Source organism: Thunnus thynnus, chromosome 5 (assembly GCF_963924715.1).
Source record: "Thunnus thynnus chromosome 5, fThuThy2.1, whole genome shotgun sequence".
Classification (NCBI taxonomy): domain Eukaryota; kingdom Metazoa; phylum Chordata; class Actinopteri; order Scombriformes; family Scombridae; genus Thunnus; species Thunnus thynnus.
The window spans coordinates 2,828,450-2,933,079 of NC_089521.1; the positions used below are offsets into that span (position 1 = coordinate 2,828,450).

The following is a 104,630-nucleotide window of genomic DNA, read 5'->3' on the forward strand; positions in this document are numbered from 1 at the left end:
TACATTAGTCCCATGTTGAATTACAGGAACTGATTATTATACAGCAAATCTTGCCCTTCTGTTATTAAATGTGAATATGAAAAGAATTGTTTTCATGTGTGAGTGTCACATTCCTTAAGGTAAGAACATAGAGCCTCTGTGGCATGATAGTATTGTGTTTGTTCAGTGCGGTATAATCAAATCAGACAAAAAGATTCAATTAATGTCCATCTTAGTTTTCATGTGATTCTGTCTGAGATCTAACTGTGTCACGGTTTATAGAAATGCCATCACATCAATGATTTGAATCAGTAGATAAACAGCCATACGCATGAGTGTACTGCAACAGAATCTCTCTGTCTGCTGATCCGTGTGAGAACGCTTGTCCCTCAGCATATGCATATATAAGCCTACTATACACTTTCAATTACAACACTGTTCCTGTTCTCTCTCACACACACGCACACACACATGGGGACACTGAAAAGGCAGAGTCCCTTTTTCCCTGTTATGCAAATAACATCAGCCCTTAAAATGGTTTGAGTGAGAATTAAATGTGAATTAAATGAGGCTTGGCTCTTTTCTCTCCATTCTATCTGAATAAGGCAAAGCCCCGTCACCATGGGAGATCCCCACGCCGTTGCCATGCCTGTTATGGGATTGACAAGACGAGAAGTGACATAAATACCGTGGCCGGCGCTCAATCCAATTATGTGGCGTGGCCCGCCTCAATATCTGCTAGCCATGCAGCGCTGCGCTGGCGTCCTTGTATTCAGCCCGCCTCAGAAATAAGACTGGCTGTATTCAGCTCCAAGCCTAGCGCTAACCTCAGTCTCTTCACCTCAGCTAGCTCTGAGTCTCTGCCCTCAACCCTACGCTCAACCCATCAGCTCAGCTTAATACAGGCCTTTGGACAAGGTGCTTCCCCAGGCTCTCTGAAACCCCCAGGCTAAAACAAAGTCCCCTCTGAAGTAACCAAAGGGCCCAAGCCAGTTGAAATGAATAGCTTTTGATATAATAATATACACACAGCACTGAGAAAGGAAGTCTCTGTTTAGAGAAATCCAGGGTTTTGTTTCTGTGACTGAAGTCTCTGCTCAGTCTGTACACTCATGCACACTGATTTCTGACACATTGAGGGTTCTCCATTGTTTTTACATGTCACCTCATTAAAGGAGGTTTTAGTTGTGGATGATTTAGTATTGAATTGTGTAACTTTCTATGCTGAATGTAGGAATAGTGAAATGGGACCCTAAGATCATTCTGGTTTTTGAAAATGGGATGATTTCTAATAAATTCATGGATAAAGTGCAACAGAAATCTGAATTCTCTACACTTTTGTGAAAGGAAATAATGATACTATACTGAGCACTGTGCATTTTTTCCATTTTTCAATTGAATATAAAATTGTTTTTGGACATATTTGTGGAAACTGCATCTCAGCCTCAAGTCTTTTGATGGGTGTCCCCCATGGTATCATTTGAGTGACAACCCACAGTGGTCATTGCTCAGAGATGTGCCATCAACTTCCATGGCACACTGCTAAATGGACATCATACTGTAAAGCCTATAAGCACCACTGAAACAATTTCCCCCTCAGTGCTGTGTTCATCCTGCATATTGAGAGGAGGAGCTCTAGCTAGTATTATCTGCCTTTTTTCATGGGTACAGTTGTGGTGATGACAACAGACCAGACTGTAAAAACTCTGCACTCTTTAGTATGTTGCCATGTGATTCAAATCACAGTGTAATGTACAGAATGCTCACAAATGGGCCCTGTTGCTTGTTCAGATAGGCTTCAGCCTATTAGGCTGATGGAATTGACGTCACATAACAAAGTATTTTGAGTGCCTGCCCACACAGAAATTGCACCAATCAAATTATAGTAGCGACATCGTCATTCGGTATTCCCAAAAAATGTATGCCCATTGGACAACATGAATAAGGCTTTCATTAACAACGATAAAAATAAAACTTAAATTTCTTCTCTTTGCTAATTCTTACTAATTGACCAAATAAGTACACAAGTCAAAACAAGATCCAAGGATGTATATACTGATTTTTTAGCAAAAGTTAATTTTTGTTTCAGTTTGACTTCAAGAACAACTGGAACTCTAAGGATATATGTTGCCATAATCGAGGATGTTACTTTGGACTCATCTTGGTCTTTAAGTGGGTCAGAGGGAATGATAAGATGGTACACCATGCTCAGCGGTACCTTGTCTGCATGTAGTGTACAGAGGTTGGGGGAATATACATTACTATACATTACTTCTTTCATTTTGGACTCCACAATATGACCACCCTTCAGAGGAAACACAGCTCAAGCAACTTGGCTATGGTGGTGGTGGATGGCGCAAATTTACATGTCAAAGTGGGCTGAACTCAAATTTAACTTTAAAAATGAATTTAATTATTTGTGAAACATCAATGTCATAATTGCCACTGTAAATAGACCATGAAAATGTGAATACACTAATGGTGTGGGTGTCTCTTTATTGCCCAGTTAAGATGTTCAAAACATATGATGTTTAAATATATGTCAATAAAAGTGGTCTTTTTCAAACCATACATAAATTGTTCTATGTCTTGTTGTATGTCTCGTGTTGTCAAATATTACTATGATGGTAGCAGTGTTGGGCAGTGATGTACTACTTTGTAATGTGTTATAACGCTCCGTTATTTGCATTAAGTGGACAGACAGGTCCGATACCTGCTAGCTTGGTGCAGTTAGCTGCAACTAAAAGAGGAGAAATGTGACTCCAGGTAACTAGAGTTACCTGGAGTCACATTCTTATGTTCTTATGCATGTTTTGCTTTCTTAGCTGGCTTGCGAATGTTAGCCACTGGTAAGTCTTGGTCAGCAAAAATACATTTTGACCCACAACATCTCATTTTCTTTTTCTATATTTGTTAAACACAGATGATGTAATATGAGTGTGGAGGCATAAAGTTGTTTAATGGCACCTTTAGTGGAGATGGGCTGAATTACTAAAGTGAAGTTATGCTCAAGGAATCAGTGCTATATGTAGATTTAGAAACAAGCTGTGTTTGACAACCTGAGAAATGTACAGCACAGTACGTGTGCTGGTGAAACATATTGGTGACAACATTTAAATATGCTTATGCAGTGATTGCCAGTGTTCCATAGTGGTTTCCTGTTGCTCTGAGACGACGCTCGGTCCGAAGCACCTTCTGAATAGCACAAGAAAAAAACATGAGCGAGTGAACTGAAGCAACAGGTTGGTGTGAGCACTGGGTCACTTTCTCTTTCCCCGCTCCACTGACAAACCAAAATGTAAACCAGACTTGACAACCAAATCGGTCCCCCTCCCCTCTTCCCCGGCAGTGCTTGGCTTGTGTTTGGGCCCCGGAGCCCATTTTAACCACAGGCATTTACAAGCTCCCCTCTAAACAACCTGCCAGGTGCTTTAAGCCTCCCGCTGAAGGGCCGCAGAACGTTATGAGACTCCAATAAGATTAGAGCAGAATGGCCTGTGAATGGAAGAATGGAAGCTCTTATAATGGGAAAGATTGTTAGCACAGTGATGTGTTGCTCTGAGCTCCCATGACCAATCTACAACTAATGAGCATTCAATGAGCGTGCTCTATGTCACAAGTGTCCCAAGGCTATGATGGGGACACTGAGGCGAGCCATTTCTCATATTTGTCAGCAACACGGGCTAATCGCTTCGGTCAAGTTTTACTTTTATTGTATGAATTCAATATGTGGTGGACGTTCTCACACTCTCACACTGCTTGATGAAAATTCATGGGGTTGGTCCCTGGCAAGTGAGTATTTCATAGTGAGATGTTTATTTAAGCATTCAGAGATTGAGTTTCTAGAGTACTAGATTCAATTCTAGTACTCTTCTTACATCCTTGAAATGAAATTTTAAAAATTCATTTATTTTGTAACCTAATCTTTAACTATTTTTTTTTACAAGTTTGTACAGCTGCATGCAATGCAGGCCTTTTTGGCAAAAATTCCTGAGCATATAAGAAATTATGCAGACAACTTGTATGTAGACAAAAGCAAAGTGAAAACAAGGTCACAATACCAGATATTGTTGTGCAGTGTGGGAACATCAGTACCAAAGATATATAAGTACCAAAGATATATTATATTTAAAGTCTTCCACTTCTCTTCACTGTGCAGTTTGTTTTCACATTCATCTGCTGAAGGAGGAAAGTTTCTCTGTGCTCACCTTAAATCTGAATTTAACACGTACACCTACAAGGATGATTGTTTGGAGCCAATCATGATCCAGTATGCAATTTACGCAAGTATGATGTGGAAACTTGAAGCCTCCAGTGCACAAACACTGAGAACGGACTTTACAGTGGAGAAGGAGACATCTTGTGTCCAGCAGTTCAGCTTTTGAAAAAATATTTACATATTGATAGATTCTGGATTTTTCAATGAGAGAGTCAGTTTACATTTGAGTAAATGTCTTGAAGGCAATTATGTAACAAGTGATTGGTATTGAGTATTCCATTGCAGTGAAATAATTCAAATTAATCTTAATCTCACAGGGTATCAAATCTGCATATTAATCATGATGAGTCTGAATATTATAACAATTGGTTTTGGGGAATCTAAACAGTTTTTTTGATTCACTGAAGTGTTGTTAAATCAGTTTAACAGCCATCATTTTCTGAGAAAACTACAATGAGTCTAACTGTAAAATTACATTACATAAACTTCATTCACACACTTTAAAATGTCTGACAAATGCATTGTCCTAAATTTTATTTTACAATGCAAAAAAGTACATTGAGGGAACAGGTGCATAAAGGGAGACACATACACACACACACTCTCTCTCTCTCTTTCTCTCCCTCTCGCTCTCTCTGTGTCTCTCTCTCTCTCTGTTTCTCTCTAAGGAGCTTTATCCCAGGGCTTGTGTCTCTCTCTCCCTCGACAGAGTGAGATGATGTTTAATGGAAAGTTAATATGGTTTTAATGCTTGTCGCCGCACTTCGACACCCAGGGCCCCACTAATCCACTCTGTTCCACACTGCCTGGAAACAGATGCTCTGGCCCAGAGACACTGAGAGAGTGGGAGAGACAATGGGTGAAAAGAAGAGTGAGAGAGAGAGGAGAGAGAAGATACTATTGACTATTGATTTACTGAGTATAGAGTCAGAATACAGTATCTTCACAGTGTCATCCTACCTTTTTACTATAAGCTTGGATCACTCCAATAAGCTGGCTCCCTCCTCTACATTGAGAACATGGGACTGTTGTATTTATGTGAATGGCTGGTCACTGTATACTGTTGCAAAAGCCTGTCAGTGTTGCTCCCACTCAAACACTGATCAAATCGATAGATTTCTGCAGAGCTGTGGCAAAAGTAACATGATGTCCGGAGTGTGATGAAACCTATAGAATATACAAGTCGATCTCTTTCTGCTAAACATCTTTGATTCAATTTATTCTTTTTTTAACTACCCAGCAGGTGTCATGGAGGAAAAAATATGCAAAAAAGAATAAATAACCATGGCAGCCATAACTTAAGTTAAAGGTTGTTGCTGCTGGAGAGTGTTAGCAGGAGGCTAGCAGCTTTGTTGCTGTACTAGATAGATAGATAACATGAGATCATAATATAGTGTGATTGCGAATACATTTTTTCTATAAACGAATAGTGTCAGACCTAAAGAAAATACTCTCTCTGCTCTCTAAAACATCAATGAAGGATCAATCACCCATTTATTAATGACTGATAAGATATCTATGGATGCAAAATACATTTGTGGTACAAAATTTGGTATATGGACTATGCAGGAATATTTAAGCCAGGTCAAAAATGGCCCGCTCCATACTATGAAGGGTCAGAATATGAACAGTATGTAAGGGTTAAATGTATAAATTTAGTATAAAGTTTATAGAATACAAGTAATTACCCAACACAGCTTAAACAAATGTAGCATTGTGCTGGAACTAGTTTTTCTTTCTTTTCCTTTACCTTATTTCTTAAATAGTATAATCACAGAATATGTGAATTTCAACTTTGTCATTTAAAATTACAATGGAACATTTCCACTGTAATTACTAATATCACAATAATAAATCAGGCTTGTGTTTAGTGTGTTTATTTATCATAATGGGAGATGTTAGAAATGTTCCTGTTGCCTATATGAAAGACAGATTCAACATAAATACAGCACACAGCTTCTTGTTGAACATTTATCTCCGTCATTTTAAAAAGATTTTATTGGGCTCTAGTTATATTTAGCTTTCACATGCCTTCATTTGCAACACTTTTCATATGTATCGTCATTTCATCAGTTTGTGTGTTTGGTCCATGTTCGTTAAGACTTACCAAGGCTTAGAGCTGTGACATGAGTCTTAACTAGTTATTACTTCACCGTAGACACAGCCGTAGTTGTTTCCCCCTCTTTGCATGTGTTATCAATTCAGGGAGTTAGGTGGGGAGGGTTCATGTTGTAAGACTTCTAGAGGCTAATAGCTTTAAAATGAGTCTTAACTGGTGTTTAATTCACTAACAGCTGTTGTGTTGGTTAAGAATCAAGCAGCAGGCTGGTCTGTCTGTCGGACCAGGAGGAGAAATTAGTTCTGCTGATGCCCATATTCCCTCCCAGAGAACCATCTGCTCCACTTCAATACAATAGAGGGATTTTCTGAAGGAATAAAATGCTTTGAACGTAACAATTTCTCTCTCTCTCTCTTTGAGAGGGGTTTTGGTTAAGGTGTCGTATTTCCCGGCAGGGCTGCCACTCAGCAAATCTGCTGCACATTTAATGATTGGTTCCTTTTGTTGAAGAGCGGATCATTCCATCATAATGCCTTCATAATGAGTAGTTTACAAGATTATACCGAAACGAGATGCATTTAAATGTATATAGATTCAGGCCAGTGTACAATAAAAGCACTTGCTCAGTTCAGTTAACTGAAAATTCTTGAAAATGGATATGATAGTGTTCATTATGACTTTAGGCCTTATGGTTTATCATCACAAGGCCTGCTGAGTAAATTAAAGTTATTATTTGTTGATGTTTCATTTTCTTTCCTCCTTTTTTTTCTTGCTTATATTTTTATTTCTTTTAATTGCATAGCAATCCACAATCATTTCAGGAACAAGAACATGTAAATATGTTTAAATATTTGTTCCCCTTTTATTCATTTCCCCCACTTTTTCAATAAAAGAGGACACTGTACTTAACAGATATATTTTCTTTCTTTAGTGATTGTTGTTTAGCACATTTGCACAATGCCAATTTTGTTTTAAAAGGCTTAGCTTAGTTTAAAAGTGTATTGGACAATTAAAATGTTTTTTTCTAAAACTAATTTATTGTATTAGCATTGAGAAAGTACATGTAAAAAAATACAGCAATGATGAAACAGTATCTCTGAAACTCTGGATGATCTACAGAAATCACTGTCAACAGATTTTTTAGGGACTATTTCTTCAATAGAAAGTAGTTCCAATGAAAATTGTTCACTGATAAGTTGCTCTTGATTTTTTGAAAATGCAAGTTTATTCAGTGTAGTGAGTTCCATCCATCTCTGTTGTATTGGGTTGGAGGCAGAAATCTCGAAGACAGATATCTTCAAACCTTGACAAATATAACCAAAAGTATCAATAGATACTCCTGGGGGTAAGTGACAAAATGTTTTGGTTTTTTGTAATTTGGGTGAAATAGCCCTTTGAAGAAGATACAGTTCTGTTTCATGTAAATCTTCTGAGATGGACAATGGGAATATGGAAGCAAATCAAATCATTAATTGAATTCAAAATGTCTTGGGCTGGGCTCACTGTATACTGTGGTCTAAAGTAATTAACACCCTATACATTCATGGTTTATTGTACTGTAGTTCATGGCAGATTTTTTATATGATTAATGAGGCTACAATGTAAACCCATTTGCCATGTATCGGAAAGTTTGCAGGTGCTGCCCAATAAGAAAAAAAGGCATAATCACAAATATGAAAGCAACCTTTATTCAATGAGTTGTCATAAAATAGTGAAAAATGTGTTATAATGTCCCACAGCTCAAGGAGATGTATTAAAATGTCTTGTTTGGTCCAAAACCATTCAAATCGCTAAGATATTGGATTTACTGTCATCATAGCAGCAAATTTGAGAAGCTGAAACCAGAGAATTTGGGGCATTTTTATTTTAAAAATTACAAAAACTATCATTGATTATTAAAATAGTTTAGTTGGATTGATCGACTAATCGATTAATCAACTAATCGTTGCAGCTCTACTTACATGGGCTAGTAAATAGGCCTAAGCACTTATTAAATGTCACTATGTCACATATAGACATCACACTTTAGACTTCATACAAGGAAAAACACTCACACCCCTCCTAAAACAGTGACAGTGTGTGATGTGTATAACTTTGATGTTTTAACAGTGAAGCTTGTACTACTATCTGTTGTTGTTTTAGTATCATTACAATGTTTAGTCTACTGCAGGCTATAAGTCCAGATGTTTCAGGTCCAACAATGCATAAATGTCTCAGACTACAGGCTGTCTGTCATCACTGCTGAACCCAACAGTGAAAGTTAAGATGTCTATTTGTCATTAAGAGTAATTCTCCTCAGACATTTAAAGGTGCAGTGTGTAGAATTTAGTGGCATCTAGTGGAGTGGATTTGGCAGACATGGAATATAATATTCATAAGTATGTTTTAATTAGTGTAAAATCACCCCAAAATAAGAATTGTTGTGTTGTTGTTTTGTTACCTTAGAATGAGCTTTTATATCTACAGGGAGCCGGTCCTCCTCCTCAGAGTCTGCCATGTTGCACCGCCATGTTTGTACAGTAGCCCAGAATGGACAAACCAAACACTGGCTCTAGAGAGGGCATTTCACATTTTTTGCGAGTTCACGGCCACCGTGTGTTGTCCTACACGCTTGAAAGGGGAGGGTGAGGGGAGGGGTATTCAGTTGGTTGCAATCCACAACCTCACCACTAGATGCCACTAAATCCTACACACTGGTACTTTTAAATTATAATCCTTAAGATTTCCTGGACGATTTGGCGACACCTGTGGTCACTAATGGTAACTGAAAGTGGGGTTTATTACTACAGAGTAGCTACTTTGTCAGAAATATATAAATGAATATACACACACACACATATATATATATATATATAACAGAATACATATGTTAAATAAATAACAAAAGAGCAACTGGTTCATCTGTTAATAGTGCAGCTAAACACACTCACATTGTAAGTAGGCCTAAGTAGACAAGTTCAGTGCAGGACAGGAATGGCAGATTCTGCCATTAACAATGAAAACTACTTTATCAAGCAGTAATCAAAAACTGCAAACAGAAGAATGGTCAATGCTGAAAACTGTCAACCAAATTGTATTAAAATGAGGTTTAATTTATAGAAAACATTAAGGTTTATAACTTTAAATTATAAACTTTTTTGCCCATGGGTGCCTGCAGCTGACATCGCTTCCTGCACGGTTAAGACAAAAATCCATTTAACAGAAATAAGATTTATGTTTTGGTTCTTTTGATGATTTAATTCTTTTCTAAGCATGCAATTAACAATTACTTAAATTATCGATTAATCTGTTGATTATATCAATTAGTTGTTTCAGTTGTGTCAATAAAATGTCAGAAAATGGCGATAGATGTGGATCGCTGTTTCCAAAGCCCAAGATCATGTGCCTCAAATGTCTTGTTTTATCCATAACCCAAAGATATCCAGTTTACTTCAGAACACTAAAGAACCCAGAAAATATTCAAATTTGAAAAGCTGGAATCAGAGAATTAGGTTTTTTTTCTTAAAATGACTCCAAACGATGAATAGATTATCAAGAATAGTTGGCGATTAATTTAATAGTGGACAGTTAAAGCGATCGATTGACTAATCGTTGCAGCTCTATTTTTTTCTTTTTTTAATACCTACAAAAAGAAAAACGCACACAATTCTGATTCTGTTTCTTGTTTGTTTTCCAGATTGAATGAAATAACTGGATGAAGGGACGATACACGGACTGAGCACGTGCTCAAATACCATTAGTCACAGGTTTTATCACGCGCCCTCAGGGACTCACCTCTCGCGCCCCTCAAGTCCCTTTAAAAGCTCCTTTGTTCCTCTTTGACCTCTGTCTGTCTGTCTGAAGTGCATCCACTGCAGGTGTGTAATACTTGTATAATTGTGACGACCTGTCTGCGGCTAGGCCATATACCAAACTTCATTCATAAAAAAGCATCACTGTTTATGCGGAGTAGTGATATCTTTCAAAAACGGCATTACTGTGTATAAGCTAATATTTTCAGCATTCTTATTCATGACATAAGTTGTCAAGTTGTAGGCTAATACAGTCTGTCTGTGCTGTCAGTAGCTGTAGAATTTGCCATGATGTTCGTTTTTCAAAGTGAAGTTAGCATCGGCCTTTTGTGTTTAGGTTAAGGTAAGAATTTGGTCATTTTGGTTTAGTGCCAAATATTTAAAGACAGAAAAAGGCATTCTTCAGTTAGCATAAATGATGCAACATTATGCCTACACAGCATTCATTTTCATTTGTCCAGTTTTAGAGATACGTGACTGTTTGCTGCCACTAAGCTACAATTTGGAGACAACACATAGGCTAAATAAGAGTAAAAATCTGACATTTTTATCGTTAATTCAAGAGTTAACTGAAGCAAAAAGCGCAAAGGCCAAATAAATATGCCTGTATGAGTTACACTGCTGTCACTGTCAATGTGTTCCCTCCTGAACTTCAAATCACTCTACACTCATTCAAGTCACCAGGAGACATTCAGAGCGTCAGCATGATCAAAGGCGACCAGAACAAAGCTGACTTTAAGTCTCTCTCTCTTTAAATCGTTTTAAGCGGAAAGGCCACCTTATGTCTCCCCGACGTGTGGAATGAATGACAGATAATCTGTGACGTCGCAAGATGATGATGCAATGCGAAGACAACAAGACTGTAGAGTCTCACATCATCATGAGGAGGAGGAGGAAGAGGAGGAGGAGGTAACTCTGCTTATAGTTACCTCTTATTTTATTCACTTAACATTTTCTGTCTGCTCAAGTCAGGTGCCTAAAAAATATTATTCTCATATTCTGACAGTATGTGAACTGTGATATAATCACAATGCGCCACGGCCAGTCCTGAGATACTGCTTAACTATAGTGCACCTATAGTGAGGGGCGGTGTTATAATAGGCTAAAAATAATAATTATAAAAAATACAGCACTTTTCATTCATAGTGAAACTCAAAGTGAGCAGTATTAATAACCTAGTAATAAAAAATGTAGCCTAATAATATAATCTGTATGTTGACATTATTAATAATAACAATAACGTTATTATTATAATCATTTATCTATTTGATTTATTATAATTTTACTGTTGTTGATTTTATTTGAACGCTCTCACACAAGGTGAAAAGTCAACAAACTGAGTCTGAATATGTGTCAGAAATACTGTGCTGGGCTGAAATAATTTATTCCTCAGTCTTGACTGTTATTTCGTTTTTGTGGGCGGCTAAATGCTGCATTCAAATGCTGTTGTTTTTTTGTTTGTTTGTTTGTTTTTTGTTTTTTACTTCTCTCAGACAGTAAGAACATATTAATCTAAATAATGCACCATGGCAACGCTGTTTCTCAACATGCACTTGTTGGTTGGTGAAGCCTTCATGCATCTAATTTTTAATTAGTGAAAATCAATTTCTGTATCAGCTGCATCTTAAAAGCAAACAATCAGATCACTGACAGAGATGAAACCAGGAGGGCTTTTTAACTGTTTTTGACTAAAGTCCAATCAGAAATGCATCAGAGAGCCGTTGACCAATCCTCTGGCCCTGAACTTTGTGTTCAAGAGCCTCACGCAGAGAGATGGGCTGGGGGTTGAACTTGTGCGTGTGCACGCGAATGTGCTTGAGTGTGTGTGTGTGTGTGTGTGTGTGTGTGTGTGTGTGTGTGTGTGTGTGTGTGTGTAAAGAAGTGAGTCCCTTGTATAAAACCTTTTCGAAGAGGGCACAGAGACACAGAACACAGTCAGTGTGTGAGAGTGTGTGTTGTTCATTTTATCCTTCACTTTTCCTGAACACATTTCTGCCAGAAAAGTAAGAAAAAGTGAAGAGAGAGAAACTTTTTTTTTTTTGGAACAGCCATGATGTTTCCCTGCAGCGCCCTGCCGCCTCCTCTCTACCCGGGTTTACTGCGTCCCCCGGCTGCTCTCTCCTCGCCTCTGACCCGGTCACTCCCCTCCGGCTTCCTGGTGGAAGATCTTCTCCGAATAAGCCAACCTACATACAGCTACATACATCGGACTTTCTCCTCCAGAAGCCCCGGGGACATCCTCTCGCTCAGCCCGGGGCCGGGCGCCTCTCCCCGGGCGTCAGGACTCAGCACAGAGCGGTCTGTGCTGCAGAGCTCCGGCCAGCAGAGCCGCAGCAGCTCCGGCTCCCCGCAGACTGCCTGCCCGGACTCCAGCTACCTGAAGTTCGGCGTCAGTGCCATTCTGGCACCGTCCACACGGAACGGTGAGATACCTCAAAATATACTGGATGACGATGGTCTGATGATTATATCTTAGATGTAGATATAATATATTATAATATTATAAATAATTATTTTAACAAAAGAAAATAATGACAAATAATATAACAAAATATTAAGACCGAATTATTATTATTATTATTATTATTATTATTATTATTATTATTATTATTATTATTATTATTATCATCAATAATAATAATAAGAATAATAATAATTGCTTTTATTAATGTTCACAAATTGGCATATACAGATTTTGGGATGCTGAATATGCCAAATATAGTAAACATGCATTGACTCTGTTGAAAATGTACCTGGTGAGGTAGTGAATGCTCTGTAGAATTACTTGCATTCAGCTTAAATTTATCATCATGTAGAGGTGCATATATTTGGCTATATTTTCTTATTAAAACAAGGTTATAAGGAGCTATAATAACTTACTGATATTTATCCATTTTGATACATATCTGATGTATTTTTTTCCATGTGTGAAACAAGGATGTGAAGTCGGTTTGTGTTCATTTTTCAGCTTGCTCCTCTACTCCAGTCCAGAGTTTGCAGACTAAATCCTTCCCTCTACCTTTCTTTGATGGAAGTCTCCATCCTTTCATCAGAGCTTCTTGTTTCACAGGTAGGTGGACCCACCACTTCTATAAATGAGCATTTTATAGAGCAGTTTCTGAACCTCATTAACACTCCATTCTCAGTAACAGATTTATTTAGAGTGAATTTATGAGTGATTTGGATTTACTCCATCCCTTGTTCACAACCTTCCAGCAGTTACTCAAGTACATTCACTGTATTTACATTCAAGTTTATCCACACCTGTTATAATGCACAACCAATATAATGCACAAATGCACAAACAGTAGAAATTAGCATCTGTCTGCTATTAAGTGTGGTTGCAGGTCAGCTGTGTCTCAGCTGTAGGCCTGAATATATTCCATCATCATTTATATTTAATTGAATACTCCAAATCAGGAGCCTGTAGTAATAAAAATAAGAAATTCATTAAGATATTATCCTTAATGAGATGATGACAAGATAAATAAGATGATATGCACAAAAATAGTTTTCTCTGGTTTGTCTGTTTTTAAAAGGTGTAATAAAAATGTTTCAGTTTATTTCATAACATTATACTAATGTATCTACAGGGATTATTTTTTTAAATCTCAACAATTAATAATGTTAATATATTAAAGCTCACTCTCTGGTCTGCACTTTGATCCTAAACAAAACTCACATTGGGAGTCTCAGCCACTTACTGCTGACTGTGATGAATGAGCAACAAGCATTGCAACACTTTTTGGCCATGCAGCCTAAAAAAAAAAATTTTTTTCATAAAAGTTTTATGAATTGTATTTTCAGTACACTGTCTGTTTCTGTTGGACTCTGATCTTAGTTAGCTAAACTTAATTCTCACTACTAACAAACACTAAATGTTTCCTCGGTGTTATTTACAGGTTATTGAAATCAGAAGGCTGGCTTCATGTAGAGGAGTAAATATAAAGAAGAAATCACACATAAAGAGCTCATGCCACCATATTGTTTCTATCTGCCTTTAGAATTTCATCCAACAGTAGATACTATAGATGATTCAAGCACCAATTCAAAAAGACTTATTTAATGGACATATTGATCAATACTGGTATAAACTGACAATACTACTTTTATTAAAAATGATTTAGGTGTCACAGCCCTTTATTAAACTAGTCAAGATGTTTTGTTTGTTTCATACCAGTAATAGTGCACTTCTGTGGGAGGAAACCAGAACATTTTCAAGATACTGAACAGGACTCTGCAATTTAAAACATCAGATCTGAACCATCTGAAATCCTCAGTGAAAACATTTTACCAGCCGATGTGGACGGTGAGGTCCCAGCCGGCTGTTTAGATGTTGTCAGCCTTTTAGCATGGGAATACCCCGGACAGCTCGGAATCAGCTCCGCCAATTTGAAGGCCTATTTAGGTGACGCGCTGACTGCTGACATTAGCACCAGTTGTCCTAATCTACAAATTAGTCCGGTTTGTCACGCTCTAAATATATTAGTGCCGTTTGTCATGGTCTAAATGTGAGGCGGGTATCTTCCCAGCTCAGGAACTCAGCGCCTCTTCACGCGCCGTCGTTTTCCCACCAAGCCCCTCTGCCTGCCCACAAAGCTCCCAGCACCGTGACCAATAGGAGCCAAAACCACACACACACACAAACACACACACACACACACACACACACACACACACACACACACACACACACACACATTTAGAATCTTTGACATAGCAATGTTGCTCACAAATTCTGTTCAATTCGCTGATTTTCACCCAGATTACATTTCATTTAGTTTTGCGTACTTGAATCTCTTTGCACAACAGGTTCCAACATCCACCAGCATAATGATCAATTCTACAAAAAGTCAATATACTTAAAAAGGCCTGAATCATATTCATCCATCAGCAGGAAGCAGATAAGATGTAATGCAGGTATATAAGACTGAGATCATCTGTAAGCTCTCAGTATCTAAAGTGTCTCTACATTATGCTGACCTGTCTTTAATGGGCCTGTAATATACTGGCCTGTCGACGGCCTTTTCCACTCAATTCATTACAACACAATCAGCTTTCTCTATGCATTTGCAGCCTATACAACCCCCCCTTCATGCTTCATTAGAGGCAGTGTGAGCTCAGCTTTGGAGAGCCTGTCTCATTAGCATAGGCTCTGTTTCCACTGCCGGACAAATTGGGCTTTTTAACATGAGATTTCAAGCAGGACATTCCGGGAGACACTGACGAAGTGAGAGCACTGATAAATTTGATATTTAAAGCGGGAGGATGTGTAGAATCTACAGTGAGGGAGACATCATTGAAGATCATCTTCACAAGCAGGATTCAAACTCCTATCACTTCACAAACCAGAAAGCGGTGCATACAGTAAGATCTTCAACTAGTGCACATTAAAATCTGATTTCTGACAGTTTAGACACACTGTAGGTAGAAATAAAAGTGAAGGCAGAACTAGCTAAAGAGCTCAGTTCATTCATCACAGGCTGGATGACATTAAAACTGAAATACAACACAATCAACTGTGTGTCACAGTTTTTATCAGTGCTGCAGGCAGTCTCCTCCACCGGCAGAGCAGCTATCAAATAATGTCACTTGTGTCATCGCCGGAGCCAATTATTGATGAAATATAAACAATATTTGTAACAGAGGAACTTCAACCAACTTGTGTGTTATACCCACACAGTCTAAGTCCAATTTAAAAAAAAAAACTTTACATCCGCAGGTTGTTGTGTGGGCAGTATTTTACTGATAGTTGACCACAGTACAGCTGCACATATTTATTATAATTAAAGCTGAAACTATTATTAGATTAAATGATTAGTGGGTTAAAAGAAAATTAATTAATTGGCAACCATTCAAAAAAAATCTTTTTAAAGTGAAAAGCCAAAAAAAGAGACTGATTTCAGCTTCTCACACTTGTTTTGTGACTCCTCTGTGATGAGCTCTGGGATATTGTGATGGGTTTTGTTTTGTTTTTTACATAGAAAAATGTCTTATAGAATAATGGATTTAATCGTGAAAATAATCACAGACCTAATTGTAATGAATTGTTTATTCATTTCTGTAGCAATAGTAAAACCTCCTGAGACGTAGTTCAATGACCCTGTAAATTAGAATAAAATGATTTCATCACTGGAGGATTTAAGTTATTCGTCAAAATCCTTTTTTAGATTTTTTTTTTGCATGTTTGCCTTAATTTGACAGTTTGACAGTGCAGAGAGACAGTAAACAGAGCAGAGAGAGCAGCATGACATGCAACAGAGCTCTGAGGTTTTGTAGTAAGTGTCTCAACCAGCAGGCTCGTCAGGAATTCATATATTAGCAGGTGATTTAATAGTCAGATGAAATGAGGACGTTTATATGATGCAATTGTATTTTTCTGACACAAGAACAGTTCCTTTCAATATATTGTCAATATTATATTTTCCTTCCGTTTTTTTTTTTTTTTTTTGAATATATGATTTTTTTGGTCCTTTGCCTTTTAAGTTGTTCTTTGTCCTTTTTGGAAATGCTTGACTGTTTGCTTTTTGTGATGGTTTTCCTGTATTTGTGTATTATTTGTGTGTGAGAAAATGAGGACATGAACATGTGACATGGAAACTGTGTGATACCTGCAGGAGATTCCACTTTTTCAGTGAACACATGTTGTTGTGTTCTGTCCCTCCAGCCTCTTCTTCTGTGGTTCCGGTCCCAGGGACGTTTTCGTGGCCCCTGGCCCCCAGAGGGAAGCCCAGGAGGGGCATGCTGCGGCGGGCGGTGTTCTCGGACCTCCAGAGGAAGGCTCTGGAGAGAACTTTCCAGAAGCAGAAGTACATCAGCAAGCCAGACAGGAAGAAACTGGCCAGTAAGCTGGGACTCAAAGACTCACAGGTGCATAGCAAGGACTATTTTACTTTATTATTTATTTTAGGAATCCGCTTTAAATAAGAACAACAATATTTCTTTCTCCATTGCTGTTATTTTGTGCATTTAAACCTCATTTTGTTCCATGTGTAAGCGTGAAGTGATGAGGAGGTCCATGATTGTGACTTCTTCTTTTCTTCTCGTGTGTTGTGAAGGTGAAGATCTGGTTTCAGAACCGGAGGATGAAATGGAGGAACTCCAAGGAGAGAGAGCTGCTGTCTACCGGCGGCTGCCGCCAGCAGACCCTCCCCACCAAAACCAACCCCCACCCAGACCTCACCGATGTGGGCAGCACCTACTGCCACAGGCTGGACAGGACTGCACCCACCAGCCGAGAACAGCTGGACAGCCCCGAGTCACATATTCATCACCACCACCACCACCATCATCATCACAATCCTTCCTCTCCATCAGAGTCCAGCAAACAGTCAGAGCTGTCCGAGTCAGACGGCGAAGAAATCACAGTTTCATAAGAGCTTCATTAAACTCAGCAGTGTGTCAATCTGCTCTGTACATGGCTGTGTTTTATCAGCGTTTTCCCCTCAGTGCCATAAATCTGTACAGTTTGTGTATATTACTTTTATATGTAGTTCAGTATATTGTGTACACAGTATAAAACATGTACTGAGCTGTTTTAGATTTAATATTTGTAGATTGAAATGTTTAAAACTCTTAAATATATAATTACTCTTTCCATACATATTTGTATTCTTTATTTTCTCAAATAAAGCTTGAAAAAGTCTCATGACGTGTCGATGTCTGACGTCCCACTGATGTAAAACTACTGGAATGTTAAGCTTAGATTGCTGTGGTCTGATGTGGTGTCAGCATCAGGTAATGAAGGGTGTGAGCAGGAAGGCACTGGACTCATTTTACCCCCCAAAACGAAAGTGATTCATAAGTAAATGTGGCCCTAAAAGAGGTCAAAAGAAAACAGAAGTGAACTCAAAATACAGCAACTGATCAGCAGCAAAGTTCCACAAAGACAAAATGGACCTACAGTAACAGATAACACATGAGGGGAACATGCCAAAGCATTTAACAGACACTAGGAGATTTATACAATATATTAATACTAAATAAAAGATTTCTAAATGGAACTTACACTGCTCAAACCCTCCTGTGCAGTGTGAGCAGCATCTTTCACATGATGGAGGCCATTTCTCAAACTCATAAAAGTAACATTTTGGACTGATAAAGATTAAAAAAAACCCTGCACTTTTACTCTTAATCACAAACTAAAAAATAAAAACTATTAATCAGAGAAACCAAGCTGTTTTCTGTCTGATTGTATTAGATATCATTGTTCATGATGAATAATACATTATTTGAAGCAGTATCATTATTTCTATTTAAAGATCCCCACCACGTGTTTTAAGACTAATAAAAAATACTGTTCTTTGATTAAAATTGATGAATGACATGCTTTTACTGCTACTAATACTTCTTCTACCTCACTAAAAACTGAGATTTAAGGTGAGAAACTTTCCTCCTTCAGCAGATGAATATAAAAACAAACTGCACATCCATCATTCTGCACAGAGAACAACATCCAACTGAAGGAAGGAAAAGTAAAACACGTTTTTGAGTGGAGGAACTTTAAACTTTTATGTATATGTTCATCAGGGTTGCACACAAGCAACAATTCTGTTTCCTATTATTTCATCCCTGTTAACACATTAAGATTGTTGTTAAGTTCACATTAATTCTTCCTGAACATTTTAAGATTTCACACAAATAAAACAACCTTGTAGATATGATCCTGCAGAATAACAAACTACTGAATAACCTGTCACTTGAGGGTTGCTCTTAAAACTTACTTTGACACGTCTCTGTAGTCAAGTGTGATTCACTTGATAAATGTGTTTTATTAGCGATGAACTTTTACTCTTTAAGTTTGTATTTTAGAGCTTTCGGAAGTGTAATTCTTAGAAGTTTGATAAATGTGGGCTGGATGTCTCCCTGACCAGCAGCACAGTGAGTCAGAGGAAAGAAGATGATGTTAGTACGACTGAAAGATAACAGAAGTTGAGTGTTGATGATGCAAAATTAACTAAATGTTTGCTTCATCTAGAAATTGTCAGAAAGTGTTTTTATTTCACTCTATTGTATTATTATTTTTAAATTAATTTGATTACATTTTCAAGTTTATCTCAGTCTCAAATTGTTTTACTGTTTACATTTGTTGTCTTATCATTTGCTTGTCAGTCATCTATGAAGCACTAACCTGTAAGAAAGGTGATATACAAATAGATAATTTATTAATTATATTAAATTTATCTGAAAAGCTAATTTTAATTTCAAATATGAAAATAGCATGTGTGTAAACTAAATGAAAGGTATCATTAAATGTGAATGTGAGGGTGTGTGGACATGGTTTTATCCAAAAAACTTCTCAAAGTTATACTTTCTTGGTGCGTTCATATAGGAGTTAAGCTTATAAGTGGAAATATCTTGTAATGATCCTGTTAGGCTCTATGATGTAAATGGATTACACTGCTCCTTTAAGATGTGTTCATCAGCACTCTGTAAAACCTCACACGCAAAAGGTTTGAACCAACTGTCACAACTCTTTCAAACTGATACACCCTTTCTCATTTCAGTAATCTGGTGTTGTGAAAACACGTGAATCTTTATATTTAGTAACATGTTTCATCCTCAAATTTTAGCAGTTTATCACAAGTGATCAGTATAAAGCGACACGGTGCTTAAAGGACGACTTCACAATTTTTCAAGTGTGTCTTAAAACAACAGTCAGGTGTCCATATAATCAGTGAAAGAGGTTTTCCTCGCTGTAATCATTCCTCCTGTTCATACTGAATATTAAAAGATCCCCTTCATATGTGATTTCAATCTGAGTGATGGAGGCCAAAATCCTTTAAAGTCATTTAAAATTTGATGTGAAGCTTATATGAGGCTTCAGCAGTCTGTTAGTCATATCAAGTGTGTATCTGCCATATTTACAGTCTTTTTAGCATCAAATTCCCTCTTTGCGTTTCCCTGTTGAGCTGTGGTGGAAGTATAAATGGTAAATGGACTGTACTTGTATAGCGCCTTTCTAGTCTTCCAACCACTCAAAAGCACTTTTACACTACGAATCACATTCACACACACATTCTCACACTGATGACACAGCCATCAGGAGCAATCAGGGGTTAAGTATCTTGCCCAAGGACACATCAACATGCGGACTGGAGGAGCTGGGAATCAAACAACCAATCTGCCGATTAGTGGACAACCCGCTCTACGTCCTGAGCCACAGCCGCCCGTCTTTAGTAACAAAAAGAGGGATTCTGACACTAAAAAGACTGTAACGTAGAAAGATATCTACTTGATTTGACTCATTTTGAGGTCTGAAGCTTCATATTAGCTTCAGATAAACTTTTAAATTCATGTTTGAACAGAGGGAGGATTGTGGATTTTTGGATGTTTCAACATTCATTCGGGCTCCTGACTGTTTTAACACAGACCCTAAAAATTGCGAACCTGTCCTTTAATGTTTTGGAGTTGTGTTTCAGACATTGCAGGGTTTCTCCAATGTTCACCCAGTTGAATTTGACTTTTAAAGACCTTTTTAATGCAGTTTAGTGCCTGTTTCACCATCATATCGATCAAAGAATGAAAATATGATGGAAAACCAGTAGGAACAATATGACCCTTTACAGAAAAATTAAATAAAAATCACCAAACTCAAAGATGGATTGTTAAAAAAAAAAACAAGACTTTATTGCCATCTTCCACTATGGATTATACAAGGAAACTGGAGAGCAACAATGTAAGACTACTAACGTTTGAATTAAATACAAAAACAATGTTATTTGTTTTTCTTTACTCAACATTCGGCTACAGAACAGATGACTGACATCATCATCATCACCATCATCATCATCATCATCATCGTCTTCATCAGAAAAACAATGACTTCTTTAAGCAGCAGTTTTAGTAATGCAAACTTTATTTACATGAGAAAATAAAAACAATCACTGACTTCATGCCATGCTCTGTAACCGTACACACAGAACAGAGTGAACCTCCTTCAGCTGGATAAAGAGCCGCACATAAATAACAAGAGTTTGGTCGAAGTGCTATACAGTGACAGCCATGTTGGCTCTGCGGTCTGTTAAATAACAGATGGGGCTGTTAATGGAGGGCATTAGTACATACAGTATTTACAGCCAAGTGTCACCCCACAGCACAGTCCAACACACTACTTAAACACACCTGGATATGACTCTGCTTGGTCTGGACTTCCTGAACGAAGCAGTTCAGCTCGCCACTGACAGCAGAGACAGATTCTCTGTTCTGATTGGTTGAAAAGAGACGGTGGTATAATTGCTCCTCCAGAATGAAAGTAGTGGTTTTTAAGCCCTGTAGCACCAAGAGTCTGCAGGTTTTCATCACAACCAAACAATTGATCATCTCCAGTTTGGCCGGGATATAAAAATCTGAGAACTTTTGGATGTCTAAAAATCAAAAGGAGGATTGAAAACCACTGACTTTACACAAAAGCTTACTAGAAGGCCACATGACGGCCGCTTTCAGAATAAAACTGGACATATTCCCCCAAGTAACCCTGACCAAACGCCCTGATGAAAACACATATCAGCACACAGCTGCAGCTTTGAGCCTTGTCAGTTTTGAACTCCATAAGGGGAAAAATAAAAACACACACACAGACACGCTGATGTTGCTGTGGAAATGCAGTTTCACTTATTCCTGGCCCCACAGAGAGACACAGTATATATTTCTAACATGGATATAAATCAGACACTTGATTAAATTAAGTGCTGGAGCTTAAAGCCATATTTGTACTGTGCTATTTTGAAAGACTTCTCCTCTAAAGCCCTGTCAGCAGATGTTTGTCTTCAGCAAACTACAGTCAAGGAATTTGGAGTTTTTACGTCACAGATGTAGAAATTGTAGATTTGCACTTTGTGTAGTTACTCCAAAGGTAATATTTATATTATATTTATATTATATACTTTAGGTTGATCATTGAGAAGAAGGAGCTGACACCAGTAGGGTCTATGACAGTGTTCAGCCACAAGGGGGCAGTCAAACACTGCATTTACACAGCTACAACAGTTGTAGCTTCAGCTCTTTACAGCAGTGTTTCTCCATCAAGACACTGCAGCAGGATTATGAGGCCAGCAGGAAGAAACATTGTTTTCTGCTGCATCTGTTTGAGAAGCGCTTCAAAAAACAGTTTTAAGTGGTTAACAACCTTTAAATATGTACAAACATATTGTGCCATGATGCTTAAAAACAGAGAGAAAAGGGAAGGGGAGTCCACTATTTCATTATTATAATACAGTGAGACGAGGTTTAAGAAACAGGAGAGTGGGGGGGGTGCACCCTGAAAGAGGACAGGACAGGACAGGACAGCAGAGAGGATGGGTGGGATTCGGTTGTTAAGATGAAACTGTACAGACTGAGAACTACAGGTGACTATGTGATCCTGCACACGAAACATCAAAACTCACTCCTACACTCTGGATTCAGCTTTTTTTTTTTTTGCACTGATGATCGAAACTTCAAACAAAAAAAGACTTGATGTCTAAATAGAGCCTCTTTATTGAGATTTTTTTAAGGTTGAATAAGAGCTAAAAACACCTGGATGAAGAGTGTGTGTCACAGCCTTAGTTCAATGTAACTGTACTGAACTACAATCAGGCTAAGGTGTGTTTGATTTCTAACAACATACAGGCACAGTGGGTGGAGTCAGGTTCAAATCTGAGTTGCTACCTGATTTGTTGATACAGAGGGCGGGTGTGAGGGTGTTGGGGTGTTGGGGTGTTGGGGAGGGGTGAGGGGGGTTTAGGGTCCATCTACCAAAGCATGAATAGAAACACAGAGTGAGTTAAAAAGGGAGGATGGTGATTCGGAACTACCAGCTGAACTCCACAGGCTTAGTGGATGAGATGAGGTGGCGCTCCTACTGCCTGTTGCTCTTTATCCTTTCCAGACGTTTCTTCAGGTCGTCCAGGTTGGCGGCGGGCGAGGCAGAGCGGGTGTGCGTGTGCGTCGGGGAGTGGGAGTGTGCGTTGTGTTCCTGCTGGTACAGCTCTCTGGACTCTTTGAGCTGCGACAGCTTGCTGTGGAGCATGTCGGTGGAGGAGGCAACAGACGGCTTGGATGACAGCAGGGAGGAGATGGGGGGTCGCTGCTGGGGCTCGTCCTCGCCTCCCCCGGTGCCCTGCTGAAGGAGGAGAGAAGACAGTGGGGATGTATTATGAATACAAGAAATATTCACCAGGAGGGTCACTGCTCAAACTGGGCACCGAACATCAAAGCTCGGATAAAAGTTGAATCGCACTGCTCTTGTGATATCTGGCACCTGGTGTGTGAGAGATCCACTTCCTAGTCTGCAAAATATCCAACGCTAACAAATAGCTTATGAAACCAGCATATAATTGACTATTATATGTTTCCCTCACGACAAATTTTAAAAAGGTGCTTTCTCAAAAACAAATCTGGTAAACACATGTGAAAGCTTTTGTCTGGACCAAACAACTAGTGCCAGACCATTTGAAAAGGAGGATCTCTATCGGGTTGTTTGGTTTTGGTTTGTTCAGACTGGTGTGTAATCAATCAGGCAAAATGCACCAGAGTTCATTTGAACCACAACAAAAGGTTAGGGTGTGAGAGCACTCTAAAAGGAATAGCTGTACATGCAGGGTGTGTTCATGTGAGTCAACTCACCCTGGAGGTGTTTTCCAGGCCTTGTCTCTGTCGGAGGATCTTGAGTCTCTCGTAGTAAACGGCTGGTTTCAGCTCTTCGTTGTTACTGCTCAGATTGGAGTCCGCGCCATGCTGAGGGATCACTGCACACACACACACATACACACACACATACACACATACACACACACACACACACAGACAGACAAGAGTGTTACTCTACATTCCCATACAACATTTTCACCTAAGCTCAGAGTGACGGCGGTTACCTGCTGAGGTCTGGATGCGAGCCTTGCCCTCTCTCTCTGACTCGATCATACGAAGTCCTCGCTCCACGTAGCTCTGGAAGAACTGGGAGGTGTTCTTGAGGAAGGGCTCCAGGTCTACATCTGAGTACTTCTGCTTGTACTCATACAACTCTGTCAAACCCTGGAGGGAGATTAGATACATTAATCAAACATGACTAGGTTTTCACAGTTCTTTGTTAAAGTAAACAGTTTCCCTTCTGTCTGTAAAGTTTAAAAAGTCAGTGATACTTTGAAATGCAACAACTACTGAACTAAAAAGTGTTGTAAGAATGGAGCTGCGCTGACCTCTTTCGTGTTCTCTTTGGAGCCAATCTTCTTGAAGATTTCAGTCAGAATGTCACTGACCTTTGTCTTTGACATCCGATCCTCCTGGGATCAAAAACATAAGACACATTCTTGTTATATCTATCATCACAATAACAGATTTATTTTGATACACAATCATCCTGAAGACAAAAGCTACTGCTACTAGTAATACATTTTAATCCTTGACAATAAAATGTGACTGTTGCTCACCGTGTGCAGACCAGTCTTCTCGTTGCCTCGGTCACTCTTGAGTCCTGACAGGTTTCCAGAGTGTTTGACCACCCGCCTCAGATGGGCCTCCAACTCTGACTCATTACGATTCTCTATCATTGACAGGTGGTCCAGGATCTAGCCATCAATACAGTAAAAAGATGAATAACTTACACAAATACTCTTATCAAAGCAGAATAATACCTCTGGTCAAAAGAACAAACCAGAGTGTGTGTGTGTGTGTGTGTGTGTGTGTGTGTGTGTGTTACCTTGGCCCCAGTCAGCTTGCAGAGTGTGTGTAACAGAGTCTTGAGGGTTCTGTGTGGGACGTCACTCTTGAGCTGCTTGAGTTTCTCTTTGGGGAAAACCTTCATGAAGTTGTGGACGTCCAGTAAGATCCGATCCAGGTTGATGTTGTTGATGGTCTCTGGGAGGAAGCGGATCATCCTCCACAGACACTGAACACACACACACTATTAGTACTGTTCCTGTCATCCATTCAAACTGGCTCATCATACACTTCAAATTAAGTTCCCTGTGTGAAATAGGGATGCAACAATTACAGTATAGATTATATATAGATTACAGTCTGAGGAAAAAAAATCAGTTTCACGATTATTATGCATAAATTTATTTCACAATACTACGGATGGATAAAATCACATGAGCATTTATAATTAGAGGTTTTATTGTATCTGTTCCCCACATTTCTTTGTTGCCTTTTGTTTTTAACAATTTCTTATGATTGATATGAGATTAAGATGAACTTTAGGGGAACTATTATTAATGTAGGTAATAAACTGAAGTGTTATCAACTATGATCCATGCCTAATTTCTAATTCATTTTTAATAATCTATTTTAATAATTACTCTAATTTTACATGTGACCTGAGAAAATCCTGTCCATTATAGTAAGAAAGAAATTGAAAACATCTCTTACACAGGTTTTATTAATCACTAAAATGCAATTAATAGATCCCATTGTCTAATGCTGGAAGTCTACAGGACCTGGTATATTTACCTACAGTAGCATACCAGCATTTACTCAACACAGATGAAGCAACAGGATGTAAATGGTTGCACTGAAGCCTTTGAGGGGATTACAAGCTGTTTTGGTCAGTGTTCATTTATAAATGGTGCTGCTTTGTTGCTGTAGGTTTATGTTGCACTGAAAGCTCAACTCTTAACTCACTGCTACTCTGTTGACTGTAATTGACACTTTTTATATCTAATTCCCTACCAACTCAATGTTCATTAAGTTACTTGCCACTAAACTAATGATTTTTTTAATTTAGTTATTACTTAGTGTATTACTGTCACTGTAACGTGTACAGCTGGATGGTGATTTTGAAGATGTTGCATTAAGTTTGGGATGTTGGATCCCTCAGTCATTGTCAGAACATGTCTCCTTTAGCTAATGTAGCCCCCCTTAGACACAAATTAGGGGAGTGACTTTTGTGACAGCATGTGGAACTTTGCGTACCTGAGCATGGCATTTTAAACTGGTACATCAGGTTTGTTTTGTTTCTACAGGCCGACCTTCGGTTGCACTTATGGAAATTTTGTTTAACACAACTGTCCAGTTTTGTTTAATTTTCCTCACAGTACAACCGTTGTTCATAGAAAAACAACGTACCATAATGTTCCTTTTTTGAGAGTGAGAACAGAAACACTCGGTGTAGCTGATCCTTTACAGTAACAAAACCATCATATTTTAAAGCAGCGTTAACAGTAATATCGCTGCATCCCGAGTGTGAACTTTAGTGTATGTCCTCCGCTGTGACAGGACTTACCTTCATGACCAGTTCAGGTAACATGGGAGACCCAGCTGTTGAGACTAAACTGTCCTGAAGCAAAACCAGCAGAGCACTGCAGAGAGGCGGGAAGAGAAGGAGTCAGATAAACAGGCTAAAACACAAACCACGTTTATTCAGTCTTTCTTCTAGGTTTTGTTTTTGTGATGGTGGAAAATCATTATGGGATGCTAAAACTCTCATGATACACAGAGCTGGGGCTCAATGATCTCAGCTGCTCCTAAACAGATAATGGAGAAACGTCGACTGCTGAATGCTCTCCCAAGTTCTGCTCAGCAGTTTTCGTTCAGCACTCAGGCTGCCCGGTTAAAAACGAGTCATTGATGATGAGGTTGTTGTTGGCGATCCAAAATGTTGAAACTGCCTTGCACTCTACTGCCTTGTACTGTGCTTGGTGATTTGGTATTTGCAAATGGAAATGATCTATGTGTTTATTTGCATATAGAGTGGGAAGTGAGATCCAATCACAAAGTGGTCATTGGAGACGCATTCTAATGCCAGGCGTGAACTAACGTACTCAGAGCTGTCCACTTGTGATCGGATCACCATTATGTTAATGCCAAGTAAGAACAGGGCCTATGAGTGCATGAAACAGCATTTCTGTTCAAATAGAAACTCTTCTTTGTGGCTTGATACAGCAGTTTAAAGCTGCAGTAATGTAGCAACAACACTTTCTATGCAGGTGATTGTCTTCTTAACAGAAATCATTATACCCTCTTTACTGTGAGGCTTTTATTGTCAAACAAGTATGACACACCTGCTGCTGTGCAGATGCTGTGGAAATACTGTATACAGTCTGTTGAATTCATTGATATAATGAGTAAACAAGGAGAATTTTGGAGTTTTTAGTAACAGCAAACAGCAAAACTGGAGCAGATTAGAAAACAGGGAGTCTTATTAAAATATAGGTTAAATGGTATTATATATTAATACAGATCTGGTTCCATCTGCAGTTGAGGTAAACAACTATTTGAAAAATGAATGTACATATTTGTGTAGAATCTGATCATAAATGTCAGGGTTGGTTAAAAATGTCTTACAGACAAGCAGCAGCATTATATAAATAAATAAATGAAATGCAGTCACTGAGCTTTTGGAATATGCTGCATGACTGATGCAATGTGAAAGTGAAATTTTATTTTGATAGGATCCATTTGTTAAAATCTGGACACACTCACCTAAGTATGTTGGTCTGATCAGATTTCTCCATGACTCTGATCACTAGCAGGTTGACAGATCTGATGAGCTGCTGTCCCTCCTCTATGTCCTCCACTCTTGCGTCCAGCATCAGTGTTATCAGACCGTGCATCAGATCCTTCAACACACCCATAGACGCCTCTCTGGCCAAGGACTCCATAGAGAACAACTGGTGACAGAAAGGACAGAGGAGTTCATCAAGACATTAATGTCTCCTCGTCCTCAATGTCTACCTCACAAAGTCAATGAGCTACAGACATATCGGATGAGTGTATGTATCAGAGTAGCAGCAGGAAGTGATTACTCACAGATAGCATATTTCCTATGATGCAGCTGTACAGTTTAAAAATGTCCTTCTTGTCCAGCCGGTCGTCAGCCATGTGTGTGCTGTAGATAAGCCTCAGCTGCATGAAGGTAGCGATGAGGAACTGGTCGATGTGACCTGACATGACTTCTGCTTTGTCTTCCTGCCGCAGCACCTCGTCAATCTGTGGGGACAAACCACAAGCTCTGCAATCAATCATCTGTAAGGTGATCATAAAACTCAGTCCAAGCTGTCTTAAGTCAGTCTTTTTCTCGTCTTGACGTTCCAATAAAATCAAGATGTTTGTTATTGGAAGTTTCTGGTGCTCACCAGTACCAAATATGAGCAGCAAACCAGGTAGTTACTATGGTGACTTTGTTGACTTGTTCAGATTTTGTTGATTTGGATATTTTTACTTGGTTTATGTGCTTCTACAATGGGTGAGTAGGTTACGTAGTTAAATGGTTTCCTTTTTTGTCTGTTTTAATTGTGTTTATTGTTGATATACGATCGGGAGTCTGCACGGGTCGTTTTATTTTGAAAACTGACCAGATGCTCTATGCTCTTTCTGTGTCTGACTTCCTGCTCAGCTCATTCTGTTCTGTGCAACTTGATGTCGCTTCAGGCACATATTCTTAGCTGAGCTGAGCAGAGAGCAGCTTCTGGGATGCACTTTGTTAACATTATCCAGGAGAGTCCTGAGTTTTTTTGTTGAGAGGAGATTGCTTAAAGAAATATCTGAAATGGGAATACAGGATGAGGAAATACACATCCGCAACCAGTGGCCTCTCCCACTTCCCCAACTCTAATTTCCCTTTGGGATTAATAAGGTACTCCATCTCTCTCTATCTGTCTATAAAAAATGACAAGTGTTTCAGCCAATCACAGTACGATGTAGAGGTTTAGGTTTGACTTTGTCAGTTCCTGGAGGCAGGAAAGAACAAATGGTCAAAGATGGTAGTGAGCAGTAATCCCAAATCCAAGTTTAAAGATATCCCTTCATCTGTGATGTCAGACACAATCTTCATGTTTTTGTGAAGACATGACTGATGAAAACATGTCTGAGCAAATTTGTGATAATTTTATAAAAACAGCAGTAATAAGAGGTTGTGTTGAAATTCACTGCAACAGTATGTAGATGTGTATGTACAGTATACAGTAGGATATAGTGTTTGTCTAGATGTGTGTACAGTGTGTATGCAACTATGCAGGTTTACATGAGTGACTAAGTATATACGTATGTTCACATGTATGGATTTCATTTTTTAACACTTGATTTCAACATTTGAAGGCTGAAGATCATAAATTATGTGTATTTGACCAAAGCAGTGAGTGAGTGAGTGTGTGTGTTTGAATGAGAGAGAGATTGTATGCGTTATACCTGTGCCAGTGCCTGTATGCTGGTGTTGATATCACCACTCGCCACCTGAGAGATGACAAAGTTGATGGTGGAGGCTGTGCTGTTGTGGAGGTCATCAAAGTGAGGAGAGACTGCACGCATCCTTGGAGGATAAACCACAGCAGCATTAATCATAACAACATATTCAAATAGCTCTAATCCTTCCTCTCCTATGTTTCATACTGAACTGTGTATCTGCTTCAGTCTGTCTGACTTACTTGGGTTCGGGGATCATGATGGGCTCCAGCAGCTCATCCAGCTTGTGTTGGACGAGGTCTGGCAGCTCACACACTCTGCTCTGGTCCATCTCGATCATGTCCAGGTCTAACTGGAATTCTTTGGGGATGGATGGGTGGGAGGACTCGCTGTGCTGAGCGTTCTGACGGGCTTGGCTGGATGAGCAATTGAAGGATAGATGGTTGAAGATGGGAGAAGAGTGGAGAGGACAGTATGTTTAGTCTATGTATGATCAATCAGTGCCTTTTAGCTCCAGTTCTGACTGGCACAAGCTTTTACTTATTAGTTTGAGAATCTAGGACAGTATGTGGATTTATCTGATGGTTCTCAGTCCAAAGTCAATGTATTCAGAGCAACGAGGTCAATAACAAAGGAGGGAAAAGGTTCAAAGCATAATTGATGTTTTTCACCTTTAACAAATATTATCTAGTTTATCTTTGAGTCTAATGTAGGTCTGATTTGGAGAACCTCAAATCATAGTATTGAAGTGTGTGAAGAGTTTGTTCCTGTTGGACTGTCAGGACTGGAGCTGAGCAGCACTGATCTAAAACCAACATGAAGTGTCTTCTTTGGAAAGGAAGAAAACACACTGAAAAGAGACCTTGACAACTGGAATAAAGAACAAAAATTCTCCTTAAATGATTGTTGGCCAAATTAATGATAAATCATCAATTCACCATTAATGCCTCTAAAAAAAATAAATAATAATAAAAAAACAAACAAACAAGCAAACAAAAAAAACAAAACAATGCACACTTAAACTTAAAGATATATAAAACCAACTGACATGAACCATTTCCACAACACCTGAGTAAATGACATATTTGAATCTTAACTGTTTCCTGTACAGTTTGTCTGCTTTAACTATAACCTACTGCTTCCATTTAAATGTGACATGCTTTTAATCTCAATGTGACAAGTCTTGTGATGGGAAAACAAAACTTCAAGTCTCCTAATGTAACACATAACCAATGCAGAGCCTAAATAATGCCTTTACACAGTCCACAGTACAGTCTAACCACATAGATAATGTGTATATATACTACCACAGCATGCCGACACTCCTTATATTCAGACACTGAAGTACCAGTGAAATGTCTTCACAACTGCTCAAAATCAAAAACACTGATTTCTTCTCTTTGCTGTCACCTCTGATCCTCCACCCTCTTAACACACAGTTTCTCTTTCGCTCATTTTCCACCAAAAACTAGGACCTAACAGTCCCTTCTGAGCATTCCTGTTTGCATTCTCCAGAAGCATGTAGATTATGTTAATTAGACCCATGGCAGATTTAAAAAAAAACAACGGCGACATTTGAAAAGCAGTTTTCACACTTGAGGAAACAACAATGTTCTTTGTATTTACTGTTGCGTGACTGATGTTTGAGTTGGATGTGATGAAGGAATGAAAATAAGAAAGGAGGCAGAGCAGACTGAAACTCCAGAGCGCCTGTCGCCACAGTAGACAAATCTATTCAGTAGCTATTTATTTCTGCTTTAGAACATACCCACCATGAAACAAATCAGAAAATAAAGTTTTATCTCTCTCGTTTTGCTTTCTCTACCACCGCTCCCTCTCCCTCATTCACTCTCTAGCTCGCTTGTGCTCTCGGCTCATTCGTCTTTTGAAAATGAGTCAGGAAGCAACAGCAAAGTCTGACTTTATTTTAAACAACAACAAATGTCTACCCCTCATCCTAACATCGATACTATAATGCTTCCTCGTTTCATGAATGAAGCTGTACACAAGTTGAAGCAACCACAGTGTCAGCTGTTTGACCAATCAGCTCATTACCAGTGTTCTAAAATGCCTTGTATTCATCTATTTTCCTAAAAAGGACAAATTCTACAACATCATGACCAACCAAAACTAATGAGAAATGTAAAATGTAAAGATCAATAGCCAAAAATACTGACCCATTTTCTATTTGAAACTGACTTTTTGAGGATATTGAGACCCTATATTTGTTGTAACTGGCAGGACTGTATAAGTCAAAGTAAAGGACAGTTCATTTTATGTCCATGCTCATTATATACAACATATACAGACATAGATAAGAGAGATGAAGAGGGTGATGAAGGCAGTAAGAATGATGTATATTTAAAAGTGACAGCAGGACATTTGGAACATTAGTCTGGTGCTTTACATACCGGCTGATAGTGGGGAATAAGAATAAAGTCTTAAGGATGATAAGTATTAGAATGCATTCAGAGTTTTTCCAATGGAAACAGAAAAGAGGGGAGGAGGAGGAGGAAGAGGTACTCACATTCTATACGTGCGATACATTATTCTGCTCCAGAAAGGAAGGCAGCAGAGCAGAGACAGGAGGAAAGAATCACACAGGAAGAAAGATGAAGGGGTTAAGAGACGGGCAGGCAGCCCATCAGCCAGCCAAAGACAAACACAGGTTGGTTTCACAGACACAGTTGATAGAATTTAAATGTGCCGATTTTCTTTTCAAATAAAATCTGTATCTGTGAGAGCAACCTAACATGCAATGACTCAGTAAAAACATGACGAGAAGAGAAGGACAGATTAGTTGCGAGCAGAACACAAACAGAAGATCAGATCAGAACATCTATGTGAAATTTCACTACAGTCAAATGACAGCAGTTAATCCACAGTATGTAGGCTATGATGAATCTGACAGTCTGATTAAAGAGATGGCTGGCTGATAGAATGAAAAACATGCTTATGAATGACAGTTGGAAATGTTGGGGTTTATACACTTGACTGAAAACATGAATTCACCTACTCAGGACTTTGGGACATCCAACACACTGTGCTTCAAATGCTAATTTGAGTCGTTTTCATTATCGTTTCCTACTTTTTGTTTTTGCATAACACCTGTTATCTTCACCTCTTTTCTTCTGCAACAGTCAAATATGCTCTTACCCTTTATATGTTTGTAACTATTGTTTATAGCATCTGAACATGGACCACTAACTGAGCCAGCTAGGGGTATAACTCCATTATTTGGATAGGGACAGATAATGAACTATAGCCAGTGGTACATCGCTTGCAGTTATACTTCATTCAGAGGCTTGGTGATTGAATGCCCACTGTAGTTTTATTTTTATTTCAGAACTAAAACAAATTAGAATCACTGAGTGTGATACTTAAGGGCACAAGTGGTGTAGTTAACCATTTAAGACAGGAAACCCAGCAGTGCTATTTTACAACCTTCCAATTAATGCTCCATCCACTGGTTTGCATCTAAAAATAGACACAGAAAGCATCACTTTACACCCCCTCTACTTGGTTTGTAATATTTGAGATTTACATTGTTTGTAATATAAGCTACTTGGTCTATTATAAGACTATTATGAAAGTCAATACTTTAATCAATAATTGAAATACTGGTAGCAGTTCTATTTTTATATTGGCAAGGAAGTAAATATTTAACATTAACACATTAACATACACCGTATAAGAAGATTTATTTGTGCAATAATGTCATTCTTCCACTTCAGAGAGCAGCTAACTAGACGGTTAAAGCTAACAAACTACCTTCATTTGTTACTGACAACATCTGATTAAGGTCAAAGTGAAAATAAATCTCTCCATGACTATAGTATTTTTCAATTGATCAGTTTAAAAACCTAATTACATCCACTGTGATTCAACATTGTACAATGATAAAACTTTAAAAAGAGGAACTTTTAAAGAAACTGTGAGGTAACAGATGTTAGAAAGTTTTCTATACTATTGTGTAGATAATGCTTTAAAACACTTTATATGTGCCTGAATATGTTAATGGAATATCCATGTGATTTTACAACTTATCATGTTGTTCATGTACTACATTTTTGTTCCTCCTTTGTTCCTTTAAAGTCATGTTTGACATTTACTAACTCATTGTTTGTCCTTCACATTCTTCTATTTCAGTTGTTCAATATGTCATCTTATTTTCATGGTGGACACATAAAAAGACAAAAACACAGACTTGAGTATAATTTCATACAAGTGCAGTAGAGCTACATTTCTTTCTGTATCCTCACTGTTTCTTATTCAGCTGAGGTTAACTTTTCCCTGCAGACCAATGTTAGAGGCGACCTACTTGAGTTTGTTGGGGTCTTCCTGTGCAGGCTTGCGGAGGAAGGTGGCGTTGGGGTTAGTTGGGTGCTCTCTCTGAGACCTCTCTGTGGCAGTCTGCTTGGCTGGAGCTGCAGGGGTCTTCTTTGCTGAACGCTTGATCCTCTCTTCCAGCATGCTCATGTCTTTCTCTGACAACTGGGAAGGACGGGGGAAAGAGTTATGTAAAATTGTACAAAGTGAGTCTTATGACATCCTGCAGTATTATAATTCTCTAGCTTACATTTCCTATTAGTTTGTAGACTTGTTCCCCGCAGACGTTGTAGACAGCCACCACAGTATTCAGGGCAGCATTGCGGACAGACGTGTCTCTGTCACCAATGTGAACAGCGATCTCCTTCAGAGACTTAGCCGGAGTTGGTTGACATACATTCATCCCATAGCTTTCTATCAAACAACCCAACTCCTCCAGACATTCTGAGAAGAAGAAAGCCACAGAAACAATGTTGTTAGTAGGGGTGCACGATATTATCAGCACGTCATCGGTATCGGCCGATAAAAGCTCTAAAATGAAATATCGGCATCGGCCATTTCTGCCGATTATGAGAGGCCGATTTGTTGCCTTCTCCTCCGACTTCACTTCTAATCGTTTGGACAGAGTTTGCTGTAACTCCAGCTCTATGTCTGTAGAGACCTACCAGCTCTCTGTTTGGAGTTCTTGGACTTGGTTCCATCCATGAGGAAAGGGAAGACCTTGGATGCTGGGTAAACCTTACACAGCATGGTCAGAATGGCTCGAACATCTTTGCGAACCACATCCTTCGACTCCCCAACCTAAAGACGAGAGGAAAGAAGACTGAGCATGAAAAACTGAAAAACAGAGGTGTGTTTGTCATCCTGAATGTGAGTGTGACGTGTGCTGACCTTGAGTATGAGGTAGGGGACGAAGGAGTTGGCCTCATACTCTGTGAGGTGGTAGTTCTCTCTGTTGAGCATGGCGAACATGAGCTTCAGATACTCCAGCACCTTCATCAGGACTGTGGTGTTGGTGTCGAAGAACCGCAGGGTGAACCACTTCAGAATCAGATCCAGACAGCTAATGGTGGCTTCACTCTCACTCTCTAACCTCTGTCAAGTACAAACACACACCAACCATTTTTTAACTACCCTTGCAGAAAATGAGAACCAGACAAAGTACGACATCTTTCCAAGAGCAGGACACATGAACACACACACACACAGTAGTTCCTACCTCAATCATGACTCCGATAGCTTTGACGTGTCTCTGGAAGTCGAAGTGGAAGAGCTCATCCTGGAGCCACTTAGCAAAGCAGGTGGACATCTGAGTTTTAAGCTGCTCTACATATTCGTCTCTAGGAGTGTTGAAGTTCCACTTCAAGATCTACAGAAAGACATTTCCAAGGAGAGAGAACAATCAAATTCAAGCCAATTTCAACAGCATTTCTGCTCAGTTTTGTGTCAGACATCTTCAGTAAGGAAGTCAACAGCTGAAAATACAATTGCAGCAACTTTGGTTAAAGAAAACAGTTGGTTTAAATGGAACAGTTGCATGTTTTCATCTAAAGGCTGCCAGAAATGACCACCAGTACTCACTTGAAGATTTACGTGATACAAGGGGCAAAAACACCACATTCATTGCAGGTGTATTTCACAACACTATGTATTCCTGTGTTGTAGATTTATTAAAAGGGGCAGTGCTTAGATTTAGTGCAAGTTTGGTTGCTAAAGCTAGCATTCAGTAGGCTATATTGTAGGGCTGGGCAACAAATTAAATTAATTTAATTAACTAACTTGTTGTTGCACTATGTCTAAATAGTGTAAACTGGTGTGAATACTTCCACTACATGCTCACCTGCTGCAATTTAAAGGATTGTGGTGACTGCAGGTGGCTATCTGTCTCTGGCTATCTAGTAGTGAATTTAAGGGTCGCATCTACAGGAGGGACAGACTGAAAATGACTCTGAACACTGTTCAGTCGACTCCTACTGCTTCAACTCATAACCAGAGATGATACCTCATCAACAAAGGCAAACTGAGATCACAGAACAGTGTGCGGATTCTTTGTTCAGTCTTTTCAGTGTCCCTGCCTGCCAGGTAGCTAAAGCTAGCAGCAGTCCGCAGATATCAGACTAATTTAATACTTTGTCAAGAAACACAAACAGCAGGAGCAGGTGAATTAGTGTGCAGAGTTTTCTGCTCCATCTGTGTTGAAAATGATTATTCAGCTGCTCTACTTAGTTGAAGCATCTGGTCGATAGCTGTGTGTGATAACATGTACTCTATGTCTAATAATGACAGCCTTGCAGGTGGTGCAGGTCTTATTATTTTTGCTCAACTGTCCTGGAAATCAAGTCCAAAAATGTATTAAAATACGAGATTCAATGTTTTGCCTTATCTCTAGCCCTACTATATTGTATTTATAATGTAGGCCAAATGAAATTCAGAAGTCAGTAACTTCTCCTGCACTGGAACCATGATATGTTGTTCAGCCCTGCAGGTACCTTCAGTTGTTTCTCTTCTTTGATCCTCTGCTCCTTAGCATTGGGGACAAGGATGAAGATTGGCCCAGACCTATCTTCATCATCCTTCATGCCTTTGGCTGCAGGCTTCTTAGCAGCTGCACCCTGAGAGGGGAACCAAAATCACAGTGTGAGGCTGAGGAAGCAAACCGATGTTTTCTGTCTGTGTACTTAATTGTGTGACATCATGTTTCCTCATTGGCTGTGTGTGTAGTAATCACATGGAATAAGCAGCTGTTAGTGTAGGTTATCTTTGTGTGTGTGTGTGTGTTTTGAATGGTGACAGACAGTAGAAACAAGAGATACGGCGCCGTTATGCTGAAAAGATCTCAGTGCAGGTTAACACATATAAAACAGAGTGCAGAAACACTCGTGTGATATTATTCAAAAACATGCAACACACATCCAGAAACACACTCATGCAGTGGAGTGACCTGAAACCTTTAAGTGGCATGTGACCCCTCTCAGTCTCTGCTTCATTTCTGTAAGCATGCATAAACTGCACTTTGATTCATCTTTATGTCAGCATGTTGTTACTTGTTAAAAAGGCTTAAAAACAGATGTCTAGGTGTGCTGATCTAATTTCACCTAACAAATGTGAGTCCATGTGAATTTGATGATACAGTTGTAGATTCACAGTGCCAGTATTAGTAATTAGAGAGACACAGGATTAGGCCGAGCCAAGACCAGGCTGGGCCAAGGAGGAGAGAAGCTGTACGGAGGTTAAGATCTGTCAGGCTAACAAGTGTCCAGTGAGAAACTCTGTCCACATCTGCTGCTCGTGACTCCAGAGTTTCATCAGGAGGACACCTGTGCCACATCTACCTGTTGACTGCCAGCAGCAGCCTTCCCTTTGCTGGGGGGCTTTTTACTAGCATTACTGTCCTTGTCCTTGGAGGGAGGGGGAGGGGCAGGTTCTTCGGGAGGAGAGGGGAGCTGGGCGAATAGAAAAACCACATCATGTTCACACTTCACAGTCAAGAAATGACCGATGAAAACCAATTGACGTACACAGTCAAAAAATATGAATTGTACTTAATCTGACAGTTTATTCAGCTGCACAAAGAGTTAGAAAACAATGGTGGCTATAGCCTTTCTTTACCTGATCTGCAGAGAGAACCAACAGTTATTTGAAGCAAGTTTTCTTAAAAAGGAATCTTTATTCCTGCTTGTCCTGTTTAACAGTTGGCTTGATAAATTTAATATAATGTATATTTATACAGCACCAAGTAAACAGAGTCATGTAAATTACTGGTTTTACTTTTTTTTTTTGTAAGTGGTTACTGTCAATGAAACTCAACACCTCCTGCATTTGTTTGACAGTAATAGCCTCCCAGCCGCTCGCATATTCCATCAATTTCCAGGTAGACTGCTTCATGTTAAAAGCCTACCAGGAGGCATCAAGTTTCACTGAGTTTTTCTGAGAGTAGCGAGTATATCAGGACTCTCTTGTTGTGCTGATGGAATTGATGCTGTGAAAATGGACACAGGTACATCTGTACCCATTTGAGCCAATATAGTAAAGCAATTCTACCCCTACAATATTTTTAGCAGGCTTTTATTAACAGGCTGCCTTTGTTCATCCCAGCCGCAGCTACTATATTTAAGACCAAGCAATTATTTGACTCCCAGCTTTTATTTGAGAATTTAAAGTATGATACCTCCACCATTACTGTGCACAACACACACACATACCTTCTTAGCAGCTCCTCCTCTGACCTTCTTAGTTTCAGGTTTACTGTCAGGAAAGTCTTCGTTGGCTGGCTGAGACCTGGAGGCTGCAGAGAACAGGCATTGATCAAGTATGTGAATATATTTGTTACTTAATCACTGTGCCGACTGTCAAGGAATTTGCCAACCTTGCTGTAATTGTTTTGTGGAAAACTCTGCACTATGGAAGAGCACATGCTCTCTTGGATAACACTTAAAGTACTGAATATAAAAAAATAAAATATAAATAAAATTGTTTTTTTTCCACATTTCCAGTATTTCTTAATATAATAGACTAGACTGCCATCAACTCGCCAGTTTGTTGTTGCAGATTTTTTTTAATTTCTAAAATAATACTGATGACTTTGTCTGGATTTGATGACAGTCCTAACCCCACACATAATACAACATTATTTGTCAAACCACCACAAAGATGGTTTGACACTGAGAATCAGCCATGTGAGACTGTGGTTGTAATCTATCTAAAAGTCATTCACTGCGATGTCACACAAACCTGATGCAGCTCTGCTTGGTTCTGCAGAGCCTTTTCCTCCTCCAGCTTTAGCAGGAGCAGCAGGTTTAGCTGGCATCACTGCTCTGGCTTTTTCCAACATGCCTACCACCTGGTCCTTAGAGGCAGGCTGGAGGGAGACGAGGACAGAGAGAGGTTCATTATTGCAGACAGGACAGCTATGAATCAGTGTTCACTGTATGATCAGGCACAGTTTAACACCTCTGCTAACTAGTTTGCTGAAAGAAACAGTATACTGAGAGTGTCATTCATAACACACGTTGTACCTTGAGTTTCCCTGTAGCCTTATTCATCTTGTCATAGCCCAGGTGCATCATGAAGGTGGGTAGGGCGTCCTGAGCTTTCTTCCTCACGTCTCCATTCCTGTCCTCCAGGCAGGCGTAGAGCTGGGGGATGCACAGCATCAGATCCCCAGGTACTGTCCTCAGAGTGGGCAGCTTCTCTGCTAACCAGCCTAACACCTGGGTAATGGAGAGAGTTGCATTTTACACACATTTTTTATTTGCATCCTGTATATTATGATATAGCATAGGAATATGTTCACCTGAAAATCTCATTTGTACCCAGAAGGTGCAAGAAAACAATTCCTCTTTCCTGAAACAGCTGAATATTGGATTCTCCATGTTAAGAGAGTGGAGTATGTGTGTGTATATACCTCCTGTCTTAGGAAGGGATTCTCTCTCTTTAGCTCCTCTGACAGGTCCTCTCCCTCCAGCCACTCCTTCATCCCAGTCTGCTCCACCCAGGCCTGCAGAGTAGCCAGAGCAGCTGCTCTGACGTTCGGCTGCAGAGGAACAGGAGACATGCTCATTATCAGCACACAAAGACGTGACACTGTCTTCACCGAGACCACATTTGTATATTCAACACTTTGCTTTAGATAAGCATGTTTTCTTTATTTGTGATTCCTCATACTCCATTATAATTTGTGTATATTTTCAGACTGCATGTTACAACATTTGCATGTTCTGCACATGTGCTGAACAACAATTCGTTTTTAAAGAGTTCAAAAGTTTGTGGTGGTGCAGTAACTCAAATGAAACTTATGTGGTTTATGTAATGTGATTGCAGCTTTTATAAATATAAGGAGGAAGTATTAAAAAGTGTCATTAAATTGAAAATAAAAATCTGTTGACATGTACAGACATGAGCCTTTAACACAGAAGGTCTTACACAGAACACTACTTGTGCTCCACATCCCTCTGAAAGCTGGGATGTGTTTGAGATGAGAGTGTCAGTGTACCTTGCTATCTCCCATTACAGTGATAACAGGGATTCCCAGTGCTTTAACATGCTGCTTGAGTCCAGGTCCCATGGCTGTAGCCAGCTGCTGCAGGATAGTCAGGCTCTGCTGGACCTGGAGAACAGACACAATGCTCAAATTTTAAATCATGTTGTTCTTCTTACATCCAAACCTTCTATAGACTAACATTATTTAACAATTTCACTTTGGTTTAGTTCTGTTTCTGACTGGCCAATAACTGTATTCAAAGCCGGTACTTTTTTTCCATAGATGTTATGTGTATGTTGACAAATACTGTACATCCTTGTCCTTATATATTAATCTGGGTTGTAGGCAGAAGTTGACAAGCCTTCATTGCTGTGTTGGTGCCTCAATTGCAAACCCATGTAGCATAATGCAACACTGTGAAGAATTTCACATTTTAAGCACTTTCTCCCAGAACTATGACATCAAATTTCATTAAAACTGAGGTTTTAATTACTTCATTTAAGATTTCAGCAAAATTTTGTCCAGTTTTAAACAGCAGTGCTGTTATCAGCCGCTCCAGCAAGACAGAAAAATTTGTGGGAAAAACAGAAAGTATAGGGCTCAGAAAGCTTTTCCTCCATGAAATCTTTTACTTTTCATAAATCTCCATTAAATCTACAGCAGCGACCACTAAAGACAGAGTGATCTGCGTGTACTGGCCAGATGGTGCCTACGTACCTCTTGTTGGCTTGATAGTACGTTTCAGTACCATGTTTTGTTTTGTTTTGTTTAATGGTGAATTTCTCTTTCTATGTATTGTATGTTTGATTTCAATGGTGAATTTCTTCAGATTACAAAGCAAGAAATCATGAAGTTTCATGACTAAAATCATAAGTATGGCTGGGCGATACAGACAAAATCAAATATCACAATATTTTAGACCAAATACCTCGATATCAATATTGTGACAATATTGTAGGGATGACTATTGGTGCTTTCACAAAATATTTACTCAATGAGATTTTTGATAGATAATCATCAGTAATGTGGATATAATGACTAAGTGGGTAAAGGCAAATAATAGAACAGCTAGAACAGTCTGGTAAGTTCAGAAAAGCAGTAGTACAGGCCTGCTCTCTAACTAACCAGGATCTTGTTGGAATCGCCGAGTCGTCCTTTCAAGGCCAGAGGCAGCTCTCCTATGTTGGCTGTGATGAACTTGGCCTCTGAGATGATAGCTGCAACCTCGTCAAGACCCTCCTTCCTGATCTTCCAGTTCTTATCCCCGATTTTAGACACCAGATCGGATGTTATCTTGTCGCTGACAGACGAGACAAAAGGAGAGAGATAAGTTTCATCATTTGAAGTACAAACAGAACAGAAATGTGAGACAGTACATTTACTCAATAGTATATTTCAATGGCCTATGGTGGGGATGCAGCATAGTGCCTCAACACTTATTTTGCTGGCTTTGATTCCATGCTGAAACTAAATAGTTGACTAAGCAATCAACAAAAAAAAAAATTAATTGGACCAATTAATGACTGAAATGGATTTCAAAGTCAGTCAATGAAGTTAAAACCGTTTGTGATCAAAAATATCACACTCATACTAGTTTCAGCTTCTCAAATATGTAAAGATTTGCTTTATATGAAATGACCAAGTCTGACAGACAGAATCATTTCCTTGTGGAAAATAAGGAAATGATTCTGTCAGCTTGGAAAACTGAGTTAAACCACAATAAGAGATTACTATGAATGTGAATGACATATGATATTGAGGACAATGTTTGCTTACCCGATATCTGTTCTGGGCAATAGGTCCATGATGTCCTGTCCTCCTCCTCCTCCTCCTCCTTCTTCTTCCTGCTCCTCTCCATCATCACCCTCCTCCTCCGTTGCTGCCTTCTTGGTGAATCTGATTGGAGCTGGTGGAGACTGGCCCTGCATCTGTGATGGAGAAACACATAAAAGATAAACATTTTATTTTCCTTTTCCCTGTACATAACTTTTTGTCATGATAACAAGTGGTGAAAAGAGCTGAAGTTTATTTTCTTGACCAGTGCAACAGTGAAAAATAATCACCATTTGACAGAAAGATATCAGTGTATTCTGATCCCAACAGAAAGTCTCTACCTTCTCAAACTCAGCATCTATCTGTGCAAGGAGAGCCGGCTTCTCATCCTCAAAGAACATCCGAAGAGGAGCTCCCATGTAGAGATACATGACTCCCAGCAGGGTGATGGCTGCCGTCCGAACAGCAGGGTTAGTCGCTCCCAGAGCTGTCTTTACATTGTTGATGAAAGCCTTCACATTGATACTGCAGAGGAGAGGTCGAAGGTCAACAGATACCTTTAAAATTGTTGTAACACATTTGTCTGTCAACGCTTACAATTAAAAAAAAAAACAACAGTCCTGCATTCTTTAAAATGCAATTGTTAGCAAAATGACACTGACTTGACTTTTTAATGCGTTGATATAATGATGAGAGTTTAAATGAGGGCTGTAAGTTACCCAGTAAAGCCAAACTCCTTAATGGCATTAGCTAGCCAGTTGAGTGTCTCTGCCTGGTTCTTGGGGTTCTTCTGTGCAAACACCATAGACACGGCCTAACAAATGAGAAACAAACAGTGTAAATACAGGTCATTCATCATAGTCAATGTCTACAGGCTTGTTGACCACTCTTTGGGGTTTGATATTTTGTTTTAGGGAAAAGAAAGAGGAATAAGCTAAAAAACCTGTTCTGCAGTCCATGGCAGTGAGCAGGCTTGTCCAATAGCAGTCAGACCTTCTTTGGCATTTCCACCACATTTGACATCTCCAACCTTATCCACCAAGCCATCCAAAGCCACAGAGGCGGACGTCTTTGAAAACTGTCCCCTCTGGGCTATAAGAGCCACGATGTGGAGCTTCATCTGCATCACCTACACAAGGGAAGGAAGAATACAGCATTAGTATGAATTCTGATTCTATAAAGTATGATATGGGACAAATGAAGCCACTATACTTTCAAATTTTGGCTGGGTTTGACTTCAAAACCTACATTTGAAAGTATTTTCCTGGAGGCAATGTTCATTCAAACAGTAGCTGCCAGGTTACTTCAGATAACCAATTGCTCAATATGCTCCAACATCAGCTGCTAACAGAGACAGTTACCTGGAAGTTGGTCTCCTTCCAGCCCGGTTTCTTGGCCAACATCCTGACTAAGGCCTGGCAGGGCATCTGCGCCTTATCCATAGTCTCAACAGCCTACAAGCAAATATGAATTCATAGATTAACATTCCTGCATGTTATTATTCAGCAGGTAGTGACACATCAGGCTCTAACAGCCTTCAACATGCAATGTAGTTTGAAGTATTCCACACTCAATATTTAATGGTAGTAAGAGTTCAAATAATATGGGTTTCTTCAACATTGATACTTCTGTGACAAAAACCTTTAATATTAACTATAATATTAAGTATATCAATTTGTGTTTTAGTGAGATTGTCAGATTTTTGTGAGATGCCACCTTGTTATTAATGAAATAAAAACATGTTACCCTTTGGAACTCCTCCATACTGGCCAGTCTCTCCTTCCAGTTGGCTGAGTCCAGCTGTTGTAGACAGGAGGCAGGAAGGACACCTGCTGCCAGATCCTCACACACCTCAACCTGATATGACAAAACACACAGGCAACATTTAAATGATCTGAAAAACCAACAGCAAAATACTGATGATGCAGAATAAGAGTCAGAGTCATAGTGCCGTGGGACTCAAATGACACTGAAATGATTATTTATTGCTATTAAGAATAATCACAGTATTGATAGCAGGATCATGCCATCATGCAGTATGTTCCCACAGAATGCATGCTGACTAAGGACACGTTTTCTGTCCAACGTCTTGTCTCAAGAAGACTTGATTCACTTCAACCTTTTAAGATTTAAAAAATGTAACAGGTGTAAGGAGGGAAAGAACAGACCTACTTTTCTATCATGGCACTACACGAATAGTGTGCAGTGACAATAAAATAAATAAATAAATAAAATAAAACACCACTCACAAAACAAACCACAAAGAAAGTAATTTAATACCTGTTTCATAATCACACCAGCCAAAGTATGAAAGTAGGATGGAAAACCAGTAGAAACAATATGAGGGGTATTTATAAAAAGTGTTTTTTTTTTATTTTTTAACTACTTCCCAGCAGTATTGAACAATAGAAATACAATTTAATTAATGTGGCCGGACCCTGATAAGTAACATACAACGGAGAGATAGATTAATAAAACAAAAAAAAAAAGTTTTTTATAAAATCAATACTTGCCCATTGTTAGTGTTTCCTAGCGTATGAAATACTAATAAAATTATAAATATAAAATTATAATTATAGTTTTTCTTTTTTCAAGTTATTTCAAGACCTACAGATACCCTGATAAAAACACGTTATTTAACACTGAAAGGGTTACCCAGACCCAGAGGGTTCACTATTAACACTGCATCCTCCCATGGTACTGTGACACACCTTTCTACAAAAGCTTCATCTGAGAGGTGAATGTTAAAAGGTACCCTGTGGAGTTTTGACCACCAGCAGCACTATGAAGCAGTGTCTTTAAATGAGTGGGTCCCTGTTGTGTTTGTTGACAAACACACACTTGATGCGATACACATTTCTGCCAGTGGTTTCACATCATCCCGCTGATCTACAGGTGGCTGTAATGCAACAACACACCAGCAAAAGAAGGGGAAGAAGAAGCCTGCTGGCAAGTAAACACGGATGTAAACAATGTGGATTTCAAAATGTTAAAACCAAACAAATTGGCTTTATAAATGTTTTATGAGGAAGGAAACGCATCAAACAAGTTTGTTAGACCTCAGGAATACATACAATGAGTTTTGTTGAGTAGCAATGCAAAAATTAACTTTTGTTTACAAGAAAACTCCACAGGGCCCCTTTAAGTGTCTGTGCATGGACTTACCGACAATTCAGTTTCTGTTATCTCTTTACTGTCAGAGCTCTTTTTGGTTTTTCCACCAGCTGCAGAGGATGGTTTGCCTTTTTTAGGTGGACCTGCTGACGACTACGAGAGACAAGAAAGAGAGTCAAGTACAACTGTAGACATTAAGCTCCTTTAGGTCATTGGTTATTACATTCCATGAACCAACAAAATTGGGCTACAGCTAAGATTTACCTTGCTGGCAGCAGTTTGGGTCTTCTTGGGTGGGGCAGAAGATTTAGATGGAGCTTCAGCAGGGGGAGGAGCTCTAGCTGCTGGCTTCTTGTCTCCCCCTCCACTTGCTCCTCCTCCCCCTCCAGCACCCTTCTTCCCTCCTGCAAGCTCCACTTTATCAGCACACTCCTTTATCTGTTAACACATTCAATACAGGACAGAGGTTAGCAGAGAATGACAGTTAATCAGACAAAAATAAAACTGGGAGCTTTCTTCTGTTATAACCAATCATCCTACTGTTCATCCCCATCAGTCCACTGAGCCTCACCTTGTCCAGTTTGAGTTTATCCAAATCAGTGAGGAAGGGGTTCACAGCTTTCTCTCCAACCACTTTCATGGCCGTCCCCAAAGCTTCAAAAGCAGCATCACGCACCTCTGGAGCCGAGTCATTCACTTGCTGATGGAGTTACAGAGAGAAATGGACAGACAGCACAACAGATGAGAAGAGAGAAAAACATTTGATGCTTATTTTCACCATTCTGCTTTATTTCAACATCATAGCAGCAACAACTTTGTTAATTACCACATTATTAACAAACAAGAACACTAATATCACTCTAAGACATTTCCACCCAGCATGTGTGTACCTTTATGAGCGCAGCGCATAAGGGTTTGAGGACGCTCTTGGGCAGTGTGGCCTGGGTGCAGTGTCTGAAGGAGCGGGCCAGAAAAAGAGAGGCTTGCTGCTTAATGGACGGGTTCTTATTGTCCATCACACCCAGGATGTCCTCTGAAAGGTTCTGTAGGGTGGTCTGGGGAAAAAGGAAAAAAAGATTATCAAATGTAACATTATATAACCTAAAAAAAAAAAAAAAACAATCCATCAATCTAATTTAAATGAGGGTATCTTCTGTAATGCATTAGAAGGAAGTCTGGGGAGTCAGTAGAGTGCTCTATAAATATCAGTCATTAAGTTAGCAATCGGTGCACGAGGGTTTGCAGCAGCAGTGCCGAGTGAAGAGAAGCCAACTGAAAAAGGCTTTTTGAAAAAAAAAAAATGGCTCCACTCAGTCAACATCATTAGGTTAGTCATGACTTCAAACAAAGTCTACTGGTGAAAATAGAATTACAACGTTGACAGCTTTGGCACAGCTTATTGTGACCAAGAGATTATATGAAGTCACACTGTCATAACAAAAGGGGAGTGACCCTACTAACAAGTATTATGTGTGTATCAAAGCCTGATGTATCTTATTCCTCTGTGTCATAGCTCTCCCATGTCGTTCAGAAACTATTAAAAACACATAAATAAGCCAAACTGTTGCAGTGAATGATCATTAGACATTAGACCAGATTGACTGTAACTAAAATGACAAATACAAAAAACAGGATATGGCTAAAACTAAAAAGCTACAGCATGTACCCATGTACAAATACAACAAGTAAGAGGAACATCCCAACATACTGAAAATAAAAGAGCAAAGAACAAGCATATCTTTGAAGTTAATGTACTAGGATTGCAGATTTTCAGCCATATGAACATGGCTTGACATAAGGTACACACCCCACAGAAGCCACACTCCAGGCAAAATAAAAGCCACTCTAATGGTGAGAATGAAAAGTATTCTCAGACTTCGTGTCTTTGCCTTTCCTTTGCGTGTGTGTGCCAAATAATTCTTTCATTACCCTGCTGCTGTTTCATTTTTCATTGGATGATTGAAGAAGACCTGCTCAGTGCAAGGATTTTGACTCTACACTTACAGTATGGAAGATGGCGTCAATAGCCTCCTGCAGGGCCTGGACAACCTGAGGCTTCTTCTCTTTGAACTTCTCCAGAATGGTTGGAGCCACCTGGGGATACACACAAAGCTCTCATTTAGTGACGATCAATGATCTTGAATCAATGGTGCATTATATTCTTCCAGTTCTTGTTCCATGAGTGAGGGGTTGTTTAACTCCTTGTGGTTCTAATGTTGCATAATGGCACCTGCAACCTGCTCTTTCCACATCATCTTAGGCTGTCATATTAAACTGTCAAGGGCAGAGTACGAAGCAAAGGCTGTTGTGCCTGAGAACTGTTTTTTTTATATGCTGACTTATATAACAAACTGTTAAATAAATAATTTATAAAATGCGTGAACATGGGTATTTCTTTGTTAGTAACTGATTGACTAAAGGAAAATGGTAAAAAGATTCTTTAAAAAAAAAAAAAAAAAAAAAATATATATATATATATATATATATATATATATATATATATATATATATGATTGAAGAAGACCTGCTCAGTGCAAGTAGATAGATAGATAGATAATTCATATAATTCTTCACCAAATAATAATTTCCTAAACTCAAAAGCTCATACCTAGCTCCTTTATTCTCACATACATGAATGCAGCAGCACATTTTGCATGAGGACGGTTTGACTGTGACAGAAACTACTTTGTCTTTGATTTTACTGCCCACTACATCAAAAGAAAGAAAATTATTTTGCTAATGATATCCAGCAGCTCCTCTGAAATTTAAAAACAAACTCACACATTTAACACAGAAATCTTCCCCACATGTTGAGACTGGTAATTAAACATAACATTGCTATTAAATATTAAGAGATTCTTTTAACTTACTTGTCCTGCATATGTTCCAAACTTCTTCCTGAGACCAGAGGCCAGTCCAGCTAGACATTTAGCTGCCATTGTAACCAGCATCACATTGGCGTCTTTCCCCACAACCTATAACATAACAGTCAGTGAACAATGTGGTGTTACCAGATTGGCCTTCATCCTAATTCTGGGTAAGACATTTGATTTAGGACAACAAATTTTGAAAATTTGTTTGTACATGTCTACAGTAACTTCCAGATAGAATAGCCCAACAGAAAACATGCAAATGACAGCACTCAGTACCTTCTTCAGTGCTCTGACTAGGTCTCCATAGTCTCCGTTCTCTAGTTTGGGGTTCTTGGTCAGAGCCTCTACAGCTTCCAGAGCTTCTTTCCTCTCCTGCCACTTTTTAGCTTCCTGGAAAGACACACAGAGCCAGGTCACATACACACCAACATTCATGGTTCCATCACATAGAAACTTACAAATTCACACACACTTCAGTTTTTCTTTCCATGACAATGATTTGGTCTGAATTAACAAAATTACTTTTTGAAGCCTTTGAGCAGTGCACATACTGTAGTTCGATTAACTTACTATTTTCTCGTAGAAGTCTTTGGGCATCTTAGAGAGAATCTCCACAGCTTCCAGCAGTTCATAAGGATCCACTGCTGCCACTGGTTCCTCCTCATCCTCTCCTGAAAATAGCAAAAGAAGAAGAGAGGACATCAGACTGTGACTCCACAACCACTTGCTGTAGTGTACAAATCCCAATGATATCATGGAATCATCATATGTAACCCTGTGTAGTTTGCGACCTAGTTAAACATACCATCAGACTGTTCTCCTTGGGCTTGTTGCTGTTCAAACTTTGCCTTCAGGTCCTGCTGGGAGCGCAGGAACCTGATCTGCTTGGGAGGAGAGGAAGGTAGCTTCACCCATTCCTCCTCCAGTTCCTTCAGCTACAGGGACAGAGGACAGAAAGACCTTGTTAAGTTTGATGTGAATCTTAAAGCTGAGCTTTAAAGTTCATGTTTTGTGTGTGTGTGTGTGTGTGTGTGTGTGTGTGTGTGTGTCTCCCACCTGTACAGAGTTGATGTTCTGTAGTGGAGGTCTCAGAGCATCTCGGATCCATTTGTAGATTTCTATAGCAAGCTGCTTGGCTTCGTCTCTCACTGCCTTCTCTCTGGACTCAAACTGTTTGGGTAAAATCTTCACTACTGGCTTCAAAGTCACTATCTTTGATCCAAACTCACTGAGGGAAGATATAACAGACAGAGTCAACAGATGATTAGTGGATGATTATCTGGATCTGGAGACAAAAGACACTGCCAGACTGAAGAACCAGTGTGATTGTTCAGATCTAAATGACACTGATCTGCTCAATGTGGGATTGTTTTATCAGTATTTTACTTTATTATTTTACTTTGAAGTAAAGTAATTTACTTTGTTTAATTTTTTCTGTCATGATTCATGTTTTGTAACAATGAGGTAAAAAAATGAGCAAGTTTTGTGTTGTTAAGATTTGTTATAAACTCCTAGATATGACCCAGTATCCCAAATGGGGTTGGTTTAAGGCAGTATCTTGGACTTTGACCAGTTCATAGAGTAGACAAATAACTTAAACATGATTGAACTGATAGAAGAGTTGTTGACGTTAGTTAAGTATCAAAGAATGTCATCTGCATATTGAATTGTTTTTTTTGATGGTATGACTGTTTCAATGCCTTAAATGCTATTGCTTTGTCTTTTGCACGCTACAGATGGTTCTATAAGAAGAGCAAATAATGCCAAAGATAATGGACATCCTTTGGATGATCTTATGGGGGATAATTTGTTGCAGGGAGCTTGCGTTTATGGGAAATTTTGTGGTTTAACTGGATTGCCGTCTACCATTTTTACTCATGTGACTCAGGGTTGTGACTTGTATTTTGTGCATGTAGTACCCTTGTTAACAAGCTATTGATGTAACATTTAGCAGTTAGTTTAGTTTGTTCTAGCTTCGTTATTATCTAGCTAATTGGTTATTATTAGCTGGGTAAAGAGCAAAGCAAAGCCAACATCAGTCTAGTTATACTGGGGAAGGTTTAATTTATGGATTAAACTCAGAATATTAGACATTTCTGATCAAAATAAAATATTGTATGTTCAAAAACAATGGCTCATTCATAAATAATATGGTTAGAAAGTAAGGAAAGATATGTGCACAAACGTGTACCTTATTTTCATCTAGACACTTGTGTGCTTATATCTGTGTGGTCACTCTAACCTGGGAAAGTAGCACTGACCTGAGAGCCTTCCTGAGCGCCTCAATGCAGGCCACCACTATCTTGGGGTTCTTGTTGTCCAGTCCTTTGAGCAGCTCGTCCTGCACCACCTCAGCCTTCTCTATCTCGATGTACATCAGACAGATGTCTGTGCCCAGTTCCTTGGCCCGGGCCTTCGGCTGGTTAAACACTTTGGTCACCACACCTGACACCACCTCACCTGTCGTCCTGTAGCAAAGGGCACAGATACAACCAGTCTGTCAGAACACATTGGATATACTGATGTACAGAAGTGTTTGACTTGCATGGGTTTATGCACATAGATAAGTCTAAATTTAGCCAGGCAATGGCTATTTTCATACAAATATTTAAACCATTGAACCCAGCTACAGTGCAGGAAAACATTTATGTATGCGTCCTCAGTTTTGACAAAAAAACATGGTACTTGAAGAGTAGAAAAAGTTGTGCAGTCTGCTGTGTGGAACTGGATTCTTCACCACTTCTACTTTTGTAGCAAATGAAACACTGCTAATTTGTAGAGCTACTTGAAAAGTCACAAAAAGGTCCCTTTTCTGACCACTCAAACACACACAGCAGTAAAAAAAAAAAAAAAAACACTACGAAGGTGATTGTTTTATAACCTCAGCAAGTCAAAGATACGGCTCTGATCACCTCTACAAAGCAAGGGATGATTGATTGATTAATGCTTCTCAATGTCTTCTCATAACCACAATCATTTGTTGTGCTACCGGCTCTAACTTCAGCAGCAGTTGTGCCAGGAATGTGAAAAATACATAATTTAGAGGCCACAGCAGATTTATCATCAAGCTGAACTATGGAATCATACAATGACGACAGCTGGTTTTTATCAATAATGACTTCATCATGTTTTTTTCCTTCTTTTTGTTAAAAACGGTGTCCGTGAATCCTGGGAGAAAATGGTCTCAATTCTGAAAGTTGAAAAACTTTTTTTGACAGAAGAATTTTCTATATTTGTTTATTTTGCCACAGTGGATTGTTTACTCTATTTTGATACGGCTTTTACTACACTGGAATTTAAACACATTCAATATATCTATTATTTTGATGATCGCCTGTGGTTGTTAACAAGGACTTCTCTGGGATGATTACAGAATTTTCAATTAAATCCTTTTGTTTTAAGTTTAAGTTGTAACTGGCAGATAGTTTCGTTTTGATCTTATATTCAGATCCTCTTTTCCCAGTTGATTGTGGCTATTATACAGTATATTCATTATTCACAATTTAATTGTTTAAGTAATTCTGTGTATCTTTCTAGTTCTTTAATTTTATTTTTGATTCACTCATTCTCGATTTCAAAGTTACTACAAGGTAGGTCTACAAGGTACTTCATATTTTATTGTGTCTGGCTTGCAGATGTGCACTAAATCTGTGGTTGTAGCCATATCCACACAAGGGACTGAGAACATTTATTCTGTGATGAACACCTGAGCCAGTTTGATGTCCCTGTAACTGATGAACAGCCAGTTTGGGATCGAAACATAGTTTTCTTTATTACATTTAGAAAGAGTACTATGTTTTTATAGGAACATTTTACAGTGTTGTGAGTCCTTGGGAAGCCGAAAGTACCAACAAAGTCTGCTCGCCATTTTATCCAAGTGTTCAATGTTAGAGTGAATTGTATGTACTATTTAGTGCCTTCAAACATTCATACAATAGAACGCTACTAGAAATGCCAACTCGCAGTTGTATGCCTCCACCAGCCAATCAAGTTGCAGTTTACATCCATGTCTGTCCAGACTCATAATATTAGTAGTGAAGACCAGGGGTGTACAAAAAAAAAACAAAAAAAAACAAAAACGGTTCACATAAGAATCGCGATTCTATCTCTGCCAATTCAGAATCAATTCAGTTTCAGTAAATGTTTACATTTGATTCAGTGTGATTTTTTCTTCTTTGAGACCTATAAAAGTGCCTACTACAGTCAAATGGAAAGAGTAACTCAAAACATCAATCTAGAATCAAATCTATGAATGTATTGAATTGAGAATTGGTTTTGAATCACGAATCGATTGTGAATCGAATCGTGACCCCTAGAATCGGAATTGAACGCATTGAATCGTGAGATTTCCTGAATCGTGCACCCCTAGTGAAGACTAAGTGTCTTCTTTGGCAAAATTGAAGTTATCACTATATCGACCTGACCTATCCTGACCACCATATTCTAAATCAGTTCATCCTTGAGTCCAAGTGGACATTTGTGACAGATCTGAAGAAATTCCCCTCAAGGCATTCCTGAGATGTCACCTTCATGAAAATGGGACGGACAGATGAACAGAAGTATGGGCAGACAACCCGAAAACATAATGCATGACATAGCTATCACTGGTGCGGAAGCATAAAAGCAGTGTCCAAGGCGTGTACACTATTTGTTGCAAACAATTTCACAATGCACTTTTCGGTGTGACCAGGCACTGTATCTGGCACCAAACTGAACTCCCAAAGCGCTGGTGGCTCAGCTGGATTATAACAACTACAATATTACTACTATGGATTTGTCTTTGAGACATTGTGGGTTCAAACATCACAACTGATGGCCATCAGTTGACTGGCCTAGTTGACATCCTGACAGACCTTTCTAAAGACAAACATTTTGACTTGTCAAACAAAGGGTTAACTGTACAGCTCCAGGGCCTGTGTACTGTGTACACTGGCATGACTTACTGATACAATTAAAAAGAAAACAGTCATCATTGATACTAATGGTTACCTGTGTTTTTCCTGCTATGAGAAGTTAAAATGAATGCAGTGAAAAGGGTTTATTGTTTTGCAGGTAAATGTTGGGTGGGGCTGTGGCATCAGTGCAGCTGGGAAGACCTCAGCCCAATCGCCTCTCTTCTCTCACAGAGATCATGCGCTGTGTTCTTGTTTCTTTGTCCTGCTGCTGTGCAGCATAGTCACACCACATTCCTCTCTCTTTGCTGATCAGTAATCTCCACATCCCATTTCTTCTAGGCAGTTATGTGTTTGGTAATACATTTAAACATATCCTCTGAGCCTCTTATTATTCACTGTGGTCTATGAGACAGTCACAGTGGCCATTCTTTTGCGCTGTGGCGAAAAATTGGAATTTTCTGTTCTTTGATCCTTTATACAATGAACAGAATGTCTCAGAGCTTCGTCAGCTGACATCCAAAAACAAATCCATGTGGTGTCTTGAAAGCCTGCCTTGCTGGCAGAAACGACTCCAACTGGAGCTGCTGCATACAGTATTAAAAAGATCCACTGACAGACCTCTGACCGTAAGTAACAATCAGCCATGAATCAAGTTACTCACTTACAGAAGAGTGCTCTATAATGAGTTACACAAAGCCTTATAACAAAATTCACCCCTTTAAACTGAGTTTAACATCTTTTGAGGCTCATTCCACACATGCCAACACTCATTCCAGACTTTTTAAAAAGTGAAAATTCTTGTTGCAACCATGACTTACTTCCCAGCAACATGAGCATTTTCAATGAAGGCCAGGGCAGCCTCCAGGCCTTTAAGCTGAGCCACGGCATTTGAGTCAGTGACAAACTTCTTTATGAGTCCCAGGTACTTCCCCCACTCTGGACTCTTCTCATCTTCTATCCTCTGGAACAACTTCAGAGCTTCTTCATAACCATTCAGACGTGCTTTCCACACCTAGACATTAGCAAGTACAGAGAGAGAGAGGGAGTATACACAGTTAAATACACATCATCTGGGATTTGTCAAACTCATTCAGTCAGGCTTCTCTTTCTCCTTTGAGAAAAAGAGAGCAAAACTAGACAAATACACACAAATGTAAAGAGTCTTTCCAGTTCATAGTGGGAAAATGGAGGTCTTAATAACAGTCAGAGGATGTGACCTACATTCATAATGGATGAACCTCTCTGTTACATGTCATCTTCCTCTCCATTTGCCCTCTTATTATACTGTAGGACAAACATGTTTGTTGACTGGCTTTTCTTCCAGGCTCATTTGTGAGCTTAGAGTGGACTAATGATGAGTGGACTCATCACTAGAAAACAGGACTGCTCAGATCCAATGTTATCAGTCAGCAGCAAAATAAAGGAGAGAACATCTTACATCTCCAGTAGGACATTCCCACCCATGTTAAACAAATTAACACGGGAGTTTCATTTGTGGCTTGATAATATACAGACCATGTTAAATAGAAGTGCAGCAGGAAACTGAGATAAGCCTACAATCTGTCAGCTTGTTATTCTTTCTCTGGTTCCACCTCAACAATGATTTGTATTTTGATATAGAGTCTAAAATTAGCTCTCTGGCTCACACACTCAGGAAGGTAAAAACAATACCTGCTGAGACCACAACATTGTTTTAATCATCATTTCTATACACTTGTCTTAGAAAAAAAACTATTGATGTGCCACCCTGCCTAATAAAACTTTTATTTCATGCACAAAATTCTGATGTTGATTTAAAAAGTAATCAAATATACTTCATATATTTTTGTTATATAAATACATGCATTTGTAGCTTAAATATAAAAAGGATAAGGCTGGCGTTATTCCATGTTGTAATAATGTTCAACAAATCCTGTGAAAAAACCATCTCCCAATACTTTTTGACTTCCCTATAGGAAGTTTCACAGCAGGCATGTTGACTTGTCATAATAAGAAAAGCACAGGTGTTACTAATAACATTAACAATGGCTCTTTTCTATTCAAGTGTCTCAGTTAGCCATGACATTGTGACAGTGAGCCAGCATCAACAATAGCAGGACCCTGAAACTGAAGTAGCTAAATGGAATTTAGCCATCCTTAATTCTATGATTTATACCTGTGCTTTTCCTGCTGCGACATGTCAAAGTGTCTTTTGCAAATCTGCAAAAATTTATATTGCCCCTCAGCCCTAAGCCTATTGGTTCCACTGAAGACAAATCTGTAAAAAAAAAAAGCTCACAAACGTATTGTTTCATTTTTAAAAGACTCAGTATTTTCACAAACAGCTGGTCACTGTAGTTTTTAACAAACATTACTAAATGAGGAGGAAAAATTGCATTTGTTGGGGACTATTTTCAGTGGCAGATGAATTCATATTTGGTGTTCTACTAAGTATTTCTGGGAGCAGGACGGGGTGTGTGGAATTCAGTCGAAATAAACTACAGTGTATGTGTTCATGGTAATGAAGGAACATGTCACCCAGTGAAACAGTGTGACTCATTAATGTGTCAGATGCCAATGGACTGAATGAAGCAGTCTGACAGGCAATTGGGAGTCTATTTGATGCAAAGCAAGTGTGTTTTGAGAAAAAAAAAGAGACTTGGTAAGACTTGGATTAAATTTGTGTATTAGTTTAATCCTAAACTTTAAGCCTTTTGGAGGGATCCAAATATAGATAAATATGAAGTAAGCAAGTTTGTAAGAAAGATGAACAGGCAGAAACGGTGGATATTACAGTGAACCTGTAAAATGAGTATGATTTTGTTATACTGTACAATAAGGGGGCATTTCCAGTAAAGATGAGCTGCAGCAAATACCAGATAATGAGTAGAATCCATTAGCTAGTCTGAAAATCTATATGGCTCTACACTGACTCTATGAGACCACAAAAGGAAACACTTTGTACAATCACTCTCTGATCACAAGGCACTCAAGCTTCTCTTTGGAGGAGACAGTCCATTGGATGGGTTGGATGTGACAAACATCTGACTTAAAAGGAAATATTTTTAAACTGAGTGAGTTGAAGTAAACTGCAGAGAATGTCATGGAGTGAGTTGGTCACCTTGTGTTCACATTTCTGGTCGATGGGAAGCTTCATCCACTCGCTATCGTCCCCCATGATGGCCACTCGGGGGGTGGGCTTCCCCAAAGGTATTCAACTAGAAAACAACAACAGCATTATCAACACAAAACAACATTCAGTGCAATGCATCTGTAGTTTACTGCTGGAGGAACAAGTGAAAGCTAAAAATCATCAGACATTCTGGTGTCAGCCGAGCAGTGCTTGTGCTTTAAAACAAAAATGCTAATTTCATCAGAAAAAATGGCTTTTAAACATTCAGCAACACTAAGACTGCAGAGTAGCCAGTTACACTCTAATAATCATGACAAATACACACAACTGGTTCTGTATCTACTGAAATTGCCAGGGGGGGTGCAACTTGATCCACATAGTCCACACAATATTTTCTGCTTTAGTAAACAAAAACAGAAAATCTATTCACCCATCTACAGTATGTAATCCACATTAGTGCTTTTAGTTAGCTAGTTTTTCAAACTTTTTCCAGGTGACCCAAAGAAAAAGTGGAACATGCGTAGCACATTCAGTCAGTATCTAAAACAGCCCAAAAGCTGGTGCTAAATGTCTGGTCAGAGTCATAGTTCTGTTTACTTATTCACTGATCAGATAGATACTGCTTCTAATCACAGTTTGGACAGTTTTAGACTGTACTTTATTCAGGCAAGCTTCTTGTACAGCTGCTTGTGATTAGTCAACATTTAACATTTGAGATGTTTGACTTCATTTGTTAAATGAAAAAAGGTTTGTAAGAAATCATTTATATATAAAAAAAAGTAATATTCAGCCAGTCAAATAAAAATGCCACCAATAAAAAATAAATAGCTAAATATTGCTGCAATATTTGCCCTGCATTTTCTTCTTCTTCTTTGCATATCTGCTAACATACACGCCATATAATAAAAGGTCAAAACCTAACATCGGCCAATAATATCAGCCTGGCCATGTATCACTCTGTTCTACTTTACACACTCCATTTAAAATCCCATTTCAGAGCACATGCATTACTTTACAATGTTTTTAACTGTAGAGCAGATGCATTGAAATTAAAAAAATATTTCACCAGAAAGCTTGACTAACATTTAAAGATTCCTTCCAAACATGTTTTAAGACATAAAAATACTGTTAATAAAATAATAACAATAACAACAACAACAACAACAACAACAATAAGAATAAGAATAATCTGATATGGTTTTCCATTTAAAAAAAAAAGTTTGCCTAAATTACCTAGTATGAAATTCTTACAATTACATCTCCTCCTTCTCCCTCATTTAAAAATATGGAATTTATGAAAATACACATATTGTTCATTTCAAATTTTTAACTGCTGGGCACAAGATGGTGGGATTGGCATTTAAACTAGTTGTGATGTCACAAATCATGCTCATCGGTACATGCCTTAAACTCAGATTTAAGGTGGGCACAGAAAAACTTCCCCCCTTCAGCAGATGAATGTGGAAACAGTGTAACTCTGCACATACATCATTCTGCACAGTGAAGCTCAGACATACAGCTGAAGTAACAATAAGCAAAACACATTTTTGAGTGGAGGGGGACCTAAAATATACGGGCAAAAGTGGGGATTGCAGGAAAGCTATCTTAGCGAGACAAGCAAACTCTTAGTATCAACATGTCATTTTACATTTACTTGATGAAATGAAAGAGAAACAGTGTAATGCAACATATGGGTGGCAGAGTGACCTCATGTCTACACAGACTGCCCCCTAATTTAAAGGTCTATGGTTCAGAGGCTGCAACAGTCTGTTCAATGTCAAGTCGAGTAAAAGTGCTTCACCAAAGATACTACTTTGTCAGTTTTTGTCAATAAAAGAGACTCCAACTCCTGGAAAGTTATTTCTACAGTTAAAATCTTCCTCCACTTGACAGCATAAGCATGTGACTGTCTAATGCACTTTCAGGGAGGAGCTATGCTAGTAAAATATGAAAGCGGCTGTTAGATTTCAGGCACAAAGTAATGATTTACTATTGAGTGGCTGGTGAATTTGAACATTTATCTGTCAGTGGCTGGTAGATGTTCACATTTTACAACGTTAACTTCCCACCCTGGTTCATTTTTCATATTGATCCAGCCCAGTCTGGAAAATAGGCTAAAGACATTTAAGGGTTCTTTGTTGTTGTTTTACACATACACAAGCAAACTTAGCAACTGTAGCCTTTAAAATAGTTTATAGGTATATTTATTTTAAAACTTCAGACTCTTGACACAAAAACTAAACCAGACCTCTGGATGGAAGGAACATCAAACTCCATTAAAAATTGCTAATTTAATGTGACCTTGATTATTCATAAAAGCTAGGTGCGCATACACATAGGACATGACTTGATACCCTTCCAAGAGTTGTCTCATCACAATGACAGATTCTGCATGCACCTGATCCAACAAGCAGCATTTCATTTGAAAACATTTCAATTGAAGAAATGCTTCTTATCATCAGCCACAATGGCTAACTTACTAACTAACACCCACCTGAGTGTTTCTGGTGAAAAGAGACTGTGGGAGTACCAAGCCAAGCAATTTCAAGGTTGATAATCTTTTAAACAAAGTGATGTGGTATTTTGAATGTGTGTAGGAACGAAATCCTGAAACTGTAAATCTAAACAATGCTGACCAAAATCAAATATTTCAGTATTACATGTGGATAACATAGGCAAGCAGACAGATGCATTCAATATTCACTCCACTCTGACACATCAGTCTAGCTCAGAGATGTTTACCACTTAAGTGTAATAAAGCATTTAAGGCCAATCTAAAATTGATAATATTTATTATCAGATACCACGGGACTAATAATATCAACATATCGCCCAGCTTTAGTCCCAATCATATGTTGTTTCACAGATATGAACGTGTGCATGAGAAATGCAGCAGTAGCGAGAATTCATGTGCATACAAGAATGAACACATGAAGGCTTAAAGTAACACAGACTTTACATTGCATACTTAAATCTTCAGACAGCTGAGCATAGCTTTTACACAGCTCCCTACATGCACTCTGAAACTGGACAGCACCCTCACATCTCGTCATAATCAGGTTAACGGTAACAGCCGTCTGAATGCTATGCTATCATCTAACCATTTCCCTGGTTGTAACCCATGGCATTGCCTGTTTGCTCAAACTGGGAGTGGTAAAGCATCTTAAGTTAGTTACTTGTCAGATGAACGCCATTAACTAACGTTAACGTTAGCTAATTTAGCAACAACAGTGACAGTTGCTACGTTAGCCCGTTAACCCGCTCATTCTCATTTAAGCAGCTTCAGCAGAAACATGCCAGCATTTTCAGCACACATTAACGGACAATATATAGCCTGCTACAATATGTGTGAACTATGCTAGACAGCAAATACCAGAGAGCTTATTGTTTGGTAGCGGACAGTAGCCGCCGCTAGCTGCTTAGAAACAGCTATGAGCTAAGCTTCCATCCGCGCCAACACAACCAGGCCTAACAACGCACTTCACAACGGCAGCTAAAGAAACACAACGGCCTAACAAGCAAGCTCAGAGTAGCATACGAGTACTAATTAAAATAAGGAAATAAATTTATACCGCTGAGATACCTGTTTGCGTCTCTAAGAGACAATACGATGCTGGCCGTCCAGTGAGATGGAGGTGATAATGGGATCACTACGGAGAAGCCCGGCCGAGCTTTATACAAGCGTTGCCAGTAACACCCAGAACACAAAACGCAGCTTCCGGTTCAAAATAAAATCAACAGCTACAACGTCCCTCCCGGTTAACACAAAGTTTCGAATTAATCAACAAATGTTGTGTATTAATGAACATCTTAAGTGATACAACATTAAATACACATTTTAATTTGCCTATGCTCCTTTGTGTACAATTTAGACATTTCGTGCTTTTATTCTAAATAAAATGAACACCCTTTCCGGTCCTGTCACGTCTGCTGATGTGTAACTTGTCGCAACTTTTTGAAATTCCTCCAAGGGCGGAGAGACAGCGGGAGGGGCGGAGACAGGGGCGCCACCCTAACTACATCACTGTTGTGTTGAATCATAGACCTTATATACAGTCTTACTGCACGATTAATTAAATCTAGGCTAAAAAACGCCAGCACACACACCCAATTGTTGGACTTCACCCCTCAGACATTTATATTTTGCCCATTAGCGATAGTCTAATGGGCGTCCTTATTTGTGACTAGATTTCAATTTTGATTGGTTTAATTTAAACTAAGGCCCTCCCCCAAGGTGTGATCACCCGTTAGCGATTGGGCCATTTTCTCCTTAGAAGAGATTTGATTGGCTGAATTGAAACTTTGCCCTTCCTCATCTATGATAACCGTTTTCTTATTGGTCCATTTTGTGTATTGCCTTTACAGATTTACTATTTGATTGGTTATTTATATGATTATACATTAATATTATTAATTTATTATCATTTTTATCATTGTTATTCATACATAATGTATTTGTACACCTTTACAAAAAAAAACCTTGGATCATCATGTGCCAAAATTAAAGGTCCAGGGTATTCTCACAGTTTTTTTTAACAATGGGGTTTAAAAAAGAGAAACACTTGTACCCATTCACAAAATACCTTCCCTCCCTTTCTAAGACTCAGAAATACAACATTCTCATTTAGTAGTCATTCATCATTAATACATGTTAGTTTCTTCATTCTTCAAGGTATGTAATGAGCACAATTTTTGCCTCTACAGAAACAACACATTCTGTTAATTTAGAAATGTAGTTCATGAACTAAGAGAAGAGTCTCCTGAGCTCCCACTTTTCTACAGAGATGGTATTCTAAGTTCTAAGTGACAGGCAGAAAACCATGAAATCATGTCAGAAAAATACAACAACTATAACACTTCACACAAAATAGAACAATCCACGCCAGCCTCTCACTGCAACTTCCATTACCAAATGTGAGACTGTAGCTTACATCTCCAACAACGCAAAATATAAAACACCAACAGCCACTCAACTACTGAAAACAAAAAAGACAATAATAATCTGTAACATCTGACTGACAGTTCTGCACAGGATATACACATTTTAGCCTAACTTCAAAGATAAACATTCAACAGACACTGTAGAATTACATTCAACATTCTCTATCAATACACCCAAAAAAATCACTTCTGGAGAGTAGCACAGATTTAGAAAGTTGGACAGTACATATAGGGGCAGGCAGGTGGAGTAAATAAACAATACTATAATTCAGTCAGTGGATCTTATTTATGGGATTGTTCTCTGTGTTGAGCAAGGGTCTAGTGCAAAACAGAAAATATGAGGGTTAACATCAATTTGAGGTACTGTAGTTTTCCCAACACAAGAAAAACACAAGCAAACCGACTTGCAAGCTGATAGAGAGGGAGAACAGACAGTATTTTAATTGTCCAGGAACAACATCACTAGCCTAACAATTGAGTCTTGATTATAACAATGGCTGCACTACAGACATGATGCTGAAATAGTAAGCATAAAAAACAATAGATATTAAACAAATATCATAACCTAATGTACTTTTTAATCCTTTAATTTATCTATTGATGCTACACTTTACTCTACAATTTAAGGTTATTGCTTCTTCTTAAAGCATGTTACTGTTGTAGCTGCTCTAGGTGGAGCTAGTTTTAACTACTTTATATACAATTAGCTTGTTTAGTGCAGTGGTTCACAACCTAGGGGTCAGGCCCCTCCAAAGGGTCACCAGATAAATCTGAGGGGTCGTGAGATGATTAATGGGAGAGGAAAGAAATTCTGATACACAAATCTGTTTTCAGTTTTTGGACTTTTTCTCTAATATTTGATTTTTGGTAAAATATTGGATCATTTGAACATTTATTGAAATGAAAGCATGTGAGAAGTTTAGAGGGAAAAATCACTATTTGGTGGAGCTGTTAACAACTCATAGACATGTGAAATGTGACCCCGACTACAAACTGCTTTTTGTAAGACGTCAAAAGCCAAAAAGGTTGGAAACCACTGGTTTCATCTTGTATTTTAAAAGCTTGTTAAATTATCCATTGTGTCAAATCTTCATCTAAAAAGTAACTAAAGCTGTCAAATATATGTAGTGGAGTAGAAAATACAACACTTCCCTCTGAAATGTGGTGGAGTGGAAGTATAAAGTAGCATCAAATGGAAATACTCAAACAAAGTACAAATACCTCAAAATTGTAGTTAAGTACAGTATTTCAGAAAATGTACTTACTTTCCACCACTGATAATAGCATGTTATTTGTCGACCACACAGAAATCTCTGCCAAAAACCAATTGTTAATATGATTATTATTATTATTGTTATTATTATTATTATTATGTGGAAAACCGCAGAGGAACCTTTGTGCCCTCTGTTGTTCGGGGGCATTTAATTAATGTAACTCACAACATCCCCGCTGTTTCCATGGAAGCCCACCATGTCAGGACCCGGACAGTCACCGCTGTGAAAGCTAGCAGAATCCCAGGACTAGAGAAATGCAATGATTTAATGTGAACTTAGCTAGCAAGACAGTTCACTGTTTACAGTTACGTACGTCTCAAGCTTATAAATGTTCATGTCGACGTTATCTCCTGAAATGACGACTAGAATGAACCGTTTTAATACCACCGTTCCCGTTGACGAATACCTCGGTAGGTTCTATGCTAACTGTGCATTTTTAACAGCAAACTGTGTTTTTGTTCTTGCAACCCACGTTAGCCAATCTTTTAACTGAGGCACTTTTTGAGTCAGCTGCGAGTAAGTCAACGTTAAGGTGTCGGTCACCAGCTCAATGAGTCCCCGTTTGAATAACTCAAAGAAGTGAATATAATTAGGATTTCATAATGCTATTAGCTTATTTTAAGAGTTTCCACAACGTGTGGTACCGCAGCTAGCAACATAAATTGAGAAAAAAGGCACGATTTTTTTTCCTAGCTTAGGGTTTAGTGAGTTATGAGTTAATTTCTAGCTTATTCAAAATCATTTTTGTACTGAACATGAATTGAGACTATCAACCAGTCAAATGTTATATTTCTCATGTCTGTGTCTCTTTCCATCCGTCCCTGTGTGTGTATATATCTATATTTCCTCACAGCGGACAGTAACGTGTTGTTCTACCTGAGTGATGCTGTGACGCAGTTGCTGGAACATAAAGAAGAATACACCCAGTTTGGGGTGACCCGCTACTTTGCTGAATAGTATGTCACACTGGATACACAGTCAGTCACAGCTGTAAAGACAAAGTTCAGACAGGAGGCCTGGAGAAAAGGTTTTAACGGATGTAGGCTTTTTAAATGAAAAGAACACACAACGAAATGGCATGCATTAACAGATTATTGTAAACCACTCCAAGCCCCTTGTTTAATACCAAGAACAAAGTCGTGACAATGTTCCTATGTAGGCAGAATATGCTCAACCATAGCTAATATGCAATAATGTATGTACCTAGCAGTACATATTTGTACATCTGAACACATTTCTGTATATGAAGTAGGGCTGCAACAACTAGTCGTTTAATCAACTAGTCGGTCAACAGAAAATTAATCTGTAACTACTTTGATAATCAATTGTATTAGTCATTCTTAAAGCAAAAATGCCGACATTTTTCAGTTTTCAGTTCTCAAATGTGAAGATTTCATGCTTGTATTTGTCATACACTATAGTAAATTGAATATATTGTTTTGGACTGTTGGTTGGGAAAAACATGACATTTGAAGACGTCACTTGACGACTCTAGAAAATCGTACTGGTCATTTTTTTTACTATTTTCTACGATTTTACAGACCAAACGATCAATCGATTGATCAGCAAAATAATTGTCAGATTAATCATTTGTGAGAATAATAAATAGCTGCAGTTTTAATATAAAGTTCCTCTGTTTTTTTCAAACTGTGAAAAACATTTACACACATTTTTGTTTCACATGTACAGTAATACTGTGATGCTGCCTGTCTAAATGCATTGGTTATTGTAAATGCAGCTCAGTGTATCTTCTGTATGAATTTAGCTAACTGATTCTATTCATTTTTAAATTTGTGTTTGTAGTTTCAGCAGTGTGAAGAACAGTAACCACGTCCTCTTCAGAGAGTATAACTACATCAAGGCCACTCCTTATAACAGAGCCTCCTTCATCAGAGTCTTCTGGAGATGCTACAGACAGATCGGCAAGAGTGGAGGTGAGTGAGAGTAGTTAAATGACAGCTTATTACGACTTGGATCAATGACAAGGTTAAATACAAAATAAGGTACAAAGCAGCGATGTGGACAACTTCATGAAGTCAGCCATGAAAATGTAGAGAGAAGCAGTTCAGTCAATTAGCTTGCCAATTAGCAATACCTCTGTCTCCAATTGTATCATTTTCAGCTGCTTCATGGCTTGTGTAGCTTATAGGTTGTTACTATGGGTGACTTTGAAACAAATCTATGTGGTGAAGGTGCAGGAAACTCAAAATTGTACATTTTGTAGCTAAAAAGTGTTAATTATGTATATCGACCAGCCCTCAGCTTTTGTGTTGCTGGGTTTTTAAAACATGCAGCAGTGTTTTGGTCCAAACATGAAACACTGCTCTTCCCTGATTTGTGATTGACAGTCATTAAGCTATTTAGTATTTAGTGTTGTACATTATGATAATTGTTCACCATAAAGTTCCACTGAGTTTATTCCAAGTGACCAAGAAAAAGGATATTTGTGTGCAGCGTTAATTTCAGCAAATCCAGATTCAAAACTTTCCATTTTTGTTGGGTTGGAAGTGGTGAGCTGCTCTATTTTCAGTTGTAGGGAACTCATCTGAGTCAAACATATAGTTTATGGCTGTTCGATTCCTTTGTGCTGCCATAGTAACCTACACCATGTGGGTTTGTTGCTCTTGATTTTATTTGCATCTACTTGAAACACCTTTATCATCCTAGAGTCTAGACTTCTGTAATAAGATTTGCTATAAACTCTTCTAAATCAAGTTTCCTGTTCCTAACAATGTGTAAATGAGAAGTAAGCAGCCTTCTATATGTGCTGTTGTATTCCAGACTTACTGTCAATGTTGGAGTACAGGTCTCTGCTGCAGTTACTGTGTCCAGACTTTCCAGTGGAGATGGTGCAGAGTGCAGCCAGGTCAGTACACTGAACCACCACACACAAGAGACATCACCCTTTCCACTCAGCACACTTTACTACCTCCAATAAACCTTTAGACCAGGATCACAACTCCAAATAGGTCACACCTTTGTGTGTTTGTTCACTACAATTGTAAAACTACACCAGAGCGACAGTGCTACACTAACAAAAGGAGTTTCAAGCATCTTACCTGACAAACACATGGTTTCTAGCACACTTGAGTTTAAAGTGGTGTTTTTGGTTTTATCACTTTCCTGCACTCAACAGCTCCCCTCTTGTTCCTCCTTTGTGTTACACTGACCTGATTGTCAGTCATGATAAACAAGGTCAAAGTTGAAACTGATTGAACTTTGATTGCAGCACAGTAGCTCCTCTGCAAGGTTTCTTCTTCTCTTTACAGAAAAACAACGGCTCCATGCTGTTTTATCACTGTATTATCACTGATCATGTGTAGATGTCCTGAAGGGGAAAACAACTCCTTAAATGACCAGTTACCCACTGACACAACAGGTTGACATCATAGTGTTTTAAACTGGTTTTCTTCTTTTCCTGTAGAATTGTCCTGATGGACGACGCTATAGACTGTCTGATGTCTTTCTCTGATTTCCTTTACGCCTTCCAGCTGCAGTTCTATTACCAAGGTACTTCTGTTTAATAATGTCTGTCCATATCAGGATTTAACTCATATCAGTTCGGCTATATTCCTCAAGTGTTGATAGAATCCAGATATAGACAGTAACAATTCTTACTAATACTTGAAAAGAGTCAGCTAAAAACAGATGCCTTATACTAATGTTCACCCATCTGCCACATCCTGTTTCTAGAGTTCCTGGACAGTGTGCTGGTGATCTACCAGGATCTGTTAGCAGGGAAGAGTCCAAACACAGTCATCGTCCCCACATCCACCTCCATCGAGCAGCTCCCCTCTGTGGCTGCAGAGGAGAATGACAAAGAGGAGCATCAGCAGGACGGGGTGGAGCCGTCCACTCTGGCTCAGTGTATAGATGCCCTCTGTGACAGGTTAAAACACAGGTACAACAACTTTAGTCCTGGCACCAGACCCCTCTAGAATCTTGCTCTTTAATATTATGGTATATGTAGTGTTTACAATAAAAGACTTGACTGTCAGATAGTGGAAGCTGTGTCAGAGTATGTGTTTTAATGTGGCCTCTGATGTTAATTTGCTTCCCTGCCTCTGTCCTGTTTCTGTGCAGTGCCTCATCTATGTGCAGTGTCGTTGAGCACTTAACTGTAACAGTTTGTTGTTATGTGTGTGTTATAGCTGACGTTTCTGCGTGTGTGTGTGTGTGTGTGTGTGTGTGTGTGTGTGTGTGTGTGTGTGTGTGTGTGTGTGTGTGTGTGTGTGTGTGTGTGTGTGTGTGTGTGTGTGTGTGTGTGTGTGTGTGTGTGTGTGTGTGTACAGTCATCCTCCCAGGTCCTGTATGAGAGAAGTATTGGAACAGACTGACAAAGTCTCTTACTACAGTTTACTAATGAGCCTGGCTAAACATGAGACGATTAACCAAACCATTGGTAAGTTAAACATTACACATTACCTAAATACTACTACTACTGCTGCTGCTACTACTACTACTTTAATGCTAATGCTCCTGCAACTACTGCTACTACTAGTGCAACTACTACTACTGCTATTACTACTAGTCAATTCAGTTTTATTTATATAGCTCCAGATCACAACAGAAGTAGTAGTAATCACTCTCCATATAGTTCTGGTTTCCTGAGAAAAATATCTGGCTCTTTAGCTGCTAAATGCTCTGTTGTCTGCTGTTTGGGGCTGGACAGGTAGTGTACAGTGGGTTCATGTAGGGGTTGATGAGAGCTCTGAGATTGAACCACACAGTAAATGTGGTGTAAAAGCATAGACTGTAAGTGTAAAACCAAAACAATAATCTAAAAAAGAACAAAAAAATATGTAGAGCTGCAGAATTTTAGGCTCTAGGTTCATCACTACCAGTAACCCTTTCACATTACACAGAATAATTAGATTGAAATGTAAATGTAGGGAATATGGATTAATACAGCTTTGAAATCTTACATCCTCCCTTTGTTCCCTTGTTCTCTGCAGGAGCGTTACCCAGCAAGGCAGAGCTGCTTATTGACCCAGAGATGGACCAAGAACTGGACAAACTGTAAGAGCACACACACACACACACACACACACACACACACACACACACACCTAAATCGACAGGCATATAACTGTATACTGTGTACTGCACAGGGTGACTGCATCATAATAAGCCAACATATTTTTTTTGAATGCTTTTCCTTTTCTTTTCATTGCTCTTTACTTACTGTCTTCTTTGCTTTCTTTTTTCTTCTCCTTTTCTCTGTTCCTCTCTTTATTTCTCTTATGCTGTCCCGTTCTCTCCAGTATTGCTCAGATCTCAGTCAGTCCCAGCAGCAACAGCAGCGGCAGTGCAGTGGGGGGGCTGAAGGAGGTGCAAAGGAAGGCCTCCCCCAGGAGGAACATCCACCACAGGAGGAAGATGGAGGTGGAGAGCGACGGCTCCACTGAGGAGACAGATTCCTCTGAAAACTGACCTTTCAACCACTGACCTCTGGCCTTTCACCACTCTGTGACACATCACCTTCCATCTTAAGTCCAAAACTCACAATGATCATTATGATTCGCATGAAAACTGTTTGCTATGTAATCCAGAAAGGCAGTGAGGGATCAAGTGAAATGACTACCCTTGGATATTTATTGTAATCTTTTTAAACAAAACGTTTTTATTGCTCTCACTGTTGGTTGGTAGTAATATGGTTGGTAGTAATAAAAAGTAATATTTCTTTAGCTAGTCATAAATAGTATGATCAACAAGTTGGATATCAGTGATAACACTACATTTAACACTCAGTGACATGTATTCACACTTTCCAATTCTCCTTAGTTGTCATGTTGGAGATGCCTCTTGAAACAGCATTTATACTATACAGTCATGAAACACCAAAACTTAAATGGTTTAACAAAAAGTTAAACCAGTAAAGTTGTTTTAGCTACTTTAAGTTAGCAGCTCCTTACTAAGCAAAATAAGGTTTCATTGCTGTTTACAGAATGACACCTGAAGCTGGTGTAATAACAGATAGGAACCTCTTTCATATTTGAGGTGCAAGTTTTGACTGCAAATACTTGATTTATTCTTAAAAGTAACACTTCATGTTAGCAAACCAACCTTGCTTATCAACTTATCACACGGTGTGAGTAGATGTATTCCCACTGCCTTAAATCTCTCTGTTAAAGATGACAACAACACTGGACATTAAGTTCCCTAAAGTAAAATGTATTATAATAATAATAATCTGCTGTGTTGAGCATGTTAAAGAACACAGTGACAGGACATTTTCCTCTTCCTGCCTGTTCATTACCTGCAGCTCAATCATAAACTGTATAGCACTAATTTATTTATTACTTTTTTAAATTGGTGAATAGAATGATAAGACACTTAAAATGTGAATGTGATATGACATGTATGAGGATCATCGTTAACACTGTGAATAATAAAGATGTAACTGTGATGCCTGTTTCTGATAATTGCTAATCTGACTCTTGACGCTCCTGCCCAGATTACCCTGATGACATCATCAAAGTATCATGATGACATCATATGGGTAATCTAAGTGTTGCCACAGGTTGAGTAGTACTAATTAATAAAGCCAACCTTGAGCTAATATGAGTCAAGACTGGCTTTTTTTCTTCTATCTATACTTTGAAAGACCTGTGAGTGATGTGAAATTTCTTTGGATAGTAAGTGCTGAAAATCAAGTAAAGTATGGATGTAAGAAAATAAGATAATTAGTGTTTGGATTGTGCTACTTGGGTGACATAACAGCCACCATATGGTGGTAATACTGTTTAAATAACTCAAGATTGGCCATCTGCCCAGCTTGTATTTTTAATCAATTTCTTGGTATGGGGGTGTTTCTTTAATGGTATTTAGCTACGAGGCTACAGCCATGGTTAAGTCTTATATAACCTTTAATTTCAGTGTATTTAAAATAACATTTGAACACCAAAATACTGTGCAGATACATAAGACTGAAAAATATATGACCCCAGATTTTAATTACACAGTAAGTCAATCGTGTCAAAATGTGATAAATTTGACACAAACCTCAAACTGACTTGTGTCCATGGTAACTTGAGTCAGACTTATTTAAACCTTCTTTATGAAATGGAATTTCCTGAAAATAATCCTGACTGACTGAAATATGATTGTTTTAACAGGTAATCTTGCTTAATGAAACACCCTTCTGATGTAAATAACCTGAAAATTACAGCAGTATTTTAGATTTAATATATCATTTTGTTTCAATATACTTCCTTGTACCTTCTGTTTTCATTAATACAGACGGGTGACAAATTAAAGGAAAAACTGGTCCAGGTCTGAATGCTTGACCCCTACAGTGAGGGGATCTGGTGGCTCTGTTACGTTGTGGGGGGCATTTTGCTGCATGGTTTGGGTCCACTTGTCCCCTTAGAGGGAAGGATCACTGCAAATCAATACTAAGTTGTTCTGAGTCATTACCTTTATCCTATGATGAAACATTTCTATCCTGATTGGAGTGGTCTCTTCCAGGATGACAATGCCCCAATTCACAGGGCACGAGGGGTCACTGAATGGTTTGATGAGTATGAAAATGATCTGAATCATATGCTATGACTTTCACAGTCACCAGATCTCAACCCCGTTGTACAGCTATGGGAGATTTTGGACTGATGTGTTAGACAGCGCTCTCCACCACCATCACCACCATCATCCCTCCAGAAGAGTCCAAGAGACTTGTAGAATCAACGCCAAGGCTGAGGAACACCATTCATCAAAAAGATATTCCCTCATTGATATTTTGATGATGGTGGTGGAGAGCAGTAGGTCTAGCAAAAGTAGCCAAATGTAAATCATGCCTTTCATTTAAGAATCATCAATGGAAATGTGGTAAACCTCAATCTTAAAGGGGCTTTGGTTCATATCAAAGTACTTATTCCATCTGCAGTTGTAAACGTGATTTATTGACAAGAATAACCATCATCATCATCATCTTCATCAGTCTGTGCGTCTTGTCTTCATTTTACAACATTGATGTCATGCGGTGTTACACCCAGGTTTTGGTCAAACTGACAGCATACAATAACTCCTATACAAACATACATACATACAGTATCTATACAGGATATATCTATATTGATGAGTTATGTACAGTAGATCCCCATGGTGTTAGAATCACAGAAGTGGAATAGATAGAAAGGACACTTTCTGGTGGATCAGAACAACCTTCCGTGGCACATCTGGGATGGCTGGCATGGAAATGAACGTGGTGCAGTACACTACATGAGGTCTCAGAAAGCTCAGATTTGCTTGCTAGTGAAATTATTATTTAAAAAACTGTTCCAGTAGTGTGCATGTTTAGTTCCTTCACTACTTTCCAAAGCATTCAATAGTTTTTTTTTACCTTTAAATATGTTTTTCTTTCCTTCCAGATTACCATTGATTTTCATTCACTTGTGTGCTCCTGTATAAAGATCCGACTTGAAACTAAATGTGTAGTCCATCATAGTAGACTTCGTCTCTGCTTATATTTTTGACAAAATAGAATTTCATTTTCATACCGTTCTGCAATGAATGGAAGACAATGGCTGTCTGAAAGGCAGGGAATGGGGTTTTTAGTGAAAAAAAACTGGTTTAACCTCTGTAAAGGCTTCAGCTGATACAGCTTTCAGAGACCAATACCACTATTTTCAGGCAGAGGCTGCATGCTTTGCATAGATATTCATTACCTTTAACCATCATTCCAAAAGCGTACCAGTATTTAGCATTTTACCCTGCATTTTTATCCTCCCTAGGCTACAAAAGCAGCGAGATCATGGGACAAAAAAATCTCCACAAAAATCTCAGCTAACACTATTAATACTTCTATTACTTCTAATGCTAATTATAATCCCAATAATGAATTACATATTTCCACACAATTCTCATTAAAATCAAATTCATCAATTCAAATCAGTTCAGGCTAAGGTTTTCCCATACAACAGGTGTAATATTGATCAGTTGTACAGTAAATATGTCATTAATCAAACAGCATTAGACTACAATAACTGACTGACTTTTCTCCTTTAAATAAAAGGACAATATTCCTGTACAAAATAACCCCAGCTTTCTGAGTCTCAGTGACATCTTCAAAGTTCCATGGCAGCCATCTTAGGTGTACCAAGCCATATCCAGCTACAAGAACACTCATCTGAATGAGACTGGCTGTTGTAGATTCTGTGAATGGAGACATCTGAACTCAACAGTTAATACCGAGGACAGTCATCATCACTACACCAGAAAAAAATAGGCACTGTTTTTAGAACACAAAACATTTCAAGCTTCATTTCCATTGACTTTACCTGCTCAAATCTGATTATATCATATAATCCAACTGCTTATGCAGATGTAGTAAGTCCAAAATTTTAAATCCTGGACCTTAAAGCTGCATTAATATTTTTTGGCCACTTGGGGAAAGCAGAACAAACTGAAAAGACAACATTGCCATATATCAAATTGTAAAAGTTGTGAATGTGTGGGGCAAACATTTGCCTGATTACACATCCAGCAGACATGCTAACATTGATGCTCTGATGTATGAAAGTCCAATATTCACTCTATTTTTTTTTATCTCTATTTCACCAACTCCACCAAAGAAAAATATCTGGCTCTTTAGTTGTTAAATGCTCCACTGTGTTCACCGGCTAGTCTCCAACTTGTTTGGTGCTGTGCTGGTAGTGGTCAGTGGGGTTTATCAGAGTTTATAGATGCCTGCTGCTGTTAGAAACAAGGTTGACTAGAGCAGAGTTTGTGGGCTGATATACCCAAACAATGGGCTAAAAGAGGCTAAAAAGTTTGGTGGAGCTAAGGGCAACTGCAGAGCTGGATGACTCTGTGCCTGGATCTCACCTTCTAACACATCTTGACCACAAAAACAAGGAGGAACTGCATGGAAAATTAATCCTTCATGTCTAGACAACTGAGTCAGCATTAAAAAAACAAACAAAAACGAATTAAAATTAAAAAATTGGAAACATACTTTATGTTATGTGAGAAGTGAATACTTCCATGTTAAATTGTGAGAGTGCTCCATGACTTGACCCCAAATTTGGTCCCAGATTTGAGCAGGCAATGCAAACGAAGTCTGAGCTGAGAGTGACATGGACAGACTTGGACTGCACAGTGATCCACCATCCCACCAGACTGCTCTGTTGCACACATACTATTGCACAGCGTCATTTGGGCCTTCTTATCACACCGAGTGAAAAGAAAAATGTGTCACTGCTCAACCAGAGAAACCCTGGACAGCAGGTTTGTAGTTGGAACCACATTTGGAAGAAAAGGTACATCAAGCAGCAGAAAGAGAAATTAGGCACCTTAACAGCAACTCCAAAGGTCTTCAACAGTAGATTGTCAAGTCTTGGGGTTATAAGATACAGAATTACATTTTTATATATATATATTTTTTGAAAAATCAATATGTCCTCATCTGTGCAAAGAAACAAGCAGGTCCATTTGTTTATTGTATATCCCATCCAAGCTCTAGCTTTTAAACTGTAGGGGTAAATTGCTGATAATAAGAAGCCATTTTGCACTGCATGGAGTCAAGGATGAAGTTAATTTAACGACAGAAGATTCACTTATTTAATGAACTTGCAGCTTAGCTTTGTGCTCTGATTTTAAACTCTTGTGGTTTGTGGTAAGCATAGCTGGCTATTGAGCAGTTGACCTGCATTTGATTCCAGGCCAATGCTTTTCATCTGTAAAAATAAAATGCTGGAATTACAGATTTTTACATTTTTAGGTGCTTTACAGACCAGTCGCTAAAAATCTACAAAATTGATGTATGCTTGCTGCAACTTAAGGTACAAATCCTTCTCATCCAAGTATATGAAGCTTGTTTCCAGTCATGTAACATAAAATATGAATGCAAAAGCTTCATCAACTTTTTTGATCATCAATTTGGAGATTTTCTCTCTAATGTACTGAATGTGTTAGCTTTTAAAATCTCAAAAATAATGACAAAGGCTCAGAGCCCAAGGTGATGTCTTCAAATTGCTTATCTTCTCTGACCAAAACCCCAAGCATATTCTATTTACAATGATGTGAAAGAAAAAAAAGCAAATCCTCTAATTTTAAAGCTGGAACTAATGTTTTGCAGTTTTAGTAGCCACACTAGTCATGTGGCTCCATGGATGGTGTCCATCCATCACTTTGGTTAAGACTGAAATATCTCGAAAAATATTGGAACAATTGCCATAAATGTTGAACAGACATTCATGCTCCCCAAAAGTAATAACTTTGGTGACTCCCTGATTTTTAATTTAGCACTATCATCAGCTCAGATTTTCAATTTGTCCAATACTTTGGTTTATGCCCAAATATTAATAATTAATAACATTCCCAGCAGCCTCAGTTGTGTTTTGTGTTTACTGATAATTAGAAAATGTTATCTGCTGACATGCTAAACCAAGATGGTGAACATGGTAAAAATTACCTGGTAAACATTGTCAATCTGCACTTGTTAGCCTACTGACGTTAGCATTAGTTCAAAGCACTGCTGAGCCTGTTACAGCCTCACAGAGCCACTAGCGTGGCTGAAGACTCTAGTATTGTTTTTTGATGGTGGTTAATCATTTATTAAATTCATTTCAGCACTAGTTCCAGGTTCACAAACTGATGATATACCTTCTGTCACTAAATTGACTCCATAGTCCTGAAGGCTTCAACATACCAGATGTATATGAGGTTTTACGTCCCATATCTACATGTTGTTACATATAGGTGGAAGTAATTTTAGACCATAGAATACATCAATATAAGATATTTGTGTTTGAGTTTGGGCAGGTTTATGTTACAACTGTTACTACTGCATGGAGATCTCATGTGATCCCATCCATCCATAGAGGTATTTATATTTGACATGGCCAAAGGAAGGAAAAGCTTGCTGTATCATTGGATGCAGCTAAGAAAAGAAATCCACCATGCAAGTAGTCTGACGAAGATAATAGCAGTGGTCCAGTTTGTGGTGTAAGACCAGGCTTACATGCACATAGTGAGTATTTAGTACATAGTGTGGATGGGAGAGAGGTGTTATTCAATGAAGATGTCTTCAGTGGGACAGGAGTAGCCAATATGTTCTTTGTAATACTGCTGAAAGGCCCTCCTGTGGGACATGAGAGAAGAGAATGCAAAGGATAATAATTTAGAAAAGCATGTGACAAAACAGATGATAAAAAACCAAATTTTGTTCTATCATCTACAACTCTCTGGTTTGTAACTGATCTTATAAAAAGACAACACTTGGGCCAAGAGGAGGATTTCTTGACAATTACTGCTCAGGCTGACATGAAATTAGTAGTTAATTTTCATGGTCTTCAGAGGATGAATCCTAATATTTTTGGTAACTCCCCCTGACCTTCCCTCAAACACCACCTCCAAGTCAAATTTCCTATTATGACATCAAATCTAATGGACAAATTACTATGACATTTACAAAGACATTCATGATTTCCAGAAAATGAACCCCTTTCCAGTTTGGATGCTCCATGAACTATCCTCTAGTGCCACTCTCGGGACAAAATGTAAACTTTGTTCACACTATCAAAAACTAATGGCCAGGTTTTTATATGTTGTAGAAATCTATTCAGGGTCTCCAGAGAAAGTATGCTGATGTTTTTGAGACCATCTGGTCTTTCCTTTACACAACATCTGGCCAAACCTTCAACACTGGTACTGTAATACTTTTACTGTTAGAGTGTTAGCACTTTGCTCTGACCATCTTTTGTGGTGTAATGAACTTTACAGCCAGTAGGGGCTGCTAGTGGGGCTCTTTTATTGTTCATTTAATGTCTATGTTTTATCTATAGACAAGAGAACATTTAACAATAGGCATCAACATCAATTTATTAATAATTTTCAAAAGACAGGTATGTAATTTGGTACTAACTATGGGGAATGCAAAAATGAGAAATTTGTCTACAGGCAAGCATACAGTATAATTCAAAATAGAAAGAGTACAGTTTCCAATAATAGATGCATATATAGTTAATATTTATGTTGGCTTAAATTGAGCTTCTCTTGCAAAGAAATTCATTTTTTGCCCATAATTTGTACCAAATCACATAGTTCTTTCCAGGAAAAGTCCTGAGAAATGAATGAGAAATTATCAGGAAATGACACACCTGTAAATTAATTGTTACCAAACTTTTCAGCAGCCTAGGCAACTGAACAGAATAGAACAGAGTAAAATAGGTCTTACCCCACAGACTCAGCCAGAGGATGTAATGTTGTCTCTGCCACCAACACGTGACAGGCAAAGCGTTGTTGGTCAGGATGTTTGGTGATGAAACCAAAATACCTGCAGTGCAATAATCAGCATTACACAGGCAACTTACAGTGTGTTTTTTCTTACAAGCAATTAAGGCACAACTGCTGTGGTACATAGTTAGTTGTGAATTAAGTCACCACACTTTCATTTGTGAGCTTTACATCATAATGATCGAAATGTAATGCCACTAAACAGACTATGAGAAAAGGTACAATTTCATACACGTGTGGGAAATTAATTAGACTCTTAAGTAGTTTGACTCACTTGCTGTGTTTTGGGTGACAGCCACAGAATGAGATGTTCTTCAACTGGAAGAAATGGAAACACTGGTCTCCCTGACGGAGAGAGAGAGAGAGAGAGAAAGAGAGAAAGAAAGAAAGAAAGAGAGAAATGTAAGACGTCATGTCCAGAGTGTGTCTAGTTGTGTGTTGTTGTTGTTTATTGTTTTATTAGGATCCCCATTAGCTGAGAAAATTGTGAGTGAGGCAGTTAAATACAGCTGATCCTGAAACAATGCTGGCATATATCTCCACATTGGCAGAGCAGTTAAAACCACCATCACGTTTTTGGTGTAGCTTATAATTACTGCTGAATGTCACTGGAGAGTGCTCTACACCTGACTACAGGGAGGTCACATGTTGTCAACACCATGATTACCAGCCACTGGGTTTCCATCAGTCTGATTTTGAAAGGTGTGGTGCTGAAAGAGAGGAGGGAGATGTGTAGATATAGTCCTGCACGTACCCTGTGAGCAGAATGACATTGGTCCTGGACGCTGATCTTCACACCCCTCACACTGACCTCCAGCACACAGGCTGAGGGAGGCTGCCCTGCTAACCGCCGATTATATGCTACCTGTAAACACATAAGTTAAATGATCATTCAGTCAATTAATGAACATACCTGAGGAGCTTGACTAGCAGCATCACGATCATCTTTGCTTCTTAAAGTCCAAATGAAATCACATTTAATCATCCCTCTTTGCAGTCAAAAATAATCTTAACATGTTTTTAAAAAATATATTAGTAATAGTTTTGTATTTTTAAAAGTAAATAAAAAGGTGTTTGAGGAAATATCAGAAATGCTCCTTTTTCTCTCATCTGGATGAAGGGGTGTATCGGTGTCTGTGTTTGATTGACAGTAGCTGGCAGGCTACCTGAGTGCTGGTGTTACACTGAATCAAATAGAAACAAAGTAAACAAAATGCTGTAGCTATATGTCATGGACAGACAGTGTGTTGTTGGCAGTGGTTTTGAAGAGTAAGGACCACAGCAGCATCGAACATATCCGAAGTAACATATGCAGGTATGTTTACATGCTGTTTTATGTGCTGCAGCTGTGCAGCTAATTGGCTCTCTAGCCTGCTAACTGATGTTAGCGGTGCACTTTTCGACAGTGAATGTTTGTTTGGTGGCTCATTCAACAAGCTAAAGTGCAGGACAAGATGTGTGTTCATGTTTGTGAGTTAGATAAGGAGACTTTAGCAGGAAAGCTACCGGGGTTGTTGTTCAGAGTGTGTGCTATCAGGTTCAGTGTAGAATGCCACGTTATTGATCTATGCAAGATTTGATTTGCTGTATTGAAATAAGGTCTAAGTAGATCGATAACGGAATGGTATGCTATGGTATGGTATGGAAAACTAGGTGGCCCCATCATGAAACAAAAGAATTAAAAATATACATTTCTCTCTTTTGGTTTCTGAGTTTTTTGTCAAAGGATAACATGGGACAAATTATTTACCAAGCAGATATGTATGCTATTTAATTTCAGTCAGACTTAAAAGGGTGAATCAATAACAACTGCCCTATGGATTACATCAATCCTAATCAACCCAAATGAATACATCTTCATCAAGTTGATAACTGACCCACTTCAGTTATGCGTTTGTAATGTGGTTAATATGTATCTGCAAGTTCAAAAACAGTGAGACACCTTTGTTCGACTCTATGTGTTTGTGTGTTGTGGATCATATACAGTAATCAATAAAATGAAATCCTCTCTCACAGAGAGAGGTAGATCTGTTGAAAAGCAAAGAACAAAATGTAAAACATGTGTCGAAAGGAGAAAAAGCATCCTTTTCCAAACTAAGCCTAAAGCTAAAGTAGCTAGCTCTGAGCTATAATGTTCTTAATAAGGATTTGGACCCTGGTGAAGGATTTAGGGGAAACACAGTGATTAGAGCCGCAACAGGTACAGCTCTCCACTTATATAACACACTGAATGTGAGTCTCTTGCAGGGTCAGTCCATCCAAATCACAGATTGTTTTGGTTCAATTTGTCTTGGTTTTGAGATTTCCACCTCTGAGATTTCTGCCCCCTCCCCAATGCAGTGGAGCTGGATGGTATTCCACACTGAAAAATTACATTTTCTCAACAGCCACAGGTCTTTCATTGGATTCATTTCATACTCTCATTGTGACCAGTTTCCACAGTTTCTCTCCTTTGAGGGAAATTCCTAATAAAAAGACCATGCCAAATCAAATCAAAATATCTGTGTGGTAAGATACCACAAGGGGTGAGTTGTCTTGTTATCAGGGTGAACTGACCCTTTAAACTCATTCAGTAGGCTACAAAATATAGAACTATCTTTCAGCCAGCAAGCTTTACAACAAGCTTTAATAAACAACCTTGATCATTTGTGTAGTACACTATTAGGCCAGCTGATAGAGGACATCGGGGTATAAAACCAACACTTATTGTCATGGAAGCAAAAATGTAATATGCACTGTTATACCATAACTGTGTTGATTACTTTGCTGTCGCAACCTGAAGCCACTCATGGTGTGCAAATGGTACACCACCCATCAGTTAGCAGGTTTAAAGATTGGGAGAGATCTGGGAGAGACTTTTAGGCTCATAAGGTTTCAAAGAATAAATAGGCAATTCCTCTGCATGTGTTGCATATTATAACCCCTATTCTTTCATTTATTCCTCTCAAACGTCAGTCCTCTCCCACTTTCTACTGACGAACCTTAATTTTAAACCAATAATAAGTAGTTAACACACCTAACCTCCCAGGGAGTAACAAGAAAATAAAAGAGGTAATGTATTGGTAAGGTATTGATTTTTTATTGCAATTGTTTATTTATTTATTTATTTGAGTAAAAATCCTAAAAGTGACAAAATCAACTTCCTTGGGCTTGAGTCCATGATAAAGTTCATTAGGATGTGCTCTGGAGGTCCAGATCACTAACAGATGTAGTGAAACTAAACTAAATTAAACTAAACTAAACTAAATTTTTTCTGAGGCAATATTTTGTCAGGCAAGAAAGTGCAGAAGCTGTTGCCAGTTGAGACATCAGCCGTTCATGTCAGCTGATCTGATGAACTGCACTGGCTGGCCATTTGGCATCGTAGCACATTGTAGTAAGCTGGATTAATATTGAAATATCATATCAATAAATTAGGTCTCAAATGGATTACTGTGTTGTAAGATGGCATGCGGTTAATGAAAAATGATTCTGTGTGGTAGAAAAACTGTATTGGGGGGTATCATGTGGCCAATTCACATTTCACCTTTAAAGCACTTGTGAGAATGTCATCTCTACTTCACCAGGATGATCAACTTTCTTGTATTTTTCTCTTAACTTGAGCCAAGCTGCTGTCCACTGATTGTGTCGGTGGGAGGCCTAATGGCTTCCATACAGAAATCAGAATTATTCATGTTTTCACAAGAAAGCATAATTCAGTCTCGTCATCTGATTCTGTACTAGAGTATGACACGTGAAAATTCACTCCTGTACTGTCCTGTCCTGTAAAAAAAATTCTTGTCCTGCCTGAATCCTGAAAAAGAAAACCAATCCTGTACTGTCCCGTCTAAAATTTTCCATGATTGTAGGAAATCCCCCGTAGCTTGGAGCAACGCGTATATACATCTTGATTGGTTACTGTGCCGCACGCTGCTGTAAAATAATTTCACTTCAGTCAGTTCCATGCCATGTTTAATTTATTTTACCGTAGCATGTGGCACAATAGCCAATCAGGAGCGTGCGTCTGATTCTCATGCCACACACAGGCATACTGTGTGCATTGCTCCCAGCTACTGAGCTTTCTGGGCACCTGATGAATGAAAGTTCAATATTCGCTCTCCTTTTAGCTGTGTTTTTGTCTCCACCAAATCCTGAAAAAAATATCTGTCTCTTTAGCTGCTAAATGCTTCACTATGTTCACCAGCTAGTTGCTAACTGTGTATGTTAGCAAGTAGCTGAATGTCTGGTAGCGAATTGCTATTTGCTGGCCAGTTAGAGTACAGTGGGTTTATCATTGTTTGATTTTTGAATATATGAAAACGCTGTCTGCTACTGCTAGACATTAAGTTGATAAGAGCACAGAGACAGAACCAAATAGTAAGTATGCAATTAAACCAAAACAATGAGCTAAAAGAGGCTAAAAGGTGCTGTAAAGATGGAGAGCTGGGTGACAATCTCTGTGGGTTGTGAGCAATCCATTTCATTCTTCGATTCATAATAGAAAAAAAATATTGGTGCTTTTAAAGGTAAAGGTATTGTAAATAATTAATTAAATTACTTAATAATATTTAAACGTTATACCAGGACAGGCTCTAATTGTAGTAAAGCATTAATACTTTGCTAATAGCTATTAGCTTTTATTTTGTTGTTATGCCATGGTGATCACCAGCTGGAGGTTGTTTTTTTTTTTATAAGTATATCACTCATAATCAGCTCTCATGGTGTTCTATTGTACAGTGTCTGTAGCTGTTTACCTTCTGCATTGCAGCACACAGCACATCATTGCCTTTGTGGATGGGCACCTGAACTGAACCCAGGAATCGCACCATGAACTGTTCCATGCAACCATCTCTCTGAACTGAGAAAGGAAGGAGAACAAAGAAACATCTCAAATTATCAAATGCTGTTATGGATGATATTCACCTTTTATACTCCACTTCTTTGCAATGTACCTTTGTTATTATCTTTGTCCACCCTGACAGCGTAGAAGGCAGGGAAGATGCCTGTAGCTCCGGTCCTCATGTTGTAACCCTGACACCACAGGTCCTCAGACTGGTTCAGAATTAACAGTGGGTCATCTGTCTCTAGGAACAGCTCATCAGCATGACGGGGAACAAACCTAAAAAGAGACATAAAAATGTACAGTCAAATGTTCAGTCTAATCTGTTCATTTTGCACATGTCAACAATTAGTTTGTGTATGTTAATATGTGTTAACCTGTAAACAGCTCTGTGGCTCTGCTGTCTTTCCACACCATCCAAAACACAGGAAAACACACCAAATGACCCAGCACCTGAATCATAAGGATCAGTATTATACACACAACCTTTAATAAGAGACATCCTAAGACATTCTTTAATCAGAAATCACAGAATCAAGACTGACAAAGGACATTCTTATTATTTGGCACTGTGATTAATGCAGGACACCAAACTATCCTCCAACAAGAAAAAATGGTCCTAAAGATGACATGATTGTTAATTTTATCAGCCATGCTAGCGGCTAGATTTTCTACAAGATACTGCCTCAAGATTAAGTAAAAATGAAGAACCTGCCTTAGTTCTGCTTTTGTAGTGCAACAATTCTTACAAAATTGCAATTCATGAATTGACAGTGACTATTCACAGTGATTCAAGGGCTTGTTGGAACTGGTGGAGCAGCCAACTTTGCCTGCACCAGGTTTTACTGGGATTTTCTACATTTTTTCTCCAAACAAAAACTTGTGCCATCAGGATAATTTGAAAGATGCTACAATTCCACACATTCTTCACAGTAAGTGAATCCTTATGTGCTTTAAGATTTACTTCCACTAATAGACATCAGAGGGTGGCTCCAAAAGCATCATTGGCACCATGGAGACCCATTCAAGTCAGTGCATGATTGACTGGGGTGCATTTATCACAGCAGCTCCACCTTGGCTCCTTCCTCTTTAGTTCCTTTGGTTCTTGGGCTTTAGTAACTACCAAGATGGCAGCTAGCAATAAACCCAAGCTTTAAAATGTCTAATCATAGCAGTCTATAGAAACATCCCATCACCCCAACAAAGAGACAATATACCCATCTTGCTTAAATGAAAATAAAAATGGCTGAACCTGCTATTTTAATTCAAACGAAATATTCAAACAATAAACTAACCGGTTGCACTGTAATGGCTGCTGTCGTTGGCAAACAGGTTGAGGAACTTCCTGCTTCTTGGAGCTCCAGCTCTTCCTCCATTAGACTCCTCTTCCTCAGAAGTTGTGGTTGACGTTACCTTGGACTGCTTATAGACCCTTGCCACCACTTCCCTCCTTCTCTTCATCTCCTCCTCCCTCCTTTGCTTCACATCCTCTTCCCTCCGCTTCTTCTTCTCCTCTTCATCCTTTCTTCGTTTTTCCTCCTCTTTCCTCCTGTCTTGGAGCAGAAAACAAAGAAAAGGTTAGACTGTTAGTAGCAAGAAACTAGGACCAGTGAGAACAAGCGGTGTGGGTTTGAATTAAGTTTCAGTGAATCTACTCTTCTGAGGCCATACCTGCACTCTACATTCAGTATCAGACATGATGCTGTTAGTATCTGTTCAATGGTATCCCACACGGCTTAGTACTGGGCCCTCTATTCTTCTCTCTTTTTATGTTCTAACTTAATAGCATGATCCAGAGGCATGCTATCTATTTCTGTTGCTATGCAGATGACACTCAGCTCTATGTACAAATCACAAAACCTTTGTTGGGTTCACTTAAATATCCTTAAGACCAGTCTCAAAATGCTATTTCTTTCTGCAAATGACAGATGAGATACTTACAATGGACTAGGATTAGGATGAAGGATTACTCACAGTGTGAATGCCAGTTTGTGTCTGTCTCATTTGTGTTCTTATATTGTTAGAATCTTGCAATTTGTAGCTGAGGTCCAACTTGAAAGAGGCAAATATGATGCATGCCAGCTCCCCCACCTCAACAGGGGGCTGGGACGCTGTTTAACCAGCCATCTCTGAGGCCTCTTCCTCCCCAAACACAATAATGACTTTTTCCATCCTGGAGAGGGATGTTATCTGGCTGTTTAAGAGACAGAACCCCTGCAAAGCAGCCGGACCAGACTCTGTCTCTCCCTCCACCCTGAAGTATTGTGCTGACCAGCTGTCTCTGGTGTTCACAGACATCTTTAACACCTCACTAGAGACATGCTGTGTGACAGCCTGCTTCTAATCCTCCACCAGCATCCCCGTCCTGAACAGAACAAAGACTACAGGACTTAAAGACTACAGACCTGTCACCCTAACCTCTGTGGTCATGAAGTCCTTTGAGCGCCTTGTGCTGTCCAAACTCAAATCCCCGGTTCCCCTTAGGGCTGTATCCTTTCTCCCTTTCCTCTCCCTGTACACCAACAGCTGCACGTCCAGTCATCAGTCTGTCAAGTTCCTAAAGTTGGCGGATGACACCACCCTCATGGGGCTCATCTCTGGTGACCACAGGTGGGAGATTGACCATCTGGTGACTTGGTGCGAACAAAACAACTTGGAGCTCAATGCTCTAAAGACAGTTGAGATGGTTGTGGATTTCAGAAGGAACACAGCCCTACCCGTCCCCATCATCGTCAACATTCTGGAGTCCCTCTGCTTCCTGGGCACCATCATCAGCCAAGACCTCAAGCTCATTTACCAAAAAGGCTCAGCGGAGGATACACTTCCTGTGGCAGCTGGAGAAGTTCAACCTGCAAAGCCAATGATGGTGCACTTCTACACCGGCATCATTGAGTTCATTCTCACCTCCTCCATCACCATCTTGTACACTGCTGCAGCTGCCAAGGACAAGGGCAGACTGCAGCGTATCATCTGTTGTGCTGAGAAGGTGATTGACTACAAACAGCCATCCCTCCAGGACCTGCACGCCTCCAGGACACTGAGGTGAGCAGGAAAGTTCATGATCGACCCCTCCCACCCCAGACAGAAACTTTTTAAAACGCTCCCCCTCAGAAAGAGACTGAGGTGTATCAAGACTAAAACCTCACACAAGAACAGTTTCTTCCCAACTGCAGCCGCCCTCATCAACAAGGCACGGGACCCCCACCGACAGATTCTATCCCACCCATGGACATTAAGCGTTATATTAACGTAAAATCTCATAATCTTACATTGCATATCTGTGATCTTTGATCTAACATGGTGCGTTACATTAACGCAACTTGTATTATTGTTATTATTATTAATTGCACACTGAATATACTGTTTACACTATGAACATTTCCACATTCCTGGTCAATATTTTGTACATTTAATTTAATTCTCTTCAATTTAAAATTTAAAGTTGCAGCAGCTCTTCTCACTTAGAATATATTTTACAAATTTTTATTAAAAATGTCTTTCTTTCTTTTTTTATATTATATAGGATTACTTAATTTTGTGTATATTTTTGACTGTTGTGCACCACAACACCAAGGCAAATTCCTTGTATGTGCACACACACAATAAACCTTATTCTGATTCTGATGCCGGGCAGATGGATGTCCTATATGTCTCTATATTTGTATTTTTCACCCCATTGACAATGAGGACTGAAGATAGTCTTTTCTGCTGGTCACTTAGCATGTCAGTGCAACACTTGGATCCAGAGCAGGCCTTTTCAGCAACTATTGGGAAGCCATTAAATCCATGGACATTCAGGGCACTTGACCTTTCCTCTGGCTCCATCGCTTGGCGGTAAATAAGATGTCTTACAACCTAACAGGCAGATTACCATGAAGTTTGGCAAATGGTCTGAATTTTCTTACCATTTGCTGAGAATATTCATGATCTCAAAGGCAAAAACCCTTTCATTTAATGAACTTAACCCATGAACTTCCCACAAGTGCCACCCTGAGGACAGAGTTAGCATTTTTAACCCACACTACAAATCTTCCTTTTAGACTTTCAGCCACTTTTGTACCAACTGATACTGCTTTGTGACAAAAGTGTGCCAAGCAATGAAATGACTCTTTCTTATTACCTTGCTTCCTTGTTTCCTCTCTCCTCTTCCTCTCCTCCTCATACTCTGGGTCTTCCTCCTCATTGGCTGACTGATAGACTGTCTCTGCATCGCTGTCATCATTGTGCTCATTGTAGCTGTGCAAGCAGTCCTTGAGGCTGACCAGCTCCAATTGAGCATGTTCATCGACCACCAGAGTGTATTTAACAGAGTCATAATTTAACCCTGCTGAAGCTTCGCTCTTTGGTACAGTCCGAGCAGCTGCAGGATCTCCCTGAGTGACAGAGTTGGTGCTATCCATCTCAGTGTTATTGTCACATTTCCTTCCCCCTGGGTGAACCTCTGACTTGGTACAGTCCATCTCTGTCTTTTCATTACCTTCATGGCAGTGGGTTGGACCATTCTGGACATTCACGGAAGGAGTTGGAGTTCCCTCCCCCTCTTCTTCGCTGATGATAGGGTTGGTTCGGTGGGATAGAGAAGGATGCAGGGGCCCTGGTGGGGGACCCTCTGTGTCTGAGCTGAGGGACATTCTGTTTGACCCTCCCTCGCTGCTGGACCGGGAAAGGACAGGAGGATTTTCCTGGGTCCTGTCATGGTTTTGGCCTAGGAACACAAAATATAGACAGTTGGTAGACAGGGTTTGTTACATGTTAATTTCTGAACAGATATCATCAGATTAAAGGACACTGTAAATCTCCAATTTAAGTCTCTAATTAAGTCATTTGGTAGCAGAAATAGAGTATTATATATTTAAAAATAAGGGCAAACTGGTGATATTAACCCAGCCAGAAATTCATCAGCACAGTACTCTGTTTCCTTATTTTGCCATTAAGCACTTATTCCCTCCAACTGGTAGAGGTGTTCAGTGGCCTGTGGTTGTAATCATAGTTAAACTTTTTTAACACTAATGTGGAAACTGATGTTTTGACCTCTGCCAAACAGTCTATTTCTGTGTATATGAGCATCAGATGTGTGTAATGTGACAGGTGTCACTCAGGCAATTCAAGCTCATTTGTAAGCTGAGAATTTTGGTGTGTACAGCACACAGATTTGAGTTTCTTGACACAGAGTAAAGTAACACGTAAAAATTCTAAGTTGGATGAACTTGTTTGCAAAATATGTTCCCCATAACAACTTAATGCAGCTTACGTTTTAATGCTACATTAATGCAGCTTGAAAACTAATTGGCACAACAGAGCAGAACTGTTTGCAAAGCCACATTCCCGATAGGAGGAAACTAGGTTGATTTTAATGATTTCACATTTGCTCTTGGACGGTAGCACTCTAAAGGACTTTAAGAGATTTAATATAAAGGCATGTAGTAGAATCCCTTCTTTTGTTTTGTTGATTTAAATGACACTATGACCTTTCCTCTGGCTCTATCATCAGACATTCAGATCTCTGACTTTTTATTGTACACATTCATCCTTGCAACAGGAACATGACTACTGATTTTGGTGACCTTGGTTACCACACAGTTTAGTGCTTACACTGAGGTTCACACTCTTATTAGTGCTTACTTATTTTATAATGAAACTACCATATGTCAGTATTTTTTGCTAAAATGTCATATCCCTAAAGTTAAACCTATTTTCAATAGTATTGTGTTTTTTTAATTTATCAAAAATTTCAACTTTGTCAAAGTAAAAATGTCTTAGCTTTAAGACCACAACAGACTACATCAATTACACTTTACATACTCAACCACTTAATTATTGATCTATTGTACAGTAATTACAGTCAAACAAACTGAATCATGTACAGTACGTCATATTGGAAATACCTTATTTTGTTGGTATGAACAGTTAAAAAAGGGTAATTCATGCCCAGATATTGGTTCAACATTAGAGTTATTAGTATTGACATAATCATGTAAAACTGCATGTCTTAAAGGTCAGGTGCAGTATTAAGTGTCTTGCTAAAGGATACTTCAGCAGAACAGATGCTTTAATTGAAGGGCAGTCTCTGCACAGTACACCACCCTGTGCTCTGAAGGGGGGGGGGTTGTTACCTTGGTCTTGGGTCTTCTTGTCCTGGTTTCTTGGTGCTACAGGAGTGCGTGGGACCACCATGGCTGTCAGATAAACTTCCTGGCTAGAAAGTGCGTTGTTCAGCTTGAATCTCCCTGCTCTGTTATCCCCTTTAGTGCCTACTTTTCCTCTCCCATCAGCTCCCCGGCTTTTCAGTACATTTGCTTCTCTTGGCCTCTGATGTCCGGGCCTCTCTTTCTCCTTCCCCTTGGACTCTTCACACAGTCTTCCTCCTCTTCTGTCTTCCTTCCCTGCTGTCACTCCATCCTTCCCTTTGATGTCCCCCAGACTCCTCTCTCTCATCGCTGTCGCTCCTCTGCCTCCCCCTCTACCTCTTCCTCCTCCTGCTCCTCCTCCTCTTCGCTGACTCCTCGATGAGCTGAAGGACTGTGTGTGCGTGGCCCCGGACAACTGTCTTTCCCGTGGACGAGCGCGTGTGTCTGCAGTGGTGGCAGCAGCTTGAGTATTGGCTCTGCTGTTGGCTCCATTGGCTGTTGGTGGTTTGGGGGCTGGGCGGCGGGTGCCATGGCGGACTTTGTCCTCCGCTTTTGGTTGAATATCTGGTGGTGCTAGATCCCCTTAACACACACACGCAAACAATCAGATTATGTATTAGGCAACCAGATGTAGACAGAGGGATTATTAAAATAGTCTACCGTAAGCAGTTTATCCTGAACAGAATCTGACTTACAGGAACAGGAAAAATCCACACCTTTTCACTTCAGTCTTGTTTTGTTGTCATTCTTGTACTGTAATGCGTATCCCACACTTCTGTATTCCTCACATGCACATAACTATGGCAGCTAAAAATTTTTTAAGAGGACAAATCATTATCATATGTATGGATATTACTGTGTTGATGAAGGTGAATGGAGTTTAAAGGGACACTCCAGTGATTTAGTATTGCACATCCACTAAATTGGTGGAGAGAGATCGATTTAAAAAAGAATGGTCATAATCAAAGCAGCATAGACTGAAATATTGTAACTTTGTGTCCCTAGTATGGCTAAACACTGGATCCTACATTTCCCATAATGCAACTTGACATCATTTCATCATTAAGCCCTCCATCTCTGGTAAATGTCTACATCAGTCAAACTCTGCGCCCCTGTTTATAAGTCAGGCTTTCTGTTAGGAATTTGTAGTCTCTAAACCCAAGCTTGAGAAAATAACCCTTATGACATCATCAGGGGTTATTCTTGTTTTGTTTGAGTTTTCATAGGCTGAGTAGGATGCTTTGTGACTTACATACAAGTATACTAACATGTATGTGTAAAATCAGCAAAGTGCCCCTTTAAAGGTAAAAAAACAAACAAACAATGGCTGTCTAAATGCACCTCCTAATGCTCCCTAATGCTCCTTGCTCCCTAATGCTCCTTCAGACAGCAGAGGCGTGCATGACATTGGTCTACTCAGTGAGCCTGAAGGTGTCTAGAGTCTCTGATTAAAGTTCAACTTTTGGGAAAAAATTAACAATCAAAAACAACAGTCAGATTTAGACCAGTGGTCTCCAAATGAGGGTGTGCAGAGTTATTGTGTTGGCTCTATGTGGAGTAAAACTAAAACTGAATAAACCTTTTTCCACAGCAGACATTTTGACTTGTCAAACACAAGTGTAACTTCACTAACTGCTGTGTTGTAGTGAAGTAATTGCTGAATCAGAGCCATCGTTAATGTTATTAGCAACAGTGTTTTTTGTCTGCTGTGAAAAAGTTAATCTGATTCATTTGTGAACGATAATGAAACAAGGAGTGGTCTAAAGCTAGCAAGGCTATTAAGAGTTAGGTTAGCAAGACTGATTCAGATAGAAAAATGACACGTAAAGTACAAGAGGGTCTGACTTTTGACAGGGAAGAAAAGAAAAACCGGGGATGCTTATTGAGCACACGCATTAGTCCTTCAAGTTCACCATCAGTAAAGCCAGATAGGGTTAGTCTTTTATATCTAAAAGTTTGGGGTAAGTTTTACTTGCATTATTATTCATAAGATACACGTGTAAAAATAAACATGCAGTTCATGGTGTTGTTGATGTTTAATAAAATTCAGCACTTTTGTTAATAGTTTCCCCAGTATTGTTAGTGGTTGAAAGCTGTAAATTGTGTATTTTTTGATGTCAAAATTGAGAAAGCTTCTACCAGCATTTACATCTGAAAACTGAAGTGAACAGCTTATTTTTACCACTATGCACTTGAATACTTATGGATAAGTCTACATTCTGCCTGTTTTTTTTTTTTTTTTTTCAGACCTATTTAGTGCCCATACCTGTAATGTGTGGGGAGGAAGAGTGGGAGTCCTTCCAGCTGTCCTTCTTGCCTAAAGAGTTGTTGTTGATGGAGTCCTGGTTGGAGTCAATGACACAGAGTGGTAGTGTAAGGACAAAAACCAACACATGACTTAACTGGGTTATCACACACACACACACACACACACACACACACACACACACACACACACATTTGTCACACACATACATGCACACACACAGAGGAGGTCTTGTTCACAGTTTAGCCTGAGGTACAGCTAAACCATAAAATCTTGTCGTACTGTAGTGTAGCTCAGAGGATTACAGAAAGCAGAACTGATACACATGGAGGGGCAGGGATCTGCTTTCATCGATTCTCATCCAAACCACATTTTCTTTCTTCCTGCAGGGTCACTGAGGTTCCACCAGATTATTCAAAGACTCCTCTCTGAGGAAACAAATAATGACACTAAAGATTTGAATCTTATAAGCAATTGAATACCTAATTTTTGAAATGTAATTACCACTGAAAATGAAATTGGGATACCAAATTACAGGTGCCTATTATTCAAAATATATATTAAAATTGCTCAAAGTCAATTAGTTCAATTTAGAACAAAGAATCAAGTAACTAAGACATAATGCGAGGCTTCTGCCTATGACCTTGTTAAATCAAAAGTGCAGGGAGATAGGGACTGAATTAGATACTAGCCTTCATCATGGTGAGCATTGGTTTCATAACTATGAGAAAGAAACAACAATGATTTATCTTAACATGTATTATACAAGACACATGTCAAGTTTCCATCACCTATGTTTACTTTAAACAACAAAAAAGAAGGATCTCTGGACATCGTCAATATATTATACATATGTAGTCTCCAATCCCAAACTTGAGTAGATAACTCTCATGACATCATCAGGAAATTTGTGGAGTGCCCCTTTAAAGGGTGTCTAAGTGCACCTCCTCTTCTCTCTAATGTCCTTTCTGTCAGCAGACGCACACATGACCATGTGTCTGTACATGACTGTATTCTCTAATTAAAGTTTGACATTTTGGGAAATTGTTAATCAAAACCACAGTGAGATTTAGACCAAAGTTGTTAATTCTCAAACTATGCATCCAACCATCTCTTTGAACTTCTTCCCTCAGGAAAAAGAAAGCGATCCATAAAAACCTCCCCCAGCAGACACAGGAACAGAGGCTGTTGCTCTACTAACTAACTGTACTGTTATCAAACTGGACTTTACATCTCACATCCCTCATTTAATTCCTGCACTTATTATTTATATTTCATCAAATTTGACTTAACATTGTACATCACATTCATCCTCCACTGTTACATAATTTACCTGCTATTATTATACAACTATTATTATTCCAATCAGTAAATAGATTGTAAATGTTAAATTTAATTTTATTATTATTTTGATTATTTCGTCATTTTTTTATTGCATCACTTTTGTTCTATTTTTATTCTTCTGTGTTGCATTTGTGGGAGCAAACACCAAGACACATTCTTTGTATGCTGCATAGTTGGCTAATAAACAGATAATGATTCTGATTGTGATGCATGCTGGGAAATCTACTAATATGCTAATTGTATGTCTTTAGAAACTAAATGTAATGAGTTTAGTAAATTCTCAGCTGTACATTATTTTAACTCATCACTTCAAGTCAAAAGACATATGTGTATATTTACATTTAGTTAATGACAAAATATTAGTTGATTCCACTAAATTCCAGTGTGATGTTTTACAGTGCACTTTACATGCGTTTGCAGTTAAATTACAAAACCCCCTCAGGTTATTAAATGCGATCATTGAAATTTCTCTTTTATCTCAGATAGCATATGGAAGTGGGTCACTTCAGGCAGTGATGCGGCACTGCTGGCCTTCTTCTGGCCCGGATGAAATGGATGTGAGTCTGACATGGCCCACATGTAAAATAGCAAATATGACCTAAATATCCCAAATCACATCTGGGCCTTTTTTGGTAAAGATGCAGTGCTTTCAGGTATTCTGGATGTGAGCCAGTTCTGGTTTATCTGGTTGTTCTTGGTTGACGTGTGGCTTGCTTGTGGCCCAGATCTCGGAAACAATTAAAGTGCTGAAAGTGTCGGGTGTGGGCCAGATCTGGGTCACAGCGATTTTGCTATCTGGGATGTCTTAAAATTGTGAAGACATTTATTCAGAGCATATAGATAAACTCATGAGGCAAAAAGGCAAAAACTATTAATTAGAAATTAGACACCAGTAATGGAAAAGAACATTTATCTCCTACAAAATGACTATAATGATCTGTATCACTGAGTAACTCTTTCATCTATTAATCCACTATGATTTGTGTTCTGTTTCTCATTTATTTACTACATTTGTCTTTAATTTTATTCTATATTCAAGTCCAACTATCGATCTATATCTATATATAATTATTGGATTGCTGTTACTACATGTAATGAAACAAAGAAGAACAAAGACTCCTGAATCTCTCTCTGATGATGTCATTGCCAGGAAGAGGAAGGAGCATCAACCAGGAAGCGTGTGACGGTCCAGCCTCGACGTCATGGGAACCACACAGAGCGCTGACTCACTTACTGACATCCCATCATACATCTGCTCTCCCTGCTGCACACCCCATTCTGTTACTATGGTTACTCTGAGAGAGAGAGCGAGAGAGTGAGGGAGAGAGTGTGTGTGTGTGTGTGTGTGTGTGAGAGTGAGAGTCAGAGTCTTTCTATGTAAAGCACATCCCTCTCTGATGACATCTTTACCTTCTTTCATGTCTGACATTTGCAGACAGAATATGCAGACAGAAAAATGATGCAGCCAGTTTGAAGGGAAAAGATTGGTCTGCTGGCTAATTTACCTGATAAGTATCCAAACTTTTTCTGGCCTATAAAAATATCCCAAAATTCTCATGACATCAGGAGATAGAGTTGTTGTTGATAGAGGTTCTCTTGGCAATTTGAGCAGGACACACACTGCGGTACCACCTTTTTAAAATATTCATGTTCTGAGTTTGAGAGGTAGTCATTTTACAGTTATTGTTTTTTTTAATTATTTGTTTGCTACATTCATTCCACCCTTGACTAGAATAATAAATTGCTGGAACAGCTTTCCCGGATCCTGTGTTTAAATGTGCACCACATCACATGTTCTATGAGCCACCACTATCATTGTAGTTTTTTCCAATACATACATACTTAGGGATTAAACAAACGCCCTGTATAGCTGTGGCAGATAACAGAGAGCTCATATGAATTGTAAAAGTCATTAATTGTATTAGAAGACACTGACAAGTTGTCGTTTACGTATGACAACTGTGATCCAAGAGGCAAGAGACAATCATTCAGTTAACACAATGTATCAGATAAGGTCAAATGGGAAACAGCCGGAGCTGTCACTTCATCTCTGCGTCACTGTGGAGACTGAGCAGCGGTATAAACCCAGCACACAGTCACAACTCTCACCCTGCACGACACTCAGGTCATTTGTCTGGTGGCTTTGTTCCTCTTTTTCCCTACGCGCAGGTATTACAACTGAGCTTCAACACACAACTCGACTTAACTACCTGACTGTGAACATGGGAAAAAAAAAAAATCTTGAACTGTCAGTTCTTGGTAAGCACAGTCAGGTCTGGAAGAACAGTTAGTGAGCACAGTTAAATCTACATATATTGATTATACATTTCACAGGACGTTTTACTGAAATGCAAGAGCTGAAAGAGCAAAGGAGTTGTTCACCGTAAAAAGACAATCAAATCTGGCTACCGCAATTGGAGGGATGGAACTCACACAAATAAATTCATTTTTAATATACAGCTGTGAATGTGTTGACCTGTGTCCCACGGTGGGGGATATGAGCTATAATGTGTAGGTGGTTGATCTGTCGTTTTGTAGTGATTGAAGTTATCATCTTGTGCTTTGGCACTGGAAGGAATCATCATGTCAGGCCAATGACGGAGACACTGGATTTAACTGAGCTGAGACAGAGAGATGATAATGAGACATGATGATAAGAAGCTCTTAAAAGGAAGAAAGATTAGAGAGAGTGAGCAGGGTATAGAGAAGGTGGAGGACAAGAGACACACACACAGAGAGGCAGAGGAAGCCATATAGAGAGATTTTCATGGGTCTGGAATAAAAAAAAAGGGCTTCTGATTGGTGAATGATAATATACATTTTTAAATTTCTAATTTGACAGTTGCCGTGATGTTCCATGCTTTGATCTAATGATCTAACGTTATGAGCTGCTCAGCTGGCCTCTTGACTGAAAAAGAAGGAGGAAATTAGTTAAATTTAGTGTCACTTCTTTAGAAAAAAAGAACACTCGCGATGTAGCTAACTGAACTGGCTTTTAGCTGTTTATATGGGAGCGGTTGCACTGCACGGTGGTTTTTGATGATATCTAGCTCTTGAGTTTGACTGCAAAAAGAGAAAAGCAAAGTAGAGGCAAGACCTGGACTTAACTTAAGCTTAAATTAGATATTAAGAATTTATATAATTGTTTGTTGTCATGAGGCTTGACTTAGCAGTAGTAATGATGTGTGAAGAGGTCAATTAGGTGGTTGTGGTAGCATATGGATGGTTGCAGGACTAATGACAAGATTAAATCACCTCTGGGTGTCGGGCCAGGTATTTTATCTCTGCTCTTGTGATCCGAATGATGCGGTATAGCAGTGTGTACTTCTGCTGAAGGATTGTGGAGTAGATTTGATGAAACAGAAATAATGATTTTATTTAAAAGAAAATCCACATATTGAGTAAACACACCACACATTGCAATTTAGAGTGTGTAAACAGTTCGCTAATAGTAATGGGTGAATAGTTGATATAAATAGCTAACAGTAATGGATAAATAGCCAAAATCAATAGGTAAAAGTAATGAATAAACAGTTGAAATTAGTGTGCTAAATGTAATGTATACATGGTTGAAATAGATCGCTAGAAGTATTGTATAAATAGGTGAATTGTTTCTGCCACCAGTAGTTAATATGCAGTTTAACCTTTCAAATTTCATTTCAATATCTCAAATGAACACATTTGGAACATGTTGTCGTTGACTCTGACTGCATGGCTGTGAGGTATGTGTGAGAACCACTGCAGTATAGAGTACACTGCACCTCACTCATCTAACTGCTGCCACCGTTTCCCCACAGCAAACAGAGGAGCCCTGCTCAGCTAACAGGTAGGTGACAAATTCATCTGTTCAGGAACAGGTTTGACTCAGTTCCTGGCATATAGAAATCTGTCATCCATCCTGTCCAGACACCAGACCCCCTCCCATTCAAAGTGAACTTAAAATGACTTTTGGACAGACATAACAGATCAATGTGGCTGCCTGTAATGCTGAATCTTGCTCTCTTAACTGCAGTAAACAGTGTGGAGACAGCCTGTCCCCCAGAGGCTGCAGAGTGCTGCTTTATTTATTATTAAATTACTTATTTCATAGTGGTTCCCTTCCTAGGCCTCAGCCGTGTGCCCCGTCAGCTGTTGCACCCCCCTCCTTAAACTCACCGCATGCCCTCAAAGCCCCGTGCCCACTGGTGGGGGGGGATGAGGGAAACATATCAAAAAGTATCACAGCACATTGTACATGTGATGAATGCATCTGTCAAATTCACATCCACCTTTTCACCACATCCATGTTTGCTTCTTTTGTGTCTACAGGGGTTGAATTTTCCAGTGCAGAGCAAAGTCAGTGCAATGCAGTTCAGCAGCCATGTGAATGCACCATTGCTCAAATGCAATTAAAGCTGCTTTACCACCTAGAGATAAGACAACTTTGATAAGAATAAAATGAGGTGGATCATCTGTTCAAGCTCACTTAGTTTTCAAGCATCGGAAAGGTGATTTTCATAATGTACTGAAATAAATGGAAACTAATTAATGCCAGCAAAGTAGCTAACAATCTGGAACACTGTTGCATGCTTTAGAAATGCTAAGATTTACATGATCTATAAGGCTAAAACATCCAAAAACATCCCATTAGGCTTCCCAATACAAGTAATACAGAGCAAATCTAGAAAAAACTAATATTTGTATAAAACAAATTATTTGTGCTTTGCTAAATATTGTTTTAAGATTATTAATATCCCTGCTAGTAATTAGCAAACAACTGCATGATTATACCAGTCATGATTATTAATCTGAGCAGTTGTAGGACAATTAACAAAATAGGAAATAAGGAAATAAACATATTCAACCACAGAAACCACAGACACTTCTGTATTTTTATTATGAAATAGTGGATCGTTCTCCTTGCCTGATAATCAGACTGCATTGATTTTTCTTTATTCAGTCTGACATCAAGTTAGTGTTGGCTGATTTCTGTTTGGAGGGGGGTTATTTTGCAGAAACCAATCAGTAAGGATTGACGTATTTGTCTCGTCAACATAATTTAAAAGTAACAGTTGCTAGGAGCACTTAAATTGAATTTAATAACAGTGTCTCTGTAAGTCAACAACAGCCTGTATGGCTGCATCGATCTCATCAATGCTTGTCACTTGACATTCTTAATCCAGCCACAAACAATTCTCTGATCGGTTGGTTGTTTTTCCAACAAGGGAAAGCTGTCAATGAGCACAACACCAGACCCATCTGAATCACTGAGATGTGGGCAGCGATTCAGGGGACTGGAACCAGATCCCAAAATTTCCCTGTTGAAGCTTCTAAAACCTAGTCATATGAAACAATCTAAGAAGGGAACATCAGTTGTTTGAACTGCTTATAACTGAAATAAGCGGTTCAAACAAGCTGTTTCTGAAATCAGCCCCTCGTTCACTGATAATCACTGTTTATTAGACACACAGTAGATTACTCTAGATTGAGGAGTAGATTCAGACCCTCATGAATCATCATCATTTTGTGTAATCACTGACAGGTGTAGTGTTGCACAACTGTAATTTTCACACCTGTTAAGATTTGGTATGGGGAGTGATTTTGGACAGAATAATAGATACATGTCACCTGTGAAAACTTTAAAAAGACTCATGAAAGCTTTTGGCATGGAGAAATTTGGACATGAGTCTTTAAATTTCATTTGATGATCAAATGATCAGTGCAACATGTAGATTTGAACACTAATATCTTGCATATTCATTATAGTTGGACTTGCATCTTTAGAGCAGTCATATTCAACATTAGAACAACACAAAGAGCAGCACACAGAGGCAGATTGATGTCCCTGCCCTCTGACACGCCTGCTAATTTTAGAACTTACAATTAGCTGATTAATTTGCAGCCAAGAGTCAATATCTGCACATACACACACACACACACACACACACACACACACACATGTTTACGCACTCAGACTCGGTGAGAGTCAGGGCTTAAAGTCATTCATGCTAAGTGGTAGTGAGTGTGATCAGTCTAATCCAGGTCCTGTGGCGAGTCCAGCTGGCAGGCAGGACAGGTTGGCGAGGGCGCTCTTACAGCAGCCAATCACACCACTGATCACCATACAGGAGGTTTCATTAGTTGATGCTGTGTGCCCGATAACACGTGGACTGTAGACATGATCAGTACTACACTGGCTGTCTGTGGCTCTAAGTCATTTTTTGGGTTTCACAACTAAATATGAATATGTTTGATAAGTAGTAATTACATGTGTAATGTAGTATCATCCTGCTACAGTCTTCTTCACCCTGTCCAGTTTAATATTATACATTATACAATGAGCAATCTAATGCAATTCAGTACAACAGCTCTGCCATAAATTCTACTTTTACGAAACTCATACATTCTCACTTTTTGTTGACATTATCAGAAAGGTGATAATTCTACTATATGTTTATTATTGAGGTCATAGTGGGTGGTGGTGGTGTACTGGAGTGCATTATATTGAAAAGTGCCACTCTCATGTATCTCATCTTGACTATTGCTCTGCTGTGTGGTCAAGTGGAGGGAAAAAAGGACTTGAAAAAACTAAAAACTTGCCCAAAATAAAGCGGCACGCCTTGCTCTTCAGTGGGGAAATAGGTCCAATACCTTACATATGTATAAATGCCTATCATGGCCTATGGTCTCTTTTACTTTTTAGGAACATCTATGTCAACAAAAAACCATATTGTTTGTACAAATTACTTCATTACACGAGTAATAGACATAGCTATTCTACCAGGCAGGTGGTAACGGAGCGTTTTACAGTGACCATGCCTGAATCTAATGCAATGAAGAAAACAGTTATGTACAGAGCTATGTCTATATGGAACTCCTTACCTACAATCATAGAAAAAAAAAAAAAAAAACAGTTGACTTTCCATCTTAATCATTTTCAGCAAATTATAAAAAATGGTTAATATGGCTCACTGTGGATAAACTATATTATATTGATTAGTATTGTGCTATGTATCATCATAGTATTATAATAAGATTATTGTGAAATGTGCTAGAGACTATAAAACCTCTATCAGCTGTTGTGTCATGACTGTAGTGTCATCCACAAGCTATTTTCTAATCAGAGATGGCACTTTTGTTTCTTTTCTTCACCATTTAACCTACGTTTTGTGTTTTTTTTTCTTTATAAGCTTTTTTTTTCTTTTGATTTCATCTTGATTTGTAATGTATGTATTTTGTGTTCAATGTGGACCTCAGAAAGAGTAGCTGTTGCCTGGTGTAATGGCTAATGGGGATCCTAATAAACTAAACATTAATGTGCTAGATTAGTGCATTAGATTGCACAGGTGTTCCTAATAAAGTGCTTGGTGAAAAAATACATCCATATATTAATGTTAATATCAAATATCGGAGAAAATGGCCTTAAATCATTAGACACTAGCCTACGTGTCCTAACCAATAAGATTCAGACTGAGGACAGTCAGTAGGAATTGTATTGTTCAAGATGCAGTAACGCTATCTTCTCCTCTCTTTATCCTTAGTACAGTGTGGGAAAAGTCCTGCATTACTGCTGAAGTACATACAGTATCCAAGCATTTATCCTACATTGTTCCCCTCTGCTGGAATCACTTCTGGCAGTTCTGTCTGTGAAAATGTGGCACAAAAAGTTGTAGAAGTTGTCAGTATTGGTAATATAGATACATTTTGAAGTAAGTACTACTATATCACAGATGGATTTGTGAAACCTATTTAAGTCAAACCATTCATTCACACACATAGTAAGAAACCCTTTGAAGCAGCAGCATACGGTGAATACCTACAGCCACCCTGAATGTGCCTTTAATCCACTGAGATCAGTCCTCAGTTCTTTACAGCGCTGCTACATTAGAGTCAGCAGGCATTCTCAGCACGCAGATCGAAGAGAGATGAAACTAAAGTCACCTCCTATATCTGCCTGTCAGCACATCATCGTCCTATTCCATCTCAGGTTACAGTGGATCATTAACTGTTGAATGATCCTTACTGATAAAAACAAAGAGAGATCTTCACATTATCGCTTTACAGCTAAACTACTACAGTTTTCCTCTCCTCTTGGAATATTTATTTCACATCTGGACTTCGATCTTCACATGATTTAGCTGATCTCATCTCCTCCTGACATTGTGTATTTCAAGTATACATGTTAAAATGATCATATGATTGTCTCTTGTAACATTTGTATCCCTTAAAAGACTCTGTTTCTTCAGTCAACATACAAGTTAGCATGTTAGCATATGACACATAATCATAGGTGATCAACAGTATGTCATGCAGTTTACGCAATATGTGTAGGGGTTAGACAGTTAGAAATTGAAAAAAGATCAAGTATTGTTGTTTATTTACGAATTCTGCTTATCGTGGCCTTTGAAAAAAACAGTTTGCCCAAGACCTTTGTGATTTAACAACACCAGCTCATGGTGTAAAAGTTGCTAGCTAAAAAGGCGAAAAGATGACATTAGAAGCTAGAGAAACTTCATGGGAGCTGTAGTTCTTTGTGAAAATTAATGATTGTTTATCTTAAACCAGGTTCAATCACAACATCTTCAAATTACAGTAGCAAGTTCTGCAGTAAGATAGTCATTTATGGCAGAATATGAATAGTAAATCCCAGAACACATTTAACTGTTTAAGAAGAACCAATAAAAATTGGAGATGGCATTGAGTCACAGAAGCTAGTGGAACAGTGGCTAGCCAAGACGTGACATCACAGCTTTGCATGTTATAAAGGACATATTATTTATTATTAATGGATGCAGACTTGTGAGTTTGATATCAATCTCTAATCACCATGAATAACGACAACAAAAAGCTAATATGATGTTAGCTATCTAATTTCGTTTCGCAGATAAATGTGTTAGCTGGCTAGCTATCTTAGCTAAAAACCTATATCAAGTTAAATCTCAATCTCTTCACAAACCCATGTCAGTTGTCATTAAAATTAACTTATCAAGCCTTGAATCTGCAACAAGCTCTTAACTAGCCATACGGTAGCATAGAGGAACTACAAGTTTCTTGAAAAGTTTTTTAAGTTAATCGAAATTTTGAGAAATTGAGTAGAAATTTCAACAGGTATAGTTGAATATTATATATTTCACCCTCAGCACAAAGTAGAAGCAGGTAGGAACAACTGGAAGAGAGAAGGGACAATTTTTTTTCTCATTGAGAATCAAAGTCACAATGTCAAACCAGCCCAGCTTCAGCATTTCTTTCATCTGTGTCTCTAAAAAATTATGTGTGTTTCACAAATAGCTTTTCCTACTTGTTCTGGTTTCACTTCGACTCTTCTACAGCGTTAGGTTCCAATAGCCAGTTTGCATTTTGGATCAGGTTCCCAGCAAAATACCTGCATTTGTCATTTTTGCCAGTTAAAATGATAATCATCCCCAGTGGCAGATTGTGTCAGCAGTGGGTGAAGCTAAAGTGAAATGTTTTGCTTTTTGCATTGGGATCTCCAGTATTTGGATCAAGCAGCTTGTGAAAAATAAGCTGTAAAAGTCTACGCCTGTGATTGCAATATGTCATACAGATGTTTGCGTTTTTTACAACTTCAGTTAGTTGCAAATGTTGAAATTTTACTCAAAACTGGAATCCAGGTTCAATGCTATTGAACAACACTAACCTCCCATCTCCTTTTTAAATATCAGACTAAATCTAACCATGTATTCTGCGTTTCCTTATTGCATTATTATTAGGTCTTGATCGAAAAGAGCAGTCCCAACAAAAATGATTTAAATTGATGCGTCAATGAAATACTCTTTGTGTTGAGTGATTTGGTTGCTGACGCTGAAGGGAAACCCAGGTTAGGGTGAAATGACTCTGCTCTGATCTGAACTGACACAGTAAACAGGATGCAGTTCATTTAAAGGGATATACCACGATACTACTACTGCTGCTACTGCTGGCTCCCTCCAGAGAGCACTCATTACTGAACGCTGCCAAAGGAACCAAGGCTAGCTGTTTCACTATCGTCCTGCATTTTCTAGACTTGTTTTTATGGACATATTCATCGTTTGACTTAGCATTGTTCCCTCCCCTTTTCTGTACTCTTATCAGAATATACTGCTAACCCATCTTATGCATAAATGTATTTATTTCATGAGCCTGGAGGATCTTGTGTTAACAGCACAATCAGGGTCAATCCCATCAAAGCCAGTATGTCCTGTCAAAGTGTCCTTGAGCAAGACTCTGAAACCCTAGCTGCTCACCTACTGTTTGTCTGTTGGAAAAAAAACCAAACAAGTCAGCTGCATGATGTAGAATTATGAATACTTATTCTCTAAATATAGGAATTTGCCAAGAATACTGGCACCAATAAACAAAACAGGAACCTATTTACCGAAGCACTGCAACATATTGCACAGCTACAGATGAACCATTTTCAGAACTGACCCACTGCCAGCACATACACACACACACATACACACACACTCACATACACACATCTAACAGCATACACAAACACAGATACACAGCTATCCAATGCTGTCTCATTCTGAAGACAGGATCCTCCCAGTGCGCACGCACACACACACAAACACACACACAGTAACCCATTTATTCAGCTTGATGCCACTGCTGCCTCATTCTAAACACAGGATCCACCCATACACACACACACACACACATACTCACACTGTAACCCATTTCCACAGCTCATGTTAAAAACAGCAGACCCTCCCAGTCTCCCTACCTGGGTGCCGGCTTGTGGCAGCTGTGGGAACAGAGCCAGGGTGGTGGGTCTCTTTGGTCGATATTTGTCCATGACAGCACAGGTTGATTCCCCTCTGACAGGTGACAGCTTCCTCCCTCCCTCCTCCTCTTCCTCCTCCTCCTCCTCCTCCTCTTCTTCTCCTTTATTAAGCCGGTTTAGGCGCTCCTCTGCTTGGACAAGGCCTCCCCCACCCTCCTCTACCTCCCTCTCTTCCCCTTCTTCCTCCTCGGTCTCCTCAGCATCGATCAGCTCCAAGCTTGGATTCTGGACACACCCCTTCCACTCCCTCCCTGCTTGATCATTGGCTGGGCATAGTGTCACATCATCATCATCACCATCATCTTCCTGGCAGGAGCAGAGCAGAGAGGAGAGGAGAGGAGAGGCGAGGCAGAGAGACAGAGGGAGGAAGAAAGACAGACAGAGAAATGGGTGGGTGGTGTTGATGAGAGATGGGTAAACGAGGATTGACAGAGAGAAGAAGGCAGGGAGGAGAGAAAGAAAGAGATGCAGAGAGGGAGAGAGAGAGAGAGAAAAAGAGAGAGAGAGGGGGAGGAGAGGAAATCAGCCCAACCAATCAGAGTGAGGCATGACATCATCAGCTCGTCTGCCTGTGGCATATTCTGTAAGGCTAATAAACACTGCCAGTGTGCCTGTGTTGTGTGTGTGTGTGTGTGTCTGTGTCCCAAATAAGATTATACAGTAACAGTGATTCCATGGAGAGACAAAGGCGACAGACCAGTTTGTATTCAACCAGTCAACAAACAGTCAAAAGATCACCCGTCGAACCAAGAACCAGTCACTCACTTCATCCACCAGCCAATTATATTAGCTAACATACCAGTCAATCAGTCAGTCAGTAAGCCAATAAAACAGTCAGATGTTTCACCCAGTGAACCAACAATCCAGTAAGTAATGACATGAGCCAATAAACCAGCCAGCAAACCAGCCATTTAGCCATTCATCCAACTGTCAACCAACAGCCAACAGTTAATCAACAATTATTCAGCCAGCCAGCAACTAACATGATATACTACTAACGTGTCAGTCGCTCAGTCATTCCAGTCCATCAGTCTAGCCATTTAGCAAAACAGTCAGTTGGCCAATAAAAGTCACTTCTGTCACCCAGTTAACCAACAAACCATTTTGTCATTAAGTCAAAAAATCAGCCTGCAAACCAGTCATTTAGCCAGTCAACCAAGCAGTTAAATTAACAACATTCAGACATTCAGATAGTTAATCATTTACTCTTTCAGGTCCACAAACCAGTCATTCAACCAGCTAGCACCTAATGAACAAGGCAGTCATTCAACCAATCAACAAACCCCTATTTCAGCCAGCCAGCAAACTTGCCAGTCAAAACCAAGAACCAGTCAGTCACTTGGTCAGCCAGCCAGTTATATTAGCTAACATACCAGTCATTCAGTCAGTAAGTCAATAAAATAGTCAACTGTTTCACTTGGTTAAACAATAATACAGTCAGTCATTAAGTCAGCCAATAAAGCAGCCAGCAAACCAGTCATTCAGCAAATCGACCAATTAACCAGCCATTCATCTAATATTGCCCAAAAAATTGCCCAGAGTATCCCTAACCCAAGGATAGCAATAAGCAACGCAATATTATGGGCAACTTCTGATGTTAAACAGTACCCTGGGAGTTGCCTCAGCATATTGGATAGATATTTTATTCTAGTTCACTGTTGCTTGTTGCCTGCAGCATTGTCCATAAAACTTACAAATGTATCACTAACGTTACCCTAAGCTCAACCAATATCAATAATGGAGGGAAGTTTATGCTTTGTTAGCTAAAGCTAGATATTTTGCTATTGCCCTTTGAATATGAAAATAAATTAAATGTCTTTTGAGTCAAATATTTATATTTACAGTACACATTTAAAGTTTGGCTAGTATTGGCTTTGTGGCTTGCTAGCTTGCTCATGTTTGCTAGCTAGCTAAGTTTTACCTTTTTATTTTTTAGCTATGCATGCTGTAAAAATGTAAACATCTAACGTCAAATATTACTTTCAGATTGTTTATATAGAAATATAGCAATGGTCATCAGTTTTGGCTGGTAGCAACCTGGCTAACTGTTAGCTCACCTATGCAAGCTAATGTTAGTTTACTTCCATGGATGCAAAATGCTAATGTAAAAAGCAAGTATGCATTTTAAAATCCTCATAATAATAAAGCTGTAGTTGCAGACTGGTGTAAATTAAATAGTAAATTTTAAAACTTTCATGTTGAATGTAGCACCTTGTAATCCGCGTATTTTAGCACAGCTGTTTTATTTTCCTTTTTTTTTTTTTTTTTTAAATTTGCAGGCATCAGCAGTAGGGCTTTCTGTGGTGGCATCACAAACATTGATTGGCTGAGACAGTTGTTGTTGCAGGGCTATCATACAAAATATTGGTCTCAGGACAACAACCACTTGGAAAAATCAGGATGTGCCCCATACAGAGCTTTTTACTGGAGAAACCATCTTCTACATCATAAGCATTAAACATCTTAATTTTGGTTGGTGCATCTCTCCTACCTGGTCAGGGTATTGGTCTGTGATCTCAGTGAGTTCAGACAGGTCTTCATCTTCAAATTCATTCAAACTGAAGTCACTGGTCAACCTGAGGAGCATCAATGCACGTAAAAACACAATTTGAAACTAAAAAGAACATTTGACATGACACGAATGAAACAATGCAGACCAATGGACAATGTATTTCTGTGGATTCTGGACTGTGGAAGTTTCTCTACTGGGATGGTGCTGGCTACATGGAAATTCAAAATCTTCTTTCAACACTGCAATCAGTATTAAAATATACATGGACAGTTTTATTTTAAAACTTTGATCTAAGACTCTGGTGAAGAGTCACAGTGTGTAAGTGTGGACATTCTTTTCATTTTTTTGCTCCTAATCTTAACAATATCAGATTAGTCATAATACAGTAGTTCCAGGTAAGGAATTTCTACCTTTACACATTCCAAACTAAATAATGCTGCTCAAAACTATGTTTGGTAGATGTGCAGCCCATAAAATCTGATTAAAGAAAGAGATGTGACACTCTCAAGGCCAAAGAAAAAAAATGTATTCAAAGATTAAAAGCAGGACTTTCTATTGTGCCATCTTTATCAGATATGCAACACCAAAAAGTCACACTTTTCATTTCTAAAAGAAAAACAGAACAGTTAGAGAACAGTTGCACCTCTTTTTATCTGATCTTACTATTATCCCTTCTAGATTGGGTCACATGTGAACCCAATCTAGAAAGGACAATAGTTAATTCAACAAACATATTTAGATTAAATAAAAATACTAATTGCATGACTGGAAATACTAGTAGTGATATTTGAACATTTAACAGTATGGTTTCCAAGACAGAACTGGTTTCCAGGAATAATAATGTCCTAACTGCAATGTGCTGCCAAGTTACTGCCTGACAGTGTCTGATTCACCAAACCTTGAATCCAAGTCAACTCCACAGTGTTCCTGCAGGTCATGTTTGATTTAAGTTTCTAGTCTTAAGCATCCAGATAATGATGCTAAAGAAGAAAATGAAAATATCAGAATCAGTATACCATTTCTCCCACTGATCCTCCAACTTCTCCCCATTCTCAGCAGGGTCCATCACTAGGAACAGCAACATGGGCAGGGCAGGTGTGGGGGCACAGCAGCCTCCCTGGATAATGCTAAATATTAAATATTTAACATATATTGAGTTCTCTCTATTTCCTGTCTTTTGGTGACTAGACCCAGTTCTATGTTTGAGCCATTCCTAGGTCTTGCAAGCCAAGCCCTTGGTCTTCTGAAGGTTTCTGTTTCTACTGTATTTAGAGCACTGGGCCCACTTAAATTGCTTTTGCACCTAGTGAAGCTGTTGTCCTGGAAGCGATTACATCTGTTCCTAGATTTTATGTTCACTCAAGCCTATCTGACTCTAGTGAGACCAGGGATTACTGGGACCAACACAAGTCTACCAGAGATTGTTCTTCAATGTGCTGGTCCTGGTTCAACTGTGTCCCTGTTCGCCAACTTCTAGTGTTGGGTGTTTCAGTCAATAGAAGCTACTGCTACAGCTATACTGCTGGTTTACTGGCACAGAATTCCTAGGTCTACTGAAGAGATGGCACTGGGTCTACTGGAGCAGCAGACCTGGGTCAGCTGAAGATGTGGTCCTAAGTCCTGATTCTACTAGAGTAGCAGTCCTTGGTCTACTAAGATCTAGTCCTGGGTCTAATTGTGTTGTGGTCCTGGGTCTACTGAAGAGGTAGTCCTGGGTCTATTGATGTAGCATTCCTGGATCTACTGAAGAAGTGATGCTGGGTCTGACCAAAGTAATGTTCCTGGGTCTACTGAAGAAGTCATCCTGATTTGACTGAAGTAGCGTCCCTGGGTCTACTGAAGAGGTGGTCCTTGGTCTACCAGTATAGTCTCAAGAAGAGCTAATCCTTCTTTCTGATGAAGCAGGGAGGAAAAAAACAATAACAGTCTGATCTGTTGTTAGATGAAAAACTCTCCCTGTGTTGCTGTCCTCAGCACAGTAAGACAGAAGCATGCTTCTCTCTCAGAGACATCTAGTGAATGCCCTTGCTGCCCCTCTCTCTCTCTATCTCTCTCTCTGTTTCAAGGATAGGGAGAGCTGCTCATCTAATCGATCAAACAGCCATTAACAACCACTTCCT

At 39.0% G+C, this 104,630-nt stretch overlaps 4 protein-coding genes across 8 annotated transcripts; 2 read left to right on the plus strand and 2 right to left on the minus strand.

The window, feature by feature from the left end:
• The first annotated feature begins 9,473 nt into the window (after nucleotides 1–9,473).
• On the plus strand, nucleotides 9,474–18,481 carry LOC137182478 (homeobox protein DBX1-B-like). Of its 2 annotated transcripts, XM_067588708.1 has the most exons (6): nucleotides 9,474–10,114; nucleotides 10,815–10,957; nucleotides 12,097–12,471; nucleotides 13,017–13,118; nucleotides 16,716–16,918; nucleotides 17,107–18,481. In XM_067588708.1, the coding sequence occupies exons 3-6, from the start codon at nucleotides 12,099–12,101 to the stop codon at nucleotides 17,422–17,424; spliced, it is 996 nt and encodes a 331-aa protein (XP_067444809.1). In that variant the 5' UTR covers nucleotides 9,474–10,114; nucleotides 10,815–10,957; nucleotides 12,097–12,098; the 3' UTR covers nucleotides 17,425–18,481. The 2 variants fall into 2 exon arrangements, with proteins under 2 accessions (XP_067444809.1, XP_067444810.1); XM_067588709.1 differs by lacking the exons at nucleotides 9,474–10,114; nucleotides 10,815–10,957 and having other exon boundaries at nucleotides 10,984–12,471; nucleotides 17,107–18,480.
• Nucleotides 18,482–20,648: 2,167 nt separating this feature from the next.
• On the minus strand, nucleotides 20,649–58,941 carry ckap5 (cytoskeleton associated protein 5). 3 transcript variants are annotated; one of them, XM_067588712.1, is made up of 44 exons: nucleotides 58,806–58,941; nucleotides 55,211–55,307; nucleotides 52,929–53,122; nucleotides 49,477–49,683; nucleotides 48,272–48,443; nucleotides 48,021–48,150; nucleotides 47,786–47,886; nucleotides 47,492–47,605; nucleotides 47,213–47,317; nucleotides 46,347–46,436; nucleotides 45,233–45,397; nucleotides 44,914–45,042; nucleotides 44,607–44,780; nucleotides 44,394–44,495; nucleotides 42,975–43,085; nucleotides 42,590–42,682; nucleotides 42,172–42,357; nucleotides 41,948–42,042; nucleotides 41,570–41,753; nucleotides 41,232–41,383; nucleotides 40,581–40,755; nucleotides 39,468–39,581; nucleotides 38,880–39,008; nucleotides 38,491–38,685; nucleotides 38,207–38,333; nucleotides 37,678–37,760; nucleotides 36,808–36,918; nucleotides 35,965–36,087; nucleotides 34,695–34,844; nucleotides 34,367–34,570; nucleotides 34,141–34,276; nucleotides 33,726–33,919; nucleotides 33,468–33,640; nucleotides 29,389–29,562; nucleotides 29,153–29,273; nucleotides 27,776–27,955; nucleotides 27,449–27,636; nucleotides 26,250–26,325; nucleotides 24,726–24,914; nucleotides 24,457–24,594; nucleotides 24,226–24,309; nucleotides 23,902–24,061; nucleotides 23,654–23,775; nucleotides 20,649–23,147 (listed from the first exon to the last, which is right to left on the minus strand). In XM_067588712.1, exons 2-44 carry the CDS (start codon nucleotides 55,265–55,267, stop codon nucleotides 22,887–22,889), a joined length of 6,168 nt encoding a protein of 2,055 aa, XP_067444813.1. In that variant the 5' UTR covers nucleotides 55,268–55,307; nucleotides 58,806–58,941; the 3' UTR covers nucleotides 20,649–22,886. The 3 variants fall into 3 exon arrangements, with proteins under 3 accessions (XP_067444813.1, XP_067444811.1, XP_067444814.1); XM_067588710.1 differs by having other exon boundaries at nucleotides 20,649–23,150; XM_067588713.1 differs by lacking the exon at nucleotides 36,808–36,918 and having other exon boundaries at nucleotides 20,649–23,150.
• Nucleotides 58,942–61,594: 2,653 nt separating this feature from the next.
• On the plus strand, nucleotides 61,595–67,846 carry cstpp1 (centriolar satellite-associated tubulin polyglutamylase complex regulator 1). Its single transcript, XM_067588716.1, has 9 exons — nucleotides 61,595–61,847; nucleotides 62,291–62,393; nucleotides 63,241–63,371; nucleotides 64,219–64,303; nucleotides 64,862–64,947; nucleotides 65,131–65,338; nucleotides 65,730–65,839; nucleotides 66,393–66,456; nucleotides 66,702–67,846. The coding sequence occupies exons 1-9, from the start codon at nucleotides 61,766–61,768 to the stop codon at nucleotides 66,868–66,870; spliced, it is 1,038 nt and encodes a 345-aa protein (XP_067444817.1). The 5' UTR covers nucleotides 61,595–61,765; the 3' UTR covers nucleotides 66,871–67,846.
• Nucleotides 67,847–69,317: 1,471 nt separating this feature from the next.
• Nucleotides 69,318–100,560, minus strand: LOC137182480 (C-Jun-amino-terminal kinase-interacting protein 1-like). Of its 2 annotated transcripts, XM_067588715.1 has the most exons (12): nucleotides 99,939–100,560; nucleotides 87,887–87,962; nucleotides 85,606–86,202; nucleotides 83,613–84,197; nucleotides 80,788–81,045; nucleotides 79,870–79,945; nucleotides 79,605–79,771; nucleotides 79,407–79,510; nucleotides 75,428–75,538; nucleotides 74,948–75,018; nucleotides 74,615–74,713; nucleotides 69,318–73,519 (listed from the first exon to the last, which is right to left on the minus strand). In XM_067588715.1, the coding sequence occupies exons 1-12, from the start codon at nucleotides 100,008–100,010 to the stop codon at nucleotides 73,447–73,449; spliced, it is 2,289 nt and encodes a 762-aa protein (XP_067444816.1). In that variant the 5' UTR covers nucleotides 100,011–100,560; the 3' UTR covers nucleotides 69,318–73,446. The 2 variants fall into 2 exon arrangements, with proteins under 2 accessions (XP_067444816.1, XP_067444815.1); XM_067588714.1 differs by lacking the exon at nucleotides 99,939–100,560 and having other exon boundaries at nucleotides 87,887–88,321.
• Between the last annotated feature and the right edge of the window lie 4,070 nt (nucleotides 100,561–104,630).

What these genes read in the sequence shown, in the direction of transcription:
- LOC137182478 (XM_067588708.1), top strand. Translation starts at nt 12,099, where the DNA reads ATGATGTTTCCCTGCAGCGCCCTGCCGCCTCCTCTCTACCCGGGTTTA. An exon ending in CAGAGCTTCTTGTTTCACAG is followed by an intron (nt 13,119 to 16,715) that starts GTAGGTGGACCC and finishes CTGTCCCTCCAG; the next exon opens with CCTCTTCTTCTGTGGTTCCG. An exon ending in TGGGACTCAAAGACTCACAG is followed by an intron (nt 16,919 to 17,106) that starts GTGCATAGCAAG and finishes TGTGTTGTGAAG; the next exon opens with GTGAAGATCTGGTTTCAGAA.
- ckap5 (XM_067588710.1), bottom strand. Translation starts at nt 55,267, where the DNA reads ATGGGGGACGATAGCGAGTGGATGAAGCTTCCCATCGACCAGAAATGT. An exon ending in GATCAGACCAACATACTTAG is followed by an intron (nt 26,326 to 27,448) that starts GTGAGTGTGTCC and finishes GCCTCTCTGCAG; the next exon opens with TGCTCTGCTGGTTTTGCTTC. An exon ending in TCGCATCCAGACCTCAGCAG is followed by an intron (nt 23,776 to 23,901) that starts GTAACCGCCGTC and finishes GTGTGTGTGCAG; the next exon opens with TGATCCCTCAGCATGGCGCG.
- cstpp1 (XM_067588716.1), top strand. Translation starts at nt 61,766, where the DNA reads ATGTTCATGTCGACGTTATCTCCTGAAATGACGACTAGAATGAACCGT. An exon ending in TGTGACAGGTTAAAACACAG is followed by an intron (nt 65,339 to 65,729) that starts GTACAACAACTT and finishes GTGTGTGTACAG; the next exon opens with TCATCCTCCCAGGTCCTGTA. An exon ending in GACGATTAACCAAACCATTG is followed by an intron (nt 65,840 to 66,392) that starts GTAAGTTAAACA and finishes TGTTCTCTGCAG; the next exon opens with GAGCGTTACCCAGCAAGGCA.
- LOC137182480 (XM_067588714.1), bottom strand. Translation starts at nt 88,097, where the DNA reads ATGTATGTGTGTGACAAATGTGTGTGTGTGTGTGTGTGTGTGTGTGTG. An exon ending in AATGTCATTCTGCTCACAGG is followed by an intron (nt 75,019 to 75,427) that starts GTACGTGCAGGA and finishes TCTCTCCGTCAG; the next exon opens with GGAGACCAGTGTTTCCATTT. An exon ending in TGTCACCCAAAACACAGCAA is followed by an intron (nt 74,714 to 74,947) that starts GTGAGTCAAACT and finishes ATTGCACTGCAG; the next exon opens with GTATTTTGGTTTCATCACCA.